This window comes from Apteryx mantelli, chromosome 16, assembly GCF_036417845.1.
Source record: "Apteryx mantelli isolate bAptMan1 chromosome 16, bAptMan1.hap1, whole genome shotgun sequence".
Lineage (NCBI taxonomy): Eukaryota > Metazoa > Chordata > Aves > Apterygiformes > Apterygidae > Apteryx > Apteryx mantelli.
In genome coordinates, this window is record NC_089993.1 from 20,656,991 (window position 1) to 20,774,738 (window position 117,748).

At 57.3% G+C, this 117,748-nt stretch overlaps 8 protein-coding genes and 1 non-coding gene across 20 annotated transcripts; 3 read left to right on the forward strand and 6 right to left on the reverse strand.

The window, feature by feature from the left end:
* Positions 1-404: 404 nt before the first annotated feature.
* LOC136993521 (small nucleolar RNA SNORD60) lies at positions 405-491 on the reverse strand. Its single transcript, XR_010885871.1, has one exon. It is a non-coding gene; the product is annotated as a small nucleolar RNA SNORD60 (small nucleolar RNA).
* Positions 492-936: 445 nt separating this feature from the next.
* Positions 937-38,734, forward strand: TRAF7 (TNF receptor associated factor 7). 9 transcript variants are annotated; one of them, XM_067306695.1, is made up of 21 exons: positions 937-1,060; positions 16,376-16,494; positions 16,745-16,817; positions 17,923-18,014; positions 22,774-22,890; positions 24,184-24,276; positions 26,050-26,083; positions 27,316-27,499; positions 28,239-28,373; positions 29,313-29,530; positions 30,118-30,191; positions 31,290-31,338; positions 31,861-31,988; positions 33,135-33,217; positions 33,716-33,755; positions 34,181-34,297; positions 35,482-35,604; positions 36,818-36,937; positions 37,159-37,290; positions 37,544-37,663; positions 37,915-38,734. In XM_067306695.1, the coding sequence occupies exons 2-21, from the start codon at positions 16,414-16,416 to the stop codon at positions 37,927-37,929; spliced, it is 2,028 nt and encodes a 675-aa protein (XP_067162796.1). In that variant the 5' UTR covers positions 937-1,060; positions 16,376-16,413; the 3' UTR covers positions 37,930-38,734. The 9 variants fall into 9 exon arrangements, with proteins under 9 accessions (XP_067162796.1, XP_067162800.1, XP_067162802.1 ...); XM_067306699.1 differs by having other exon boundaries at positions 938-1,060; positions 16,745-16,802; XM_067306696.1 differs by lacking the exon at positions 937-1,060 and adding an exon at positions 4,800-4,892.
* A 2,792-nt stretch (positions 38,735-41,526) lies between these two features.
* Positions 41,527-71,526, reverse strand: CASKIN1 (CASK interacting protein 1). The gene is made up of 21 exons (XM_067306077.1): positions 71,433-71,526; positions 56,668-56,719; positions 53,847-53,944; positions 53,583-53,728; positions 53,390-53,485; positions 52,873-53,003; positions 52,673-52,781; positions 52,448-52,556; positions 52,239-52,333; positions 52,041-52,158; positions 50,781-50,996; positions 49,033-49,143; positions 48,832-48,950; positions 47,994-48,081; positions 46,679-46,776; positions 45,986-46,096; positions 45,809-45,910; positions 45,179-45,317; positions 42,888-45,056; positions 42,398-42,791; positions 41,527-41,625 (listed from the first exon to the last, which is right to left on the reverse strand). The coding sequence occupies exons 1-21, from the start codon at positions 71,524-71,526 to the stop codon at positions 41,529-41,531; spliced, it is 4,692 nt and encodes a 1,563-aa protein (XP_067162178.1). The 3' UTR covers positions 41,527-41,528.
* Positions 71,527-74,211: 2,685 nt separating this feature from the next.
* On the reverse strand, positions 74,212-80,716 carry LOC136993488 (hexosaminidase D-like). Its single transcript, XM_067306255.1, has 14 exons — positions 80,610-80,716; positions 78,212-78,308; positions 77,855-78,092; positions 77,653-77,762; positions 77,480-77,567; positions 77,221-77,385; positions 76,881-77,064; positions 76,696-76,767; positions 76,407-76,611; positions 75,784-75,866; positions 75,523-75,601; positions 75,252-75,353; positions 74,623-74,712; positions 74,212-74,534 (listed from the first exon to the last, which is right to left on the reverse strand). Exons 2-14 carry the CDS (start codon positions 78,304-78,306, stop codon positions 74,351-74,353), a joined length of 1,695 nt encoding a protein of 564 aa, XP_067162356.1. The 5' UTR covers positions 78,307-78,308; positions 80,610-80,716; the 3' UTR covers positions 74,212-74,350.
* A 1,767-nt stretch (positions 80,717-82,483) lies between these two features.
* Positions 82,484-88,380, forward strand: MLST8 (MTOR associated protein, LST8 homolog). Its single transcript, XM_067306299.1, has 9 exons — positions 82,484-82,609; positions 83,152-83,284; positions 83,397-83,448; positions 83,538-83,700; positions 83,980-84,055; positions 85,972-86,124; positions 86,344-86,468; positions 86,907-87,070; positions 87,633-88,380. The coding sequence occupies exons 2-9, from the start codon at positions 83,156-83,158 to the stop codon at positions 87,749-87,751; spliced, it is 981 nt and encodes a 326-aa protein (XP_067162400.1). The 5' UTR covers positions 82,484-82,609; positions 83,152-83,155; the 3' UTR covers positions 87,752-88,380.
* BRICD5 (BRICHOS domain containing 5) lies at positions 88,129-90,580 on the reverse strand. Its single transcript, XM_013944742.2, has 4 exons — positions 90,372-90,580; positions 90,102-90,209; positions 89,003-89,156; positions 88,129-88,644 (listed from the first exon to the last, which is right to left on the reverse strand). The coding sequence occupies exons 1-4, from the start codon at positions 90,555-90,557 to the stop codon at positions 88,550-88,552; spliced, it is 543 nt and encodes a 180-aa protein (XP_013800196.2). The 5' UTR covers positions 90,558-90,580; the 3' UTR covers positions 88,129-88,549.
* A 4,095-nt stretch (positions 90,581-94,675) lies between these two features.
* Positions 94,676-97,944, reverse strand: PGP (phosphoglycolate phosphatase). The gene is made up of 2 exons (XM_067306500.1): positions 97,323-97,944; positions 94,676-97,022 (listed from the first exon to the last, which is right to left on the reverse strand). Exons 1-2 carry the CDS (start codon positions 97,942-97,944, stop codon positions 96,697-96,699), a joined length of 948 nt encoding a protein of 315 aa, XP_067162601.1. The 3' UTR covers positions 94,676-96,696.
* Positions 97,945-98,527: 583 nt separating this feature from the next.
* Positions 98,528-108,419, forward strand: E4F1 (E4F transcription factor 1). The gene is made up of 14 exons (XM_067306562.1): positions 98,528-98,684; positions 99,045-99,196; positions 99,336-99,432; positions 99,829-100,034; positions 100,248-100,368; positions 100,653-100,805; positions 101,273-101,439; positions 101,956-102,183; positions 102,511-102,616; positions 103,512-103,729; positions 104,102-104,300; positions 105,572-105,732; positions 106,564-106,626; positions 107,317-108,419. The coding sequence occupies exons 1-14, from the start codon at positions 98,528-98,530 to the stop codon at positions 107,662-107,664; spliced, it is 2,376 nt and encodes a 791-aa protein (XP_067162663.1). The 3' UTR covers positions 107,665-108,419.
* A 115-nt stretch (positions 108,420-108,534) lies between these two features.
* ZDHHC4 (zinc finger DHHC-type palmitoyltransferase 4) lies at positions 108,535-117,443 on the reverse strand. 4 transcript variants are annotated; one of them, XM_067306563.1, is made up of 9 exons: positions 116,692-117,443; positions 114,240-114,313; positions 112,348-112,526; positions 112,092-112,217; positions 111,181-111,425; positions 109,827-110,386; positions 109,497-109,582; positions 109,309-109,365; positions 108,535-108,725 (listed from the first exon to the last, which is right to left on the reverse strand). In XM_067306563.1, exons 1-6 carry the CDS (start codon positions 116,812-116,814, stop codon positions 110,102-110,104), a joined length of 1,032 nt encoding a protein of 343 aa, XP_067162664.1. In that variant the 5' UTR covers positions 116,815-117,443; the 3' UTR covers positions 108,535-108,725; positions 109,309-109,365; positions 109,497-109,582; positions 109,827-110,101. The 4 variants fall into 4 exon arrangements, with proteins under 4 accessions (XP_067162664.1, XP_067162666.1, XP_067162665.1 ...); XM_067306565.1 differs by having other exon boundaries at positions 109,309-109,582; positions 116,692-116,822; positions 117,349-117,442; XM_067306564.1 differs by lacking the exon at positions 109,497-109,582.
* Positions 117,444-117,748: the final 305 nt, after the last annotated feature.

A 117,748-nucleotide genomic window follows, 5' to 3' on the forward strand; every position in this document is an offset into this window, starting at 1 on the left:
GCCACAGCTTCCCGCTTTCATTTGTCCTGAAATCCACTCGGGCTTTCCCTACAGCTGTAACTTCCCTGAAGTAACTTACAGGCGAACAGTCCCCCCGCGTGTGCTTCAGTACCGCTTCCCAGCGTTGTGAGCTCGAGACGGGCCGAAAATACCGCGTTTAACCAGCTCAACTCTATGAACGAGTCGTCGCCGCTGCCCGGGCTCAGGTAGGGCCCGGAGGGGAGCCGGCGCCAGCCCCGGCCGCCCCGCGCTGCGCCGCTCTCCGCTCCCGCCTCGCCGTCCCTCGGGCCGCCCGCGGGCGGCGCCCGCCGGTCCGAGCCGGTTCCCGCCGCGCCCTGAGGAGAGAGAAGGCCGCGCGGTGAGAGCGGGCCGCGCTGCCCGGCCGGCCCCGCCGCGGCTCCCTCGAGCCTCAGCCGCGGAGCGTCAGCAGGGGCCGCGGCCGCCCGCCGCCCTCAGACGAGGTGTCAGAAGGTCAGTGATCATCACCGGCTCGCCCCGGTCCCGCTCCCGCCCCTCGCCCGCACCGCCCGCATCTTTCTCACCTCGCCATTGGAAAGGCCAGCGCGTGCTCTCGCTGGAGCCTTTATAGGCTCCCCCCCGCGTCGCCATTGGGCAGCCTCCCTGCAGGCACAGCCAATCGCGAGCAGTTGGGGTGATCGCCACCCCACCTCTCCCGGCGCTCATTGGTCGCTGCTGCGCCCTCGCTCCAATGGCGCCGCGCGGCGTAGCGTGGCCCGAGGTGGTGCTCTTCCGCCTTCCGATTGGCCCCCTGGAGGAGGAAGAGCGAGGCCAGTAGCAACAGTGGTTGTAGCATAGACTGACCGGAGACGCGCCAACCAGCGCGGGGCGGCGAGGGCTTCTGGGAATTGTAGTCCTAACGTCACCAAGGCTCGTCAGGAGCCGGCGGAAGGCTGGAGGGCAGGACTACAAGTCCCGAGGAGCGCGGGGCGCGGGGCTTCCGGCCCGGGCAGGCAGCTGAGCCCGTAGCGGAGCGGGGAGCAGGCCGGGGCCGCGATGTGCCGGGACCGGGCACCGGCGCTCCGGCCGCCGCCGCTACCAGGTGCGAGCGGGGCCGGGCCGGGCTGGGGGGGGGCCGGGGCCGAGGGGACCCCCGGGGGGCTGAGGGCAGCCGGACCAGGCCGGGGCCGAGGGGAGCTCCCTGAGGGGAGCCGGGCCGGGGGCGCTGGGCCGGGGGCGCTCGGCGGAGGCGGCGGCGGGGCCGGCGGTTGCCCCCGCTCCGGGAGGCGCCGTGGCGGCTCCCCCGGGCTGACCGGAGCCCCGGGGGCAGCGGGGAGCTGCAGCCCGCCTGGCAGCACCGCCGTGCTTTCTTCCTCCCCCTTCCCTGGATTTTCTTTTTGTAACTCGGCGTAGGTGTCTGTGATCTCCCTAACGCTCAGGGGAGCTGGCGCGCTGCGCCGTCAGTCCTGCCCGGCTCTTGCTTCCCTCAGCGAGGCCGCCTTCCCTTCGCTGCGGGCTCTTTGATTCACCTGGTCGCGGGGCACGTTCAGTTTTGTCGCTGTCTGTTCTGCCACTTGTCAGCCATGTGGCACGTGTTGCTCGTGTTTCTGTCTTGATCTCCGAGTAACCTCGCTTCCTCGTGCTTTGGATCCGCAGCTTATGCAATATAGGACATTTGGTGGTCGGTTTCTGTAACTGCCCCATGACGATTACGCATCTCCGCTCAGAGCGGACAGTAAATTCGTGCTATCGTCCTTTCATCTCAAACATCCTCTTTACTTCTGCCTTCTTCTCCTGCCAGCTTGCAGCTACTGTTCCTCTTACAGACTTGCTGTCAAACACTTTTCTCCTATTTGATCCATGGTTTTGACCTAATGATCCTGTTGTGTTGCGTGAAACCCAAAAGCGTGAACCTTCTTTCAGCTCAACTTGCTTTTGAGGTAAGGTGCTATCAAAGACGATGGCTCGGACAGACTGTCTGCTGGGGGTGGATGAGCATGGGAAGAACGCTTGGTACATAAGTCAGCAGAATTTGACATATATGTAGGAAGCAAGGTCCAGGTTATTGTAGCTCTTTATGGGAGGTAACTGTGTTGTGAAGAACTCTGGCATAGCACTGTGTTTTTTCAACTTTGAAAATGTTGCCGAACACTTTGTTTCATCCCAAGTAATTTAATTTGTCTCCTTTGAGTTCTTGTGCAGTTTTAAGGTGATGATATATTCTTTTCACCCTGTCCTAAGTGGTTAGTGTTCCCATTAAATGGCTGTTGTATTTTGGCTTCAAGCATCTGTCTGTCAGTGGAGGCAGTGATTCTTGCTTAGAGCTGTAGTGACCGTTTGGTCTGTTTGTAGAGGAGAGGGCTGTACGAGTGAAGGATGGTTCCAGAATGCCCTTGCTGAGAGAAAACAGCACGGGAAAGTCGGCTATTTCTGTGGCAGTGTCCCTTTACCTGGCTCCCTGGGAGCTGTGTGAAGGGAGGAAGTGGTTCGGGGGTGACGAAGCCCTCTGTGGAGAGGTGTCAGGCCTTTTCCACTTCTCGCCACCTGAGTGTTGGGTTTGCTTAGCCTCCTTCTCACGCTCCTTGCAGTTGAAGCTCTTGGGCAGGGATCTCCTACCATCTGTTTTACAGGCATCCATTTGCCACTGCTAAAATAAATCAGTGTTTTCTGCTATTGCAAGGCAATAACGCTGGAGGCACTACCAGAAATTGGTGCTGCATTGTGTTAAGTCGCGTACAGATGTCTAATAAACAAGAGCCCGAAGAGCTGACAGTCAACACTGGCAAGAGAACAGACAGTGCTGTCCTCGTTGCACACCTGGGGCATGGAGGGTCAGAGAGTTGTGGGGATTTGCTAAGGGTCATGGAGAAAACCATAGGATCAAGGAACTGATCCACAGTCCACCAGGTCCTTCTTCAAATCCTGGGGTGCCCTGCACCCTGGGCGCTGCTGTCTCGAGTAAGGCTGAAAAAGGCCATAGTAAATCCAGCCAGGACGATACAGAAAGCTCCAGCTTTGCTGTTTTGTTCAGTGGTGAGCACTACCTCGTGCAGCAAGAGATCACTTGCAGGTGAAACTGCCCTGCAGAAAGGAATGCTTTACGTGAGGGAGGTTAAATTTTACCAAGCAGCAGTGGGCAACCCAGGTCAAATGGAGTGACCAGAGTATTCGGTCAGGGAATGCAAACAGCTTCACAGATAACACCCAAATATGAATTTTCGTGATGAAGTTAAGTTGACTGAACCCAACAAAAGAACCTCCAACCTTTTGTCTTCGGGCAGTTTGGTTTCCTGACCCATGGGATCACCTGGTGATACCAGCAGCTTTGCCAGCATGAGGGTGGTAGCAAGAAGGTGTGGTGAGAGGGGCTGGGCGCACAACTGCCCTTTTCTGTGGCAGTGCAGCCTTCCATGGTCTCAAGCCACTCATGAAGCCACACAAGTGAGTTTGTGTCACCTGGCTGAAACCCTTCTGCTGTCAACCTTTCCCTTCCTGGGGGTCCCCAAACAACAGCCCAGCTAGGGCTGTAAGCAGGGCCTTGGGCTCAGGGAAGTTGTTGAGTCCAGTGTGACCGTGTTTCTGCCTGCTCCACCCTGTCATCAACTGCAGCAGAAGTGACTGTGCCTTATTTGGGGTTGATCCTGAATATTTTGCAGCTTCAGATGGCTTCAGTTTGCATTCAGTGGTTAGTCACCTCATGGGCTGAACATCTGCCTATTAGAAGGGATCTTGCTAGCCCCCTCTAGCCATGATGATGGTGCTCCTTACTGTGTGATCGTACCTGCCTTTCAGATTGTGTCGGTCAAGAACATCTGAGCCAGGAGAAAGGCACTTGAGAGAAAATCCTGCCTGGCTTTGCTACCTAAATGCTTAGATTGTGTGGACAAGTTCAGTCTTTCAGAACTCTTCCTGTTTTTTGCTGTTCTTCTTCCCTTCCCCGGCTGTTCTCCTTTGCTGTGGGCATGGTCAGGCACACACTGGGCACGTCCCCTTACTCATGGTGTTGGGTCAGGAGGATGTAGCAGCTGCTGGGGCAAGGGAGGAGATGGGCCTGATCCTTGTTCCGACTTTGATCCCAGTGAACACGGGATACGTGCTGCCACTCTTTCAAGTTTAGCAACGCCCCTGGGAGCCCAGGACAGTGGCATCCCAACATCACCATTTACAAACTGCCCGCTCTTTGCCTTTAGCACCGCCTGAGTTCTGAGCTTTGGCCGAGTTATGTCACTGCTTTTAAGAGTGAGGTGTAAAAGATGTGGGAAGCGTACTGGGGGACGGGGCCGTGCAGTGCCCTGTTCCTGGGAAAGCTTCAGCCTTGGGAGCAAGCTGTTCTCCTGTGTGGAGCAGGTGTCCCCGCAGTGGAAGTCCCCCACCTTCGATGCCTGTCCTTCAGGCAAGCCCTGCTCGCTGGCCCGGGAATGCTCTTTCTGTTTGTGGCAGTTCTTAGTTAACTAAATTTCCCTGGATTGTCCCTACAAACAGAGTGAGTTGCTGTTTATTGGGCTGCTGGATATCATGAATAGTTTGGGAACTATCTAAAGAGGGTGAGAAACTCAAACTCCATTTCAAGTGAGTGATGGCCAGTCCTGTCCCTGCATATTTCTGTGGTCAGGGGAATAAATCCATGTGTGCTAAGAGTGTTTTTTTTTAAAAAAACTAGACTAAATCTCTTAGTCTGAGAGTGACCAGGGCAAAGTTGCAAGGCAGCACGGGGATTGGCTGAGCTGTGGGATTTTCCAGCTGAATTTACATATCGCCCACTGCTCCGCATGCCTTTCTGTTTACATCACTTAGGAGCAATACACGCTCATACAAGCACACAGATAGCAGAAGAGACATTTTGACCAAGTAAAAGCCTGCCCAAAGCTTAGGAACTTGGTCATGGTCACGTCTTACGGGGCTTCGCTGCTTCATTCCAGCTTGAACAGCCGATGGTGAGTTTCCTTCAAGGTACAGTGTTTGTCCTGGTAGCAGATGTCAGGAGTGTGTCAGCAGTGTTCCCGTGCCGATCGGTGCTGGGCGGTTGCTGTGTTTTAGGAGTCACTGACAGTAGTGAGGGAGGAATTGTTTTCATGTCTAGATATTGGTAAAGAAGCAGGATGAATCTGAAATCCAGCCCCAGTTTATAGGTGGGTACCTGTTGCCTGCAGCTGGTTGGAACTGCATTACGCTCATATCACGGTCTTTCGCACTGACCTTGGCAAGGGCATGGTAACGCTTGACTGTACAGCAACCCGGAAACGTGGAAACGTCTGTCCCCAGAAACTTCTAAACACAGAAAATGTTTTCTTAGTTTGTTTCTGGTGATGTTAGAAATGCGAAATCCTCCATATCCTTTAAAGGAAGCCAAGTTTGTGAGAAGAGGTAGTATCTTTGCTATCTCTCCCTTACACCCCAAGTCATCGCGGCTACCGTACAGCCGCTATTTGTACACCGGGGAAGTGGTTTAAATGCAGCTTTCCAGGTGGGTTGTTAGGTGGTTGTGGGACATCGTATCATGCCTCTGTCTGAAAGCTGTCAGTAGATTTGCCACGGTGGAAATGTCCACATCCTCCGACTTCTTCAGGAATCCTCCGACTTCTTCAGGAATCAAGGATTCAGTGTGTTTATCAAAGGGCGAGTGTCACTAGTTTGATCATATTCTGCCCAGCCTCTGTGCTACCTGTAAAGTACCACAGTTTCCTCCCTTTCTCCGTGGCTGGTTAACAGTTTCCCTCGCAGTAAATGTAGCTGTCTTACAGTGTGCTTTCATGCTTGTTCGCAGTGGAGAAGTTCCAGGAAACTGTGCAAAAAAGAGCAGATGACTGAAATTTACTGGATTTTTTTCTTTTTTTTTTTTGTGAAGAAGCTGACGCATTTCAGATGGGTCTTTAAAATGGTCTGATTGCAGCCAGAGTGCGAGCAAAATTGTCATGAAGCTGTGGAGGGTGTAGGGAGAGAGCAGGGGAAGGAAATGGTGCTTTATGCATTTTGAATAACGATTATGGGCTCAGATTTCTTATGATTTTAATCCAGAAGAATCCTAGAGTGTGATAGGATGGATAAAGCATCCCAGAGAAATGCAGCCACCCCTAAGACAGAGCAATTTAGCAAGCTCTCAGTGGCAGTGCACCGCAATTGAGGAGGGAAGTAGAGAAGAAACTTTGACCGACTTGAAGCCAGCAGAGTGATCTCAGGAAGGGGGAGTGCAGCAGGTGAGACCGGTCTTCTTCTGCCTTTCCTGGTGGGCTGCAGTGCTGCCAGTGACTGCTAAAAGCTGTGTCCGCAAGCATATTTAGTGGTGTTTAAATTGTTTCACGGGCCGGGTGAAAGACGGCTTTTGAACTTCGGTGAATTAGCAGGGCCTGAGAGGAGGGAGGGCAGCGTCGTTTCTCTGTTTCTCATGGGCGCGTCTCCCTGCCGCAGCCTTGCCGAAGAGCTCTGGCTGCGTTGTGCAGGGTGGAGGTGAGAGGTGAGCAAGAGGCTTCAGGAGCTCTGTTTGTACCGTGATTTTCTATGCGAGTTCTTGCTGACTCTAAACTGATCAGCCAAGACTGAAGCCCTCCGAGCAGAAGGCTTTGCTTTCTCATGCACAGTACTGCCAGGACTGTGGTTTAGATGAATCCCTCCATAATCCAGGCTTTGCTGCTGACCTTGCATGCCGTACAGTCCCCTGCCTGTAATGGTGTTGGGGGGGTATTTTGTGGGGGGTATTTTCCTATTTCCTTCCCTGGGTTGTGACAGTGTCTGCGGAGAGCTCCGAGCCGCAGCAGTGCCATCTGCGAGCTCTGGTGCGCGTTTCTCCCGGGAGCCCTTTGCCATTTCCAGCGGCTTCGCGTTTTTCAAATGAATTGCAAGCCTGGCTGCAGAGTCCCCGCGGCCCAGGGGGCTGCAGGGCAGCCTGCCCCACCCGTGCAGCAGCACGGCCCCGGGGCGGCCGGCACGGCCCCGGCTCTCTGCGGCCCCTTGCTCCCTCGCCGCTGAGCCAGGTGAGGGGGCCGGTTAGCTACCGCTTCTGCTCTGACTTGTGTCGTGACTATTCTTAGCTTTTCAGGCGTGATCTCCTGTATCAGGAGCTGGCTCTGACTTGCACACAGGAGAGGGCCATTACCTCCCATGAGAGACAGCAGCAGGACTGGGGGGTTGTTTTGTTTGGTTTTTGTTTGGTTTTTGTTTGGTTTTTGTTTGTTTTAACAAATCCATAATGCAACAGTCTCAGAATGGGTCTGATCTTTGAATGAGCCTGTGGGAAGGACTGCAAGCAGTGAAATGAATAGTATGCGGCACTGTAATTTTAGGGCTGACTCTTAAAGCACTTCTGAGTAAGGGCTTTGTGTGTAGGAACTCTGAACGCAGCTGTTTCTGACAGTCTGACCGCTCTAGAGGTACCGGCATGGGCACTGAACCAATGCCAGCCAATCTCAGGTTACAGGGGTCAGACACTTCTGAAACGTAGTCTTTGGGGCCTTGTGCGTTTGAAAAATGGTGTGGTAGGTAGATGTTTCCAGGTTTCCTAAAATGGAAGGAAACATCTTTGAGTATGGCTTTTGTATCATGGAAACCACTGACCATTGGCCTCTGTTCTAAATTCTAACTTGGCTTTAGATTTTAGGAAAAATGAGGTGCTTTGTTCCACTAAAACAATCACTTTTGATCCAGTTGCAGGCACATTTGAACGTTATTCCTTCAGGTTTTAACATCAAAGCAACTAGTTTGTCCATCCCAAGGACTCATTACCCTTTAGGAAGAGGAAAGCACTTAATACAAAATGATTTCCCTTTCTAAACTGTGTTTGCACAAAGGAATGACAGTGTTCAAACAGCTGTCTTCCCTCAAGCTGTTGAATGTGCTCTCTCAGCTCTGCAGTCAATTCTAGTGTTGGTAAAAGTGGCAGCAATTAAAAATATCACTTTTATTTTTATTGACGACAGCTCTCTACAATTATGGTCTCACTTTGAGTAGCTCAGAGGAGTTTGTATGACTTTTAAGAGCAGTGTAAAAACTTGTAAAAAATAAAAAGACTGTTTCTGTTCCACAAGCAAAGCCCTGCTCGGTGGAAGTGTCATGCTCTGTTGGTAAGATTGAACTTCTGATCACATTTTATACTCTTCTTGCACTGCCTGCACATGTCAGTTTATGCAACTGGCCTTATATATATATCACTCGAAGAGCGTGAGAAATGCCTTACTGGATCAGACCATTGGTCTGCCTAGCCACTGTTCTGTTTTCAACAGCTGTGAAAGGGGATGTTATTAAGGAAGAGCGTGTGAACCTGAGTGCTTTCTGCAGTCCATTTGCCTCATGTTCCCCCAGCATTCAGAGAAGTTGGATTAGGGATGTTGGAAGGTACATCCCTGATGAATCCTTTTAATATCCATTTGGGGAGCTATTAGCCTAAACCTTTCTGAACCCGTTGTTATTGCTTGTCTCTACAGCCTACTGTGGCAGCAAGTTCCAAAAGTTCACTGTTTGCGGTGTGAAGAAATGCTTTCTATTACTTGTTTCAAATCAGTCCCCTACTGGGCTCACTGAGTGTCCACTAAGCCTACTCTTGTGGGGTTGGGTCAATAACAGTCACACATTTAGTTTATTCACAAGCTTCATGACTCTGTGAATCTTGATCATGTCTCCCTCAGCCAAAATTTCCAAACTGAAGAGTCCCAGCCTTTTTAGTCTCTCTTCATAATGCAGTAGCTACATGAACTTTCTTTAACTACGCTGTGTTCTTCTTGAGATGCGAAGATCAGAACTGCACGCAGTACTCAAGATACAAGTATATCAAAGTTCTATGTGGCTCCCAAATGATACCGTCTCTATTGTTCTCCACACCTTTCTTGATGATGCCTAACGTTTTGTTGGCCTTTTTGGCTGTTGCTGCCCTCTGTACTGATAATTCCGGGTAATTATCAATGGAGACTCTAAGATCTCTTTCCTGCATTGTAACTGCCAGTTCTGCATTGAACACTGTATAGGCCTGCTTTATATTATTTTTCCCTAGATGCATTGCTTTACATTTATCTCCATAAAAGCTCATCTGCAACCTTTTTGTCCAACCTCAACTTTATGAGGTCCTTCTGGAGTTCCTCACTAGCAGCATGGTATTTGACTACCCAAAAGATCTTACTGTCATCCACAACTTATCATTATTCACTCTTTTCCAAAGGTCATAGATGAAGATGTTGAATAAAACTTATTCAGCAGTAGTTCTTGGGGAACCCTTGCAGGGTGCTCCCTATCCTGACAAGTGTCCATTGAGCTTCGCCTGCTGTAGCGCTCTCGCATTCTTCTGGCCCGTGTTTTACGAGTCAGACTTGATGGGCATAGTCATCACCATGTTCTGTAAATCCTGTTGATGAACTTCATCAGTGCTTACGAAATGAGTTTGTTTCTTTCAGAGACACTGACCAAGAAAGCTAGAGTGACTGTCCCATGGTTGCCTCTGTAGAGCTGTGGAGAGTTGGCAGTTGAGCTTATGAATCTTGTCGTGTTTGTACTTTGGTCTGAGATGTTCTCTTGCAGGTTGCTACAGGCCGCTGAGAATCAGTTCCTGGATAGGAAATGTGGGTAACCCACAAATGTGGATTACTGCAGAAGGACAAGGCGGAAAGAGCCTGCCCAAATTTGACCTGGATTTCCTAGCTATGTCTCCTCCCCCAGAAGAGTCCCTGATGTGCGAGAGCTTGCGACATAACCAAGGCAGCAGACGTAGTCCACGATCCCCACACACCCTGCTCTCAGCACCTACTTTTCTTTCCCTTCTGCCCTTGTCCTGCTGAGCTGGGCTGTTGCAGCAGCACAGTACTTTTTCCCTTTTGTAATAGTATTTCCCCAGCGATGTGCCAATACCATGAAGAATGTGTAACCCATCCCATTCTGGTCACGGTGTTGTAAGAGGAACAGAAGCTTGTGTCTTTTACCATAAAATACACAGACTAGGCAATAAGGAAACTCACGTCATCCAAGACTTGTTCCCGGTCAGAGCAGGATGACCCCACGCCTGCCTTCCTCCCAAGGCGAGCTGCAGGCATCGGCTTCCCTCTCTAGCAAACAGTCCTGCTGAGCGCAATTTTGCCAGCCCGGCAGTTTCAGCAGGGGTGCGCAGCCTTAGAGACGACTTCAATGAACTGGGGGAGAAAAAGGAGGAACAAAGCAGACGTAGGACATAGGACGTGTAGCTGACCTTTATGGGCCATTGACTGCGTGAGGCTGAGCCGTTTGCAGGTTTCTTAGCAAACAGACACTGCGGTTTGGGGTATCGCATCTGCCAGGCCCTCCCCTGGGGCACCACGTTTTACCTAAGGGCATTCACACTGTGCCTGTCTTGCCCCCATGAGAATATCCCGAGCACAAAGCCCAGCACTGCCATTGTGTCTGCAATAGTGTGATTCCCACGTTAGGAATTGGCTCCAAAATAAGGACCAGGCAGCATGGATTTTTTTCCCCCCCTCTCTTTTTTTCTGTCAAAAATGCTGAAGTTGCATATGAAAAGGTTAACTCCAGGCAAGGAGTCCGGATCATAGGCTGGGTTCCCAAGCCAGAGTCCAGACATCTGGGTCCATGCAGGTCTCTTCTGTTCAGAGCAGCAGCCTTATGTCGTTGTGCTGCCTGGCCACACAAGTTCTTTCAACAGTTCGCCTCACTACAGCTGTCAGGATGTCTCTTCAGCCTGTTTTGCTATAAACCATAATCTGATCCTGTAGAATCCTGGGCAAGAAGATCAGGAGAATGGTTCCAGCCATGAGGGCTTCTGACCTGCTGCTCTACAGAGCTCACAAAGAAGCTCAGGGAGCATCTATCGATGCTCTGGAGCCCCTTTGTATTGGTCATCTAAGAAGAACTTAGCAACACAAAGGACTGTGATTTCCAGGGAATTTTAGTTTTGCTTCTAGGTCATGGTATGCACACATTTTGTAACAGAAAATTTTTCATCCTTTCACTGCGTTGTAGATCAGCCCTCATCTGCATCTCCTCAGATTGATTCAGCTCAGATCCCGCAGGCTTAACAACCTTGTGTGCGATCAGTGCTGGGATAGGAGTTGCCCAAGGCTGGCACAGTGTGCACAGGAAGGGGCACGGAGTATCCAAGATGGGTGCTCATCCTCCTGGAAAGGTAACACGGGGCAGTGTAGCTGGAAGGGTTCAGTTGCCAAGCCAAAGTTCAGAAATCTGATGGGGATTTTTGCAAGTGTAAGAAGCTGGTATTAATGCCAGGAACACCATCTCTTTTCTGCCTCCTTTTAAATTCTTCGATATCAATTGGAAAAGGCCTTTTTCAATACATCTCGGAAGCGCTTGAGATGCGGAGGGCGTTGTCAGACAGTATTCCAGAGAGGTGTCTGCTCTGTTGAAATGCTTCCTCTATATGGTGGTCACAGAGATTTGGGCTGGAAAGCAGATATTCATGGAGTGGCTGGTGTTCTGCAGGCTGGCTGATATTCCACACAACATTTTTTCCGTCGTTCGCATTCCTCTGCTTACTTTTCAGAGAAGACATGAAGCAGGCTCCCTTCTGCTACTTGCAGGTAGGTTGCTCAGCCAAGCTGCAGAGCTCAGGGCGTGCTTATAAGCAAAGAGTGGAAAATCCCTGTACTCCAGCCCATGCTCCCATCCTTGTTTTGGATTCATCCAAGATGTGTTGAAGTCAGTAGGCGTCTTGCATCCATTGCAGTGAACTGTGAAGCAGGGTGTACGTGCATTTACTAGAGAGGTGCCTGCTTAATGCCTTAACCAGTTCCATGGCCTGCTGCATTACCCTCAGTGAGCTGCACCGCAGTGGAAACCTCTCTTAGCCTGCACAGAAGTTTCAAAGGCAGTTATTTAAAGGGTCATGAAGGTTCATCCTTGGCTGGCAAGCCAAAACTCACTGCTTGCAAAAACTGAAGTGTTTGTATGTCACTGTGCTTTGCAGCTGGAATAGATACAAGGGATCCTACATCTGATGATATTACAAACCTATTCAAACTGTTAGTTGTCCTCATTCTTCTTTTTTCTGTCCCAATGTGCTCCATGGTGAGTGCTTTCCCATTGCTTTTTCAAGTCTCCATATGTTTTGTTTGAAGGGAATAGGCTGAAAACAAGGGGATGAAGCATTTGCCTGAGTCTGAAGATAGCCAACAGTCCTCCATAAGGACAGGCTTCCTCTCTTTCCCTATGGGGATGATTGCTTGCTTTAAAGCTTGTCAGAATATTTGATATATTTGATATGCCAGTTCTCTTAATGCTGTCATGACTGGTCAGGTGGGAGTGTATCCCTCCCCATCTCTTGTGAGTGGTGCTGGATACACTCTGTTTGGATGGAGCCTGCCAAAGTTCTCTGAAGAAGGAATCATGAGTCCGTATCCTTTCTGAAATGCAGAGTCCCTCTACCTCCACTCTAATGTGGGAGGAAGACCATGCTGAATCCCTTCTCCAGAGAAGTAATCTCAACAGCTTCATGCTCACCAGGCCCTGTCCTTCAAATCAAACACCACAGTTCAGTCACTGAATTCTTGTCCTCTGCAAAAGCTGCAGAAATCCCACCAGGAGGAAAATCCATCAAACCAGGTCTCAGCCCACAGGTTTAGTGTTGTCTACCCTGGCCACACTGCTGCTAGCTTAAAGTTGAAATGATAAGAATGGGACAGGGTGACATGCCAGTATCCTGCAGTGCAGGGTGCTCCTGTAAAGTCCTAAAGGCTTTACAGCCTGGAAAAGGCTGGAAAGGGGGCAAATGTATTTGATTCTTTTTGTAGGTTGTTTTTCTAAGGAAATGAATCAGTTTATCAGCTTCCACTAAAGTCTTCTTAGTCTGTTGGCCAGCCTCATGCAGATTTGATGAGGAGGAAGGTCTCCAAGGGATTGTATTGCCAGGAGTTATATCTATCTGCTTTGAGGAAAGATTGGTGAGCTGAGCTGTATCATCAGGCAGCAGGGAACCTAGATAGGAGGGGAACATTAGGGATACATGCAAACATGAGATGATGCAATCGCGAGACACAAAATCCCAGGAAATGTGGCAGCAGAAGTGTCATCACTCATGGACTTACTTGCTTTACATTATTTATTAGCACTGCATCGTCTGGAGGCCCCAGCCAATGTGGAGACCCTTGTGTGCTAGGCGCTGCACAGATACCCAGACAAAGATTCTTTGACCTTCAGAGTTTATAGTGCAGATGGGCTGGGCAGAAGAGGTAAGCCAAAGAGACTGGTGCAGGGAGGAACCATGGCCCAGAGTGCTCCGGTGGCTTGCCCAAGCTCACGAGAGAAGGAGAAGCTGAGTGGGGTTCAAACCCAGATCCTTGAGGTCAAGACCAGTGCATTACCCAAAAGCTTTGTCTCCCCCCTCTTCCCTAGCACTCCTCTTCCCCCTGCCTCCTGCTATCTGCGCTCTGAGGAACCGATAAAAGGAATAAAAGGATCCTGATGGCAAACGGCAAACTTCTTGCATGCTGGAACCCAGCTTTAAACTCGGCAGGTCTCCATAATGCAGCAGCACAACACTGCTTCATTCCCGCTGTTCTTGAGACTCCTCCAGCACTCTGCTCAGCATCTCCTAAGGGATCTGGCATTTGCAAATGGCTAGTGCAGTGCTTTCAGATGCATGGAAACGTTATCCAGAGCTCTCATTCTCTCTCTCTCGTTCTCTCTCTCTGTCTCTCTTTTGGGCGGAAGGTGGGGTGGTTTTTTATTTTATTTTATTTTTTTTAGACTGTAGCCTTTTACAAGAGTTTGGATGTGGGAGCAGTGATTTCCCTGGGCTGGACTGTTGCTGGAAGCTGGCTGCCTGACAGCTGTCTGATGAAGAGCCGCAATGAACAGCGCAAAGTGCTGTGTCAGGCGTGGCTGAGTTGTGTCAGCCGTTAGCAGAGCGTTGGCTGAGGACGTCTTTTGCCTTTGCCCGAGTGTCACATTTGCAATACTTAAAACGTGAATATAGGGAGTGACCGGCCATGTGTGCAGCCACCTTGCGCTGGGCCTCTGCAGAGGAGGCCGATGCACTCTTGGACTGGGATTCACGAAGCCCCGCGTGAGCCCAAGCTTCGCAGCTACGTTGTTCGATCGTGTCTCCCTCGGAGCCTCAGTTTCCCTTTCTGTAAAGTAGGGAAATGGTGATCTCCTTCATGAAGTGCTTGGAGATTCAGGACTCGTCTCCCTCAGATGAGAGCAAGGCAATTGCTAGAAACACCCGAGACAGTTCACCTACCAAAAAGTTTAAAATTTGAGCAGTGCGAAGGCTGTATATGAAAGCCTGGCCGAAGCAGAGTCCTCTCAGCCGGGGGCTGGAACCGGACGCTTTCCGAAAGGGGCCAGGAGCTCTGCATTGGCCAGCTGCAGAATAACTGCGGGGTGTTTCTTCCAAAGCGCCCTTCGTTGGCGGTTGGCTCTTGTCCTGCAATAAAGGATTTTGGTAGTGTTTTAGTAAACCATTTTTGGCCTGTCTCTTCTCACTGCAGATGTCTGTCTGGTCTGTCTGTTTAGCCCTTGGACTCTGCTGCTGGCAGTGAGAGTACCAAGATTTAACTATGCCTTGGACAGAAAGGGATCTTTCAATCAGGATCTTTCCTGAGCAGCTTATTCCTGGAGCGCAGGGTCCCTGTCTCCTTGGGTAGGCTGGACAGGCTGTGAGGGCCAGCGGCGCCTTTCAGCTGCAAGGGTGAAAAGGCAGCTTGGGAGGGCTCTGTCCCCTGCTGAATCCTTGTCTTCTCTGGTGGAAACTTCTGTCGAAGCCAGAAGCGTCTCCTTACAGCGGCAGAGGGGAGGTGCGGTTCCTTCCTATGGGAGCAGCTTTGGTGCCCTGGCTCAGAAGTGGATTCCTTGAGAGCATCCTGTCAGATTTGCCAGGACAACAGCATAAGTTTGTGCCTTCAAACCAGCATTGGGTTTCAGCAGAGGTTAAAGAAAGCAAACTCTGTGTGTTTCTACAGATTATTATTGTGCAATCACTTGACTTGGTAAATTTGGACCTAGTAAAGTAGTGTAAACAACTGAAGAAGAGAAATGGGCCCCCCTGACTTCTGAGGACAGATGGTTTCTCTTTTGGGCTGACAATCCAGAATTTGTGGCTAGTTCTGAACAGGAACTGGGAGTGGGATCCAGAATCACAAATGTATTAATTGAAGTAAGTTTTCTTTCTCGGTTTCCTTGACCTTGTAGCTCAGACCATGCTTGAAAGAACTCTTTTAATGCAAATATAACTAAATCAAATGTGGGATTTCTGCTTTCTCCTGAGATCCATCCCAGGCTTTTGTGTTCAGCTGTACAATCTGGGGCTTTTGAATTAAATAGCAAAATTCCCACTGGCTTCCTCACAAGAACAGGATGAGGCCTGTATTAATCATGCTTTTGATTATAAGGCAGCCTTAAGGTCTGAGGGTGCAGCAAAGTTTAGACTTTGGTTTCCTTGACTAGAAATGCCAGGAAGTGCTGCACAGCCTGCCCCAGGCGACGGCATTCCCGTGGAGGTCTCCTCGGCCGGAGCCCTTTCTCCCACTCCAGCTGACCCCTGGTGTGAGGCTGCTGAGTTTCCAAGGACCCTCTTCTGGAGCTGGGTGGTCCGGGAGGGAGTCGTGACCCCTTGCGCTTCAGCGGAGCCCAGCGGGACGGCTGAATGGGAGGTTTCCATCGTATGCTGGGAAGATGGGCTGAGCTGCAAAGCTGAGAGCAAACAGGCTCCCTGGGCCCTGCGCTCCCGGCCAGCTCAGCTTAAGCTATGCGGTTAATGAGATGAGGGTTTTACTGGTATAGCTTTACATCCAGAGACCTTCTCTGCCCTGTGCGCCATGCAACTCCCTTGGCGCTTTGTAAGAGCAGGATTTTGTCCATGGCCTTGGCCAAAATCCCGTCTGCTATTGTGCAGTCTGCTCCATGCTTGCTGTTGCGGTGTATCTTGGAGGTAGCTGCCTTTCAGGACACAGCTTACTAATCACTATCCTGTGCAAAGTATTTTGGGAAGCAACAGGTAATGCGCTTTCTGAAGCACACTGAAACTGAGGAGGAAAAGAGGACCACGTACAGAGACTGCGTAGGGCTATTCTCTGCTGGGATTGTGTCAGTCACAGTCGGTCCATACTGCCTCTACAGGTCTCATTTTGAAAGGACTGCCATGTATTATGATCAGTGGGATGCTGTCTTTCTTGGTGTAGTCTCCTGAGAAATTTCATTTGCTGTTAAAACAGTCCTATGCTTGTAAAAGCAGCTAGTGATTATGAGTATTCCAGTATCTGGGTGATCAGGCTGTCATTTTAAAAGATACCTGATCTTATTAAAAATGCTGAACACTCATCCCAGAATGATTTGAAGGGACCTGACTCTGACCTTGCCGGTTGCTTCTGAAAATCCAAGCTTGTGTGAGTTTAGGTAAATACTTGAACTTAATGCTATGAGAGAGCATTCTCTGAACCCTTCCTGCACCAGGAAGCTACGTACAATGAACTAACTCTCTCTTTCTGTCTTTCTGCAGAGCAAATTTCCCATGACTAACAAATGCTGGTCTAGATTATGAGCTCAAACAAGAACGCTCGCTACAATCGTTTCTCCAGTGGCACAACAAACATCACTACTTCTGAAAACACTAACGGGGTAAGGCCTGCAACTGTTAGCAGAGGACAGGAGCTAGGACTGCTTCTCATCTTCTCATCCTTTCTTTTGAGAAAATGAAGGTAGCTGTTGACAATTTGGTACTTTCTACCGCCTTAAAAATCACAGTATTCACAGATGAAACTTGGGAATGTATATTATATGAGTATGTTTTTTCACCAATTCAAGAGAGGTAGCAAGTCCAGTTGTGCTGGACTGATACACACTGACCTTCATTCTGTCCATTTTTCAGACAAGAATGGAAACAACTTTTGGGCCGGCCTACTCTGCTGTGACGACCATCACAAAGGGTGAGCGCATTTCAGGTGTGGAGCTTCTCCCCTCTCCCCGGAGAGCTGCGCGTGATTCCTGCCAATTTTGTTTGTTTGCTTCACAGATCATAAAGCTATTGGGAGAATCACTGTATGTTCATTACAGGCAGGTGCTATCTTTAGTATTACACAGCCCGGTGTTATTTAATCATGGCATCTGATCATCAGGCATGATGGAAATGAGTATGCGCAGAAATGTCTTTACAGCGCCGTGGGAAGCCCTTGCTGAAATTAGGATAGTACAGCAGGGTTTGATACACAGCTCAGTCCCAAATGCTATTTCTTCCTGTGACTTCTCACACAAACATTGTCAGGGCTGAAAATTTCCATCTTTGCTTTCTGCCTGAATGTGAGTCACTCTGGACACTTTGGTTAAAACCCCTGTGGCTGTTTTTAGCTCAGACAGGGGGGTTGCAAGCATACCTGCTCTTTTTAAAATCTTGTGCTTTTTTCCTCAAAGCCCAGCAGGCAAGGAATCTGAGCCCTGACATGTGGGATGAATGTAGGAAGAGGTTTGGTTTCATTCTGGAATAAAAATGCTTTTACTTTACTAAAGATAAGAAACTGTAACACTGATTTAGATACGGAAATGAACATCTGCCTGGAGGAAGGGTTTGGATTACATTTGTACAGGACTTGGAACTCTAGATATTTCTGGACTCCTGAGTATTTACATTTAAATTTTATGTAAGTCAGTAATATGATCTTCATATAAATATTTCCAATTTAACTTAGCATGCTTCCCTTGTTATAAAATATCCAGACCTCCATTGATCTAAGGAATTTTTGTAGGTGACGGAGATGTGTGGGAGTATAAGGTTTCCTTCTAATAATTTTTTAAACCTATGGACCTCATGGAATATTGTCTGTGCTCTTTTCTGGGCAAGCAACCTTCAAAGGGTTGCATGCATTTCAGCAAGCTATCATAGATCAGGATAGTTCTGCCTGCACTGATGTGTCCAGGTCAAAAACTGGAGTGGGGGAATCCCTAGTCCTTTCCAAGGAAAACTTAGAGCTACAGAGACCCGTAGCTTGGCAGTGGTACTGAGGAGCCTAAATGCTTTTTTTTTTTTTTTTTTTTTTTTTTTTTGCTTTAAAGCTGACGGGACCAATACTTTTAAACAGCATCGTCGGACCCCATCCTCCTCCAGCACACTCACCTACTCCCCACGAGATGAGGACGATGGCATGGTAGGTGTTGGCAGGAGCTCCCCTCCTGTCCGGCTTAGCTGGTTATCTCTCAAATGAGAGATGTCTGGTGCTCCTCCGGACCTCCCTGCCTCCCTCATCATTCCCGTGCACTGCACTGTATCAGATACAGTGCCAGATGTCTTCACCGGAGGCAGGACCAGCCTCGGCAGTTCCCGCCTGTCTTCGTGCTTGGAGCAGTGGGGGAGCAGAGCGAGCTTCTGACCTGGGCCATTAGGCTGGCACTGCTGGTGCTCATTTTCGGACTGGCTTGAAAATTGTACGTGCTTACAAAGTCCAGGAGCTGCAAATCCCACAGGCCTATTTGTGTGGGTGTTTCTGCCTCCTGTTGTGAGCAGTGTGCCCTGAGTCTCCTCCTGGACTCGGGAGGAAACAGAGTTGTCAGCAATGTCTGAGGCCGTGGCTGAGGCCAGGCAGCCTCGATCGGGGCCTGCTGGACGGCCAGCCCTGCAGCGCGGCCACCCAGCAGCGCAGCTGGCCCCACAGCTATGACCAGAAAATCCCTTCCTCTTCCTGCCTCCAGATGGGGCTTCTGACCACAGGAGCAGGTCTGAAAGCTGCCGAGCAGGACGTCTGGCGCTATAGACTACGCTCAGCCCCTGGGGATTACGTCAGTGGGGTCTTCTCACTCAAACCATTCCCACGTCTTGCAATGCCTTTCCAGAAAAGCACCTTCCCGTTCTATATCAGGCTCCCTCCTTCATTTCGCACACTCGGAGTAACTTCTTTTTTGGAGATTTAGTGATCCAACAGGTCTCAGGGTTGGCTGCTTAAAGAGAAATTAAGATCAACTAAATCAATTAGTTCAGTTAAATCAAGAACAGCAACAGGAAAGCAAACCTCAGTGAACAGACAGCACTGAGGCCTTGATCTTCTAGTGTCCCTAGTACTCCATTCATGTCTCGTAACCACAAGCGCCTGTTTAGATTTAAGCATGTGAGCAGATTCTTCATATTAAACAAATACTTGTAGACTTTGGAGTAGCCAGGCTGCTTATCAGGTTACGAGACGCAGCTTCTGAGCCAGGGGTAAGTGGATCACGGCTGCTGATTAAGTTAGGCACTGGCAGAGACCGGGGTGGCAGTAACAGTATGGAGCTACAACAGTTCTTAAAATAAATTTGATACCAGATTGCAAAGAGGTTTATCGTCAGCATCCTATAAAGTTCCTTCTGTTGCTCAGGGACCTTGCTGTGTTTTGTGTGAGCGTGTGTTTGTTTTTCAAAAAGTCCTTTGAACGTTTGGCCTGTGTCCTTGGCAAATGCAACTTTGCATCGCCTCGCTGACGCCATGCTGCTGGACCACTGTTGCAGCAAGCCCTTGGCAGTAAGCACTGAGCTGGTGGACTGAATGCTGTGTTCACTGTGCCCTTTTCATGAGATGTGCAGTTGTCACCAAACACAGGTGAGGATTTTCCAGGGGCGCAGGGGATGCTAAGGGCGTTACATTTAGCCATGTCTGATAGCGAAGCTCCCTGACTCCTCTGAAAGCCCCAGTGTGGCACAGTGAGGTGTGCAGCCAAGAACAAGAGAGCGCTCTCCTGGGTCTTAGCTCCAGTCTTCTTGGACAGTCTCAGCCTACTTTCCCTAGAGTGCTAAACATCATTAAGCAAAAATAGCAAGAGCAGTAATGACTGGTTCAGGAAGCAGCCTGCGGCATGAGGTACTTAAAAACCAGAAGCGCCACAGCCCGGCGCTGCCTGCCGCTCCAGACAAACTCTCACTAACCTCTTTGTGCAGCTTCCTTTGCTTTGTCAAGAAATAATCTGGGATTTCCCTTCCTGATCGCTAAGTTTTCCTTTCTCCAAGAGCTGCCAAAGGCTTGTCAGCCATCATCACAGAGACAGCTGGAGGCGAGTCAGAGCCCTCCTGTGACTGCCCCCCCTCTTTTTCTTTCTTTTTAAAGCCTCTGTTAATGAAACCAAAAGCAGAGCAGAGTGTTCTGCGTGCAAGGCGGGGATTATTAGAGCGTCTGCTGTCATCTTCCCTGAAAATGGTGCCACGTGTTCCCAGCCACGCTCTGCCTATAGGGAACAGGAGCGAGTACTGTACTCTAGGTCTGGCTCCCCTTTATACAGCGGCTGCTTTTTTAGATGATGTGGTAGAAGGGGGCCAATTCTGAACTCCATCTAAAGACTACAGCTGAATCTGGGGCAAGTGTACACTGGTGGATGAAGAGCTGACTGTGGCTGTCCAGAGTCTCATTTGTTTACAGGCTGCTTCATCAGTGAACCAGAGGCTGGACTGAGTTATCTGCCAGCCACAAGTTATTAATCTTCCATCAGAAGATGTTCTATCACTTGGGCTGTTTGAAGATGAACTTGACATTCAGAGCAGAAATAGCCCTGGCACAGCTGCGGAGCCTTGGGGAGGTGGAACCCTTCTGATAGATCCTCCCACGTCTGACCCCGGCCAGAGCAGTGCCGCTTGTTGGGACCTAGCCCCTGAACTCTGCAGGCCTTGGATCTGCAAAACCTGCGGGACAGCCCTGTGCTCGTGGCTTGGGGTGCACATGGGTCTCCTGTAACCTGGACGTTTGCCCATGGGGTGGGGGTCCTGTGTTCCTGAGCCCTGCTATTCTGCTTGCAATGCAAGTGCGCCCTCCCCTTGTGCCAGCTGCTATACACATCTAACGAGAAATTGTCCTTACCCTGCAAAGCTCATGCTCCAAGTAGGCCAGGCCGGGAATGGGAAGAAAGGCAGTCATTGACCCTGTAGAGCTGAGGACTCTTGAGTCTTAGCCTTGTTTATTTGGTAAAAGCAAAGGCCGCAGATAGGGGCAGTAAACACCAGCACGCACCTCTGCCATTCAGTGTTGTCACTGCGGTCCCAGCGGAGCAGTCTTTCTTCACACGTTGGTTTCTCCAATGCTCAGTTTACACCAGCATTAGCCCAGCCAAGACACTGGGAGCTGAGCCGGCCCCGTAGCAAGGCTGCGTCTTCTGCCCCTGCCTCCTGGAAGTGCTCTTGGGCTCTCGTGCCCCTCCTCGCACGTTGTGATCCACACAGCATGTTGCTGTTGAGAAAACCGCCTCCCTTCAGAGCCTGCCTTTGATGCTGCGGTCTTTGTGTCGCCTCCAGAGCAGAAATTAAGCACAGTCACTCTTGTTATTTTAATAACTTCTGTTGCTAGTGGAGGAAATAATAAAATTAATGGATACACACATAAAGCTGATTTACCTCATTATAACCATTCCTCCTCAAGGTTTACATATTTAGCCAATAAGTGTGCCTTCTTTATGAAAAAGAGTTTTACACTTGGGCTTCTAAGCAGATGCAGCATTTGTAAGCTACTAGGATCCAGTATCATAAAAAATCAGAAAGCAGAGCAGTGTGAAGAACCAGCAGAATCCTAGATTGTTCCTCTTCTGGAGGCCAACAAGAACTGCACTTGGCCTGCAGTATATTCTCTCTCTAGGAAAGACTCTCTGAAGTTCCTCTTACAACTTTTCTTGCTGAATTTCCTATTTGGCTTCTTGTATCCTTTTTGTCTGTCCTTGGGTCTGATGTTACACACTTTCACCCACAGCAAACACCACAAAATGCAGCTTGGGCTGTTCAGATTGAACCTTAGGGAAAAAACTTCTTGCTTGGCAGGTAGTGCAGGACAGGGATGCCAGTGGGGGCTGAATCTCGTCCTTGGAGCTTTTCCAGCTCAGTTAGGCAAAGCCAGGGCTGACCAGATCTAGTGCCAGGGATAGTCCTGCTTCAAGTGGGCAGGCAGGCCAGCGATCTCCAGAGCCCCTTCCAGCTGGCAGTTCTATGACTGCCAAGGGTGCGGGCTACAATCAAGCTAGGTACAGGTGAGATACTTGCAGGTCCAAACAGCCTGGACAGTGATCATCTCTTGATGTTAAACTTATGAAGCTTGTGGCTTCATGCTGCCACTTCTTTGTCAGTCCATTCATTCTGTTCCTTGAAGACTTTTATTCCCGGTTTTGCCAACAGAATCTCTTCCAGGGTAACCCAGCAGTGGTGTGCTACAGGCTCTTGTGTCTGTTCTAGGCCCCCAAATTCAGCCTCCTCTTGGTCTGAAGAGCTTGCTCCATTTTTGCTTTGAAGCTGAGTTGCATCTTTGAGATGTGCCTCTGGTTAATATTCCAGGGGCAACATCCCCTCAAAGCCAATCCCAAGGACTCTGCAACCAGTGTGGTTTTTGTTGATTGGTGCATTCAGTGTCCGCTTGGCTCTCCCCTCCCAAACAGGAAGCGACAAAGCAAGGCTGTTACTGAATTGAATAGAAGGAAGTCTCCACACTTACGCAAAGAAATTTGGCAGAAGTTAGATAGCGAGTGAAACAACAAGTGCTGCTGCAGAGATTATAGAAATTGCAGAACCTGGTAGCTGTCTCTGGGGGAGATTTACAAAGCTTTCTGTGAAGGATTAATTCTTCCAAACCATTGCTTTGCATGTAGGCACAGTAAGTATATGAACAAATGCACCTTTGAGAAGGTTACATGCTTGGCATTTAGATGTCAGCCTCATTTAGTGGGGTATGTTAAACCTGAATGATGCCTCTCCTGTCTCTGTGTGTGGTGCAATTTTCCCAGACTGCTGGGAATGGCACGTAGCGGTGAGGCACACTACTTCTGTGGACCGTTCAATGCAGCTTGGCAGACTGGATGAACAAATGGAGCAGCTGAGTGTCATAGAGGGGGGATTGAATTTGGAGTCTCTGTGCATAGGGTTCTGGAGCAGGGGAATTATTTGCAGTAACAAGAATTGGTTTTTATCTTTTTGAAGCCTCCGATCAGCACCCCACGTCGCTCTGACTCTGCTATCTCCGTCCGTTCATTGCACTCTGAGTCCAACATGTCCTTGCGTTCGACGTTCTCACTTCATGAGGAAGAGGAGGAGCCAGTAGGTATTTGGGATTGTCTCAAGGAGCAGGATTAGGAAGTTCAGTGTCATAAGAGTAAATTAATGGACTGTTGTGAGTATGTAGAGCTATCATGGACAGATTTTGGTGATGTCTGAGCCTGGCTGTCAGGTTTTAGATTTGGTTTTAATGTGTTTTTAATTTTGTTGTCACCACTGACTTCTGCAAGTTACTTTGCTTCCTTTTGTGCCATTTCCCCATGTGTAAAGAAGGGACAGTGGTGAGGCTTTTCTGCTTCTCAGAAAAGCTGTAAGTCTTTGCAAAGTCATGTGTAACCCCCTGGCTCTGTTGCAGAGCAGCTGGGGGTTGCAAAGCTTTAGGCTGCTAATCTAGCCCTAGACAGCAAGAACAACACAATTCTAACAACTTTACACAATTGTAACAACGCAATTGTAAACCCCAGGAGGGTGCAAGGAATTGTCCACATGTGACTCTTTGTAGGGGGAGGACACTTTCAAGCAGAGCTTAGCTTGTGACCCAGTGACTAACCCCAGACTGGACACATAAAAGGTCAGGAGGCATTTTGCCACGGATCTGGGATAAAAGCGCATTTCATGGGTAGGAACTCAGAGCAGCACAGGATGAAAAGGCAGACTGAACTGCAGTGATTGATTTGGAACGCTCCGAAATGCGGAGCCCTGCTCCAGTGGGGAGCTGAGAGCTGGGCTTCTTGGGGAAGTCGTGCTCAGAGCCAGTGTTCCGGCAGTCTTAGTTGGTAAAAAGAACTGCAGATATGGGCCCATTTTGGTAGAAGCAATGTTGTTTCTGCTCCACAAGGGAATGAAAGAGCCCTTCGGGGCGTTTCAAAAGTACAAAAGGGCAAACTGTTTTAAAACTGCTTCTAAACTTCAGGCTTAGTACCCGAGACATTTTCAAGAACACACTGTTCAGTCCAGCTAAGCAAAGCATGCCAGACAGTGCAGCTGCCACAGTTCTGGTGTCTTGAGTCATTCTAGCAAAAAAATTGGTCTGTGCAGTTTGCTGTCAGGGATCCTGATCCTACCAGATGCCAATAGCCCCTGACTTGTGATGAGTTGAGGGTCTCTAGCCATTCCCAAGTTCACTTGTCCCCTGCCTCTTACATACTGGAAATCAGCAGATCCAGACAAAAGTTTATTTGGAGATAATGAAAGTCTTAGTGTGCCCTGTGCCCTTTCACGCTCACCACTCGAGAGCTGTGTTCCCTGTGCAGAGCTGTAGGCTCTTGCATTTGTAGAGGGAGGCCCCGCACTGAATCTTGTGCTGTGTCTGTCCCTTTCTCTCCTCCTCTTCAGGAGCCACTGGTGTTTGCTGAACAACCTTCTGTGAAACTGTGCTGCCAACTGTGCTGCAGTGTGTTTAAGGATCCAGTCATCACAACCTGTGGGGTAAGGAAGTGCTTTTCTAAATCACGAGCTTGGGCTCCACGGGTGACCTATGTGACTTACAGCAAGGGCCCTGACTGTCCCCAGTGACTGTCAGCCTGAGTGAGCAAACATGAGGCTGTGTTTGACCGGGAGATCTGGGCTAGCGTGGCAGGCAGAGATGCTGACAGGGATGTGTTAGGCTTCCCTCAAGGCGGCTCGGAACCGATCTGTAGTGGAATGTGCAGGGCACTCTGCAGTTCGCCAGCAAAGACTGGAGCTTGCTCAAAACTGGGCTGCTTTTCCCAGGAGAGCGCTAATATACTGTCAGCCTCCTTATCCTGGGCTAAATCATTCTCCCTAGTGTTGCTTCAACTAGGTTTGCAACTCTCTGTTCCCTGTCCTGAAGGGCTCTGCAGAATGCTATTACCTCCTGGGAACAGCTGTCGAATTCCAGCCCAGAAACAGCAGCTCTTTGGTTGGGAAGAAAGTGTTTCCTTTAAAACAAGAATGGCTTGAAGCTTAATTTAGTTAATGCTTGGAAAGGGATTTGAGATCCTCTAGTGAAAGGCACAGAGTATTATGAATATTCTTCTATATCCCATTTGATTAGGATTTTAATAGAAACTGTATATTATTCCTGCTTCTGTGCTACATGGGAAGAAAGATGGCTCTGTGATACTGTCTCACTGATGCTTCTAAAGTGCTGCAAATTCCTAGGATGGAGCTGTAGCAACAAATGCAGAAAGCAGGATTGTTTATTGCATTGGGAGTGCTATACCCAAAGGTGTTGGAAGTTGGCGTGGTTCTTCTGCCACCATTTCAGTAACCAGCTCTTCATGGAGAGGCTGAGATTTGCTGTTAATAAGGGAAAAAAAATTCTGCTGCAGGAAACAGACTGGCTTCATTTGCAGCCCTGGCTTGGCAGCTCTGGAGAGAGCACCATGCAGCTGTGCAGGGCAGGAAAAGGCAGCATGAGCAGGGCTGCAGATAACAGCTCTGAAAGAGTGACTTGCAGCCTTTCCAGTGCTGCTGCCAAGCTCTGGCCCCATCCCTGGGGAATACAGCTGAGGAGGCTCCAGGGAATCCACAGGGCAAGTTTGGGACCAGTGAAATGCTGCAGCCTTTGTTGCTTTCTTTATGTTCCTTAGCATGTTAGATTGAAATCGCTACTTTTGCCATACATTTCTGCTGTAAGCATAGAAATAGAGAGAAGTGTTTAAAGTAGCATGATTTACAGTGCATTTAATGGGGATTACAAACCAGCTGTCCCATCCACTCACAGCAGGACATCTTCAGCTAAGTTAGAAGAGCTACACAGCAATATATGTGATGGGCTGACTGGCCAAGGAGAGGGAGAGGCCAGACTGGTACTCTTGCTCTTGAAGGCTTCACAGGGAAATGAGAGGAGTAACAAGTTTCTGCACTAAAGCGGAGACCCCATGCAGACTTCAAGGACAGGAGTATCAGAGTGTGGCAGAACATGTCCATGGCTCTGTTTTGTACCTGATCCTGAACAATGAAGACCGCTCAAAGCTTCAAAGCATGTCCTTAATATTTCTCAAGAACAGGTCCTGGGTGGGACTTTTAGCTGCCTGGGCAATGCTCTCCCCTCTAGGCTGGTTTATGTCCTGTGATGCAGACTCAAGGGCATGCCGAGTTATAAAGCAGGCAGAATAGCTGCTGAGGCCCCTGTGTCACGGGTTTTGGCATCTCCCACCTTGCCCGTGCTTTGCCACAGGGAAGTGTTTGTCTGATATCGTTGGCTGACACTGCTGTTCCTCTTTGTCTCCCCAGCACACATTTTGTAGAAGATGTGCCTTAACATCTGGTGAGTATGGAACTGTTCTTGTGTGATACGCGCCAAAATGCTGTTTTTTTCGTGTTTCTTTGCTTTCTCTTAAAAAGAAACCTGCAGAAAGATGTCTGAAAGCCCTAAACAAGCCGTATGTCTCAGGCTACCGCTGCAGTAATGAGGGCCTGGGGCATGGGTAGGTGAGAAACTCTGAGCTCTAATGGTATGCAAATACAGCTGAATCCAGAATAAAAGCTTTCTGTGGCTGCCTGTCTAGGGAACAGGGGGCCTGTGTTTGGCAGAGACCCATCAAACCCCTCCCCCCCCATGCTGTTGGTGCCAGCCCTCTGGCCACAGACTGAGTCAGTGTGAAGCAGCACGGAGAGCAGCTTTAGCTCACCCAACTCTTCCAGAAACCTCGTGGAGCCCAAGTGTCTGACTGCTGACCTGGCTGCTGGCCTGGCGTAACCAGCTCCTCTTTGGTTTGGACTCTGTGCTATGAAAATACTTTATTTGACACAAGAATCTCAAGCCTGTGCCCCTCTTGGAAAGCCATTGTTGAGCATAAAGCCAAGTAATTCATATTACCAGAGCAGCAAGCCCTGAGGAAGCTCCCTGAGCACTCAGGCAAAACAGCAGCTCTTTCTACCTCAAAATGCTTGTCTTTCACATGTGAGGGGTCCCTCTGCTTTGCATGCTGACTTCTCTGTCACTGTCTTGTGCTGCATCAGTCCCAGCCGAGGGATTTGTAGCAAAAGGCTTTTTAATTGCAATCCTGAGTTGCTCAGTTTTGCTCCTGCCCTCAAAGCTTGTGTCTTTGCTTCTAGCTTCATTGAAGCATCCCTGGCCTGCAGTGCACAGTTGGCAGTGGTGGAGCTGAGCCCAAGGCTTGGATAGGGGAACAGGTTATGGGGCATCAACTGATTTGTGGTCACTGCCTGTGAATACTCTTGCACTTCAGCAAGTACAAGGTAGTCTGAATTAGCGTGGCCCTCTTTCATTGACAATTAGCTTGAATTATCATGGATTAACATAAACTGTAGCTTGTCTACATGCCCCAACATAAACCACAGCTAGTGGCTTGCAGCTCTTGTGTGAATATTCATGCTTTGTCTCATTGTGACCAGTTTGAGAGTTAGCCATCTTAGCCAGAAAAGGCAAAAAAAAAAAAAAAAAATCTCCGCACAGAGACTTTTTAAAAAGCTCCTGCAGTGTCTCAGCCCTTGCTGACTCTCTCTCTCCTTTTCTTTTGCTTCCCCACCTGGCAGAGAAGTGCCCCGTGGACAATGCCAAACTGACCGTAGTGGTTAACAACATTGCGGTGGCTGAGCAGATCGGGGAGCTGTTTATTCACTGCAAATATGGTTGCCGGGCTGCAGCCAGCAGCAAGCCCGCTGCCTTCGAGGTGGACCCCCGTGGATGCCCGTTTACAATTAAACTGAGTGCCAGGAAGTAAGTGGCTTGTTACCAGCAGGCAGCCTCTCCGGGAAAGGGGTTCCACTGCCAGCAATCTGCTCTCATATCTGTGCTGCCTTGTGGCTCCTGGGGACAGTGCAGCTCCCCTGGTTCTGCCAGAAGTGCTCTTCTGGGGCATGCGCAGGTGTGGGAATGAGCAGGGTGACTTGAGGGGACAATTCTTTCCACTATGTCTCAGTCTTAGCATGGGGGCAGGTGTGCTGGTCTCAGGAAAAGGATGCTGTTCTCTGCTCACAGCTTACCTGAGTGTCTCAGCATCAGGACAGGGGATACTCTGTGAAAGAAGCCACCTCACATCTGGGGTGAAACACTGTGGCCTTTGTCAAGGGACCTTGTGATTCTTTCTGTGAGAGAAGAGTTATCCTAGTTATATCCTGGTATGTGGTTTCTGAAATACTCCCTCCCCATCCTAAATGCATTTGCTCTCTTACCTGTTACCCACAGCCGTTGTCTGTTTTTCATAGCTGTCTGGAGGCTCAGCTGATCAGCTGCAGAAGTACTGTAGATGCTCCCTGCATAAATGTGGCCTATTATTACTCTCAACCTTCTGGCCAAATGAGAATTTAAAGCTGTAATTGCAACCTTAGAGCAGAAGGGTTTTGATTGCCTGACAGTCTCACAGGGTTGGTTTGTCCCTCTCCTGATGATCTGTGTCGTTTCCAATAATTTTTGCTTGCTGCTGATTTTCCCTCCTTTTGCTTTTCTCCATGCACAGAGATCATGAAAGCAGCTGTGATTACAGGCCGGTTCGCTGCCCCAATAACCCCAGCTGCCCACCTCTCCTCAAAATGAATCTGGAGGCACATCTCAAGGAGTGTGAACACATAAAATGTCCCCACTCCAAATACGGGTAAGGAGCTGGTGCTTTATAGTGGGAAAGATGCCTTGAGCTCATTTCTGGGCTGCTTTCTGGATACTATGGCTTTGGGATAGCCCCACGGGCTAAGGGCAGCTCTACCCAGTGCTGTGCACTGGCCTGAGACTGAAATCAGGTTTGCAGGGATTACAGAAGCAGCCTCTGAGCCTCTTGTTAAGAGCAGGTAGGTCATGCTGCCCAGCTGTAAAGCCTGCTGGCAACAGAGGAGGTGGGTGAGGTGTCTAGGCAGAAGAACCAGCTGGAGGAGAGTCAGACCAGTGGAAGGATGTGGCAGGAGTCACGCAAGGAAGAGGATGAGTACAAGAGTAATGCAAGCACTGTCTTTGAGCTCAGTCCTTCTTCCAGGACAAGGAAGTGCTGATCAGCCCTAGAGGGCTGATTGTCGCCCAAGCAGAGGTGCAGCCCAGTCTGGGGCTTCTCTGCATGGTGCACAGCTAAGGTGACTTGCAGGAAGACGTGCCTCAGCAGAAGTAGAGCAAGGCGTGCCCTGACAGAATAGCCTTGACTCCTTGCCATGCTGCTGGCCCAAGCCAGCACCTGTGAGGTCAGCTGCAGTTTTTCCGCTGATTTTGATGGCTCTTGGATGGGACTCCCAGTAAGCCCATGGAGTGATGTGATGTTTTGACTCTTGCCCAAGATCTGCTGCTCCTTGCAACTTCCTAGACAGATGGACAGACAGTTCAGTTTTGGGCAAGCACCCCAGCTGGAAGGCAGCTGCTTGGCCTCTGTGTTGCCCCGCAGTTACTTGCACCCAGCAGGGCAGTGAACCACAGTACCGTTGTTCCTCCTAAGAGGAGTGGAACAACTGGGGATCTGCACAGGCATCAGACCTCCCTCTCAGGAGTGAGCTGAGCATGAAGCTCTCCCAGTAAGAGCCCTGCTTCAGCCAGTGTCTGCCTCCCCTCCTTGCAGGTGTACATTCATAGGAAATCAGGACACCTATGAGACCCACTTGGAGACTTGCAAGTTCGAGGGGCTGAAGGAGTTCCTGCAGCAGACAGATGATCGCTTCCATGAGATGCAGGTGGCAATGGCCCAGAAGGACCAGGAAATTGCCTTCCTGCGCTCCATGCTGGGCAAGCTCTCAGAGAAGATCGACCAGCTGGAGAAAAACCTGGAGCTCAAATTTGGTGAGTCTGCCCCGGACGAGCCCTGTGATCAGAGCTGTAGGGACAGGGCAGCTCTTCATTAGGATAGTGCCTTTCAGGATTCATTCCATGTTTAAAACTGGTGCTGAGCAGATTTCAGGAGGTTCAGATATTCCTTGGGGAGGAATAAGCAGGGGTCCCATGGACTTGTCTGCTGCCTAGACATCATTGGACCTCATCCCTCAGTATATGACAAGTCCTAGAAATGTCAGCAGGTAGCTACTACCCTTCTCCTGTGGCTTTTTCCTGTGAAGTTCGTGTGCACAGACCCCCATAAAAATGAGTGAGTGAGAACAGCTAGCAGTGCAGACGTGTTGGAGCTAGCATGTTTTCTGGACACCTGTGCCATGCCCAGCCCCCACTTGCCTCTAAAATATGCTGGGTCTTCAGCATCCAAGTACAATTTGCTTTCAAGTAGCAAGCACCTTCCCGCTTTTACCTGCCAATAACACCATTGGGTTCTGCTCCCTCCGTGTTCAGAGGTTGGGTGTCAGCAGGTGTCCTCTGCCTGTTTCCCTGGGCTCCCTGACTGACTCTGCAGTGAATACGGGCCTGTCCATCTCTCATAGATGTGCTAGATGAGAACCAGAGCAAGCTGAGTGAGGACCTGATGGAGTTCCGCAGGGACGCCTCCATGCTGAATGTGAGTCCTGGGCCAGCTGGGAAGGGAGATGGGCCCCTGCGTTGAGCGGGGATTGCGCACAGAGTTAGCTGCTGGCTGTGCTGCTGGCCAGGTTTCTCCTCTGGCAGGGGGGAGTCTTTGGGGTTCCCCTCCTTGCTGGCTCTGTTCATCGTAGTATTGGTTTGTTCTTAGTGCAGCTGGGGTCTATGTGAAGGTTTTCTCTAGGCTGAGTTAGTGGAGCTCCATAAGGCAGCTCAGCAAGCATGTTCTGGGCACTGCATCTGGGTAGGTGTCTTAACTGGTTCAGCTGCCTTTCCTCAGCCTGTTGCTGCTCTTGGGAGCAGCAGAACCAGAACAAAGAACCTCTGTGGTAAAGAGAGAGCCCTCTGCTCCAAAACTTGGGCATTCCTGTACCCTTCATATTAGCCCTGGACACCATGTCCTTCTCTCTGCATGTGGAGAAAGCAGGAAGATTAACTAACAAGCTGGGAGTGAGAGATGTCTCCTAATTTTGGACATTATTCTAGCACTGATGTTGGATAGATGTTCCCCTCGAGTTCAGGTGGACTGCATCCCACTAGATGTACTGATGAGAAGGAGCTAGCCCTGGCTTACCTAGGCACACTAATGAAAAGGGTCACTATGGACACAGAAGGGACTGGGCCCTGGAGGGGACTATGAAAAGACCTTCCAGTTTTTCTCCAGAAAGGTGGACTTCAAGAGCCCAAATCAGCAAGCACCCCCAAAACTGATTTGATTATTTTTAGCGGTCCTTTGAATGGCAGAGCAAGGACAATATTTTCTGAAAGGTTTTTCTGTGCCTGCCTAAATACTGAAGGGATTAGTCAGGGTATGAGATGCTGTCAGAACCCCATGCTCTCTGGAGGGAGAAGACAGTGGGATATACACACGCAGTCCTACGGCAGGAGGCCCCTCTGTCCTGGTACCTCCTATCAGAGAATAAGTTGGCTGCTAAGGGAGGGCTTTCACAGGGAATTGAGACCTGTCCAGAGGCAAGAGGGTTTTCAGCAGTGGAGGGGGACAGTGTTAAAATCATGCCCAGGAGGGCAAGCTAATCTCGATGGCTCTGCAGCTCATGCAGCTTGTTCTGTCTTCCAGGATGAACTTTCCCACATAAATGCTCGACTTAACATGGGCATCCTAGGATGTGAGTATGCACACGGTTTTCTTTTGCTTGGACTTGTTTTGGGGTGATGTCCTGGTGAGCCCTTTTAGGCTCGGTTATGGATGGGCAAAGTGCCAGTTGTCTCTGGGTGCGTCAGTGACTTGTTTATAGGATCACCACTGCTGCAGGGAGAAAATACTGGTGGGAGACATTTGGCCAGAAACGGTGGCTGAAGGGGAACTCACAGCGCTGCAGGGTTATCAGCTGCTGGGAGGAGATGTCAAGGGAAGTGGTGGGTTCTGCATCTCTGGCCTCCCTAGGTCCAGCCTCGGAGGTGCATTAGGGAGACTAGTCCTGGGACTCAAAGCAGTGGTAACTGGGTGAGCTATGAGGGTGGGACATGTGGCCAGACTGGAAGGGTCTCACGGTTCCTCCTGGCCTAAAACAATAAGAAGTGCGAGGTGGCCCTGCCAGGACAGTGCTGGGAGATCTCTCCTCTCAGAACTCACAATGTCATGGCTCAGCACCATTCTCCCACTCTTACCTGCCCTCTCATTTCCTTAGCCTACGACCCTCAGCAGATCTTCAAATGCAAGGGGACCTTTGTGGGGCACCAGGGCCCTGTGTGGTGTTTGTGCGTTTACTCCATAGGAGACTTGCTCTTCAGTGGCTCTTCAGACAAAACCATTAAGGTAAGAGCTTTGCCTCTTCCGTGTGTCTTTTGCGTTTGTAAAAGTGCTCCAGGTGGGACAGAAGCTGCATTCCAGTTTCAGGGGGTTTCATTTCCCAAAGTTTCTCCTGTAATTTTAAATGAGTTTTTGTGATTATAGTTGGGCAAAAAAGTATTTTTCAGTTTCTCTGTGAGGAAATATTATGTGATAATGATATCAAGAGACAAACAGTGGCTTTTGTGAAGCCCTGATTAGAATCTCATTCCTGCTGCTTTGTTTGTGCTTTGCTTGGTGTCTAAGGCATCCCAGCCTATTTCAGTTTCTGATTTTTTTTTTTTTATTTTCCCTTGTTTTAAAAAATCTTCTTAGAAAAAATATTTTTTCCTGATAATTTTTTTTCCATTTTATGGCATGTTTGTTTTTCTTTGTCCTGTTTTCAGTAACTCAAACTGATAGTGCTGCTTCAGTGCAACCAAAATAATAGTTCCCAATGTCATTGTGTTGGCTGCTGGTCACAGTGGTGGCTGCTGGCTGAGCTGGGGAGCCGTGCAGCCCCCAGCTGTGCTGGGACTGCTGTGACTAGCCCTGCCAGAGGTAGAGCTTTGGTTTAATTTTTTTGAGAAAGAACCAGGAGACAAATGGAAGAAGATGGACATTGTATATTTTATTGAAAGAAAACAGCTTCCTCCACTGTCCTGGCTGCTCTGGACACCCTACACCCAGCCAAGCAAGCCACATTCTCACGTTCTCTCTCTTGAGAGAGCTGTAAATGCTCCATGGGGATACACTTTGCAGTAGCAGAGGGGACTGTGGCTGAGCCATTTGAGCCCCAGGGGCAGGGTGTGAATTACTAAAGCAGGAGCCCGGGAGCTGCTTCGTTGGTTCAGCCGTGTTCTGTTTCGGCCTGGGGCTATGGAAGGCAATGTTGGAGAGGGCTGCTGTGTGCTGCTCTTTAGTGTCACTTGTTAACTTCAACCTGACCCTCTGCAGTAAATTTCCTTTCCTAGACATGCTTATCTCTGCCTGGGAGACAGGAAAACAGGTGCCCAGATGACAGTCTGTTTCCTCATTTCTGTGCTTTTGTGGCTTTGCTGGCTTCCTGCTCAGGTCCCCAGCTGCTCTCCTGTGCAGGCATGTGATCCACTGCTGACTTGTGTTTCCTGTTAGGTGTGGGATACCTGTACCACATACAAGTGCCAAAAGACCTTGGAGGGTCACGATGGAATTGTACTGGCTCTCTGCATCCAAGGGTGAGTGGAGCCGGACACCTGCCCCTGCCCGAGAGAGGGGGCCACAAGAAGAGCCCTGGAGTCCCCTAAGCATGCCCTTAAAATTCCCCTCCGTAGTGCTGCATGTACCAGGATTGTACATATGTTTTGGGATGTGGGTGGAGGGGATAGGAGGCCTAGCTGCTCACAAAATCCCCGACCTCATGAACCTCTTCATGAAACTCCCATCCTGCCTTTTTGCTCTTCAAAAATTTACAAAGTGCAGCTCTCTTTGGCTTCCTGTTCTGGTTTTCCTCCCTGCTCACCTGGGGGTGCTGGGCCTGCTGCTCGAAGGGCCAGTCGGGCCTGGCCTCCCCACGAGCCCCCAGCTCCACTCCTGGGGTTGGCGTGTTCAGCCTTGGCCCAGGGAGACCGTGGGACTGCAGCTCCTCGCCCAGCATGGAGCTTGGGAACAAGCTGAAACCCTGCGCTCCTTGCTCTCCCTCACTGACCTCCTTTTGTTTTGTGGTGACATTACAGGAACAAGCTGTACAGTGGCTCTGCTGACTGCACCATTATTGTGAGTACCCTGCGCCCCTGCTCTGCCTAGGAGTTGAGATGTGAGATTTACAGGCCAGCCCTGGCTGCTGTAGAGCAGGGACCTGCAACCTTTTTCTGTAAGGCTCTGCAGCTACTGGTGGAATAAGAATGATGTCCTGTGTGCGCCTTGTCCATTGCCTCCAGCCAAGTTACCCGTGGGCTGGATTTGGGAGTTTCCTACAGGCTAGATTTCCTACAGGCTCCTGTATGGGAGTGGGTGCTCTGAGGTGGGTGGGCTGGGGAAGGGTAGCCAGTCCTAATCAGGCCAGGCCAGCGGCTCCCTACATGTGCCCTGTCCTGTTCTGTGTTTCGCTTGTGTTCCCTGCCTTCAGAAGCAAGCAGGGAGGGATCCATCACAAGGGGCCTGCTCCTGCCCCTCATGGGCTCTGTTCTCCTCCTTTGCAGGTCTGGGATATTCAAAACCTGCAGAAAGTGAACACGATCCGAGCACATGACAATCCTGTTTGCACTTTGGTCTCCTCGCACAACATGCTGTTCAGCGGCTCTCTCAAAGCCATCAAGGTAGAGCTCTGAGATGGCTCCTGCTGATCTGGTTGTTGACTGATGGTACAAGCTTTCAGGAAGCAGTTCCCAGACAGGAAGAAAATGGCATTTTGGTCTGTAGGTGACCTTGTTATTACACTGTCCTGAGCTACACAGAGAAGCCAGCACTGCAGAAATTCAGCCAGTGCTCAGTGCTGAAGGCAGAGATGTTCTGAGATCTGGGTGAAAAAACTTGCTTCTTCTAAGTCTGTAAACCTGAGAAAGCAAATGGAGTATGTTGGCAATTCCTGGGTTTGTGTTTCCTTGGGCTCCCGACAGACTTGCTCAGGCCATTGGGAATTGTTCCTGGGGTCCAGAATTGGCTGCAGCTTTAGACTGCCTGTTTTGAAAGCCCCTCCAAGGGATCTTGGATCTGCATTCTTTTCCTAAAGCATGTGGAAATCAGGGAGCAGCTTTGCAAGTTGCCCTTTAAAGTCTTGGCCAGATTCCCTTGGTTCTGCTTCCAGCTTCTGGTGAGACAGCTTATGGGACTGTCCTTTTGTAAAAGGGTGCATGCTCTTTTCTTTATCTGGAGCCTGGAGTAGTTCAGCTATCTAGAGAGTGTTTGGGGACTGGAGGAGCAATGAGACAGAACTGTATAGGAAAAGGTGGGACCTTTCTTTTTTGTCATTCCCAGCCCCTTTTTGCCTGCTGAGCAGCGCAGGTCAGTAGCTCTGTTTGGAATGGGGGTATCAGACCCTTCAGGCTTTCCCCTGCGTGCTGGGGGGCTTGGCTGGGCTTTCCAGGAGCCGTGGGAATGGAGCCCTGCTCTACGCTGGAAGTGGGAGCGTCAGAGCAGTTCTTTGCTGTGCAGATTTGGTTTAGGTTTTCAAGCCCGTGGCTCTGCTAAGGAAGGGTCTCTGCAGGTGGCGATGCAGGCTCCAAGCTAGCTCTCCCAGGCGCTCTGGGAACATGCTTAGTCAGCACAGTTATTGTGTGTTTTATCTGCAAGCCAGTGGGTTCAGCTGATTCCCATGGGGCAGGAGAGTCAGCGCAAGGTTCCACTTAGTGAGCTTTTGTGCTAGCTCTGTGCAGAGGTGGGCAGCGGCCTGGCCCCACGGAGCTGGCCTGTTCTCTGGCCTGTTCTGCACCATCACTGCCCAGTCCCACTGAGACTCTCCTCTGTGTGCGCACACACATGTGTCTGCTTGTGCTTTCCACAGGTCTGGGATATCGTGGGTACTGAGCTCAAGCTGAAAAAGGAACTGACAGGTCTCAATCACTGGGTGCGAGCGCTGGTGGCTTCTCAAAACTATCTCTACAGCGGATCTTACCAAACAATCAAGGTGGGACCCTCAGACTGGTGGCAATTGTAAGCCATCGGCTCTCCCTGTGCCTGTAAAGGTCTCTATCCTGCAGCATGGTTTGGTTGTGCAGGACAAAAGGCAGCTGCTAGGATTTGAGAGCACTGCTGTAGTGTTGCTGACACACTAGATTTTACTGAGGCGACTGCATCTTTGCAGGCTCGAAGGCTGGGCTTTGGCTGGTCCTTGTGAGTGCGGCTGCTGGGGGATGCTAGCTAAGATAAACATGGCCTCACAGCCATGGCGCCTCTCGCGCTGCCTCTGCAGCTGCCGCAGCATTATCTGCACTGACAGTCCTGCTGATAAGAGGAGAAGGTCACTGTCTGGCTGCAGCGTTACCATAAATCTGTGTGTGGTTTCCGAAATGCTCTCATCTGTGCTGGCTCAGGCTTTGATGAATAGTTCACCTCTCAGCATCTGGGTGACACTGGAGAATCTGAAGCTTCCCTTCTCAGTGTTAACAAATCCCTATTAATTTGTCTGCATCCGTTTCCAGTGCTATCAAGGCCTGGTTTGTGTGTGCACATGTGTGTATAGTCACACAAGGCATGCAATCTCCACAACTTTTTCAGCCTGGATGTTTAAAGTTGGGCAGCTAAATAAGACAGCAGGACTTTGCTAGTCAGTCCTGAACATTCCCAGCTAGACAGATTTGTCCTTAAAGATGTCAGCTGGGCACACATGGAGCCAAACTAACTCCCTACATGACTGGAGAATAGCTTCTTAGCTCTGAAATTATATCTCCAAGGCTTCTGGAGGGAAGCCTTCTACACCTTCAGTTTCTCCTGCCTGAAAGAACCTGTGCTCCTTCTTACAATTCCTTTCCCTTCACTCTGCAGCTCTCCCAAGAAAGAGATTATTGTATTTGATCCAGCTTTTGGCACCAACACATGCTGATGTGCCAGAGAGCAGTCTGCAGCCATTACTTACCCAGGCTGCCCCCTCACTGATAGGGTCTGGCACCAGCTTCATAGACTTGTCACTTTTGCAGATCTTGGTTGAAAGATTGGTTTGTTGGTAGCAGAAGTTACTGATTCCCTACCCACAGGCAGAAAAAGGTTTCACTGCTCAATGAGGACAACCCAGGAGGCTCTGCTCTCTTTTAGTCTCAGCGTTAACGTAACAAGGGAGCTCCCTCCTGGAGAGGGGTCCCTGCATGGGTCTCATCCTGCCTTTGCTCTGGTGGCTCTTTCAGATCTGGGACATCCGGAACTTGGAGTGTGTCCACGTGCTGCAGACATCAGGAGGCAGTGTGTACTCCATCGCTGTGACAAACCACCACATTGTGTGTGGCACCTATGAGAACCTCATCCATGTAAGGGCTGTGGGGTCTGATGCACTTGTTGGCCTGGGGCTGGGGGAGAGGGTCGAGGAGGTGGGGAGGCTTGGCCCTGCCAGTCCTCTTTGTGGTACACCCAGAGCATGGGTGTGCAGCACACGTCCCGGAGATGTGGGTCAAGGTGGACACACCTCTCAGAGGAGAAGTTGGTGGCCTGCAGCTCAGTGCAATCTCTGAGCCTTGCTGTCCACCCTCAGGTCTGGGATATAGAGACAAAGGAACAAGTCCGCACGCTGACTGGTCATGTGGGTACGGTCTATGCCCTCGCTGTCATTTCCACGCCGGATCAAACCAAAGTCTTCAGTGCATCGTATGACCGGTCTCTCAGGGTACGTGTCCGGGGACGCACCCAGCCAGGTCTGTGCCCTTGGCATTGTTAGGAGAACGTGTGGCCCAGAGGGAGCGGGATGATGGGGAATCCTTATCCGTGCATGCCACGTGGCCTTGCATACAATTAGTGTCACCTGGATTGAACCCGGTGGCACTCAGCATCCTCCTGCTCGCCTGGTGCTCAGGTTTGTGCCAGAGCCCTGTGCCTCTCACTTAGCGTGGTGCTTGCTCACGCCTCCTCTGTGCCCGTAGGTGTGGAGCATGGACAACATGATCTGTACTCAGACTCTGCTGCGACACCAGGGTAGTGTCACTGCCCTCGCAGTCTCCAGGGGCCGCCTCTTCTCTGGCGCCGTGGACAGCACTGTAAAGGTTGGTTTTCCCAGGCTTCTCCTTGATGGTTCGGTCTCTTCCAATCCTGGAACTAGGGTGTTAAATGAGTTAGGAGCTGGGTTTGAGCAAACATCATGGGCATGGTTCTCAATGGGCGGAAGGTTTAACTCCTAACAGAAGGTGTTGTGGATGCTGAAAGCCCACAGGGAATCTGCACAGCTGATGAAGAGAAGCCCACAGGGCTGCTCAGTACGTCTCTGCCATGGGTTCCTGTTGTCTCTCCTCCACAGGTCTGGACGTGCTAGTGAGAGCGCCACGCTAGTCCTGCACACTGAAAGACCAAAAACTCCTCCCCTCCGTTGGCCTGCTGGGTGACTAACACCACTATGAAATAACTGCTGCAGCTCCTGCCCGCACGACCACTGCCTGCTGCCTCCCGTTGGCCAGTCTCCCCACCCGCAGGGACCCCGGCTGGCAGCTCCCAGGACAGCTTTGGCCTGCGGATCCCAAGATGTCCCTCAGATCTGCCATATTTAATTGAAACTGTAGAGGAAGCTGGTCTGATGCTGGGCCTTCCTCTCCACCGTGTCCCTTCCTCTCTACAAGTGGGGAGCATCCTCTGGAGCGAGGGGCTGGCTGCGAAGCCGGGTCTCCAGTCCACGTGCAGCCCCGTGCAGTGCTGGTGCGAAAGCAGCGCGGTCCTCGGCCAGCGGCGGGACTGAATGGTTCAGCTTGCCGCAGGCAGGAGCCGGCCTGTCGAGGGGGACGAGCGCTGGGATGCTGGTCCCTTTGTAAATGGTAGAACTGTTAGGCCTTGCCCTGGGTTGGGTCCCCAACCCCTTTCTGTCTCTAGTATTTAATTTTACTGCCAAGATGTCAGGCTGATCCATCTGGGAAGAGGTGTTTTCTTGAGTAGCCAGGTACGATTTTTACGCCACAGCTAGTTCTCAAATCGAGTAACACAAGTCCATTGTTCACCACCCTGTAATAATGGTCTCCACATTAAAGAGAAAAAGCCTCCGTTGCATTTTTACTCACATTTTCTACTGTTTTTAAGATTGTAATATAGATTTGATTATTTCTTCATTGACAATAAAAGTGGAAAGAGTTGTTCCCGGCCAGCGTGAGTTATTGCGGGCCCTGTGGCAGGCCCTCGGTGGGAGCTGGCTGCCAGCACCCGTCCTGCCGCAGTCACCTGCTCTCCAGCCCCGGGCCCTTCCACCCCGGAGCTGCTGCCAAGAGCAGCGCTTAGCTCCTCCTTGCCAGGCCCTGGAGGGATGGCAGTGGCAGCGGCTGTGAAAAATGAGGCTGGTGGTTGCCTGCATGCTTTTTAATTTCAGTGATTTACCTCCTCCTGTAATAAGACAGCAGGGTAGCATTGATGTCTTTCTCATCGATACACTATGAAACAACTGCCGCAGTGACCTGACGTGTCCCCGGGCGCGCAGCTGGGCAAGCTGGCCCCCGAGAGGCAACGCTCATCTCTGCTCCTGCCGCCGAGAGACCGAGCCAGCCGGGAGAGGGCCGGAGCACCGCGTCCCCCGGGCCCCGACCACAGCCGAACCGCGCGGCGTGGCGAGAGGCGAAGCGGACCCGGCACCGAGGTGGGCTCCAGTGGGCACAGCAGCTTCCCCGCAGCCCGAGCCGGTGGGGCCGGGCAGCGGCACCCCAGGGCAGTGATGCTCCGCATCCCGGCACGGCCCGGTCCCACGCCGCCCGCCAGCCCCTGGCATGTGGAGGGGGCCGGTGTGCACGACGGCCGGCACTTCTGAGGTTTTGGTCACAAACAGCGGTGGCAGCCCGGCGGGGTTTTATTTTTTTTTTTATTTTTCTTTAAATATTTGTTGCCAGACTTCGTATAGGAGCAAACTTCTTCACAGCACCACGAGCCATCTACTATTCAGAATAGGAAGAATAAGACAAGTAGAGGTGAAATCTAAGCACAGAAGAGCAGGGAAAAGCACCAAGATGCATAGCTTGACAGATGGGATACAATACAGAGTCCATAACTTAATCATAAAAAATATATATGTATATATCCATCATGTAGAACTTTATGGATTTTTTTTTTTTTAAAGATACATATTTTTTTTCTTTTGAACAGATATTTTCAGGCGGGTGATTTTTTTTTGTTATTTTTAAAGTCTTTTTTGTTTTTTTTTTTTAAAGAAATTTCAAAGTTGTGCCAAACACATCTGGATCAGCGAACACAACGGAAGAGAGAGAGAGAGAGAGAGAGAGAGAGAGAGAGAGAGAGAGAGAGAGAGAGAGAGAGACCAGTCTGTACATCTCGAGAAAAGAAAAGTACACCAACACTGTGTCTTGAAACCACAAGCAAGAAGATGCATTCATCAGAACTCAAGCGACTGAACCAGACTCCAACTCCTGTTTATACATGACTATACAGCCGTGCGGCCCCGAGACCACCCCGGCGCACAGGCGCACACGCACGCGGGCGCACACACACGGACACGCGCACACACGCACACACACACACACACACACGCACAAAACAAATGCCAGGAAAAAAGAAATCAAAACCTGAAGACACTCCAAAATAAATGAAACACCTTCAGTATAAGAGTTAACAAAAACCTCCATAAAACAAGGCACATCCTTTGTGTTCTTAACTGTGTAAAAATAAAGAAGTTACACTGAATTCGAACAGAAAAATCCAAACAGAACTGTTTGCACGTACCTTCCAACAAGATAAAAGGTATATATTTGTGCTACTCTTAGAATGAGTTTGCCACAAGACACACAGCTTAGTATAATCTAATAGTTTTTCTCAAGCTAAAATCCAGTTTCTCTTGATTTTTTTTTAAACTGCTTTATATATAATTGCTAATATTTTTAAATCTTTTAAATATATATTTGTTAAAGTTTATTCTTTTTATTATTTTGGGAGTGGGGGAAATCTGTTTTATATCTTTTTTTTTCTTTTTTTTTTTCCTTCCCCTCCAATAAATTAATACTTCTGTATAGCTTATTACTGTCCTCTCCCCGCCAGGGCGGGGGCAGCGAGCGGCCGCGGGCAGCGGTGGGCGCTGGGCCGCAGCCGCTGCCCTTGCCTGCCCCGTGCCCCAGAAACAGGACTTTCGCTGCCGATTTGCAACCAAAACAACCAAAAAACACCCGCCCTGTCCCCAGAGCGGAGACGCTAAGCGAGCCAGTGCTGATGCCGGGACAGGGCCGGGCGCGCCACAGCGGGTGCCGTGCTGCCGAGCGGCCTCGCACCCACCACGCTGGCGCCAGCAACAGCAAACGAGAGAAAAATAATAATTAAAAAAAAAAAAAAAAAAAAAAAAAAGGAAAAGGAAAAGAGATAAAGAAACCAAAGTCCATTTGCGCAGCCGGCCTCGCCACCAGCCCAGTTCCGCACGGCCGGCAGCCCGCGGCCGGGAGGGAGCAGGGCCGAGTTGTGCTACATCGGGGCCACCCGGCCGCCCCGGCCCCAGCGCTGTGCCGGGACGGGACAGGACGGCAACGCCGGGACAGGACGGCAACGCCGGGACAGCTCGGCCCGCGGTCTGCGTGGCAGGTAGGTAGAGATGAAAAGAAAACCCAGACACCCCCCCCAACCCCAAAACCCGGCGAGGGAGGGAGGCGTTTCGGTCTGGATCGTGTTGCTTTGTTTCTTCTGCTGCTTTTTTGTTTGTTTTTTTTGCTTCTGCAAAGTGGAGTCCTGCCGGAGGCTTGGCGCGGCGGCGGCGGCGGCGGCGCGCGGGCGCCGAGCCCGTGAGCACAATCCTGAGGTATCTTCTTCTTTGTGCAAACCCCGAGGGATGGGAGGTGCGGAGGGGACGGACGGGCTGTACAGCGGGGACGGCCGGGGGGGGGGGGGGGGCGTCGCTGTGCCCTTGTGCCCACGTGAGCCCTGAGGTTGGCCGGGGCCGCCTGCCCCTCACTCCAGCATGGCATCCAGCTGGTCCGCCAGGTCGTCGAACATGCTGCCGATGTCGTCCAGGATGCTCACGGTGCTCTTCGACTCCACGGCGGAGCTGGGGCGAGCCACGGAGCCGGCTCAGCGCCGCGCACGGGGGCCCGTGGCCCCCATCACCCCCTCTCCATGCCACAGTACCCTGCCCCGGGGTCCCCCGCTTGCTCCAGCCCCATGGCGCTCCGGCACAGTGTCCCCCGGTCCCACGGCGCTCCAACATGGTGCCATCCAATGTTCCCCCCCCCCCCCCCCCAGCCCCATGGTGCTCTGGCACAGTGTCACCCATCGTCCCCCAGCCCTGTGGCACTCCAGCAGGGTCCCAATGAGGGTCCCCAACCCCATAGTCCTCTGGTGCTGTGTCCCAACCAGGTCCCTCATCCCTGGGGTGCTCCAGCACCATGTCCCAACCAAGTCCCCCATCCCTGGGGTGCTCCAGCGCAGTGTCCCAACCAGGTCCCCCATCCCCGGGGTGCCCCGGTGCCATGTCCCAACCATGTCCCCCATCCCCGGGGTGCTCCAGCACCATGTCCCAACCAAGCCCCCATCCCTGGGGTGCTCCAGCACTGTGTCCCAACGAGGTCCCCCATCCCCGGGGTGCTCCGGTGCCATGTCCCAACCAGGTCCCCCATTCCTGGGGTGCTCCAGCACCGTGCCCCAACCAGGTCCCCCATCCCTCGCAGCCTCACGAGCCCCATCGCCCCCACCGTTCCCCTGCAGCTCGGCAGAGCAATGCCAGCCCCGAGCCCTTCCCCGGGGTCCAGTGGCGTCCCCAGCTCCCCCCGCGCCCCAGCCGACCGACCACCCGGCCCTGCGCCCGCCGCCGCCGCCCTTACTCTGCCGCCTGGCTGTCCTCCTGCTTGATCTTCTCCTCCACGGCCTGCAGCGCGGCGGCCAAGGAGGCGCTGGTCTCCTCCAGCTTCTGGTGTGCCATCTCGGAGCTGGCGGCGTCGACGGAGGGGCCGGCGATGGCGGAGCGCGGCGGCTTCACCGGCACCTGCTGGGGCGGCCCGCCGGGCGAGAGGGGCTTGGCGGGGCTGGAGCAGAGCGAGGGCGGCGTGCTCGAAGGCTTGATGGCGGCGCCCAGCTGCTTGGCGGGCGACGGGGACGGCGTGGAGCCGGCGCTCACCGACTGGATGGCGGCGTGGGGCTTGGGGGGCTTGGGCGCCGTGGGGGGCGGCGTCGGCTTGGGGGACACGGGGGGCGGCGTGCCGTGGACCCGCTTCACCTCTGCGGAGAGAAGGGGGCGGGCGTGGGGCGAGGCAGCGGTGCCGGGCGCGGACCCTGGGCAGCCGGCTCCTGCCGCCGCCGCCGCCGGGCACCTACCTGGGCTGCCGGGGCCGGGGATGGGCGCCTTCTTGGGGGCCGGCGGCCCGGGGGCTTTCGGCACCGGCTGCGTCAGCACGGGCTTGGGCGACACCGGCGGCTTGAAGGGCCTCTTGGGCTCGGCGGCAGGCGGCGGGGCGAGCTCGGGGCCGTCGGCGGGCGGCGGGGTCGGCGGCGGCTCGGCCCCGCCGGGCTCAGCCCCCGGCCGCCGCTTGATGGTGCCGGTGCCGTTCTGGTAGACGGCGAGCGGCGAAGGCTCCAGCGCCGCCTCCTTGTCCTTGGCCTTGGGCCGGCGCTTGACGGTGTCCGACTCGGTGAGGATGAAGCGGACGCTGTCCTGCTGGCTCTGCTTGGCCCGGATGCGCCGCTTGAGCGTGGCGCTGGCCTCCACCTTGGCCAGGTCGCCGTGGCGGTGGGCGGGCGGCAGCCCCTCGCCCGCCTCGGGCCGGGCCGGCCCCAGGGGCCGCGGCCGCGGCTTGATGGTGAGGGTGCCCTCCTCGGCGAAGGGGAGGCTCTCCGAGGAGCCGTTGCGCGGCGAGCCCCCGCGCTCGGCCCGCGGCCGCTCCGCGGGGCCGTCCGCACCCGTGTCCGACTTGACGCTGTCGGAGCGCTCCCGGCGGGCGGCCGCGATGAGCCCGGTGACGGGGCCGCTGATGGTCCGGCGCCGGTTGACCACCTCCCCGTCCAGCCCGATGGCCTCCTTGTGCTTCACCGTGGCCAGGACGGTGGCCACGCGGGCCCGCTCGGGGCTGCCCGGCGGCGGCCCCGGCTGCAGGTAGTAGCCATCGGGCCCCTTGGCCGGCCCCGGCCCGCCGGCCCCGTGCGGCTTCTGCAAGGCCAGCGCCCGGGCCCCGCCGCCGATGGAGGACATCTCCAGCATGGCGGCGATGCTCTTCACGCTGCCCGCGCTGCCCGTGTCCACGCTGCCCCCGAAGTCGCTGGCCCGCCGCTGCTCCCGGTAGCCCTGCCGGGCCTCGTCGTCCTCGCCGGCGGGGCCGGCCGCCGCCTCGCCCTCGCCCTCCTTGGGGAAGTCCTCGGCCATGCTGGCGCTGGACATGGCGGAGCTGGAGCGCTTGGGCGGCGGCGGCGGCGGCCCCTTCTTCTTGGGGCGCACGGCGAAGGACTGGCTGCGGTTGACGTTCTTGTCGGCGCCCGAGGGGGCCCGCACCGAGTGGCTGCGGCCCACGCGGCGCTGCACCGTGGCGTAGGGCCCCGCGTCCGGCACCAGCAGCTCGTCCCGCTCCTGCTCGCTGTCGGAGACGGCGTAGCGGTTGAGGCTGTGCGCCCGCTTCTTGGGCCGCCCCGGCTCCTCCTCGCCCTCGCCCTCGCCCGGCGGCGGCAGGCAGAGCACGGGCACCGACACGGGCAGCACCGGCACCCCCGGCGGCGGCCCCTCGCCTTCCGCCGGCTGCGGCAGCACGTAGGCGAAGCCGCGGTGGGTGGGCGACTGGGGCAGCGAGCGGGGCGACATGGGGCGCTCGGCCTGCGGCAGCAGCTGCGGCGTGGGCTTCACCTTGGCCGTGGCGTGGGGCACCAGCAGGCTCTGGGGGGAGGCGGGCCGCGGCTTGGTGGGGGTCTGCGGCGGCGTGAAGTGCCCGGCGGCCGAGGGCGGGAAGGACTGCCGGGGCTTGCCGGGCACCGGCGGCACGCTGGCGCGCTTGACGGGGTGGCCGTGCCGCAGGGGCCGGACCTCCTTGGGCGGCGCCGGCGGGCCCTCCTTGGCCTCCTCCGCCAGGTACTCCTGGCTCTTGGAGATGGCGGCGCTGGGCGCCTTGGGGCCGTCGCCCAGCAGCTCCTGCGAGCTGCTCATGTGCTTGGCCCGGCTGCCCAGGCCGCTGTCCGGCGCGTGCCGGCCCGAGGGCGAGCGGTAGCCGGAGGCCTCCCGCACGTGGCCCACGTGGTTGGCCTGCTTCTCGGGCGGCTCCTCGGGGCCCTCGCCCGAGCCCGTCATGGCCACCTGCAGCTCGTTGCTGAGCTCGCTGTCCTGGAAGGTGGTCATCTTGGGCGACTGGCACTCGGGCGGCTCCGGGGGCGGCGACTCGATGGCCAGCACCTCCGGCGACGGCGGCGGCGCCTTCTTCTTCAGCGTCCCCGACTCGTACTTGCCGAACTCGGCCCGCTGCAGCTCCGCCAGCTTCTTCACTGCCAGCATCAGCTTCTTCTGGTGGCCTGGGGATGGCACGCGGCGTCAGGGGGACCACGGCGAGGGTTGGCCCCGGATGCCAAGCCCCGGCCACGGCCAAGGAACGGGGAGAAGCTGGGGCGCACGGTGACGAGGGGCTGGGCCTTACCCAGCTTGGTGATGCCGATCTCCTGCAGGTCCTCCCACGTGATGTCCGTGATGAAGTCGATGTTCTCATAGCCGTTCTCCACCAGCACCTTGTAGTACTGGGAGAGGCCGATCATGGAAAGCCACAGGGCCAGGTTGGCCTGTGCGGGAGGACAGGTTATAACCCGCCAACGGCTCCCGGCTGCCCCTTTGCATGGCTTGGGCTGAGCACCAACCCCGTGGTGCACCCTGTCCCGGGCAGGTGCCTCCTCCAGCCGGGATGGCCCCCAGGGAGTTCCTCCATCCCCAGGTCATCCCTTTGCTCCCAGGACCCCCTGGACTGTTTCCAGTCCCCTCCCCGGGGCAGGTCCCCCCCCCCACCCCCCCGGCCGCGCTGGTGCAGGGTGAGATGTCGGGGAGGAACATGCAGTGTCACATCCAAGTGGTGACGGCTGGCGCCAGCCCGCCAGCCCCCGAGCTGTCAGCAGCAGACATGCGCGCGCAGCGCTGGGAGCCGTGGGATGCGGGCACCATCTGGGAGCGTGAGCCAGCGCCTGGCGTCGCCTCCCCCTGCGCAGCCCCTCGCCGGGGCCGCGGGGCTGGGGGGGACAGCGGGGACCCGGGCAGGTCCAGGGACCGGCACAGCCCTTACCGGCTTGTACTCCGGGAGCCACTCGGGGATGTTGAGGTTGTTGATCTCGGAGGCGATCTTCTTCCGGTGCCCTGGCTTGGTCACGCCGATGGCCGTGAGGTCCTAGGGCGGAAAGGTGGGTCACCGCCACCGGCCCGGCCCCCCTCCCCGCGCCCGGCCCTGGCTCCGCGGCCTCACCTCTGGCGTCATGCGGCTAATGGTGGTGATGTCGTAGCCGGCGTTGATGAAGTTGGGCGCGTAGAGCTGCAGCTGGAACTTGCACAGCCACTGGTACACGGCTTCCGAGCTCTAGCGAGGGGCACGGCTCAGGGCTGCCCGCGCCCGGCCCTGCCGTGTTCCCGGGACGCGCCGCGCGCCCCAACGCCCGCCGGCAGCCCCCGGGCCGCAGCGGCTGGGACACAGCTCATGGCCTGGTTGCGTTTGCAGATGTTCCGCGGAGGCAGCGCGGTGGGGGAGCCCGGGGCTCCCGGCTGCTCCGGGGTGCACACCAGACGGGGACCCCTGGCACGATGGGCTGCCCCTGGACCAGCGCATGAGCTGGCGGCAGGCTCCTGGCTTGGAGCCGGCACCGAGCGGCTTGGGCCGCCCTGCACGGCACATCCCAGGGGACAGGCGCGTCCCCAGGGCTGGGGCGGCGGGAGGCTGGTGCAGCTGGCAGCGGCCCCGGAAGCCGCAGGGATGATTCACGCCGGTGACTCACAGCTCCCGCACGGATGCAGGGTGCACGACGAGGCCGGTGCACAACGAGGGCCGGTGCACAACGAGGGCCGGTGCACGACGAGGGCTGCCCCGTGGCACCGCGCTCCCCCCGCCAGCTCCCTGCCGGACCCCCCGGCTCCCCTCCCGCGCTCTGCCGAGCCCTGCGCTCACCTTCCCCTCCGACACCGGCTCCATCTTCTTCAGCTGCTGCTCAGCTGGGGGCTGCGGGGCGTACGGGGAGCTGGCCACGCTCTGCGTCCGCGACGAACCTGGGGCGGAGAGGGACCCGTCAGCGCGGGGCCGGGGGCCCCGCGGAGCCAGCGCGGGCACGGCAGTGCCGTGCCAGCTCCCGGCTGGGCCCTGTGCTCGGCGGGGTGAGGGCCGCTGGGCCCCGCTGCATCCCGCGAAGGCGTCTTGGCCCCGGTGCGCACGAGCCGAATCCCCGTGCTGCAGCCCCCGGCGGCTGCTGGGCTCCCCCGAGCTCCGGCCTCTCCGTGCCGGGGGCAAAGCTCCTGTGCGGGAGCGATATCGCAGCCGCCCGCCTGCCCGCCGCCGGGCTCACCCGGGGCATCGCAGCGAGGCAGCAGCTTGCACCGGGCCCCGGGCCCGTCCGGCCCCAGCGCTTCGTGTCCCCCAAGGCCGCGGCCTGAGCGGATCCCGCTGCCCAGACCCGCCGGTCTCCGCTCCTCTGGCTGTGCCGCAAAGCCAGGCATCGCCCCACTGCTGTCCCCTCCGGCAAGGACCCCAGCCGGGGACGGCGGGCTCTGCACGACTGCCCCGTCCTCGTCACCCCGCTGGAGGGGCCCTGGTAGCCCCACAGCTCCCAGCCCGAGGCCGAGGCCGGCCGCCACCGGCAGCCTTCCCAAGGGGTCACGCGGGCTGTCTGGGAACCTCTGCCTGGAGCTTTCCACCGGCCGACAGGAGCAACCCTCTCCCCTCGCTGCAGTGTGCGACCCCTTCATGTGTGCATCCCCCCGGTGCGTGCATCCCTCCGGTGCGTGCATCCCTCCGGTGCGTGCATCCCCCCCAGCATGTGCATCCCCCCGGCGTGTGCATCCCCGCACCCCCGGCACCCCCCAGTGCGTGCATCCCCCGGTGTGTGCATCCCCCACGCGAGCATCGCCCACGTGTGCACCCCCCCGTGCGGGCAGCCCAGCCGGGCACCGCCGGCACGCGGGCAGCGGTGGAGCCCACGGCCCCGGCTGGCGAGGTGCCGGGAAGGGAAGGGAAGGGAAGGGGCCAGGCCGGAGCGCTCCCGGCCCGCTGCCCACCCGCCTCCCACCCCGCCGGTGCCCCCACTAACCGAGGCAGGAGAAGGCCTGGCAGCAGCCGAAAGGCGAGAGAGTCATTTTTTACCCACACGTTTTCTTCTTGCGACCGGTGCCGTGGCAATAATAACAAAAAAAACAAAAGGCAAATCCCCGGCTCCCCGGCAGGGCCGGGGCTAGCGCTGCCGCGAGCAGCGGGGCCGCCGGGCGCCACGCACCTGCGGGGATGTCCTGCGCCTTGGCCGGCCCATCGCCCACGGCAGTCTCTTGCGCAGAAGCCTTCTGGGAAAGGACCGTTGCCAGCAGCTGAAAAAACACACCGAGAGGAGAGGAGAGGGGGAGCAGAGCCGCGAGTGAGGCGGGGGGCGGGCGGGGGGCCGCGGGGGGCCGGGGGGCCGCGCTGCCGCCGCCGCTGCTGCTGCCGCCGCCGCCGCCGCGCTGCAGCCCGGAGGCGCGGGCGGGCAGGGAGGGGCGCAGCGGCTTGCGGCGGCGGGGAGAGCGGCACCGCTCGCAGCACATATGGTGCCTCGCGGGCGGCGGGAGCCTGCGGCTCCGCGACACTCGGATGCAGCCTGGCGCAGGCCCGGCAGCGCCTGCCAGGCGAGCGCTGGCAGCGGGTGACGCGCCGGGTGCAGAGGGCATCGCCGCGGGTTGCGCGCAGCGGGCAGATGGCAGCGTGTGGCGCGCGCGCCTGCACCGGGCGCTGGGCAAGGCGCAGGGGGCAGCGCGCAGCGTGCACGGGGCAGCGCGCCGAGGGCAGCGTGCAGTGCAGAGAGGCACCCTCCGAGAGGCAGCAGAGCTACACGACTGCGCCGCGGCCGGATGCTGCGCTGCCAAGGGGCCTGCAGCCTGGGCGGGATGCGCAGGGACACGCAGGGAAGTGCAGGGACGCAGGGCTCAGGCCCCACCGGGTGACGGGGGCTGGCTGGTGACGGCCACGGTGGGACCCATCGCAGCGGCTGCCAGGACAGCAAACTCCCGCCGCGCAGCCGGTGCCGAGGGCGGGAGCCGTGCGCAGCTGTGCCCCGAGCGTGCCTGCCCCGGGAGCAGCCTTACCTTGACGCCCTCGGAGCCGGCGTGCAGGGCGTGCGCCCCGCTGCCGGCGCTCTGCCCGCTGCCTGAGCTGCGGGCGCTGGCCACGCTGCCCGTGCTGCCCAGGCTGCTGCGGTCGCCACCTGCGCGCGGGAGGGGAGACGGCGTCAGGCTCGCGCGGCAGCAGCACCGGGCCACCTCTGTCCCCCGGCACGGTCGCCGTACCTGCAAAGGGTTTCCGCAGCACCCAGATCTCCTCGGCGGGAGCCGGCGCGGCGGCCGATCCGCCCTGCGAGGGCGAGAGGTGGGACGGGCTCACGTCGGCCCCGCGGGAACCTTGGTGGCAGAGCAGAGAGAGCGGCCGTGAGCCGCCTGGCCGGGCCAGCCCCGGCGCGCCGGGCACGGGGCAGCAGCGGCGGCACGCGCGGGCTGGCATCAGTGCGGCACGGCGAGCGGCGACCCGCAGCCCCGGGGCACCCACAGGACGGGGATGAAACCCCGGCGCGGCGCTGCACAGGGACACCGGCACCATCCCCAGGAGCCCCGTCCCCGTGGCGCACCGGTGCTGGGCGAGAGGGACCCGGCTCGAGTTGCACCCCGACAGCACCCTCCACCAGCACGCTGCTCCAGCACGGCGCCTGCGGGCAGCAGCACGGCTCTCCTGCGAGGCGCCCAAGCCCCCCGTGGCGGCGGGGGCCGCGGGGCCGGCCTGCAGCCCCCGCGCATCCCTGCGGCAGGCCCGTGCTGTGCGTTCCCGCCCAGCCGCTGCAGCTGCTGTTTTTATTCATTAAGGCGCTTTCGCAGCGAGCGGCCGGGCTGCAGCGCAGGGCAGATGGTGCAAGGTGATAAATTCACCGGTGGCGCGCGAGCTGGAAGCCAATGACCGCGTCTCCGGCAGGCTGGGAGGCGCCGGCTCCGCGCGAGCCGCGGCCGGCCGGAGCAGCCCGCTGCGCCCCACGTGGCCCAACGCACCGGGAAATCCTCGGGGGAAGTTTTGCTTTCCGGTCCCTGTCGCTGAAGGAGCAGCTCAGGGTGAGCGGCGCCAGCCTGGCACCCTCCGAATGCAACCGGGGCGCCCTGCCCTGCCGCTGCACCGGAGGCAGCAGCCGCCTGGCCCTGCGCTGTGCATGGGGTGCTTAGGGCACGCGCTGCCGCGCACCCCGTGGCGCAGCAGACGAGCGCCCTGCACCGAACACCCCGACTGCAGCAACACTCCTGCTGCCAAAGCTGCTTCCCGCTACGAGCGCCGCAGCTCCCGCGTCGCCCGGGCAGGGGCCAGTGTGATGCACCCCGGCCGCGGTGATTAGAGACGCTCACTGGGCACTGAATGCCGCTTTCCATCCCAGAGGTTGTGGCTGCATGGGACCGGGCGCCCCCGGCACCCCGGGGCTGCCGTACCCTCGGCGCTTTTCCACGTCCTGACCTGCCCTCACGCCTGGGCCCTCCTGGGAGCGGGGCCGGGGCAGAGCGCGCGCAGCCGGCCGGGAGCACGGCGCTGCCCTGGCGCTGCCTGGCAGCAGGGCTGCCTGCACCGGGCCGGGGGGCCAGGACGTGCCCCAGCCGAGCCGCACGCCATGCTATCGCCGCAGCAGCTCTGGTGAGGGAAGTGCAAGGGAGGGGGCTGTTGGCATGCACACGCACCCACACGCGTGCATACGCCTGCACGCACAGGTCTGCATGCACACGCACACGTGCACGCACCTGCACACACATCCGCATGCACACACACACCTGCATGCACACGCCTGCATGCACGCACACACACATGTGCGCACACGTGCACACACACTCCTGCACGCACACGCACACTCCTGCACGCACACTCACGCACCTGTGTGCAAACACACGGCAGGCACCAAGGCAAAGGGGAGAGAAGCCAAACAGAAAGAAAAGAATAAATATACACATTAAAAAAAACAAACAAAAAAGAAAGAAAGAAATCCATCGAGAGTATGAAGCGAGCGGTGAACTACCTTGTCCGTAACGCGGCTCGTCGGCACTGCTAGGGGAGAGCCTGTGATAGCCAAAGGAACTGAAAAGAGTCTGATGGGAATGTGGTGGTGGAGGTGGAGGTGGAGGCAGGGAATGGAACGGATGGGACGAGGCGTCACCGTTTAGCACAGCAGCCCCGAAAGCCGGGAGCGGGATCTTTTGGTACTGTTGGGGGATTGTTACAGTCTCCCATGAACCTGATAATAAAACATAACAAGAGACAAAATGAAAAGAATCAAAATAATAGAGACAAGTCCAGCGCCACCAAAAAAAAAGCAAAAAAAAAAGAAAGAAGAAAGAAAAAAAAAGCAGCAAACGAAAGGAGAGGGTGAGGAAACGTGGAGAAGCCGGAACCGAGACCCAACCGATGCCAAAGGAGGAGCCGGAGCAGGGAGCAGCAGCGGGGGCCTGGCGCGGCCGGGCAGGGCACCGGGGCAGCCCTGCGCTCCATGCGGCCCTTTGCCGGGCAGCAGCACCGGGGGACAGCCGGAGCCGGAGCTGGGCAGTCGCAGGGTCTACAAACGCGGCGCCGCCGTGCCCAGCCGGCAAAGCCTCCGGGCAGCCTCCGTGCTGCCTCCCCGCTGCCCGCGGCCCCATCGCGCGAGGCTTTCGGAGCGGCACCTGATTGCACCACCTCTGTGCGAGACGAAGCTGAACGCCCCTGCAGCCGCCGTGCGGAGCCGGCCCCGCGGGCGAGCTCGGCACCGGGGACGTCCCTGCGGCGGGGGCACAGCCCGTGTCCCCGCAGCCGAGGGCCGGCGGCCAGCGCCCAAGCCCCTCGCACACGCCGTGGCTGCCGGCACCGCTGGCTCCCTCCGCGCCTGACGTGAGCGCTGCCGTTCCCTGCCCGCGCCGCGGAAATGCCGCCAGAGCCCTGTGCACTGGGATCACGTGGGCCCCGGAGCGCCGCGTGCCGGAGCGCGCCGATCCGTGCGGTGCCTTCGACCGCTGCCTGCAAAGGTGCCGTGCGGGCGCCGTGCGCCCCCTCGGAGCCTGCCGGGACCGGATGGACCGGAGCTGGTCCCCAGCACCGCGCGAGGCTGCAGGGACCGTCCCTGCCCCGAGCCCCGGCGCAGGGTCCGGCGCCCTCCGCGAGCCGCCGCGCCGCCCCCATGCACAGAGCGCCCCGGCCCCCGCGCTTCCAGCCGGCCGGAGCGGAGCAGACCGGAGCTCCCGGGGCTGGAGCAGCCCCACACCGGGGTCCTTGGGGTGGGGGTGGGGGGGTGCGCGGGGGTATTTGCCTGTTCGCTTGCTTATGGCTTCGACGAGGCTGGAGGGGAAGTAGCCCACGCGGTCGTTGCCGGTCCGGTTGTCGTGGATGCAGCCTTTCCACCGCCCGTCCGCGTGCTGCTCCAGGACCTGCGCGGGAGCCGGGGTGAGCGCAGGGCCGCGGCCGCCTGCGCGGGGCGCGGAGCCCCCCCCACCCCCCCGGGACTCACGGTGATGACGTCGCCGGCTTTCACGTTGAGGCTGGTCAGGTCGTAGTTGTTGCAATAGTCCTTAACGGCCCTGACCTGCAGCGCGGCCGAGGCGTCTGCGGGGACAGAGCGGGCGGCGTGGCGGCGGCGGCCCCCCCCCGCCGGGACGCCCCGGCTTTCCCCCCCCCCCCCCCCCCCGCGAGGCTGCCAGCCGCCGGCGCGGCGCTCACCCCGCAGCATCTGCTTGATCTCCTTGCTGGCCTGGCTGGTGGTGAACTGGTTGACGATGTCCAGGGCCGTCTGGTTGTAGGTGTTCCTGACGTGGGCGTTGATCCCGCTCTGCAACGGCGGAGAGGGCGCTCGGGAGAGGGCGGCCGCGGCCGGCGGCGCTTGCCCGGCCCCGGGGCGCCACGGTCCCGGCCGTGCAGCGAGGGGGGACGGGGGGGGGCCCTTACGTCCAGCAGGAGCCGCACCACGTCCGTCTTGCCGCAGAGGGCGGCTTCGTGCAGCGCCGTGCCCGCCTTGGTCTGCCGGTTGATGTCGATGCCGGCTTGCAGCAGCAGCCTGGGGGGGGGAACGCGGGGAGGGTCAGCGCGGCGCCCGGCACCGCGAGCGCCCCCGCATTCCCCGAGCCCTCCGCGGGGCCGGCGCTCACCGGATGATGTCGATGTGGCCGTTCTTGGCCGCCAGGTGCAGGGGGCTGGTGCCGTTGGGGTCGGTGGCGTCCCCGGGCTTGGGCTCCAGCAGCGCCGCGCACATGTTGCTGTTCAGGAGCAGTTGGACCACCTGGATCAGCAAACACAGACGGAGCAGGGCTGCAAAGACAGCTCAGCTGCCTGCCGCGGCTCCGGGGCCCGGCGGCGCTGCTGCGGGGCGGCTCGCGGCCCCACGGCCCCGCATCCCCCCCCTCCCAGCCCCGCATCCCTGCAGCCCCGGCGCTGCATCCCTGCAGCTGCTCCGGGCAGGGCAGCTCTCCCAGCCCCGGGATGCGGGTGCACCATGGGCAAAAGCAGCGACTGGCTGCTGGCATCCGGGGCAGCAGGGCTGGGGAGCTGCCCCGCAGCTGGAGCACCGCATCCCCCCCCCTTGGGGCCACCCCGCCGGCCGCTCCGGCACCTCCCCTCCCGCTGCCCAACTTGCCTTGCGGAGGGCCCGGCGTTGCAAGCACTTACCCCGACCCGGCCAAACTCGCACGCCAAGTCCAGCGGCGTCTTCCCCGAGTTGTCCATGATGCAGGGGTTGGACTGGTGCTGCAGCAGCATCTCGGACTGGGGGTGAGAGGGAGGGCTGAGCGCGCCGCGGGCGCAGCGGGGAGCACGGCCGCGCCGTGGCCCCGCCGGCAGCCCCGGTGCCCCGCCGCCGTACCACGTCGTAGTGCCCGTGCTGCGCCGCCAGGTGCAGGGGGATCTGCCCTTCGTCCGAGGGGATGTTCACCGAGGAGCCCGCTTTCAGCACCATCTTCATGGGCTCCTTCTTGCCCTGCCAGGCGGCGTAGTGCAAGGGCCGCATCCCTGCGGGCAGGCGGGACGAGCACGGCAGTGAGCGCGGGGCGCCGGCATGGAGCGGCCACCCTGCCGTGCCGTGCCGTGCCGGCGCCGGCCACTCTCCCCGGCAGCCGCGGGCACTCGCCTTTATTGTCCTTGATGTCCACAGCAGCCTGCGCCTCCAGCAGCAGCGCGATGAGCTCCGTGTTCCCGTTGAGCGCCGCATGGTGCAGAGCGGAGAACCTGGGGGCGAGGGCTGCGTGAGCGGGCTCCCGCGGGGCCGCCGAGCCTCGCGCAGCCCCCGGAGCCGCCTGGGCGATGCTCCCCCGGCTGAGCATCCCGCGGGCAGGTGTCAGAGGAAGCGCTGCCGTCCGCAGCGGCGGCCGGCCGAGCCACATGCTGGGAGAGAGGCGACGCTCGCTCTCATGCCATCACTGCATTCAGCTTCTCCCGGGGTGTTGCATCCACAGGAGGGGCTTCCCCTGCCCGGCGCGGTGCAACCCAGCGCCGGCATCCGGAGGAGACCCTGGGAAGCCGCTGGCAGGACGCTGGGGACCGGGCTGCGGGGAAGTCCAAAGCTTTGCCCTTGGAAAGGGGAGCGGAGCAGCTGGCTGCCTTGCTTTGGGGAAGTGGGTGAGAGGCCGGTGCCAGCAAAACATCCCCCTGCAGCCGCTGTGGCCCCAAGGCACCGGAGTCCGAGGGCAGGGGGCGAATTCGGGTGTGGGGCGGGAGGCCTGAGTGCACAGGGGGAGGCAGCCGCCGGCGCACTGCCCTCCCTGCCTGACCCACTTCTACCCAGCGGCACGGTCGGTGCCAGATGGCTGCATTGCACCGCAGCCGGCTAAACCAGGAGCCTGGGCATCCCTCGCAGGGGAGCCCAGAGCACAGGAGCTGCCATGCTGGCCTGGGAAGCGGAGCCAGGGCCGGGCCCTGCATGCAACCAGGCAGCTCGCTCTGGAGGCTGATCCCAAACGTCTGCCTGGGAAACGTCAGCGTTTTCCGCTCCAGCGCCCTGTGCAGAAGGGCTCAAGACGGTGCAACACGCGGCCCTGCCCCGGGCTGCCTCGGGGGCTCCCGCGGTGCACGGCGGAGCCGCCTGCGAAGGCCGCGTGAGGCAGCGGCCCCAGTGCAAACGGGAGCGGGACCAGCGCGCCGCTTGCCCGCAGCACCCGCCGGCCGGGGGGGCAGCAAGCACAGCAGAGAGACAGGGAAACCGAGGCACGGCCCCGGGGGCAGCTGAGCAAGCCGGTCCCTCGCTGGGAGCGAGCACCCATCGCCTGCAGCCGTGGCGCAAGGGGGTTCGTGGGGCAACGTGACCCCTCACGCTGCTCGCGTCGCCCCGGTGTGAGCGCCCTGCAGCCTGCCCGCCCCCGGCACAGCCGGCCCGCGCCGCGCGGCAGCCCCAGCTCCCCGACCGGCCCACGCACTCGCACTCCCGCATGCTCGCGCGCCTGCACGCTTGCATGCACGTGCACGCTCAGCTGCACAGGCACACGCCTGCATGCACCCGCGCATGCACACATGCATGCACACATCCACGCTGGCGGAGCTGGATGTGCCAGTGGGTGCCGAGCGGGCGCCTGCTCCCACTGCCCCGCTGCGGCTTCCCAGCCCCCGGCAGGGCCTGGCTCCCCTCCGGGCTCTGCTGGCTGCAGGAGGCTGCTGTGTGCTGGCGCTCGGCCACTGAGGATGAGGAGGGACCGCAGGCCTGGCTGTGTGTCCCTGGCATGTGCAGCCCCTTTCCTAACCCCCTCCAGCCTCTCCGCCCACGTGCCCTTCCCACGGCTGCGTTCCCACCCCGCCGCCGCTGCAGCCCCTCCGCAGCCCCGGCCCCCCTGGAGCTCCCACGGCCGCGGGGCCGGGCACGGGCAGCGCTGCCTCCCCCCGGCGCGGGGCTCCGCTCTCCTCTCCCCTCCTCTCCGCCTGGCTGGTGTCGGCTCCGTCCGTTCCTGCCCCGCGGGAGCCGGCATGGGGCCGTTGCCTACAAAGCACCGGCAGAACCCGGAGCCTGCAGCCAGAGAGGGGAAGAGGCCGGCAGGTAACGAACCTGCTTTTCACAGCTATTAATTTTCCTTTCAGCTCTGGCTTGCTGCCCTCTCCGACGTCCCTGCCTGCTCCCTGCAGACCCCTCCGGGCGCGTTTCAAAGCGGACGGACGGAGGCAGGCAGAGCCCGGCTAAGAGGCAGCGGAGGGAGCCCCGCTTCCCTGCTCCGATCCCAGCGCGGCTGACGGCAGCAAAGCCTGGAGCAGGGAAGGGCCCTGGCTGCCGGGCGCCTACGGGAGCACCCGGGGTGCCGGGAGCACCCAGCCCCGCACGCAGCCGGCAGGGCAGGCAGGCGTCCCGGCCGAGGCAAATCCCGCTGCTGCCTGCGGCAGGGGATGCCTCTGCCCTGCAGGGGCAGCTCTGCGGCAAGAGGCCCTCCGAGCCGGAGGGGAAGCAGCCTGCCAGGAAGCAATAATGAGCAATTCATTCCCGGGAGCTGGATTTCATCTCGCCAGAGAGCTCGGCGCACCCTCACGAACGCATGCGGCTCTGCTGCTCGCTGCGCCGGCTCGCTGCACGCCCCATGCTGTGCACTGCCCCGTGGTGCACGCCTGCTCGCTCGCTGCACGCCTGCTCGCCGCATGCCTCGGCACACGCAACCGATGGCACGCACGTCCCTGCTCGCTGCACGCCTTGGCACACGCAACCGATGGCACGCACGTCCCTGCTCGCTGCACGCCTCGGCACACGCACATCCCTGCTCGCTGCACGCCTCGGCACACGCAACCGATGGCACACATGTCCCTGCTCGCTGCACGCCTTGGCACACGCAACCGATGGCACGCATGTCCCTGCTCGCTGCACGCCACTACAGAAGCACCAGCGGCACACGCTCCACCAGGGCACGCGCACCACTGCTCACTGCGCCCCACGGCAAACGTGCCCCATGGCACAGGCACTCGGGAGCAGGGCTCCTACTCACCCGTCAGTGTCTTGGAAGTTGACGTTGACTTTCTTTGCTGATCCGAGGAGCTCTGGGAGAGAAGGAAAGGGGAAAGTGCGTTAAGGAGGAGACAGACGTGGGACAGAGGGGCAGCGCCAGGATCTGCTGCCTCGTGCTCGGACGCAGCCTGTGGGGCTGCTGCGGGACTTTCCCACGGGCACCAGCACAGCTCCCACCACCCCACCTGGCGGGATGGAGGCAGCAGGGCTCGTCCTCTCCGACCACACGGGCTAACGTCCTGGTCTGCCAGCAAAAAGCCCACCCCAAGCAATGGCAGGGGCCAGACTCTGGGAGCGAGAGCGCGGCAGAGCGGCCGGGCCGGAGCAGGGCTGCAGGCGGCAGCGCCGTGAGCAGAGCGCTCCGCTGGGCTGCTCCGTCCCGCAAGCCCTGGGCACGGCTGCGCAGCAGCGGCTCCAGCGGCCGCAGGCACCAATGACCTCCGGGGAAAAGGGGAGCAGGGGAGAAGGGGAAAAGGGGGGGGAAAGGGGAAGGAAAGCCCTCCTGCAACACGCCCCGAGGTAGTGCCGGGGCAGCGGCAGGGGCCAGGCACTGAGATGCTCAAAGCTCCCAGCTCTGTTCGGGACCAGCGCCCTGCTCACCCTGCCCGAGAGCCGGCCCCGAATAACGCCCCAAATAACGCCCTGCTCAGCCCCGGACGTGGCGTGGGGTTTCCCCGACTCGGGCGGCCCATCAGCAACGGCGCTGGTGCCCACATGCAGCCTGGGCTTGCTGAGCTCAGCGACGAGGAACCCAAAGGGAAACGGGCTGGAAAAGGGAGAAGCAGCATCGCTGCTGCTGCTGCTGCTGCCCGGGACAGTGGCTCAGCCGTGCTGCCACGTGCCTCAGCCGGGCTCGAGGCTGGAGCCGAGCCGGGGCGAATCCAGGCCCCAGGGTGAATCCGGGCCCCGGGGCAGGCGGCAGCACTAACGGGAGCGCGAGGGCGCGCAGCAAGCGAGGGGCCCGGCACGGCACGCGCACCCGGCCGCGTCCTCCCATGCGCAGCCCGGCTCCCGCAGCGGTGCATCCCGCCCGGCTCCCGCCACGCGGGGAAGCCAAACGCCTCGGCGCGATCCAGTTAGCACCGGGAGGAAGGACGGAGCCAGATCTCCATGCCGTTTGCCCACAAGCGCCGCTCGGGCTTTTCAGATAAAGTGCTCGTCCTCGCACGCCGGAGCAAGGAGGAGGGGAGCGGCGGCAGCACGGGGTGGCCCCACGGCGAGCCCCGTGCACCCCGCGGCTTGCCCGGATCCGGCCCTGCATCCTTGCACGCATCCGGCAATTGCCATGGCAACCCCACAGCCCGCATCCCTGGAGGAGGAGGAGGAGGAGGAAGGAGGCCGAAGGGCTGGCAGAGGCACAACGACGACCCCCGGAGCCGGGTGGCCGGGGTGGGGGAGCACGGCGCCGTGCCCTGCGGCCGTGAGCCCCCGGGTGCCAGCGAGGGGCCCTGCGGCACGCCAAAACCGGCAGCGAGGCCGGGCGAGGAAGCCAGTGGCTAGTGCCGCAGCACCGCTCGGGGTCGGGCTTGCAAGCGGGCCGGCGGGGGGTCTGCACCCCCCGGGTCCTGCAGAGCCCCCCGGTCCCACGCAGCCCCCCCGGGTCCCGTGCAGCCCCTGGCACACGGGCCCGGGCAGTTGCATCGCTGCAGCGCCGCGGAGGCCTGGCCGCAGCAGCAGAGACCAGCGAGCAAACGAAGCCGGGCCTGCGCTGTGGCAAGCGAGCCTGCGCTTAATTAGAGCTCCTCGGAGCACGTTAAGCCCTGATTGAATTTTAAATTCCCGGCCCGGAGGAGCAGAGCCGCTGGCGGAGGAGAGGGGCCATCTGCATGCAGATGAGGCAGCCCTGCGCCCGCAGCCGAGGGGCCGGGAAGCGCAGGCAGAGCCGGGACCGACCCTGCTCCCGACCCCGGGGCGCTGCGGCACAGGGGCCGGCGGCTGCAGCCAGCCCCGAGCGCTGGCCCGTGCCAGGGCTGGCAGGAGGCACCGGGGCGCGGGGCATCCCGGATCCGGACAACCCCAAGGGCACCAGGGCACTGGGCATCCCTGAGGGCACCCAGGATCTGGATGCTCCAGAGGGCACCTGGGCGCTGGGCACCCTGGAGGGCACCTGGGATCCAGAAACTCCGGAGGGCACCCAGGATCCGGACACCCCTAAGGGCACCGGGGTGCTGGGCATCCCAGAGGGCACCCGGGATCTGGACACCCCTAAGGGCACCAGGGCGCTGGGCATCCTGGAGGGCACCTGGGATCTGGGTACTCCAGAGGGCACCTGGGTGCTGGGCACCCTGGAGGGCACCTGGGATCCAGAAACTCCGGAGGGCACCCAGGATCCGGACACCCCCAAGGGCACCGGGCCGCTGGGCATCCCAGAGGGCACCCGGGATCTGGACATCCCGGAGAGCACTGGGGCACTGGGCACCCTGGAGGTCACCTGGGATCCAGACACTCCGGAGGGCACCGGGGCGCTGGGCACCCCGGAGGGCACCTGGGATCCAGACATCCCGGAGAGCACCCGGGCGCTGGGCACCCCAGAGGGCACCCGGGATCCGGACACCCCCGAGGGCAGAGGGCGCCCCGGCTGGGCACGGGCTCCCTCCTCCGCTCCATTACCGGAGCGGACAGCCCGACGAGCAGGACATTGCTAACGGCGGCGCGGACAGACGGTCGTGGGACGGATGGCTGCGGAGCAGCAACACGGCGCAGCGCCGGGCAGCGAGCAGCGCCGGGAGCCCCGCGGGGTCTCCGCGGCCCCCAGCCCCGCCGGGGAGACGCGGGTGCTGCCGGGAGCCGAGCGCGGCCGCCCCCCCCGCGGGGCCGAGGCGGCTGCCAGCACCCCACAAAGGGGCCTTTGAGAGCCGCTTCCGCTCCGCCGCCCCGCTCCAGCTCGCAGCTCCCACGAGAGCGGCAGCGCCGCCTCCGAGCTGCAAAGCGCCCGGACAAAAGGCCCCGGGCGGCGCCGGCGGCCCCGGGCGGGCACCCAACGCGCCTCCGGCCTCGCGCCCCCCGGAGCCGGGCCGCGCTCCAGCTCCCGGCCCCCGGGGACGCCCCTGCGCCCTCCCGCGCCCGGAGCGCCGGCACGTCGCTCCGTCCCCTGCTCCCGGGCGGCTCCGGGCGCCGGGCTCAGCCGTGGGCCGGGCGCCCGCGCCGGGGAGGCTTCGCGCCGCGGGTTAGGTCAGAGCGAGAGAGCGATAGATTATTAAACGCTCATTTCCCAACGAGCAGCTACTAATTATCAACCGTCTCAAACCCAAAGCGGCTTCTTTGCAACCAAATCGGGGACACCAGCTCCCCGGGGACGCAGCGGCTCACCGCCCGGGCTGGAGGGGGTTTGCATGGAGACGCTTCCCGGGAAAAGCCCCGTCCCCGTGCCCAGCTGGCCTGTCTCCTGCTTTCACGGTGCCCGCCAGCCTCTCGGCTCCGGCCAAAATAGCGCCGGGCCAGTTGACGGAAACGCGGCTCGCTGCACCTGCGGAAGAGGTGGCCTTTGCCGCCAGGCTGTGCTGAGCGCTCCAGCAAGCGCCCGTGCCAACTGCAACAACACGTCCCTCGAGGCTGCTTCAGGAGCTGGCGTTGATTCTGAAACCTACTGATGGCAGTTAGGGACAGGGACACCCAGTGCCGGGGCTTGCCGTTCTCCTCCAAGCACTCGAGGAATGGAGCCATCGTGAGCAGCTCCCCTGGCCGCTCGGGAGCCGCTGGCTCCCCCTTGCCTTGGTCCGCTGCCTGCCACACAGATTCCCGCAGCCCCCACCGAGCCAGTTTGGCATCTCCAAGGCTGCACGGAAAGGCGGCCGTGCTCCTGGCCAGCGCGGCCGCCCCGCTCGGCGCCTCACATCGGACGGGAGCAGGGCCAGGCGCCGGTGCCTGGCAGCAGTGCGGCCGCCGAGCACCGCAGCCCAGGGGCACCCCCAGCACGGCGCTGCCCCGCGCTCGCTCGCTCCTTTGCTCCGGCGCAGGCAGACGGTGCCAAGGCGGGATCGGCACAGCCCTCGCCATGGCCTGGCCAGGGCGCAGAGGGGGATGCGTGTGTCCAGCACCGCCAGAGCTGCAGCCCTCCAGGACCCCCTGTGCCCCGGGCGCACGGGAGCCGTGCCGGTGTCCCCCCGCGCATCCCGAGTGGGTCCCGAGCAGGGAAGCGCAGGACCGACGCGGGGCAGGAGGCAGCGCCGGGACCGGCTGCGTGCGTGCAGAGATGCAGACGTCTCCTATAGACACAGCTATAAACAGCGTCTGCCGCGCGCAAACGCCGCCCCGGGGAGCGAATCCCAGCTCCTCCTCGCGTAAATGCCTTTGCTTAGGCGAAGGCCTGGCGCTAGCCGAACGCACGCGTGCATCCAGCACAGCGCCCGAAGCTCAGCCCGCGGCACGCGGCACGCTCCAGCCTGGCCCACGGCTCCCTTCCCGGCAGCCGGGCCGCGAAGCGCCCGTTAGCGCCGGCGCGTGCCGTTCGCGCCGCGTTTGCACGGCGCGCACAGCCAGCGCTACGGATCCCCGGCACCGGGGCCCCGCCAAGCCCCTGCTGACGGAGCAGGTCCCGGCCGCGGGAACGCCTGGAAAACCGCGGCGGCGACGCGCCGGCTCGCGGGGAGCGGGCGTCTGCTCCGAGCAGATGGCTCCAACCTCCGCTAAATCAACATCCCCTTAATGAGGGGAAAGCCGTCGCGGCCCCCACAGCAGCCTCCGCCGCCGCCTCCCCGGCACGGCCGCCACTGCCGCCGGGCCCGCGGGAAGCCCCTGACGGAGCGACCCGCAGGCCGAGCCCGGCGGCTTTGCCGACCCTCGCGTCCTGCCGGAGCCGAGGCCGCCACGTCGGAGGGGTTTCTCCCCCCCCCCCCGGCCTGGTTTGGGCTCGTTTTCTCGCTGTGCTGCACCCCGGGGAAGGGGCTAGTGGGGAGCAGGCAGCCCCGGAGCCCACGCGGAGCCATGCTGAATCCCAAAGCCTCCTGCTGACCCTTTTCTTTGCCCCCCCCGTAGCGGTCTTGCTCCCCTGCTATCCCCACCATCCCTGCAAATCTTCCCTGTTCAGAGCCTGGGGGCAGCAGGACGCCTGGGTCCCTCCCCGGCTGCATCGGCCCTGGGACGCAGAGGTGACCGGGACGGGACACGCGGGACCCCACGAGCCTGGAGACGCCGGGTGCCGTGGCTCGGGGCGGCCCCGCGGGGCCAGTCCCGGCTCCAGGCACCGCGTTCCCGCGCCCTGCGAGCGCCGCATTCCCGCGCCTCGCAGGTGCCGCGTTCCCGCGCCCACGCAGGGAAGACGGCCCCGGAGGAGCCGAGCACCTCTCCCAGTGGGTGAGGGGGGATCCTGCAATGGCATCGCTGCGCGCTGCCAGATAAAGGAAGCATCAAAAATAGCTGCTCTTAATTATATCCTTGCAGACGAGTTTGCCACGCAAACAACGGGTGTTGAAAGCTCGTTGCACTAGGAGCCCTGGCAAGAGCGGCGATATTTTCCTGTCCGCGCTTCCCGAGCCATCGCGGCAGGGAAGGGAGAGCCCGGGCGGTCGCTGCGGGGCCGCGCTGCCCACCCAGCCCCGGGGTCCCTGGGGACCTCACGGGGTCCCTGGGGCCGCAACTGGGCAGGGGTCACGTCCGGCACAGCCTTCCCGCACCGCGGCAGGACGCCCACGACCCCTCCTGACGCAGCTCACCGGGCGCTGCCGAGGGCCGGGAGTGATGCTGCACAGGATCCGAGGCATTCCCGGCCCCGACCGGCCTTTTCCCGCGTGGCGAGCGGGCGGCACAACCATCCCGCCGATGGCTGCGGCCACCCTCACGTTCAGGGCGGCTTTAATTAACCCGGCGACGCTACGCAGCGGCTCGGCTCGGTGCCCCCAGCCCGCCATAAATCCCCCGCTCGCTCGGCCGTGGAGGTGCCTGGCGCCAGCGAGGCTTCCCGGCCAGCAGGGCCCCGGAGGCGCCGGAGCCGGGGCACCCAGCAGGTCCACGGAGGCAGAGGCCGTGCCAAGGCGGGCAGCCCTTCCCAGCCGCTGTCCAGCAGGGAAACATTTCTATTCCTGCCGCCAAGGTCACGCCAAGTAACGAGCCCGCGCTGCGTTCGGATGCTAATAAAGCCATTAGCATCCTATGATCAATTTTGACCGTATAAATAATGCAGGGGAAGCTCGCGGGACGCTGCCGCGGCACGCTCGCAGCAGGGCTCCGGCGGCTGCGGGAGCACCGGGAGCCTGGGCTGGCACGGGCAGGAGCCGCACCACGAGCTCTCACCTGCCCGCAGCGGCGGCGGCCCGGGATGCCCGGCGTGCTGTGCCGGCACCGCGCTTGCTTCGCGCTGCCAGACCTCGAGCCCTTTCCCCGGCAGAGACCCGCTGCCCGGCCGGGGCCCGCAGCCTCCCCCGGGGAGCTCTCGGGAGGGCGCTTAACGCAAAGGGAACCGAACGAAACGCGCCTCCGGCAGCGCCACGCACGGCCCTGCTGTTAATCCCTGCTGTTAATCCCGGCCCTGTGCACTGCGCCCTGCTGCCTGCCACAGCTGCATACACCACTGCCCGCCACAGCTGGATACCCCCATCCATCACAGCTGGATACACCACAGCTGAGCACAGCCCTGACCATCACAGCTGGAAACACCACTGTCCACCACAGCCGGACACCCCCATCCATCACAGCTGGGCACAGCCCTGGCCATCACAGCTGGATACACCACTGCCATTCACAGCTGGATACAGCCCTACCCATCGCAGCTGGACACACTGCTGCCCATCACAGACGGAAACCATGCTGGTCACCACAACAGGGCCTCCTGCTATTCATCCTGGCTGGATGCACCACTGCCACCACAGCTGGGCACCTGCAGCCCATCCAAGCCGGGGGTCCCTCTGTCCCGCTGCCCATCACGGCTGCTCTCCGGACCCCGGGTCCCGAGGGGTGCTGGCCCTGCGCTCCGCGGCTCTGAGCGACTCCCAGTCCCCACGGGAACGTCGCCCTCCTCTCTGCCACGGCCACGCGGGGGCCACGCTCACCCCACCGTGACAGCACGGCAGGGACAAGGTGCAGGGATGCCGGGAGGGTGCAGGAATGCCTGCAAAATGCAGCCGGCTGCAGCCTGCACGGGAGCAGCCGCGGGAGCAGCAACCGCCTGTGCCAGTGGCAGGGCCCTTGCCGGCCCCGCAGCTCCCGGAGCAGCGCCCGGGGAAGGAGACGCTCCCCAGCTCGGCCACCCTGCTCCCGCGGCCTCAGGGCCGCTCTCGTCCCCAACACGCATCGATCCGGATGCCCGGCCTCCGCACCGGAGCCTTCCCAGGAGAGCGGCGAACGCCGCACTCCCCCATCAATCAGCCGTAGCAGCCTGAGTCACTGCGGCGCTGCAGCAGCCGCGCCGGCCCCGCGGAGCGGCGCAAGGCAGCTCCCGAGGGGCAGCGGGGGCTAAGGTGGGTTCCCCTTTTTTTTTTTTTCTTTTTAAAGGAGACTTTCAGAACCAAAGGGAAGGGAAGGTGCACGGCACCGTGCCGCCAGCACCGCCCCGGCCCCGACGGGCCGTGCACAGCACTGTGCCACCAGCACCGTCCTGGCCTCGACGGGCCGCGCACGGCACCGTGCCGCCGGTGTCACCCTGGCCCCAGCGGGCTGCGCACAGCACTGCGCTGCCGGCATTGCCCCAGCAGGCCATGCACAGCACTGCGCCGCTGGCATCGCATGGCATCGCACGGCACCGCTCCGCCAGCGCTGCCCCGCCGCCAGACCCGTGCCAGCCGCACGCCCACCCTCATCTCCGCGGAAACTCGTGCTGGTGCCGTTTTCACGGAGCCTTAATTGAACGTCTGCTTGCGCAGCTCTGGGGCGACGTTAAACAGGTAATTTTCGGTAATCGCGCTGGCTGGAAGGGAGCCGCACCACCAACACGGCGCGGCGGGAGATGCCGGGCCCGGGAGCCCTTCCACCTTTCCATGACTCCAGCCGGGGCCCGGGTGTCACTTGGAGCAGCCGGGCGCTCCCGGGCGTACCTGAAGCACGTGCATACACGCGTGCACCCCTTCGCACATGCACTCGTGCACCCCTGCGCACACGCACTTGCAGGGCCGTGCAGGGAGCCCAAGGAAATCACGGGGGAGCGAGCGCTGCCCTGGCGCCCGGGTCCGAGCTCGCGGACCGGAGCTCGCTATTGCGGGCTCAGCAGGTCTCCAGGGGGGCCCCTGCTCGTCCCCAGTGTCCCCAGCACAGCGGTCACGGGGAGGCCGGCGAGGGGCTGCGCGGGGCTGCCAGCCCCCTTCCCTGCCGGGGAGCCGGGCCGCGAGGGCTTAGTCAGAGACAATCCCAGGATTTGTGGAGGCTGGACCGGAGGCAGCCGGAAGAATAGCTGCTGATGAGCAGCACGGAGCCGCCGAGGAGCGCGCTGTAAACAGGCCAGCTGCAATGCAGGAGCAGGGCCGGCTGCTGCTTTGTGCGCTCGGGCGGCTCCGGCATTAACGCGCCGAAAACCTGCGGGGGCCTCGGCGAGGAGGCGGCACGGCGCCAAGCTCCCACCGGCCTCCTCCGGAAGGGATCAGCTGGCTGCTGCTGCAGCCGAGAGCGGTCCCCAGCGCCGAGCCCTGCTCCCGGCCCGGGAAGCAGGCACTGCTGGAGGCAGCCAGCGGAGCCGGCCACCGGCACACAGATGCACACGGGCACAGGGACGTGCACAGACACAGGGATGCACACGGGCACAGGGATGCACAGGGATGTGCACGGGCACAGGGATGCACACAAATGCACAGGGATGCACACGGGCACAAGGATGTGCACAGGCACACGAATGCACAGGGATGTGCACAGGCACAGGGATGCACACAAATGCACAGGGATGCACACGGGCACAGGGATGCACACGGGCACAGGGATGCACACGGGCACAGGGATGCATAGGGGCTCATGGGTGCACATTGATGCACATGGGCACCCAAGTGCACACAGGCACAGGGATGTGCACAGGCACACGGATGCACACGGATGCACAGGGGCCGCTGGCAGAGCTGAGCCGCATGGTGCTCGGGGAGGCAGCGCCCGCGGCGGCTGTGCCGCCTGCAATCTCAACCTGCCCGCGGCGCCCCAGGGCCCGGCAGCCACGAGGCCGCCTCAATCCCTGCTCTAATCGCTTGGCTCCGCACCAGGCTGGCGGCAGCGACCTTGCTGGCGAGGCCCAAGGAGACTCGGGGCAGAGCAGGCGCTCCCCACGCCGCTGCTCTCTGCCCAGCTGTTGGGCACCGCCGGGCACCGCGCTTCCCGCCGGCGGCGGCACGGCCATCGCTCCGGAGCCGCTCCAGCCTGCTCCCACTGGCCCCTGCAGCCCCGCTGCCGCTGCGGTTTGCGAGCTGACCCACCGCAGCCCTCGCCCGGGTGGCACCGTCCATCAGCAGCGCGGGGCAGGCGGCACGTGCCGGCGGGACGCTCCGCGGCCGGCGCGCTGCAGCCCCGCTTCCCATTTTTCAGGCTGATTGCTCCTGTCATTGCGGAGCCGGCATTAAACACCTCATTTTCTACTCCCGTACCGAGTTGGAAAATACTATTAACATTTCATTATGGCTTAAAGATCCCTTCTGGCCTGACACGAACAGCCGATTTGCCGGGGAAATCGCTCCGTGCCCTGGGCAGGGACGCGCCAGGCGGCCAGCGTCCCCCGGGGCCGCGCGGGGATGGGGAAGGCGAGTCCGAAGCGGAGCTGCAGGATGGCACAGGGCCGGGGGCAGCGGCGGGTCCTGGGTCTGTGCTCGGCCCTGCAGTGCGCTCGGCCGCCGCAGCCTTTGCCCGGCGCGGGTGCAACGAGCCGCCGCGCTCCCCAGCAGAGGCGCGGGGCACGTTTTGGTTTGCGACCCCTCTTCCCCGCACGCAGAGCCCGGCCTGGCAGCGGTGCCGAGCAGCCAAACATCCACCAGCGGGATCTTTAACGCCCTCCCGGCGGCTTCCTGGGCGCTCGGGAAAGGCACCTTCAGCTCCCGGCAGGGTGAGCCGGCCGCGGAGCACGCTCAGCGAAGGGCAAATCCATCTCGGCAATCGGGGCAGCGCCGGCCGTGTCGCGGCAGCCCTGGGGCTGGCCTGCCGTGCGTGCACCAGCCCGGCCCCGGCGCACCGGCAGCGCCAGGAGGAGGAGGAGGAGGAAGAAGAGGAGCTTCACATGCAACACACAGAGGTGCAGCCGCTCGGCCGCAGCTCTGCTGCCGGGGCCACGTGCCGCGGCATAGCCGGCACCCATGGCACGGCACCGAGCGACGGCAAGAGCCCCCCGCCAGCCCTCGCTGCGCACGGCCGGCTGGGAGCATCCCGGGCCCGTCGGGGTCCCGTCCCCCCGAGCGGCACTCTCAGGGCACCCACGTCCCGCACGCCGGGAGCCGCGTGGCGCGGGTGCTGCACGGTGCACGGCAGGGCATTGCATGGCACGGCGAGCGCAGCAGGGACGACAGCGGCGCATGGCCCGGCCAGGGCTCCATCCCATGGAAATGCTCCGGCGGCTTTCGGAGCTGCTGCCAGCCCTGGGGATGCGCCTGGCTCATCGGGACATGAGCAATACAGGGCAGGGGCAGCCCGTCCCCTGCGGCATGGGGCTCCCAGCCGCCGGCCCCGCTCCGGGGTGCCGGCGGAGGGGTCGGCTGCGGCTGTTCCCCACGGCAGGGCAGGGAAGGGTTAACGGAGCGCAGGCAGAGCGGGGAGAGGAGCCAGACGCCAGCCCGGCTACGAGGAAACCGCGCTGGCGAGGGGAACCGGGGCTGCGCGGGCGCTCCGCCGGGAACGCCGCAGCGCCTGGCCCCGGCAACGCCTGCCCCGCATCCCGCATTCCCGTCGGTGCCCCGAAGCCGCCGGCGCGGGAGCATCCCGCGCCTCTGGGAACCCCCCGGCAAGGGGGCCGGACTGCGGGAGACAAAGGGCTGATTGGGGCCGGGCCAGGTGGATCCAGCGGGAAGCCAGGCCAGGCAGGGAGCCTCCGGCCGGGAGCGGAGCCGCTGGCCCACATTCCCTGGCTCCTCGGCAGCATCGGCTGGGCAGGAGCGATGCCCCCGCCGGGAAGCGGCCCCGGGGAGGGGCGACGAGGGGCTGCTGGAGGCGGGGAAGGGCCACCCGGCCTCTCGCCGGGAGCAGCCGCCGGGCCCGGAGCAGAGCGGAGGCTTTTCAGCTGCGACCCCTCGCCAGCCGCACGGAGATGCGAGAAAACGTAAAATAAATACTTGTCACCCCAGGCTGAGCAATAATCCCCCTCTGGAAGGAAACTTGGCACACGGCAGCGCGCCGCCGGCTGCCAAGTCCTTGCTTGGAGCGAGGCTTCGCAGGCAGGTTATAAACCCCGAGAAGAAGTTTATACGGGAACCGCTGACACATCATTAAGCGCAGCAGCAGCGGGAGCGCGGCCCCGCGCCCGGACCACCCCCCGCGCCCGGGCCGTGCCGGCCTTTCCCCAGCCCGGCCCCTCGGTGCCGCGGGCGTCGGGAGGCACACGGCGCTGCCCATCCCGGCCGGAGGCGCTTTGCAACGCGGCTCCCGCAGCATCCGGGCCGGCCGCCCGCTCCCGGCTCCCTGCCCAGCGGCAGCAGCCCTGGGACAGGGCCACGTGGCCGGGGCTTCGGAGACATGTTCCCATGCACGGGACGGCCCCGTTTAGCAGCGCTCGGCCTCATCCTGCGCAGGCGTTTCCAGCCGGAGCTGCAGCTCTCCCGCGGCCGAGGCCTCCCCAGCGCCCGCGGGCTCCGAGCGGCGTTAGGGAGCCGGCAGGAGGGACGGCTCCCGCCCCGGGAAGGCAGCGGGCCGGTAGGGCTGGGGCGGGTTTGCCGCGGCCCTGCCTTCGCCTGCGTGGAAATTGAATTGTAAAATGTCAAAGACATTTCCTAACCGCGCCATGTTAGCCTGGTTTTATTAAGTACTGTTATCAGAGGAGATTATTAAGGCAATCAAACGCGGGCAAAAAAAAAGCCCCAGAATTAACTGGCAGCCGCGAAGGAGGCCGTGTCGGAGGGGCCTCCAAAGTGCCAGGGATACGCGGCGCCGGGTGACCCGCACGGGTCGCGAGTGGGGCACGGCACTCTGCCCGCCAGGATGGGGACGGGGATGCTGCCGCCCGCGGGAACGCTTTGCAAAGCCCCGTTGCCCAGCGGCGGGTGCAGAGCCCCGGGGCGCGCGCGGTGCCCGGCACATCCCGTGCTGCACGCGAGCCCGGCACCGACACGACACGCTCCCGCCGGAAAACGCCAAGTCACTACAATTCTTCGAGGGAGCATCCTTGGAGGAGGGGAGCGGGCAGAGAACAGTTTGCTGCCAAAATCCTGCATCTGATTTGCGTAACTTTCAGACAACCTCATCAATTATGGATGGCCGGGGCGCGAGCGCGGGGCGCGAGCGCGGGGCAGCCGCGGCCCGGCCCCAGCCCGCGGGAACTCCCGCTCCGCGCCGCGCGGCCCCACGTCGCCGTAGCAACCCACGTTAATTCACGCAGGGATTTTTAAAAATCTCATTTTTCAACCCCACATGAATAGGATATTATCCAGACAACGGAGCTAAGTTACAAATCCTCCTCGTGCCGAAGGAAGCAGGGGGAGCACCGGAGGCATGCGGGGGAATGGTGCGGGGCGCTGGCAGGGCGCGACGCGGACGGGCCGGGGATGCACGGAGGCTCCCGGTGTGGGAGCAGCCCCCGCACGGGGCGCTTGCACCCTGGCCATGCACGCAGCTCTGCTGGGAGCGCTGCCTTGGCCAGCAGCTCACGCGCCCCAGGCTGCAGCACGGTACCTGCTGCCACGCACATGCCCACTCCCAGGGCAGGAAGGATCCGGTTCGGAGGGGCCGCAGGAGCGGTGGGCGCCAAGGGTTGCGCACGGGCAGCATCCCCCCATCGGCAGGCGAACCGCGGCACGGGAAAGGCGGGAGACGCAGCGAGGCTCGGAGAGGAGACGGATGGGGAGGAGGTGCTGGGAGTCCCCGGCACAGCTGGGGGTTGCCATGGCAACGCCAGCTGTGTGGCCGCGGTCAGCAGGGAATCACCGGCGCTGTGGGGGGATACGGACCGGGCCTGGGGTGCAGCTGCCCCACGCGGTACCCGGCACGGCACGAGGGGCCGCGGGAGCTGGCGGTGGCCGGGGCCAGCTGGGGTGCACCGGGCTGCACCAGCCGGACCTACGGTGGCCACGCTGGTCGTGGCGGCAAGAGCAGCTGCACCATTGGGGACGTGGGGGGCCCCACGCCAGCCACGCACAGCCCCAGGGACATGGGGGGCCCCACGCCAGCCCTGCATGGCCCCGGGGGTGCAGGGGACCCTGCACAGCACCAGGGACGCAGGGGACCCCATGCCAGCCCTGCATGGCACCATGGACATGGGGGACCTTGCACAGCCCCAGGGATGTGGGGCACCCCACGCCGGCCCTGCATGGCACCAGGGACATGGGGGACCCCATGCTGGCCCCAGGGATGTGGGGGACCCCATGCCGGCCCTGCATGGCACCAGGGACACGGGGGACCCCATGCTGGCCCCACACAGTGCCAGGTCGCAGGGGATCCCACGTTGGCCCTGCACGGCCCCAGGGATGTGGGGGACCCTGCACAGCCCCAGGGATGCAGGGGACCCCACGCCGGCCCTACCCCGCCAGGGACACCCCTGTACAGCCAGGGACAAGCAGTGCCACGCCAGCCTGTCGTGGCCGGGGACACGGGGGATGCCCACATCCGGGGAGCGTCATTCCCTGGGAGGAAGGGAGGGAACGGGGGCAGGAGGGGGTGCGGCACACAGGGCCATGTCCAGCTGCCCAGCGAGCCAACGCTGCGCGAGCCCTCGCCACCAGCGCTGCCCCAGCCCAGGGCCCGGCTGGCGCCACCCGGCTCAGCACCCCCGCGCCAGGCCGGGAACCTGCAGCTGCAGCAGCACCACGAATAACTCGGTACCCCCAACCACCTTAACAGAGCGGTTAAAACACTCAGCGAGCGGCTAGACACACACATGGAGACGCACACGCATGCACACAGGGACACGCATGCAGATACTCAGGGATACACCCCCCGCGCGCACACTCAGCTACAACACGGAGATGCACATGGAGAAACATCCAAACACCCCCACACGGAGATACACAAACACAGACCCATCCAAACACACACATGCCAGGATACACACAGACACACAAATATAGCTGCCTACCCAAACACGGACACGCGTGCACGTCCACACACACGCACGCACACACGTCCGCACACGGAGACACACGCAGATGCACGCAGACATGGGCATCTTGAGCGCACACACGCACACTGCCCGTGCACGCACACACACGCACACTCGCACACATCCGCAGATGCCCCCCAGGCCGCAGCCCCCTGCCCTCCTCCGTGCCCGGGGCTCGGCGACACGGGCTGGCGCCGGGCAAGGACGGCGAGGCCGGGGCCGGCGCCCCTTGGCCCCCCGCTGCCGGGGCCGGTTTGCGGGGTGCCGGGAGCGGCGGGTGCAGCGCCGAGCACCGCGCAGCCCGGGCCGCTCCGCCGCTCGCCCGCTCCCCCAAACGGGCCGCGGCCCCGGAGACCCCCCGTGCCGGCGCCGCGGCCCGGCCCGGCCCGGCCCCGCCGCACCGGGAGGCGCCAGGGATGCGCCGGGCACCGGGGCGCCGCTGCGGGGCGGGGTGGTGGTGGTGGTGGTGGGGGGGGGGGACCCGGCCGAGCCCCGCCAGCACCGGGCGGCGGGTGCCCCGCTCCGCTCCGCTTCGCTCCCCCCGGTGCCGCCGCCGCCCCCCGGCCCCGGCCCCGCCGCGGCGCACCGGGCCCCGCCGCCGCCGCCGCCGCACTCACTGGCTTTGCCGGGCTTGGGCCTCTGCAGCAGCTTCTGCACGGCGCCGACGTCCTCCGCCTTCACCGCCTGCACCAGCTCCTGGTCCTTGCCCATGGCTCCGCGGCGCCGGCGCTCCGCGGCTGCCGGGGCTCACGGCCCGAGCATCCTCCGCGGCGCCGGCAGGGACGGGCGGGCGGGCAGCGGCTCCGCTCCGCTCGGCTCCGCGCGGCTCCGCTCCGGCCCCCCCCGCCCAGCCCGCTCCGGAGGCGGCGGCGGCGGGCGCCCGGGGCGGGGCGGGGCGCGGCGGGGCGGGGGGCGCCACCGGCAGCGCGGCCGGGGGGGGGGGGGGGGGCGGGGACTGCGCGCCGGGAGCCCCTGGGGGCGGCGGGGCATCCCGCATCCAGCCCGCCGCTGGGGTGCAGCGAGTTGGCAGGTCTCGGTGCCCCCGGCCTCGGGCAGCGGCATCGACAGCCCGGGGGTGTCGCCCGCCCCCCCCGGAGGGGAGAGCAGCCGCGGCTGGGGGGCAAAGCCCGGGCTGCCCCCCCAGCCCCAAGCACAGCTCCTCCAGGCCCTGCCGCCGGTCCCGGGCCGGGCGCTGTCCCCGTGGCAGAGCACAGCCACTGCCCTTGGTGCAGACCCCCAGGGCGAGGGGAGCAAGGGGGCTGCAGGGCTGGGGGGGCCCCGGCACTGCAGAGCCCCGAGGGGGTGAGTGGAGCCAGCAGGAAAGCGCAGCTTGGCTCGCTGTGCCTGGGGCCGGGCTCGCAGTGCCCTTCGCAGGCCCCAATCACCCCCCATCAGCCTTTGGTGGCTATTAATGGGAACCAGGCTGGAGCTGTTTTTCAGTTTCTTTAAATGAAGCCCTTATTACTGTCTCATTTTTCACTTTTGTAGACACAATGGCCACTGATATTCGTCCTCTTGCATTTTTTTATGGTTTAAATGACTGAGACATTAAAAGAGTGGAGTATGCCTGGCCGTGCTGAGGATGAGCAAGGTGCTGAAGAACCAGTTGGGAAATGGGGCCAGCAGCACACAAGGTGTTAATGTGCTTATGATGCCCAGTAAATGCAGAGTAAATCCATCACCTGCACAAAATTGCTCCCAAACTCCTGCTCTCCCAGATAAGCTGCTGTCTAAGAGCCTTGCTGAGGACCCCATTCTGCAAATTAACCTCAGAGCCTGCTACTCCGAAGGTCTCATACCCCAGCCAGCCCTTAAAAGGGATGAAGAGCACTGCTTCTTGCAAGGCACTGGGGCAGCCCAGCTGCAGCACGTTGGTGGTCACACTGCACTGGGGCAGCCCAGCTGCGATGCATCAGGGTCGTGGTGCCCTGGGGCAGCCCAGCTGCGATGCATCAGGGTTGTGGTGCCCTGGGGCAGCCCAGCTGCAATGCATCGGGGTCGCGGCGCCCTGGGGCAGCCCAGCTGTGATGCATCGGAGTTGCGGTGCCCTGGGGCAGCCCAGCTGTAATGCATCAGGGTCACAGTGCCCTGGGGCAGCCCAGCTGCGATGCATCGGGGTCGCAGCGCCCTGGGGCAGCCCAGCTGCGATGCATCGCGGTTGCGGTGCACTGGGGCAGCCCAGCTGTGATGCATCGGGGTCGCAGTGCACTGGGGCAGCCCAGCTGCAATGCATCGGGGTCACAGTGCCCTGGGGCAGCCCAGCTGCAATGCATCAGAGTTGCGGCGCCCTGGGGCAGCCCAGCTGCAGACCCTGGTTAGTGAGTGGGGCAGGGGAAAAGATGGGGGGGACAAAGCCCCCTCCAGACAAACATGAACTTGATTCCCCCCCCAGATGCCTCCTGCCCAGGCCTCTGCTCATCCCCTGGGCTGCAACTCAAGGCCTCCCTGCACTGCCCCAGCCCCCTCCTGGCTCAGGGCTGACCCCCCCTCGGGCACAGCGGGGTCCTTCTCCTCTCCCCCACCCCCACTTTCCAATCCAGGATATTTGGGTTGCTGGTGCGAAACGCCATCTAATCTGCCCTCTAATCCTGCAGCCTGGCGGTGCACGGCTGCACAGGGGACTGCATTCGCCACAGGTCTCAGCCGGGGCTGCAGCATGGGGGCTGGGGCTCGGGGCTGCAGCTCCGCATGCATCCTGGGCCCCCGGGGCTTTCCTTGCATCCGCCACCACCCAATAACACACATGAAGCACCCAACCAAAGGTCCTCCGTGCCCTGCAGCTCCTCCTGCTGCTCCTGACCCTCCTCCCCAGCCGAGCTGGGCGCTTGCGGCCACAAGCTCCAACCCTGCCGGCGCTGCTGCGGCTCCCTCCGGGGCCCTCGCCAGTTCCAGGCGGTCTTCAACGAGCAGAAAAATGTGCAGCGAGAAGCACATCGGCCCCGCCAAGCGCCACAGGCCAGCTGGGAACGAACCGCAGCGCAGGGGACGGGACGGAAGCAGCACATCTGAAAAGCCCTCGTTTGCAGCAAGAGGGCTCAGCCCAGCGCGGGGGGCTCCCAGCAGCACCCACAAACGCATGGTATTGCCCTCAAAATATTTGCAACAGCCCCCTCTCCGGGGGAGGGGGCCAGTGCTCGCCGCTCGCCGCTCCATCACCCAGCCACGTCTAAGAAAATACTTTATTGTGGAAGTGGGTAGCGCAGGAGCTCTCTGCACGGTACAAAACCAGCCATGGCCGGGCACCGAGCAGAACAGCTTTGCAGACCAACCACCACCACCCGGACACGGGACACCTGGTCCGGCCTGCGCCCGCTGGCCCCGTGTGCTGCGTTTGCTACCCAGAGCCCAGCCAGCTCGGGGACGTCGTGCCCTCCCACCCGTAACGCTCGCGGGGGACCGTGCCGTAATGGCCGGGGGACAGCGGCGGGGTCCAGCGGGTCCTGCCGTGCTCAGCGCGACGCAGGACCCTCGCGGGACCCCCGGCAGCGGCGGGCGCGGGCCCCACCAGCGAGCACCCCGGCGCCCGCCGCGGCCCCTACGGCGCCTTGGGGCGGGCGTTCAGGCGGATGACGGCCCGGTAGTCCCTGACCAGGTCCCGCAGCGGGTCCAGGTAGGGGTTGACGTTCTCCTCCAGCCACTCCTCCACCGTGTCGGGGAAGTAGACGCTCTCCAGCTGGGCGCGCAGGTTGTGGACGAAGCTCTCCCAGTCCTCGTGGACCCTGGCAGGGAGCAGGGGGTGAGCGCTGGGCCCCGGTGCCCGAGTCTAGCCCCGCGAGCCCCCCAGCCCCGCACAGGCCCCCCGCGTACTTGAGCAGCCTGCTGCCGAAGCTCTCCATGTTGCGCGGGTTGCCGAAGCGGTGCTTCCGGTGGTAGGGGCTGAACCAGCCCTTGACGGCGCTGGGAGAGGCGCCGCGGGGGTCAGCGCCCCAGTGGAGCCGCGGGCGCCGCGCTCGGGGCACGTCCCCTCCCATGCAAACACTCGTAAAGGGGTTGAGCAGAAAGGTCCCCCCCCCTTTTCCCAACGCGGCCCAAGGCGTTCCTCCACGGGGGACGCGACCTCGCTGCGTTTTCCTGGAGCAACGTGGTGGGGAGCAGGGAGTGGGACTTGCGCCAGAAACCCAGCATGGTGCCGGCGTGCTGCACCCCCAGGTCCCCTCGGAGCCAAGCGCTCGCGGCTCCTCCGTGCTCCTGGAGCACATGCATGGCGCGCGGGGCTGGGACGGGCGTTGTGCACCCGATGGGATGCACCCGCTTGCAGCCATGCGCGGGAAGGTGCCAATAGGGTCAGGGAGCCTTGGGGACAGCGATGTGGGACTGGAAGGGGACAGCCCGCGCTGCCTGGCCGTCGGGGATGGCTGACGTCCCCGCGTGCCCCATCCCACGGCTGGACCCTGCCGCCGCTGCCGGCTCCCGGAGCTGCCCGGCCGCGCCGTTACCTCTCCTCCTCCAGGACTTTAACCACGCTCTCCTTCAAGTGGCTGTTAACTTGCTCGACCATGCGATAGATCTCGGCACCGGGGAAAGCTCCGTTTCCCTCGCTAGGGGAAAAGCGAGGACAAGACGTGGGAGCCCGGCGGGCTTTTTCCCCTCCCGTGGGGGCAGCGCGGCTCCCCCGGCGCGGGGGCGAATCCAAGCACCCGGCATCCCGCTGCAGGGCGGCCCTGGCACAGGGCTTCACCCGCCGCGGCGCAGGCGCTGGGCACGCACCAGGTGCTCTGCTCCAGCTGGATGCTGCGGAAGCCCAGCACGTCCAGGACCTTCCTCTTCGTCGCTTCGGTGAACCCCCCTGGGGAGGGCGAGGAGCCAGGGGGAACGCCGGGTGAGCCGGGGGGAGGAGGGCCGGGACCCGCGGGGATGGAGCTGGCACTGCAGTGCAGCAGGCGCCTCCGGCAGGGCTGGGCAGCAAACCCCGCTCCCGCGGGATGCCCGCTGCACCCGGCAGCGCCGGGGCCCGGCGGCGGCACTCACCGTTCACCAGGGTCTGCAGGCACACGGCCAGTGACGGGATGCCGACGGGCAGCAGCTCGCAGAGCACCGAGTAGTGATCGTACCTGCAGCGGGGACACGGCCGTGCGGTCGCCTCCGAGCCGCTGTCCTGCCCCAGCACGGACCGCGCTGCAGCGCCGTGCTCCCCGGCTGGACCCCCGCGTGCCAAGGGCTTCCCGGGAACCCCGCGTGCCGAGGGTGGCAGGGACGCTGTGCCACCCCCCAGCTCTCCAGGAGCCCCATGCACCGAGGGTGGCAGGGATGCTGTGCTGGTGGCTCTCCGGGAATGCTGTGCACCGAGGGGGCAGCGGGAATACTGTGCCAGCCCCAGCTCTCCGGGAATGCCGTGCACCGAGGGTGGCAGAGATGCTGTGCTGGCCCCCAGCTCTCTGCAAGCCCCATGCACTGAAGGTGGCAGGGACATCAGGCTGGCTGCAGGCTCTCCGTGAACCCCATGCACCGAGGGCAGTGGGGACGCCGTGCTGGTGGCTCTCCAAAAACCCCATGCACCGAGGGCGGCGGGGACGCCGTGCCAGCCCCCGGCTCTCCGGGAACCCCGTGCACCGAGGGCGGCGGGGACGCCGTGCCGGCCGCGGGCCCCTCACCTCTGCCAGCCGGTGAGGACGATGCCCTGGAGGCGCAGGGAGGGGAAGCGCGGCATGGCCTCCACGACCTTCAGCCAGCTCAGGTGGTTCTTCAGGTGGTAGCTCAGGGGGGTCCAGGCCTGGGCCGGGCCCGTGGTGCCCTTGAAGGCGCTGGCGAACCACACGGTCTCGAAGCCGCTCTCCGCGTATTTTGCGATGAACTGCCCTGGGGGGGGGGGGTGTTGAGCGGGGGCCAGGCTCCCGGCGCGGCAGACCCCGGCGCGGGGCGACCCCGCGCGCGACCCCTTACCGATCTGCTCGGCGTCGAAGTCCGGGGCGTAGAACCACACCACGGGCGAGACGTGCTCGGCTATGCCCGACTCTGCGGGGCGGGAGCCGGGGCCGGGCCTGAGCACCCCGGGGGGGGGGCTGCGCGATGGGCCGGGGGGGGGGGGAAGGAGGCCGCCCGGCGCCCCCCCGACCCCCCCCCCCCACCTCGGAGGGCTCCGGCGCCGATCTTCCTCAGCATGTCGTCCCACATGAGCGCCCGCCGCCGCCGGGGCCGCGCGCCCAGGAAGCTCGCCACCTCCTTGACGTGGTTCAGGTACATGGTCCCCAGGTCACCCTCGTTGCGGCTCATCCAGTTCTTGGAGTCCATCCCTTCCCCGAGGTGGAACACCTGGATTTGGGGCAGACGGGGGGGACGCCTCGAAGCGCGCCCGCAGCCTCCCGGCGGGTCCGCAGCACCGTCCTCCCGCTGCGGCTCCCGGGGCCGGCGCATCTGGGTTTCGGCACCTCGGCGCCATCGCGCAGGTCCGCGCGGCCCGCCGCGCACCTCGTCGGCGCCGATGTGGATCCAGGCGGAGCGCCGGTGCTTCTCCATCACCTGCGCCAGGACGCTCTTGAGCAGCGGCAGGGTGCCGGGCGCGTGCGGGTTGAAGCTGTTGGGGAAGCGCTCCACCTCCCGCAGGTGCTGGTACTTCTCGTGCTTGAGGATGAACTGCGCCGGGACGGGGACCCGCTGAAGGGACCGTCCCCGGCCGTGGGGGGGTCTGGCGGCGTGTCCCCCCCCCGCGCGACCGCAGCTCGCCTACCTCCGCGTGCCCGAAGGTCTGCACCAGGGGAACCACCTCCAGCCGGTTGAGCTCCGCCAGCTGCTGGATCCGCTCCACGTCCTCCTCGCTGCGGAGGGAGGAGGAGGCGGCGGCGGCCTCAGCGGCGGCTCCGCTCTCGGCGGCGCCTCCCGGGGCCGCGCCGCCCCGCTCACCTGTAGGCGTAGGGGGACTTGAGGGTCTCCAGCTCCCCCTCGAAGGGGAACATGTCCTCGTACTCCACCAGGATGCCGTTGGCGCCCAGCTGGGACAGGAGCGGGAAGAGCTGCGGGCCGGCGGCGCCCGGCTCAGGCTGCGGCACGGGGAGCTGCCCCGCGCCGGGAGCCCCGGTCCCGCCGCCGCCGCCGCCGTCCTCACCTGCTCCAGGTAGGAGACGCGGGGCGCAGCGCCCTTGAGGTCCAGGTGCACGAGCCGCATCTGGGAGCCGCCGAAGTCCTCGGGGAGCGGCCGCCCGGGCTCGTGCCTCGGGCCCGTCGCCTTCGCCGCGGGCGGCTGCAGCGCCCGGCTCCGGGGCTCGGCATCCCCGGCGCCGTCCCCCGCCTGCCCCCAGAAGCCGTCGTCCCGGCCGGCCGCCTTGGGCGGCTCCAGGGGGAAACTGCGCAGAGTGGAGCGGGAGGCGTCTCCGGCGCCCCGCGGGCACCAAGCCGAGCCGGAGCCCGGCTCCCCGCGGAAACCCCTCCAGGCTCCCTCCCACGGGCTCCCGGCTCCGCTCACCTGTCCCGGAGGAGGAACTTGATGCCAGCCAAGGCGACGATGAGGAGCACGGCGAGGCGCAGGAGGTTCAGCTTGTGGTTCCGCTGGAAGGCCATTCCTGCGGGGCACACGGAGGGGTCCGGCATGCGGGAACCCCCCCCCCCACCCCGGCTCTGCCCCCCGGAGCGGGCAAACGGCCCCCGGGCCGAGCACGGAGGGAGCCCGGGGCAGGGGCGACCCCAGGCTGCCACGGGGCTGAGCTCGTCCCCTCCGTGTCCCTCCGACCTCGCCACGGGCACCGCTGGGAGAAGCTGGGGGCTGCCGGCACGGAGCTTTTTTTTTTCCCCCCTAAATCGATTTCAAGAACTTGTGAGATCTACCAATTTCTGTGAAAACGAGCCCAAATCAAACACGATGTCTGCAGGGCGGGAGACCCTTCACCTGCCCGCTCCAAGGCCGCAGCTCCAGGGATGCCGCAGGGATTCACACCCGACGGCTCCGCTCCTGCCTCCACATCTGCCCCCCTCTGGCCTTGGGGATGCATCCATGGAAAAGATCCAGGGCAAGCAGAGCCGGCGCTGCTCAAGCACGCTGCCCTTCCCGCAGCAGCCCCGTGTTGCTTATAAGAAGTGCTATAGTTTATATATATATATATGTATATATGTGTATATATATATATATATATATATGTATAATTTGTACTTTGGGGGGATTTTGCATGCTCTGGAGCGCGTGGCGAGGCAGAGCCGGGCATCTGGCACCTCCAGGATGCCCGTGCCCAGCACGTCAGGAGCCGGATGCCAGCATTCCCGGCCACGTGCGCGGCGAGTCCTGAGGGAGCAGCGAGGAGAGCACCAGGGCTGCAAACACGGCGCCCGCGGCCAAAGCGCAGCGGACGTTGAGCCCAAAGCAACGCGTCCGGGGCCAGGAAGGAGGCGCGGGAGCTGCCCGCACGGCTGCCGTGCACGGGAAGGGACGGCCGAGCCCCCTGCCCCGGGGTGGACGGGGACGTGCAGGGGCACCAGCCCAGCTCCCAGCTCCCAGCCTGCCGCCGGCAGCTGCAAACCGCCCTTCCTGCTGGGTCCTGACCCGAATGTGCCGAAGCTCAGGGTTAAACTCCGGCCTGCCGGATTTGGGAGCTGAAAAGCAGATTTTGGTCCCTGCCGGCGCACAAGCCTCTTAGCCGCTCGCCCGGGTTTTGCTGTTACTGCGCCAGGGGAGAAGGGCCCCGGGCGCCTCCGGCCCCGCATTAGCGCTTGCTCTCGATGCAGCGCTAATCCCGCTCGGCACGCTCCCGCGGGGCCTGGGGGCACGGTGGCAACAGCCGGAGCTCGGGTGACGCTGCGCTCATGCAAGTTTAAAGGCAGCCTGAGCGGCGGGGCAGGGGGATGCTGCCAGAGGGGATAGCCTGGCTCCACCGGCCGCCTTGCTATTCGGAAGCGATTTCCCGGGGGGAGCGCCCGGAGGGGCTGGAGCTGGAGCTCGCGGTGCCGTGGCTTGGCTGCCCGGGAGGCTCGTGGGCCGGACCCCGGCGGGAGCCCGGTTTGGGGCATCGCGCCCCTTTCCGAGGCACAGTGCTGTCCACCGGCACGCTGTTCCGTGCAGACAAGCCCGGCACCGGCTGGGCACCCACAGTTATCCTGCACATCCCTCGGCAATCCCAGGCCCTGGAGTGGGGACTCATCCTTCCCACTGCGGCGGGATCCACTGACCGCGACGGTGCCACCCCGGCTCCTCGGGAGCTGCATCTGGAGACGATGTGGGAGCAGCACGGGCACTTTCCCACGGTGTGCGCAGCACCTGCTCCCTCCCAGCACCGTCCCCACAGAGCTGTTTCCATCTTGCCCCAGTCCCGGATGCCCCCGGGAGCATCCTCCCGGCACGTCGCCTAGCAGCGGCGCTCTGGGCTGGAAACGCCGCCGGCCCAGGCATGCGGCATGCAGCCGCCGGGCGCCCCGCGCCGGGAAGCCCGCAAACACGCGCCGCGCTCGTCACGCTGCCATGGGAACCCGGTGCCTGAGCGGGGCAGGTATCAACATTTAGACGGATGCTGTCAGCTCGCCGGGACCTGGCGTTTTTCATACACGTTGCCTTATTTAACTAGGAAAACGGTTTGCCGGGATTTGAGCCTCCCCCTCCGCAGCCCCCTGCCAGGGCAAGGCAGGGCCGCGCGCGCATCCCTGCGGCCTCAGGCCCCAGCGCTAAGAGAGCGCGAGAAGCCGGAATTCGTAGTTTAACCAGCAACGGAGCGACCCCCCTCTCCGGCGCCCACCCCTCGCCGCTTCCCGGGCTTTGGCGTGGCACCAAGGCCGGTGCCCGGGAGGCAGCGAAAAGCCCCGCCGGCGGGTCCGGAGAACAGCCCTGGCGCCGCTGCTCCCGGCGCGGGGCTGTGCGGAAAAGTGCCTTGTCCCTCGCTTACCTGCCCCAGCGCAGCGCGGAGCGGCCCCCGGGCAAGAGCAGGAGCAGAGCTGAGCCCGCAGGGAGGACGGGCACGGGGAGCAGGAGCAGGAGCCTCCCCGCGGCACCGGCACCCTCCCGGCCCGCAGCAGCGGTCCCTCGCTCCGCAGCACGGTTCCGAGGCGTCTGTGCAAGCGCTGCCTTCCGCAGCGCCGGAGAGCGGCTGCCCACGGCTTCGTTTTAAGTCATCCCTCAGCCGTTGCCATGCAAAACCCTCGTTCCCGCACCCTTTCCGCACGGAGGATGGCAAGGCGGTGGGAAAAGCAACGCCTGCACCGTGCACACACACACGCAAACATATATACATGATTTCCAGAGTCTTCCATGGCTCGGCTCGGCGCAGCCGGGCGCGGAGCCCCCCGAGGCCCCGTGCCCATGCAGCGGGGACGCGGTGCACGCCGACTGCCCCTGGGGTGCCCCGCGCACCCGGGGACCCCCGGCATCCCCCAGCACCGCAGGGCATCGCGGGTACCCCCAGGCTCCCTGCGCACCCCTGCACACCTAGAGCATCCCTGCGCCCTGCAGCAGCCCCTGGCCCCCTGCTCATCCCGGTCTCCCCTACACGTGTGGGCACCCCCCAGCACCCCCCAGGCACCCCATTGCAGCCCCGCACCCCCCCGGGGCATCCCCACACCTGCTGGTACCCCAGGCTCCCCTGCGCACCCCTGCACCCCCGGGGTTCCCCCCTGCACCCGGGGCATCCCTGCACCCTGCAGCAGCCCCCGGCCCCCCTGCACCTGCGGGATCCCCCGGATCCCCCTGCACCCCACTGCAGCCCCTGCGCATGCGGGCATCCCTGCATCCCTGAGCATCCCTGCACCCCGCAGCAGCCCCCGGCCACCCTGCACCTGCGGGATCCCCCGCACCCCACTGCAGCCCCTGCGCATCCCCTGCGCATCCCTGCACCTCGCGGCAGTCCCGGCCCCCCCCGTGCACCCCCGGGCTCCCTGCACCCCCCGGGCACCCTGCTCCCTGCAGCAGCAGCGCCCGGGCTCCCCCTGCGCCCGGCCCGGCCCGGCCTTACCGGCAGGTGCGGGGCGGCCGCGGGCAGGGGCGGCATCGCCGGGAGCGGGCGCGGGCGCAGACACGGGCGGCCGCCGCCGCCGCCGCCGCCGCCGCTCTTAAAGGGCCCGGGCGCCGGCGGCGGTGGCGGTGGCGGCGGCACCGCGGGCACCGGCCCCCGCAGCGCCGGGACGGGGCGGCGGGACCCCGCGGCACTGCGGGGTGACACCGGCCGCGCTGCCCCGGGCGGCGGCGCCCCCGGTGCGGCTGCGGTGCCCCCGTCCCCCCCTGCACCCCCGGCCCTGCGCGTGTCCCCGTCTGCGCCCCCACGCGCGCCCCCCCTCTCCTCGCCTTGGGCCCCGCGTCCCCACGCGTGTCCCCATCTCCGGGCCTGTGCCCCCGTGTGCCTGTCTGCGCCGCGTCCCCGTGTGAGCCCCCTGCACCACGAGTGCCCCTCGCCCTGTCCCGTGCCCCCGTGTCCCGGGTGCCCTCCCCCTCCCCACCGTGTCCCGCGCGGCCCCCGCGTGCCCGTGCTCGGCGCTGCACAGCCGCGCTGCCCGCAGCGCCCCCTGGCGCCGCCGCTGGGAGCGGGCTCGGCGCCCCCCCCCCCCACGTGCCCCATGGTCCCGGCCCGCTCCCCCCCTCCGCCCTGCGCATAGTATCGCCCGCCACCGGCCGGAGCCTCTGCGCATGCGCCCTCCTCAGGACGACGCCCCAGGCGCCGGGTAGCGGGCGCCTGCGCGCTTTGCATCGGGCGCCTCGCGCATGCGCGGAGCGGCGGGCGTCGAGCCGCCCGCGCTGCGCGGCGCATGCGCAGAGCGAGCCGCCCCCCCCCCCCCAGCCTGCGCCGTGCGCGGCCCCGGGCGGCCGCCGCTGCGGGTACCGGGGCGCCGGGGAGGGACCGCACCGCTCTGCGCGCAGCCCACGCGCGACCCGCTCCACGAGCGGGCCCTAGCGCAGGTCTGCACGGGTGCGGCGCGGTGGGCGCGGCTCCGCGCGTGGCGGTGCACGGGCGGGGCGCTAGCGGGCAGCCCACGGGGGGGGGGGGGCTCCGGGCCGCGAGTGGGCACCGGTGCACGGGGTGCCGGCGCGTGGCTGCACGCACGGGGGGTACGGGGGGGGGGCTGTGGGCGCGTGCAGCTCTGCGCGCACGTGTGCACGCGTGGGGCGTGTTTTTGCGCAGCTCCCTGCGCGCGCGCACGGGTGGGACGTGGGGTGCGCAGCGCCGTGCACGCGTGGGGCGTGAGCTTGTGCCGCTCCCCGTGCGCGTGCACGGGTGGGACGTGGGGCGTGCAGCGCCGTGCACGCTTGGGGCGTGTTTTTGCACAGCTCCCCGTGTGCGTGCACGGGTGGGACGTGGGGTGCGCAGCGCCGTGCACGCGTGGGGTGTGAGTTTGTGCCGCTCCCCGCACGCGTGCACGGGTGGGACGTGGGGCGCGCAGCGCCGTGCACGGCGCGGGGAGGGGGCGAGCGCGGCCGGCGCTGACCCCGCGCCCCGGCAGGACCATGAACGCCGCGCAGGGCACGGTGGGCAGCGACCCCGTGATCCTCGCCACCGCCGGCTACGACCACACCGTGCGCTTCTGGCAGGCGCACAGCGGCATCTGCACCCGCACCGTGCAGCACCAGGACTCCGTATCCTTTGCGCCCGCTGTCGCTTCCCCTCTTGCGGGGCACCACAGCCGATTAGACCGCCCGGTTTCCCCGGAAAAACCGGCTGCTTACGTACCTTAACGGGCCCCCGCAGCAGGTGAACGCGCTGGAGATCACGCCGGACCGCAGCATGATCGCCGCCGCCGGTGAGCCCGGGCGGGGAAGGGGCTCCGGCGGGATTTTCCCCTGCCCTGCCGGGTCCCACTTACCTCCCGCTCCCTGCTGGTCGCTGCAGGCTACCAGCACATTCGGATGTACGACCTCAACTCCAATAACCCCAACCCGGTGATCAACTACGACGGCGTGAGCAAGAACATCACCTCGGTGGGCTTCCATGAGGACGGCCGCTGGATGTACACCGGCGGTGAGGACTGCATGGCGAGGATCTGGGACCTCAGGTACCGCCGCCCCCCGCCTCCCAGCTCCTGCGAGATTTCCATAAGTTACCGTGCCCGCGGTGCTCCCCCTTAGCCTCGGGGCTGCTGGGAGGCGCGTTATCGGTACGAGATGCAAAGCCAGGCCCTGTCCCTCCTGGGAACCTCCTCCTCAGCGGCACCTCGCGGCGGTGCCGTGCCGGTCCGGCAGCCGCGCTGGGCGCTCGCGCTGTCCCCCGAGGCGGGACGTCTAATCGCACGCTCCGACTCGCTTGCTCTGTGTTTGTTTGTTTTTTGCTGCAGGTCTCGTAACCTCCAGTGCCAGCGCATTTTCCAAGTGAACGCTCCCATTAATTGCGTCTGCTTGCACCCCAACCAGGTAAACGGCGTCTCGTGCAATTGCCAGGCTCCTTTGGTGGGGTGGGTTTTGCCAGATCTGCTCCTCCTTCAGCAAATCTGAGGTGCTGCGAAGCTCCATACTGGCAGCTGCTGCAGAAAACTTCTCTCTGTACGAAAGTGGTTTGCACGAGGGCACCGGAGGTGCCGTAACACCCAGCAGCCGGGCGCGTTGCTCCGCTCCACGCAGCGGCGACGTTCTCGCTGGTCGGGGAAGGTCGGGATCCTGGTGGCGCGGCCCCAGGTGATGCTGCTGAATGAGCACCAGGCTGCTTCGCCTGCCCGGGGCGCGCGCCCGCCTGCTCCGGCGCCGAGCTGCTGCTGCCCGCTACCCGCTCGGTTCAGCATAGGAACATCATCAGCGGGACTCGGGAGCCCGACGGACGGATGGACAGACAGATGTTCCCTGCATCTGCACCAGCAAGAGCCAAAGCTCCTTCATGCTGCAGAGCAAACCTGCACCTGCGTTACAGGCTTGCACCCTGTTTCTTCTGCGCCCGCTTCCCACTGCGGAGACCCGTGCTCTGCCCCGCGGCCAGCATCAGCCCGGGGACCGCGCCTGCGGGGCTCGTTTCCAGCCAGCGTCCTCGTGCTAATTACCTCTAGCTGTTGCTTAAATTAATGGCCGAGTTTGGCCTCTGATCCCGTGGAAAGGGGCACTCGTTCGGGCCTGTCTCAGTGCCCTGAATATAACGAAGGGGATATTATTGGAGTGGAACCAGTGGCCCAAGGTGGGCCGGGAAGCTTTGAAGCTAGCACCGTTGCCCAGAAAAAGTGAACCGTGGCCTGATGACCTCCGAGACGTCTGTCAGATGGCTCCTCCTGTAGCGCCACTGCTGTGGGACTGGGTTAGATGAAAACAAAATACTGCTGTTGTACGTGGATGTAGCACGCGAAATCCTCGCTAACTAACGTGTTGCTGAGTTGCAAGAGAAATGTCAGTTTGGGAGCAGAGCAGCGCTGATTAGTCCGAAGGTGGCAGGATACATTCACACGGCTTCATCGGTCTTTGCACTGCTCTGCTGCAGAGTGACACTGATTCACTTAGGCTGGAGAGAGACTTATCTAGGCCTAGGTGATGCTATGACAGTTTTAGCAATTGTACTTAAACGTGCTAGGAGGGGGCTAGTGAGTGAGGCATGCAGAAGACATTTCTGCGCTGTATAGCCAGCTAAATGCATCAAATGATGGTTGTCGCCCTCAGAAACAAGCTGTCGCTCCCAGCTACAGAATTAGTTGTGCCCAGCGGCCTGATCTGCTCTACAATGGACAGTGCAAGTCTGTCAGTAAAAGCGCTGGTTTTAGTGGAGAGCCAGCACTGTCTCCTGGTGCGAGATGGGCCTGGAGCCAGAATTCCTCCCCTCCAGCTGGCTCCTGTCCTCACCCTCTGTGAGGGTACAGAGAGAGGGTACACGTTTAGGGTTGTCCTTTTCAGCTATCTGTACGCTCTGAGTGCTTCAGTTGTTCACGGGCCAACTCGCATCTTAATGCCGCTTCTCAGAAGCGTTGAAAATCATTTGGCTTCCGTGAATGATGTTTGGAGTCGTAGCTGTAGCACAGTCCTGGAGATCAGGCACGAGCTGTCCGTGCCGTGGTTCATAAAACTAGCAAACGCTTCGGAGAAGGTAAACAGCCTTTCTGCAAGGCGTGAGGTTGCTGCCCCTCTTGCTCTCGGGGGAGTCAGCAGGATGGTGTCTGCCTGGAGAGCTGCCACTCTGCGATACCCCTGGGCTGGGCAATAGTTGGGCAAGACCCCAACGCTTGAAACCAGAGCAAGGCTCCCTCCGGTGCCTTTGTCTCCTGTGTAAGTTGTAGGGGTGTTTCGCGTGCCTCAGCTCTACGGCACGTGCTTGCGGTGGGGGCTGTTCCTCGGGAGACGAGGTTGTCCGTTTCTTGCAGGCGGAGCTGATCGTGGGGGATCAGAGCGGTGCTATTCACATCTGGGACCTGAAAACAGACCACAACGAGCAGCTGATTCCAGAGCCGGAAGTTTCCGTGAATTCGGTTCACATTGACCCTGATGCCAGTTACATGGCGGCCGTCAACAGCTCGGTAAGTTCAGGTGGCCTCAAGCGTGGGCTGGGATTTACCGGTGCTTCAGCAGCTGCTGGCGGTTGCCTGACGCGGGCAGAGGCAGCAGTTCCCACGTACCAGCTTTCCGTGCGGTTTGCACTGCGTTGTGGTTGTGCGGGTGGTTATCGGCCGGACGGGGAAGCCCCTTGCGGGCGGGCGCGTCCCAATCTGACGACGGCTCCTCCTCTCTCCTTGCAGGGAAACTGTTACGTCTGGAATCTGACAGGCGGCATCGGAGAGGAGGTGACCCAGCTGATCCCCAAGACCAAGATCCCAGCGCACAACCGCTATGCCCTGCAGTGCAAGTTCAGCCCCGACTCCACGTGAGTGACTGCCAGCCCGCTCGCTTGCCTGTGCCCCCAGCAGCAGGTCCTTTCGGGGCGGGTAGCAGAGACCCGCCGTGCCCCAGCTGCTGGCAGCTCCCCCGGAGCGGTCGTGCTGCCATGGGGGCACTGCCAGTGGCGCCCCAGCTCTGGGCTCTCAGAAGTGCTCTGTGAATCCTCAGCAGGTTTTGCAGCCGTGAGTTGCGTTCACAGCTGGGATCGATGTGATCTCTGAGAGCAAGGTGATGAACCTGGTGTACTCTTTCATCAAATCTGTTTAACGTGAATGTCATAAGGCAGATGACACAGGGGTAAGGAAATCTGATTATGAAGAACGCAGGTCTCCAGTTCATTACCGTTCCAGGCCCGCATTAACGAGAGGCTTTTAGGCATACAGAACGAATAATAAGGTTACTCATGTGCATCTCTCCCTTGCAGGCTCTTGGCTACATGTTCTGCAGATCAGACATGCAAGATATGGAGGACTTCAAACTTCTCTCTGATGACAGAACTGAGCATTAAAAGCAATAACCCCGGGGAAACCTCTCGGGGCTGGATGTGGGACTGTGCCTTCTCTGGGGACTCCCAGTACATTGTCACAGGTAAGGCACTGGCTGTACATCCGCCGCTGTCCGGCGATTCGATTTGGACTGCTCCAGGGCCCCTCGCAGGAGGGCTGTGCACTAACACGGGGTTTATGAGCTTGCCTGGCTGGGGACACTGCCAGTGCCTGGTGCTTCCTCACCAACCCCTGGCGCCCCTGCGTGCATGGGGAGAGAAACCCCCACACCCCCAACACGTTGCACTAACTCCCTTAAATATTTTGCTTGTGCTGCAATGGGACATCTGTTGCCTCCTATTTAAATTGGAGAGATGATCCTCACGTGTGCTGTTTATTTTACCGGGTAGCAATGCTGCTTGCAGTGTTTGCAGCATGATAGTGCTACCACCACAGTAAGTTTTCTCCAGAATACTTAAAACCCCGTGTAATACTGAAATGCCCTGAGGTCCTTGCTGTGTGTGGCTCCCTGTCTGTCATCAACAGCTCTAATAACAGTGTTGAATGAAGCAAGAGAACAATCTTTCTTGCAATTAAAAAAAAAAAAGTCTGAAAGATAATGTCGTAATATATCCCACTGCTCCTCTTTTCACTTTGTGTTCCAGCTTCCTCGGATAACTTGGCCAGACTTTGGTGCGTGGAGACAGGAGAGATCAAGAGGGAATACAGTGGCCACCAGAAAGCGGTCGTCTGCCTCGCTTTCAATGACAGTGTGTTGGGTTAATGCCCGTGTGCGGGAAAGAAGGGACCCGTGCTTGTTTTCCCTTGTCTCATGGTGACAAGCACCCTCTGGAGCCTGAGAGACCAACACCTGCAGCCATCCCCTCCTCTGATGGAGATGGCTCAGTCTCTGGCAGAAGCGGCTGCATCTGCCTGGAACGAGAGCAGGCTTCAGCTCTGAGCAGATCATAACCGAAACGTGTTTGACCTCCAAGGACACCGCCTGGGCAATGGGCCTGGGAGGCGCAACCCCGTAGAGGGTGGCGGGGTGCAGCTCAGCTGGAGGCGCCCCTGCGGCCTCCGCTGCGCACGGCTTTGCCACGGTCTTGTACCCCACGGTGCAAAGCATCGGCCTCTCTCAGCGATGGAACAGGCTGAACAGAGAGAGGAAGGGCGGCTGTCTTCTTGTTTTGCAATTCCTTTATTCAAAGCGTATTTCACAGACTTGCTTCGAGAACGGCACTCTGATAAAATCAACAGCCCTGGCCAGCAGATAACCTTGTGCTGAGCAGGGCATGTGGCCATGAAACACTAGCTACTCCGCGTGATCCGTCTGTGTCTAGATCTACTGCTACCTACGTACAAGATGCAGCCCTGCAGCACAGCTGCAAATAAAGTGTCTGTACCGACAAAGCTGAGCAGAGTTCTGTTATTTTCCTAAATTCTCTTGAACTGCCACACGAAATCGGGGAAGCGTTCAGGGGGTGTCGTAGGTGTTACCTTCCTTGCTGAAATCAGGCTTTTCAGGAGCCCAGTTCGAGTACGCAGAGCGACGAGGGGGCATCCGTGGCTGCAGGACGACTTACTCGGGGAGGTAATAGAAGCAGATAGAGACGCAAATGTTGCTCGGGAAGCATATGTCAATGCAAAGGTAGATCAGTCGCTGCCTTCCCAGACCTGCCGAACGAGCGAGGACAGAAACGTGGTGAGGGGAAGCCTTGAGCAGCCCTGCAGGTCGGTCCCTAGAGAGCCAAACCAGTGGAAAGCCTTGGGGAACGGCTTTTCTCATCGTTAGAGCTGGCGTGAAATAGAAAACGAGGCTGCTCTGCAGGCTGCTCTCGGTGGGAATGGGGGGTGACCAACCGAGCAACGGGCTGGTTTTGGAATAGAGGTCAGCCCGTCCCTGGCCTGGCACGCTAGCGCCCGCGGTGACTTGAAGGGGCTTTTGCGCGGCAGAGCCTGCTCCTCTAAGATGGACCGGAGATGCCCAAGCTCCCCTGTCCCGCGGGGGGGGGGTAAGACGCGTACGACTCACCCTCCCCTCGCCTGACCCAGAAGATGGATGTCTGTTCACACAGGTTCTGGACAGCCTCCCCCAAGCTGCTGGGGTCCGCCTGCTTCCCTGCCAAAACGCCCAGGAACTCCCTGTAGTACTTGGTTTGGTTGTTCTGAAGCAGCGGCTGATCGACCTGGAAAGAAACGGCCCCGTTCGTTAGTTCCTCCGAGACGCCTCGCTCCTCCCCACGGCGCTGCTCTCGCTTTCGCAGAACGGCTGAGGTTGGGAAGGCACCTCCGGAGATCATCATCTAGTCCAACCACCCTGCTCAAGCAGGGTCACCAAGGGCACCTCGCACGGGATGGCATCCAGGCGGGTTTTTGACTATCTATCTCCAGGGAAGGAGACTCCAAGGGAGTCATCAAGGAGACTTTAAAGGTGTCCAAAGAGCAGCCTGCTCCTGGTGGCCTTCCCTTCCCACCGGGGAGGCTGGAGGAGCCTCCCGGGAGAAGAGGTTTGCCTGCATTTTGCTAAAACGGTCTCGTGGCTCTCGTGTTCCTGCTCTCCCCTGGGCTATAAACGCTGCTCGTTGCTTCTTGGCCGGGCAGGGAGCAGCGGGCGAAGGATGAGGGAGGCCCGAGGAGCTCCCAAGGAAACTGAGAGCAGCTGGCAGGGCTGCCAAAAACGGGGTCCCTCTGTCTTCTTGGAACAGAACCTGTCCCACGAATCTACCGGCATTTTGTTCAGAGGGTCTGTACGCGTGGTTTACGCCAGCTTACGGCCCCGTGAACTGCCGACAAAACCCCCTTTGTTTTGGTTCCCCAGAATTTCGCGAGCAGGTAACAGAACACGGCTCCGGCAAAGCCCTGCTATTCGCAGCGCGCGGGACACGGCTGCCTCCCCCAGCCAGCGCTTCTGCCGCTTCCCCCGGGAAATACGGTATCGGTAAAACGGGGAATCACCCCCACCCTCCGGCCCGGAGCAGCCGTGGCTGCGACGCCGGCGTGCGAGAATCTCCCCCTGCAAAAACAAACCCACCCAGAAAAGGGCTTTCGGACAGCCAGGGGCTCGGCACAGGACCCGACCCGTCCTCCCCTTCCATGCAGCCACCCCAGGGACCGTCCCAGCAGGTGCTCACTGCTTGCTCGGAGGCGTTGAGCGACGTCTGTACGTCCTGGAGGTCCCGGGAGTCCATCCTCCTCAGGTAGCACGCGCGCTGCTCCGCGGGCTTGTAGCACACGTAGCCCTGCGGGACGGATGGCTCGCCGTTAGAAGGGGCGACGGCCCGCGCCCGGCTAGCTCAGATACGGACGTTCCTCCTTTTGCGCCCAGCTCGGAGCCCAGCACCTCCCGATGGGGCAGGGGCTGCTAGCGCTAGCGAGACGGGTCGCTAGCCCGAGGCACTCACGTTCTTGCCGTCGTACAGCACGACGGCGGTGCGGTTGCTCTGCGAGGTGACGTAGTAAGTCACGGTGCTCCGGGACTTGTCCACGAAGGCCGACTGGTTCCTCGGGGGGTCTTGCCGACCCTGCAACGTCAGCCGGACGACCTGCGAGACGGGCTGAGCGCAGACGGCGAGGGCAGCACCAGCCATCGGCTGTGCAGGCTGCCTGCGCGTCCCCGCTTCCACGTCCCCGGACACTTCGCTGGCCCGTGCTGCTTGCCTGAAGTATCCAGCGACAGGCAGAGCAAGCTCCGGCCGAAGGAGGACGAGTTTGGGGCAGCCCTGGCTACCCGGCCGCGAGCTGCGGCTGGGGAAGAGAAAGGACCGACGTGCCCGGAATAGAAGCGCTAAGACGCTGCACCAGCATTTCGGCGTCTAGCGTGGGGTTCCCACGCCGCAGGCGTTCGCCCCGGCTCATCCGCAGCGGGGTGCCGGCTAGCCAGGGGGGCTGGTGGAGCTCCCGGGCTCTGCCGCGGCGGTGCACCGAAAGGAGCTGGAATTAGCCGTCCCAAGAGCCGCAGCTTGCTGCTCCTTGCCCCCCCCCTTGCTCCGGAGGCCACAGTGACGCAGGGGAACTTGCCTGCTTAGCAAAACAGCAGCTCCCGTCTGCATTTACTAACGGCGCGCTGGAGCTGCTCTAACTGAAGCTAGGGTTTCTGGCAGGCGCGGTGCAGGGGTGAGGCGGCGGCTGCTCAGCCGCTGCCCCGAGCGCGCAGCGCCTCCGGGGAACTTCTGCAAATCTGCTCTGCAGACTGCCTGCGCATTGGAGAGAGGGGGAGAACGGGCCAAATCCGGCCCCGATCTCAGCCCCTTCATCCCTCCAGGCAAGGGCTTCTGCCACACGAGGGCTGCGTGTGGGAGGAGATGTCCCTGCCTGGATCTGGATCTGGATCCTTACCTGGGCAGAGCTCTGGGAGAAGCTGAGAATCCCCGCAACGCTGATGCCAACAACTGCAAAAAACAAGGCAATGGACAAGATGATCCAGAATGTCCTGGACAGATTTTTGAATTGTGCTGGGAATCTCCTGTCCTGGGAGCCAAGGCAGAATAAGGAAAGAACAGGAGTTAAAATTGACACTTTTGCGGTTTATCCTTCCGTGCTATAAAACACACTCCTCATTCACAAAGGAAACCATTCGGGCATTCTCAGGACTATACGCAAACTGTTGGCGATGTCTGAATATAGAAATGGACCCACAGAACTGCCACAACACAGTAACAATCCTGGAATAACATCACTTTTATCCCACAGTGATTGGGATTTTAGTTCTGCCATCCCAGTGACAAGCACTCCTCCAGCCAAGGAAACATGCAGACTTCGCAAAACCTTTGAGGAAAGGCCGGAATCGGAAGCTTTTCATAAATGGGGGCTGCACTTTTGTCATCAAATGAAATTATTTTGTTTTATAGCAGAAATTCCCCACATAATCATCAGCATTTGGAGCAGTCCTGTGTGGGGCAATCCTACCTACTTCCTTGTCCTTCCATATATTTGCTTATATTTTATTTTCTGGATAAAATTGTTGCTTGATGCAAAAACAAGCTGTTATTTGGAGTTAAAAAAAAAGCTTGGCATCGTGTTGATGCTTCTAGTGGCTTGATATAAAAATCACTTTAATTCATATAGTGAAACAATTGAATGCAACTTATTGGCACATAAAGGCATTTTTACAAAGCAGAAAGGCGGCACTTTCCATAATCGTAACAGTACAGCCCACACTTAAAAAGTCTGTTTCTCAATCCTCTAAAGCATATAGAGGAATCTAATAATTTCAGGTGGTTTGATTTGCTACAGGCAAACAGTAAACAGGCTCTGCAAACCTACTGGTCAGTTACTGGTCTTTTTTTTAGGTAATGTGCAACTTCTAAATATATTCCACCAAAAAAGCAGCGAGTATTAGAAAAGTTAGAACTGTACAGCTGAAATCTTATCAGTTCAAATGCAATCGAGCCAAAACGTTACAATAGTTGGTAGATTTTCAGTAGTGAAATTCCCTGAGGTGGGAGACAGGACATACAAACAGGAAACATAAATAAACCAAGAAATCCAGCAAGTCCCGTCTCCTGGCGGGTTCCTGGGGGCCTGTGGAGCCGTCGTGCGCGCACATCGCTGGCGGCACTGCAGCACGTACGCTGCGATTCCTCGGCAAGTCTAATTCGGCTGCTCTGCCCTGGCAACCTGCTTTATCCTACAGTCATTTCATGCCATGCGAGCACGGACACTTGCATGAAGATCCAGCTGAGAGACTCAGCTGCCTTAGAGGGAGCTGAGTTGCGGATTGCTGAAGCTGGTGATGGGCCCTGGAGAGGTGATGAACAAAACCTTACCGGGATCCATGGGAAATGCAGGAGCTCAGCCCTTAAAAAGAGGAATAGTCATCAAGCAAGCGCGGAACGAGGACTCTGTGATCGCTGGGGGCCCGGGGATACTCACGGAAGAGGCAATGCTGCCGGCGCTGCGGCTACCCTCCATCCTCCGCTTCAGACGAGGGCCCTGCTCCTGCCGCTCTGCCTCCTGACAATACACGGACTGTGCATGATCCTCAGCTCCAGACGTGCTCGGGAAGCCTAAGCACGCATCCGAGAAACCTAAATACGTGTCCCCTGGTCACAGAAACCTCCCGGTCAGGTGCTCCTCGACTCAGACCTGCATGGAAGGTGAAACCTGAGTGTGGCGACCTGGGAGAGGGGAAAGAAAGGGAGGGCTAAAACCCGACATTGTAGAGAGATGCTGTCATTGGTATAAAAACTCTTCCTGCCTACCTCCCGGGCCAGCTGGAGGTATTGAGGTAGAACACAATTGAAGTCTTTGTGTACGCCTTCCCTGCTGGCACATGCTTGTAGCGGGACTGGACAAGTCTCATTAAGAGATAAAATGAAGAGGGAAGAAGTGGCAGCCTGCCCTCGTCATCGGTTGTTTCTACATTTCAACATGAACTTTGGGCTGTCAGAGCTCCGTGGGCCAAAGCCAACTGTTTATCCTGCAGACTAGCGCACTGCAGGTCTTGGCTGCACAGACGTGCTCACGTTCCACCTGCAGATCTCACTTCGCTCCGATCCCAGGAGAGAGGGTCTGTGATCCAACGTCATCGCCACAACGCCAGTCACGCTCAAACCAGCACGCGCTTCCAGTGACAAGCGTTACCGCACAGGGAACCCATCTCCCAGGTAGTCGGACCTTAAAATTATCCTGCTTAGTCTGGAAGCCCCTGTGAGAGCTTTGTGTTATTGAGACCTGCCAGCCAGACGTATAGCCCAACAGAGGCGAGCCAAAGTTCAGCAGAATTCCTTCGTACACTATCTATCCGGGAAAGATTTAGCATTTGGATGTTTTCCAAGCAAGCACGGCCCAGGACTGATCAAACTCAACCAAGGCGGCAGCTCAGCCTGGAGCTTCACGTCACCGAAGCACTAACACTCCCTTCTCTTCCCACTTGGCCTCTTGCGCGTTTCCGTCTGTAAGTCAGACAACCTACTGAACTGGAAAATCACAACCTTGTTCCAGTACGTTGCTTCTGTAGGACACGAATTTAGACCGTGTAGTAAGCTGTGATTTCAATAGATTAGGACTACATGGATTCTACTGACAAATCCATAATTGAATGCTATGGCCAAAGAGAGTCAACCACCATTCTTTTTTAAAGTAGTAAAAAAGGAGAACATGAGACTGCAGCATGCCACGCTGCTGCTGCTGCTCTGAAGAAACGGAAGTGTTGAAAGAGCCCAACCACCAGATCTACTTCTGCAAAGCCGGAGACACCGCGGAGGAGCACGAAGCAGCCCCCTCCGCTGCAGTCTACCAGCCGATTTCTGCTGCAGGGAGGCTTAGCACAAGAAACTTGGAAAACCAGCTGTAACATACAAACGGAACATTCTCCCCCTAGAGATTTCTAAATGGACAAACAGCAGGCACTCTCTTGCTCTATGAAGTTCGCACCATGCTTATTCTAAGGCACAAAAATTAAGTAAAACCATCTATAAAATGTTGTTTGTAAAAGCATTTGTAAGAAGGGGAAAGCACTCTGCTCTGTAAGAAGTAGGAACATGACCCAGAGATACCAGCTCCGTGCTAAGAGCCCAGCACAGTTCTAGGCACCTAAAATGAAAAAATATACTCCAGCTTTTTTTTTTTTTTTGGTAAAATTGCATGTCAGGAGTAAAGATGGTAAAGACTGAAGCTGTATCCTTAACTCCTACAATTTCAACAAAGTAGTTACATCCAAACACACGCAGAAGAGACTACAAAACAAGAAAAATGCAAGGAGAAAGCAGGTTTGTAAGTTTAATGTGAATTCAAGTAGAGGGTCGAGAACCATCGGGAAGTTAATACAGAGATTCTGAAGCATGATTGACACCTTCACCAATACATTTCAGTATACGTGGGGAACAGTGAATCGAGGTAACGGTTCCCTTGTACAGTGAACAGTTCTCAGCAGGGATAGTGTGCCGCTTCAGCAAGGCTGACCACCTCACCTGGCATTTACTACTTTACTTGACATGTTTTGAAGTTATAAGCACCAAAAGTAGGAAGTGAGTCAGAGAATGCATTGCTAAATTAGCCCTAACCGCGGTAAATCCACTATGTCTATTTCTATGTTACTTAGGTAAAGTAAAAGTTCTGCCTGATAAGCGTTTCTCTGTGACTTTTGTAAGCCTTCTAGGTAGAGACACAAACAGGAAAGATATTATTCATGCTTCCGAGTTACAAATGAACAGTCTTTTACAAGATCCAGATAGTATTCCGGTAACACTGAAAGACATTATGGACTGCTCAGTTATTGCTGTACAAACAAGGTGGCAAGTTTACTTTTTTCTAGTGTTTCAGTGGAAGGAAATGGCATCGAATACACTCCTAGAGCTGTTCAACTAAATAATGGGAGATGAAGGAAGTTCAGCGTTTAAATTTAAACTGCCAGTAGTGGAATCTATGGAGTAACAATACAGTATTTGCATATTTAATTTTTCACTTATTTTTGTAATACAAAAGCTTCAAACTGTGGCCTTCAATTCAGCCAGCATAAAAGTCTATCCCATGGCCTGAGCCGTGCATCACTCAAAACCTATCTAAAGATGAAAATAAAATAATCACCTGAGCAGGCACTCTTTTTCAGACAAGCAACTGTTGCCAGGCCCCAACATCGGATGCACAAGGAAGATGTTACAAGCAGGTATTTAAAGGAAGCACTGTGCTGTTATCACACTTAACCAGTACAGATTTACCTTGGTGGGAAGTAGCACTGTGTACTATAGTCATCTGTTGTAGACTGAGCCCTAATTCATATTCTACAAATAAAGCCAAGGCAAGCAATTATTTTGATGCTGAGGCAGCAGGGAAGCATAAGAAAATTTAGTTCTAACTTCATGTCTAATCAATCCAGTTATTTCTGGGAAGCAGTATTAGTGCAGGATCGTCCTATGTGATTACATACTTTCTGCATTACCAAATGCAAAAGCTTACAAGAATCAAACCTATAGTGACCAGTGAAGTACATTCCTCTTATCCTCCCTTTTGGGAAGCAAGATATATTATCATATATTATACTTAAGTTTATATTTTAAATATATTCTGATATATATTTAGAATCAGGATAGTTCTTGTATGTACGTATACTTTACATATACATCCAATACTTGGACAAATACAGTATACAGAAGATACCATTTGCATTTTGCATGTGGAATCATTCTAATCTGCATCACAAGTGCAATTTTTATGGTCAAATGAAGGAGACAGATTTCAGTTTCTTTGACCTGAAGTCACACTTGCAATGGTCTGCACTGCTAGAATGGGACCCAGTCTGAAAAACCAATCTAAGGCCAAATTCTAGTTACATCAGCCACTGCAAGCATTTCCAAACACAGCCACTGAGTAACTACACACTCAAAGAGTTATTTCCCTGAATAAACAAGACTGAGTTACCACCTGTCCATGAGAGGACATGCTGCAAGGTGTTGGGTTCCTTTCCTCAGATCACTCTGCTCTACTTTCCTCAACTCAGTCTAGAAGACAATAACATCTAGTATCACACATATTTAGATATATGTATTACTTATAATAGAAAAGCCCCAAACCCACAAGACTTGAGTGACACCATAATGCCCTCTTCATTTCAAAGTGCATTTTAGAAGACCAAGATGTAAACAAAAATCCTATAGAAAGAGGACAGAAAGGTTAGAAAGCTTAGGGTTGCCAATTTCTGGTGGTATATTGAGTACATTACTGTCACAAGGTGATTAGTTAGGGCCCTCCTCAGGGTACCGCTTCAAAGGCTGTAAAGGTTTTGCTATTTTAATCCCCCAGTGCTGGAAGAAGGTCAGCTATACTATCAACATAGTAATCGGGAACCAGGCTTTGCCTGGCAGGACAGTCACTCTCCTGGTGACCTTGCACTTCTTCCAGCGTAGTGACTCCAGTGAGAGTCAGCAGCGTTGTGAGGCCGCAGTTGTTGCCCATGAGGATATCGGTGTCCAGTCGATCTCCCACCATGATGGTACGAGCAGGATCGATGTTGAACTCACTGACCACGCAATCGAACATGTACCGGTTGGGCTTGCCTACAATAAACGCCTCGCGCTCTGCCGCCGTCTCCACTGCTTTTACCAGACAGCCAGTCCCTAGAGACAGGATAGAAAACTATTGATTAGAGACCGCAGAAGGCTCTCAGTGCCCAGACGAGGCAGAGCAGAATCACATGGTGTTTCGGGAACACGCAGACAGAGGAACGACTTGAGCAGTAATACACGAGGCAGCGCGTAAAGCCTGATCCGCGCGTGTGAGAGCGCGTGGCCGCCTGGCCGAAAGGAACCGCCCGAGCACAGGCGAGGCTGAACACAGCTCCTGGGGCAGGAGGGTGCAGCGGGCTCCAGGCTTTGGGGACACCCCGGCGGCCCCCCCCCCTCCGCCGCCCCACGCACCGGGGATGGCGGCGCCGCCCTCGAGCGGCAGGCGGTGGTCGCGGTTGGTGCCCACGAGCAGGCAGCCGGCGCCGCCGCCGCGCTGCAGGTAGCGCAGGGCCTGGCACAGCTTGGCGTAGCTGAAGTGCTCGTCGAAGCCGACGAGGACGGCGCGCACGGCGGGGTCGAGCGGCGCCCGGGCCCAGTCGGCGGGCGCGGGGCCCGGCAGCGCGGCGGGCCCGGGGCCCAGGTGCGGCACGCCGGCCGCCTCCAGCTCGGCGCCGAGCGCGGCGCTGCCCAGCACGTAGGCGGCGGCGCCGGGCGGCAGGGCCTGGCGCAGGTAGCGGGCGGCGCAGTAGGCCGAGCCGAAGACGTGGCGCGGCTCGGCGGGCGGGAAGCCGAGGCGCCGCAGCTTCTCCGTGTAGGCGCCGCGCGTGCGGCTGCTGTTGTTGGTCACGTAGCAGAGCCGCTTGCCCGCCGCCGCCAGCCGGCCCAGCGCCTCCGCCGCGCCCGCCACCGCCGCCTCGCCGCGCCACAGCACGCCGTCGCAGTCGAAGAGCAGCGCCTCGGCGGCGCCCAGCACGGCCCGCGCCGCCTCGCCCTCCAGCCGCCGGCACCGCCGCCCGCCGCCCGCCGCCGCCATGGCCGCCCGCGCGCCGCGCGCCCGCCCCGCGCCCGCCCCCATTGGCCGCCCGCCGCGCGCCGCCCGCGCCCCCATTGGCCGGCGCCGAGCCCCGCCCCGCCCCGCGGCCGCGGCGCCGGCCGGCCGGCCGGCGGCTCGCGCCGCTCCCCCGGCCGCGGGCGGGGAGGCCGGGAGGGGGAGGGGGGGGGGTCGCCCTCCTCAGCCCCGCTCTAATTGGGCAGCCCGTCTCACAGGCCCGCCCGCCGCGCGCTGCCATTGGGCAGCGGCCTCGCCCGCCCCAGGCGCTGCGCAGCCCATTGGGCCATCGAGCCGACAGCCCCGCCCGCTCCCGGCCTCATGAGGGAGCCCCTCACGCTCGCGGAGGGGTCAAAGGTCACTACAAGCCGGGTGGTGTTGGGGGGGGGGGGCGCGCACCAGCGCCGTCGAGCGGCGCTGGGGACCGCCGCGCGCGGCCGGAACCCCCGCGCTGGGGCGCCGTTTCCCGCCGAGCCCCTGAGGCGGCCGGTCCCGCGGCACACGCGGGCCCGTTGTTATGACGACACGGCCGTAAAGCCGCCATCTTGGCGGTGCGGCTCGTTGCGACATGGAGGCCGCGATGGCAACGAGCGCGGGGCCGGCGGGGCTTACGGCAGCCGCGGCCGAGGCGCGGGAGGGGGCGGCGGCCACGGGCTCCGGCCCCGCCGCGGCCCCCGCCGGCCCCGCCGCTTTCCTCAGCCTCCCGGCGCCCTTCGGCGAGGAAGGTACTGGCGGGACGGGGCGGCGCGTCCGGGGAAGCCGAGGCGGCGGCCGGGGTCCCGGAGCCCCCCCGGGCTCGGCGGGTTTTAGGGCTCCTGGCGGGGCCTCCTCCCCGCCGCCCCCTTCTCCAGGCCGCACAGGCAGCAGCCCGCGGCCCGGCCGGCGGTAGCCACCCGCGTCCCTCTCCAGAAACGCGTCCTGCCGTCGGGGCCCGGACCGCTGCAGCCCCCGCGCCCCGGCCCTTCTCTTCCTCGCCTGCAGGCTTACCGCCGCGAGCAGGAAAAATAAAAAGTTTCGGCGTAAACTCTTGTACTTGATACGCGCCGTGTTTTTTCCAGCGCTAATGGCTCCGTTTCAAATTGCAGACGAAGATGATGTCCATAAGTGCGGTCGCTGCCAGTCGGAGTTCACCTCCTTGGAGGAATTTGTTCAGCACAAATTGCAAAAGATCTGCCAGCGCGCTCCAGAAGCTCTTACTGCTGCCTCGGCAGGTCTTCTCAACCAAGAAGTGCAAAAGGTGACAGCAAGCTTCTCCCCAAGCTGTGGTTCAAAATAATTAGGACGCAATGGTCTGTTGGGTTAGAGGGGAGAGAAAATAACACGATAGTTTTAAAAGAAATAAGACTCATCTACTAAAACTTTATCTGTTACAACAGGTTGTTCCTTCTGTCGAGGAGTCTATAACTGTTGCTCATATAGTTGTTGAAGCATCTTCAATAGCAGAGGAAATCAGCAATGCATCAGCTATAGTAGGTAAGCTTCGAGGTACTTGCTTCTGTATCCCAGCTATGTTAGCAGTGTGTCCTCTTGTGTTTGATTTGCATTGTAATTGGGTAGATGAAATGTTATATGGTTGGGACTTGGGACTTGGACGTTATCTTAAAGAGGTAACAGAAAGGCTTCCCTCGGCCGCCTCTGCAATTCTCACCTAGCTGAGATTTAACACAACTTAGATTTAAATCTCTATTCCAGAAATGTCAGTTTTAATACTTTTATTATAATACTGAGAACTTTATAAAGAACTGTGTTCCAGTTTTGAAGTACCTGTTTCTCCTTCCTAGTGTGTGAAATCCTGAAACAATAAGTTGATCCAGGCATGCAAAGCTGTCTTCTGTAAAGAACGTAACTGTCTTCATATACTTTCCCTAGGTAGTGGGCACATAAAAGAAGTCATTGTTGCAGGAGACCATGTTTTTGAAAACCCAAATGGTAGTGTTGATGGGGAAGTCACTGAAGATCAAGGCAATCCTGATGATCAGGAGCAGGATATTTCCACAGAACTGATAAAGGTTAAGCTTCTGGTTAATAAAGAAGGACGATACGTATGTGAATTGTGCCAGAAGACATTTAAAACAGTAAGTGTAACTCTTACTGTGTTCCGGTTAGCAGGTTGTTTAGGTTGGCTGTACATTGAGGTATCTCAGGACTTGATAAAAAGTGTGTTTTTTACTGCATGCTGTGCTTTCAAAAGTAAAGTTCTGATTTCAAAAGGGGTATTTATGTTTTACAGTTGAAATGTTAACTCCTTAACTATTTGGAACATCTTTTAAAATAAATTCTTACCCTAGGCCAGCATCCTCAAAGCTCACATGATCACTCACAGCAGCAGAAAGGACTATGAATGTAAACTCTGTGGAACTTCCTTTAGGACAAAAGGGTCTCTGATTCGACACCATCGGCGTCACACTGGTAAGACAGTACTCCGAAATAAGAGCTCCTTATTGCTGGAATGCACAGTGTGTGGTTCTTCAGCTTGCTGCAGAGTGGAATATGCTGCTGCTTTCCCTCTTGCTGAGCTGAGAACATCAGACTCCCTGATGTGCGGGGTGCTGGGAGGTAATGCAAGGCTGTGCGCTAAGCATGGTCGACTTGCTGCAAAAAGCTGGACAGTGTTCTTCTGGAAGTCCACGATACAAAACTAATACCAGTTACAGTTAATTTGATACTATTGTTTTGATTCTTGCTGCTTCCAGATGAACGACCTTACAAATGCAAGAAATGTGGGAAAAGCTTCAGGGAATCGGGAGCTTTGACTCGGCATCTGAAATCTCTGACACCTTGCACTGAAAAAATTCGCTTCAACATGAACAAAGAAATAGTAGTCAATAAAGATGATTTGCCAGCAGGTCAGTGATGCTGTAAATACGTGCCTTGTGTCTGAGAAAACCGAGTGTGTTGCTGGTGCTAAAGCTATAAATTCTTTTTTGTTTAAGGAAAAAATATTGTTATGGTATTGAGTTTATATCTTTCATACAGAAAAAGTCATTTTTGTATGCAGACCTTATCTATTAACTTGAAGTGCATGTACCCAGGCATAGACTTTGAAGGATGTTTGAGAATCTGGTACAAAGATGGTTTTAACAGGCAACTGTTCTTTTGTTTTTTGCTTTTTCTTTTTGGATCATATGAAACTTATTTAGAAAATGAAACGTGTCATTGTGTAGAACAATGCATGAGAAAAGGTATGCTCTGTAGAAGCAGAGAGCAATCGTTCTGCCGTATTCATATTCCAAGACACGTTTTTGTAGGGCACAGCAAATTGATGAGGGGTTGGAAGTAAGCCAAATGATTCATTCTGCTGCTTTTCTTGAAGGATCCTGTAGTTCAAACACAGACACAGTTTCATCGATTGCGAGTGAATCGATCGAGACCTCACCTGTGATTCATCTAGTGACAGATGCAAAAGGCAATGTTCTTCATGAAGTTCATGTCCAAATGCAGGAACTTCCTGTTGTTGATGCAAAATCTCTGGACCAAGATGTGAGTGTCATTTCTCTTGAATACCCTTCATGCGTTTTATGCAAAGACATATTTTGAAATATTTCACCTCATAAACAACACTTTCTTAGATGCTTAGAATAAATGTGTGCTGGAAATAAATGGTTAAATAGCTTCCTTTTTCATCAGAAAACCAAGGCAGCAAACTGCTGGCTCATTTCTGGCAATCTGCTGATAATGAGACTTAGCAGTACGTGTATAGCATGCAGGGGGGTGCACAGGGTTTTCCACCACATACTGGATGACGTATAAGTTGAAAGGGTGTTTTTGTTGACCATGCCCTTATACAAGACTCTGTGGTAGGAACAAAGGCTTATCCCTCGAGCTGTATGTTTTCAGACTATGGATTCGCTTTGGCTTCCTCTCCAGTCCAAGCTTATTCCCTTGTTGCTCTTATCCTATGTCACAGCATTGGTCATCTTAGTAATAATTACTGTCATAACAGAAAGGCTAACTTTGAATTTGCTGTACTTACCATTGGACTGTTTATCCCTTTAGCCATCACATCCTGAGGAGCAGCCGTGTGAGGGGGAAGGGAACAGTGAGAACCTGCTGAGGCAGGCCATGAGGAATTCCGGAATTGTGATAGAGAGAGTCGCTATGGAAGAAATGCAAAAGCCAGATGAACCTGCTGTAGCTGCTACAGAAGAACTAGAAAATGAAGTGATGGAAGCAGAAGAGGAGCCATGTGGGGAACAGTGTGTTGAAATAGAACAACCAGAGTCTGTATGTTTGTACTTCGCTATGTAAATAGGTTAACTTTTTTTTATCTTCTGTGCCTGCACTTGGTTGTGAAGAGTAGCATTAGCCTGATCACCCTGCACGTTATCCTCAGTGCATCTCTCCCTGGGCCTGTGCCTTTATGTCAAGGATAAGGGGGGTTTTAGAGTTAACGTTTTTCAAATATGCTGCAAGTGTGGTGTTAGTGCTCTCTCTCCTATTTGATAACATAGATTGCTTTCTTGTCTAAACTGGTGTATTTAATGGGAATTTGGTTAGCAACACACCAGTACAAAAAACACTTAGGCTGTACTTTTTTTTTTTTCCCAATAGACAGATACAGAAAGAACAAATGGATGCAAAAGTTACGTTTGCCCTCACTGTAATGAAGCCTTCAGTGAAGCTACATCCCTTGAAACACACATCAAAGGACACTTAGGTAAGGTTCTACTGCATATGCTGTTGTCTAAAATGCATCTTACTATGGTCTGAAATGTAGTACAGCTTGCTTTGTTTCAAATTCTTTGTCTTCACAAGGAATACTTCAGCCATGCAAATTCATTTGATGCCTAACACGCAAATGTTGAAAAGGTTAGAGCAGTTGACTTCTGTTAAGCTAGAGGGAAATATAAAGGAAGGAAAATATAAAGAAGGCTCCATGTTTCAGGGCCTGCCGTGGAGTGAACACTGCATTCCTGGAAGCAGAATTTTGTGGAGGGGCCCATAAAAAGGGTAGTGAGAGAGAACAGGTTGTTAGGCTGGAACAGCTCTTTGAAAGGCGCTAAAGGCCACAAGAGCAATGTTTGAGGTGAATTCATTTTGGAATGGGACGAAGGCCATACGCTCAACTGAAAACATCACTTCCCTCCTTCTCCAGGTTAGAATCCTGCAAGAATTTTTTCTCCTGGCATGCACTGGATATTCATCTGGAAAGGGCTTAACTGCATAAGAGGGCAATGCAGTCGGCAAAGGGACAAGCTTTTTCCCTGCCTTCTGCTTGTGTTGAGAGAAGGGCCTCTGTGACCTCTTCATCCATCAGTTAGCTGTGATCTTTACAGACAGCAACACCAGGAACGGGCTTAAGACAAGCTTTGCTTCCTGTAAGACCTGAAGTGAATAACAGCACCATTTTTATTAGCCTGATAATTTTGACCTGAGCTGCTGCTGCTGGTGGGTAAAATCACTTTGATTTCTTACTGTGTAGTGACAGGGTATTTCACTTCCTCTGACATTGAGTGGTGCCATTTGGGTGCAGCAACGACTGCAGAATTTTCTTGCTTCGATACTACTGTCTGTCCTGCATCAACCATGTGCTGCATTTTCTCTCTCTCCAGATTACAAGCCTTTTAAGTGTGAGGAGTGTGGCAAAGAGTTCACGAAAGGCTATCTGTTAAAAAAGCATCAAGAAGTGCACGTGAATGAACGCCGTTTCCGCTGTGGAGAGTGTGGCAAGCTCTACAAGACCATTGCACACGTCAAGGGGCACCGCAGGGTGCATTCTGATGAACGGCCATATTCCTGTCCAAAGTGCGGCAAGCGTTACAAGACAAAGGTGTGCCCCTTTCAAAACAAGCTTCCCTTTAGACTTTTCCTTTCCAGAGCCGTGTTTGGGCGAAGTTAGCAGGCTTTGCTGTTGAAAAAATAAATGCCCCAGTTCACTTGCCTTTGATAAGGGCAGAAGCTCCAGAAGGTGTTTTTGTTTTAGTGAGGAAAAGAGGAAGAGTCTTAATAAATCTTTACATTTGGGAAGAAACTGTTCCTCCATGTATGAAAAATTTACATAAAAATAATGCAAACACATCTTTGTCATGTTGTAGATGAGAAGAAGTCCTCAAAGATGCTGACTGTTACAATGGAAGCTAAAATACTCCTTGCCTGAGTTTCATTCCCTTTAGCTGCTCTTCTGTTGCATCTCTTTGTACAGAATGCCCAGCAAGTTCACTTCCGTACGCATTTGGAAGATAAACCTTACGTATGTCAGTACTGCGGCCGGGGCTTTCGGGAAAAGGGCTCACTGGTCCGTCACATCCGCCATCACACGGGTGAGAAGCCTTTTAAGTGTTACAAGTGTGGACGAGGGTTTGCAGAACATGGCACTCTCAACAGGCACTTAAAGACCAAAGGTGAGAGATGGCAGTGTGTGTGTGTTCTTTTATGATTTGGTTTGCACAAGCTGCTTTTTGTCTGAATGGTAATGATTTTTTAGCGTGGTGTTAAATGTTTAGAAAAGGTCTAATGATTTTCATCCATGGCCTTTTGTTTACCTGCATCTCAGCTGCGTCAGAAGAGGAGATGCATTTTTTTTTTGTTGTTAATCTACATTAATGAGTATTTCTGCTGTGACACTTCTGACCAAAAACCATGCTGAACAAGTAACTGCAGAGCAGTTCTAATATAAAAGCTGGATAATCTAAATAAAGGGGAAGATAACCAAAACAGAATTTCTATTAAGAATTTAACCACAGGAGCACTGTGGACTCTCTGCTCCAAACTCTGCTTTAAGTGGTCTCTGAAGTGTAGCTGCTGCCCTAAATGGGGGAGAGAGACCCTATATTGTACCAGAGTCTCTGCCCTGCATCTTGAAATGGTTCTGTTTCAAGGCTATAAACAAAAAGGGAGAAAATAAGCATTTTTAGAAAGTAATGTCAGAAGGAGCTTGATTTCTGTGTTGCAGAAGAGTTGAGAAGACTCAGCAAAACTTAGGATTTAGCATATACTGCTATGGTTAAACTTGCCCACTGGTTTCTTGACATTAAATTAATACTAATTTTTTTTATATGAAATCCTGTAAAAACATGAAATAATGTTTTGCTAGGAAGATGTCTTAAGTACACTAAGTACTTACAGATAATCCCATCTAATCAGATTAGTGGTGCTGGAGTTGCTTCTCTTGTTTAGCTTGTAAGCATGGATTTTCAAACTTCTTTAGGTAGTGATGATGATGCACACAGATTGTAAAGGACCATACATGCTTACTGGGGGGGAAAAAGAATTTCCTGAGTACCTATTGAAATTATATGCATCATCAGTAATTAAGTATACTTCTTAAAACCTACCAAAACTCTTAAATCTATTGTATGTTTTTTACATATGACTTTTGAAGTCCTATATGACTTCACACATCTGTGTTTAGTTGCATATTTCTTGAAACTGGACTGTACAGTCGCTCTACTTGAGGCTCAGTTCTTTGTCCGGTGTAGCATGGGCCTCACCTAGGCCATTATTTGGCCTGGCTTTGTAGTGTTAGAGACTGTTGTCTAACTGCTGGTCATTTGACAGGGACATTCTGTTAAAGGGATCTCATTAGTGCTGCACAGTATTTGACAGGTACTCCTGATATCTGATTTGGTTACAAAAGATCTAGTTTTTCTGGCATTTTTGGAATACCATTCAGGTGGCTGCCTGCTTGCTTTGAAGGAGGTCGAAGAAGTGATGGTGTCTGAGGAGAGTCAGTCAGCTGACAACTTAGCTGCAACAGTCATTTCTGAAGATCCTCATACTGTTTTGGTAGAATTTTCTTCAGTGGTGGCAGACACTCAGGAATACATCATTGAGGTAAGAAGTAGGGCAGAGAGTTGTGTTGTTCTGAACTTAGCACAGTGTTTTGTCAATTAAAAGCTGCATAGGTGTGCATATTCCTTGTCTGGACTTCTGGGAAAAGGTAAAACAGAATCTAACCAGTGCTATCCCTGCCTGTGTGATCCTAGAAAAAAGTAGGAGTGATTTTGCTCAGAAAGAGACCGCCTGGAGCATATTCCCTCTCCCTCCTGAAGTCCTGCATGTGACTGAGGCAGGAAAATGAGTGTAGGGAAGATTGACAGCAGTTAATCAGAAGGTTCAGACACTGAAAACTTCAGACTATTCTGGATTTCCTGCCCTCAGACATTTGCTTCAACTTTCCCTCAACTTTCACCTACCCTTTTCTCCCGTCTCCATTTAGCTTATTTTGTCCAAAATAAACTCAGTTGTTTTTAACTGGCTGTGGCTGCCAGAAGCAACTGAATGATGCATTTCTCTTTTTCCCTCTCTGACAAAGAGCCAGCTCCTATCTGTGCAGGATATAACACAGTCCATTTGTTGAGTCCCTTTAGTACTGCCATAGTAAACATTGTGGCTGCTACCAATGGGAGAAGAATCTGCCAGTTGGCAGGGTCCTGCTGAGAGAGGATGTTCTTTCAGCTATTTGTGAGCACTCTGCATTACTTTTAAGTAGATCTTGATAATGGGGTTTGGAGGGAACTTCAGGGAGTTGTTGTCTTTAGAGAAGTTACTGCATCATGGAGGGGGAAAACAGGAAGATTTTTGTAGAAGATCTTACTGTCTTACATCTTGGAAGTAAAAGATTTTTTTATAATCTAAAAAAGGAATCATATTTTGTATTTCAAGACTGCTACTGAAGACATGGAGACCAGTGAAGCTGCTGAAATAATAGAGGGAACAAGACATGAGGTAAAGCAGACACATAAACTACTCTTTTTGGGACCTCGCTGTAGATGAAATTATTTCCTTTTAGTGTCTGAAAGTCATGCTAAATAAACCCAGCCTCAAGTAATTCATTTACCTGCAACTGCAATTTTGCAGACCTGTCTGTGTGAAAACATAATACTGGCCATATTGGATTTTACCAAAGGTCTGACCCCGTTTCCTCTCAGCAATGGTGGCTAGTAACTTGCATAGCTTTAATGCACAAGAGCCTACCTGCTAGGTAAATAGAGTTGTACATTAACACTTCAGCCTTTGGGAAATGATTCTCTTAAGGAACTCCTGAATGCTAGAAATAGTCATGGTTGTTGCAAAATCAGAGGCTGGCTAGTCTCCCGAATTGTAGTTCATCAAGTTTGAATGTCTGGGTGTGCACTGTCAAGATTTTCCTATAAACCGAAGTTTGACTTACTGGAGGAAACACCCTCCTGGCAAAGCACCTTACGTGACGTGAGGTGCGACGTGTTCTGGGAGAGTCCTGTTCTCGGGGTGATAATGAGAACTTCAGTGAATGGCCGGACTAAGCTGGAATTAAATGCTGCTTTTTTTACTGCACTGTTTGTCACCAGACACTGTTTATACCTATGATAATTTTCTCTACTTTTAATACATTACAACAAATCATGAAATAACCTGGCCTCTTTTCTCTGAATGTAGGTTGACAGCCACATTATGAAGGTTGTGCAACAAATAGTAAATCAAGCAAACTCTGGTCACCAGATCATTGTACAGAATGTTACAGTGGCAGAAAACTCTGAAGTAAGCACAGATGCTGCAGACACAATCACCATAGCGACCCCCGAAAGCCTCACGGAGCAGGTCGCTATGACGCTGGCTTCGGCCATCGGAGAAGGAGCGGTGCTGACCACAGAGGGTAGCATTGAGACGGAAGAAGCGACGGTGACAATGGTTGCGTCCGAGGACATTGAAATAATGGAACATGCAGGAGAGTTTGTGATCGCCTCCCAGGAGGGGGAGGTGGAAGTCCAGACTGTGATTGTATAATGAACAGCATGCAGTGGATGACAGACCTTAATATAAAAATTACTATTTTTCTCCAATTTGGGAAATTTGATCGGTCCTAAGTTTGCCGTTACAGTTGTTCACAGAGCAAGGGAGTGAATGCTTCTATAGGTAAGTGGCTTAACAGGATGGTTCAGCCCTGAAATGTTTTCTGTTTAAAATGGAAATAACAGTAGTTAAAAGCCTCTGCATGGTTATACTGTGGAAATGACTGATATGTCGTATTTGACAGTCTAACTCAGTATTTTGTACAGTTGCCTCAAATAAAGGACTATCCTTTGCAAAGCATTTACCTCTGACCACAGGACAATAGTGTTCTGGTGTTTGAAAGAATTCAGAAAGTGAAGCAAGTATGTTGTGTCTCATAAGAGACTACATAATTTAATCGTATGCATTAAAACAAGTCAAGAAAACCAAACCTAAGGACTTCTGGTGTGAATTCACCACCACTTGAAGACTTTCATGCCTTTAACCTCACTACTTTAGTCCTCCAAAGGCATGGTACTGCAGGTTTTTTTTGTTTTCCTGGATAACTAGTCTTATGTACTGGTCGATGAAAGAATGCATCATTGTACCCTTGCAATGCCAAACAGGCTACTCTGAGAGCTAGCCTGTTGGTGTGTAAAGCCATACTGTACATGAATTTTTTTTTAATCATATACAGATTTTTAATTGCCTATTGTACAGCTTTGGCATGTAAATAAATACATTTATAAAAATAAAGTTATTTAAAGCTTTTCTTATATTTTTCCTGTTTCTGCTGTATTGAGTTTATGACCCAGAGAAGAATTTCTGGAAGGAGAAGATAATGGGGCCACTTAACAATGTGTTTAATCATTGGGTGAGTCAAACACATTCAATTTTTCACAGAACAACCACAAACTTCTATACTCCAGAGAACTTTAACCACAGATTGCTGTAAAGTCTGAGGTGGAGGGGTTTCAGAAAGTCACCTGCATAGACATCACTTACTTCTGTCTTCCATCCTCGAGGCCGATGATTGTTTTCTTGAGGGACACTGGTAAGTGTCTTTCGGAGTTCACCTAGACAATGCCAGTACAGGACCAGAAGCCTGTGTTACCACTATGCTTTTAAAGTGGCCTGTCTAGCGATTGCAAGCAGGCAGCCCAGGAAAAAGTCTCAAAAACTGTAATTTCTCCTGCTGCAAAATGGCCAAAATACAAAGAGATACCTGAGACATGGTTGAAAACAGATGCTAAACAATGGACTGAAGATGAGGAATGCCAGAGGGATTAAGTTTGTAATCGGCCAGAATTATGTATCTCCACAGTTCAGCAGCAAATTTCTAATACCCTTCTCAGGATGCTGAAATTGTCTAAAAGTCTACCATTTTAGTGGCTCTGCAGCTGCAATGGAATCTCATTTTGAAAGAGCTGGAGATGGGTGTTAAAAAGAGATTTAGCAGATAAGAAGTAGTAGTACTTCTACTATTTTCCTTTCTGAAATCAAGGTGTTCTATACTAGTTTGAATTTGTAGTCAAACAACACTGATTCCACAGGTTAAGATTCTGCCAGTAATCATGCCTCTTCAGTTAAATACTTATAACTTATTCCATGTTACTAACAGTAATGGGTTATTCATTTGTCAAATGTAACAGTACTTACAAAAAGATGAAACGTTTCTTCAAAGATCACGATGTTTCTTTGTTAGCTCTTCCCTTGCTAGTGTAGACACAGAAAAAGATTCATTTCAGTAAGCTGGACCAAACCTCTTTCTCCATGCCAGCAAATTCACTATTAGTCCCTCCTCTAACAAGGAAACAGAGGATTGATCTTAACCTCAGAGATCTCACCAAAAAAATGGAATAAAGTATCTTAAATAGCTGCTCTTCTGAGGCATTGTTAATCAGAATATTGCAGTCAGCTGTGAGCTATTTTCCTGCAGGGGAAACAAAATGTGAATAATTGACAAATCAGTGCATTCAGGCATTTACCACTTCCTCATGTGTGACACAACTATATCCCTGGAAGGTCTACTGCAGGAATTGCCCATTTATGATAAGCCAATATAACTTAGGAGCTCATTTTGCCTATTATACAGTGGTATGTATTATGCAGTTTACAAACAGTAACCATAAAAATAAAAAGAGTTCCTCATGTATATGTTCATTAGCTGAACCTACCTCCAGTACAGCTTGCTTCTGTACGGCAATCGCGTCTGAAGAGACTAACAGGTCATTGTCACAACCGGTCTGGGTAGTGTTACAGACAAACTTGCAAGCATTCTAGTTTTATGAAGACTAGTCAGCTTTATGAAAATGTATTTTCCAATTATTTTTAATACTTAATGGAAATACAATAATCTTTTTACAAAAATCCTTTGGGACCACAAAGCTTGCTGCTGAAACAGTCTTTTAGACAAAGTAAAAAAAAAATGCATATTTAAAGAGTAATATCTTCATGTTTTCTTCTTTCTTTCCAATACTGTAGGAGGCTGAAAGATTTCCTTTAAATTCATCCAGACTCCGTTAGAATAAATATTTCTGTAGATAACTTGTCTGTCCTGAGGCTGCAATGCTAGATGGTGAGAACATCCATATCTTCTCGATTTATACCATTCATTGGATGTTTGGTTGGTTAAGGCCAAGTATACATTGAAACAGCAGTACGCTCCCAGTACAAGAGTGAGAAGAATAACAAAACCAAGCATGAAGACAATCCTAGGAAAAGTCAAGAAAAGGTGCTGCAAAGAAAGAAAATAATAACTTAGTTAAAAAGTTGGAGCGCTAAATCAGATGGGGACATAAGAGCTGCTGCGACAGGTCATCTGAAATGAGAGTACATACACACTCGTCGCTGTGCAGCCCCAGAAAAAAGGTCATAGCCCCATCCTCCATCCAGGGCAGTGATGGTACATTCCTAATTGGATCACTTCCTTGCATAACCCTGCATAATAGCAAGTTTTTTTTTAATGTCCATACATCTCTGAATGTGTACGTTTAATACTGGAGATTTTGCTGCTTATCACCTCACTGCCATATTACAGAAAGAGTGAGGGGATCAAAATACAAGTGACTCAAATGCTACAGTGACTCAAAGCCACCATTTGTTTGTAAGTGAGAGAAAATACTCAAATATCTCAAGTCCACGGCAGTAGGGTCCTGCTTTACTATCTCCAGTAGGCTATCTATCTCAAGGATTGTAAACAGTTTCACAAATGTTACTGCAGTAGATGGTCACTGGAATGTAAAGTCATTCTTTATGGATCAGATGGGTTGAGTGAAAGCAATCTGGAGACAAAAATCCAGAGAACAGGAGAGCTGAAGGCAGTGCTTGTAGAAAAATGCCATATCTTTAAAGTATTCTGCAATCTCAGCTTTCTAAACTTAATTAACTATATAAGCTGGTTACCAACCACAGTCTGCCCACGTTCTGTCTCTGAAAACACCTGGATTTAAAAGATTCCTGAAAGAAAATGCTGAGATAAGCCTTTTTTTTTTTTTTTTTTGGCTAAGAACCCAGATAGCATATACTTACCTGAATGAGAAAGAGAATCTCAATAGCATGCTCTTGTCCTTGGTCATCAATGTAACTTCCATGCATCATATTTGACAGCAGCACCACTTGGATGAGAAATGCTGCTGTGATGATTGCAATGTTTGCAGCCATAGCAGTCAGTGTAAACAGGTAAAGGAAGAAATACTTTGTATTGAAGGCACCTATGCAGTTGTTGACCCACACACAGTGGTGATCAAAACGATGTACACAGATATTACATAAACCTGATCGAAAGTGAGTGACAAGACAGTTCAGTTATTTGGCTTTTAAGTAATCAATACCATTTTTACACAGTATAGTTTAGTTTTTCATCCAAGAAAGAGAGAAATATGGTCATGTTTCACTATCTTTCTTTATAATGGTAGCTTTTTAAGCAAATAATTTAATTTCAATCACATATCACCAAAAAAACCCCAAACCACTAACTGATCTGAAGTTCATTTCCTCTCCTACTCACCAACCAAGACTGCAGCTCAAGCATTTGGGTTTCTCTGACAGCACTGCCTAACAAAGCACACGAAAGGTAGAGACAGTACCTCCCTGTTTTAAGTGATGAAGATAACAGCAAATTTTGCAAGATAAACACAAAATCTGAACTCTTGGGAGGTGACAACTTTTCATTTAGCCTTTAGATGCTTAAAATTTGCCTATCCCTGACCCCAAATGACACCCTCAGAACTAGTAATCTCTGTGACAGTAATTAGAAGAACAAGCCCCATGGATGGGCAAAGGGCAGCAGTGATCTGGGACCCTCCTGAAAATGAACAAAACACTGTGGGCAGTCAGCTGCATAACAGGACAGATGTTGTGCGAACTGCAGTTATGGATGGAGAGTTAATTTGCAAAAGTATTATTACTATTATGCTTGTTCATGAAATTAAGATTCTTACTGCAATGTTTTGATCTGGCTGGTTTCTCCATGTTGCATGTAGGGCACACGATACCTTTCTGAAATAATACAGCATCATATGCATAAATCTTAATTAATGGTGCATGATTTGATTTTGTTATTATACCTGTGAAAGAAACAAAACTGTAATAGTAGTTTCCTCCAAAAAAAAAAAAATCAAGCAAGTACTTGGTATTCGTAACATTTTTTAAATTCCATTTTCAAACAGCTACAACTCACAATCGGCGTGAGCTTACCAGGATTGGCCCGAGAGCAGAGAATGAAGAACGCCGTATTCATGGCCAGCAGCAGGTAGGGTAGCAGCAGGAGGTGGATGAGGAACTCCAGCTCCCAGCAGTACCCAAACACTTCCCATGTGTATTCACCATAAACTGCCGCTTGCAAGGCTATATGCAGGACAACAAACAAACAGTTCCTGTAACGGGAAGGCGACAGTGTATTTAATACTCATCATCCAGATTAACAGATCAAGTACATTTTGTGGTGGTCAGCAAAGACTTTCCAAATGCAAGGGAACACCTCTTTTAGTTTTCAGGCCAGCATGGATTGCCTGTTAATAGTGATCTCTCCGGCCAACTGCTTCTCCTTCCCTTTTTCCCACATATACTCCTTTAAATCTCCCAGCTAAATTCACTTTCGTTATTGGTTTGTTCTTTGGATTTTTTTCTATCAGGTAATGAGTCAAGTGCAAAGTCTCATAATCCCTTTGTGCTGCCAAAACATGCCACAGCAACAGGCCATGCAATATTCTGCCAGAAGACATTGCTTTGTGCTGCTCTGAAAGCAAAGAAAATCCCAGTAAAAGGTAATCTTAAAAAACAGTAATAATAATCATTTCAGCAGCCACTACAAAAGGAAGTGTGGTGGGAGGTCAGCAATGGTGAACACTAATTCCAATCTGTAAACAGACTACAGCTTCTACTAGAAAAGCTGCATAAACGTTTGGCATGCAGGTTTGTTCGGGAAACATCACACTGAACAACAGCTTTCAGCAGCCCTGAGAAGAGGTGCTCAGAAAAGCCACGCATTAGGAGAGCAATGTTCATTTACCACAGTTCTTTGCATTATACATCAGTTTGATAGGCACCAATATTACCAGTTTTAAAGAACTAGCAATGTGTATTTTAGTACAGCCTGAACTCTGTTACAGAAAAGCTCTCCTCTGCTGCTCTCTCACTGCTCTCCTGTACACCATTTCTATGTGCAATCCAGCAAGACCCTGAGGATCCTCCTCTCCGCTGCAGGGTTACACCAAGATACGCTCCAGGTGCTGCGCCTCACTGCACTCCTGCATGAACTGAAAAACCTCTTCCTTAATAACATGGCGCAGTTGAAGGGCGTGCATGGAGGATTGAAGTGCTTCCAGCACACAGCCTAATCTAGCAATGACAACAACATTAGGCTCATCAGATAATCGCTCTGCTGCTGACAGCACGTTTGACAGTGTAACCACTCTCTCGGGCTGTGCTAACTTAACACAAGAGAATCTGAACAGCAGGCAACAAAACAACAGCAGCGTACGTTCACCAGCCATAAAGATTATGCTCCTGAACTGCCTCCATATTAGAGTCGGTGCGCCCCCAAAGGAAGGGTACTGAAATAGCTCCTGGAGCAGATCCTAAGCACCAAAGTTTACAGGATACTACAAAATTGGCGTCACCTTCATACGCCCGGCTGTACAGTGGCCACTGAGCAGCCTCCCTTCGTGCCACCTGGACATCCTAGCTGCCAGACTGTGCGCTCCGAGGGCGAGGGAGAACAGGTATCACTAGTCCTGTCTAAACTTGTTCTGCGGCTGCCGGGGAGTTTGTTTTAAATCTTCCATGATCGCAGTCTCCAGTCAGTGTGACCAACATCTGTTACACTGGAAGCTACGGAGCCACATCATGTTTATTTTTCAAATCTATCCAAACGTTTCAGGGCACCATCTTCTCAACCATAAGCAAGGAACAGAAAGAGAACAGCACAGCAAACCTTAAAGGGAATCTGTAATCCCTGACAAGTACTCCCAACAAAGAATATCTGAAGATGACGCGAAAGCTTTGACAGTAGAAGTGGGAGGAAGCCACCAATAATAGTCAGAAACAGTAGCAAAAAATAATGTCAAAAGGTTAAAAAAGTGAAATACCGTGTGTGGAAGAGCCTGTGAAGCACCTTCTGTGTCATTCTTTGAAGCCGTGTGGGGATTACAAATGACAATACCTGAAGCAAACAGAAACACTGTGTTATCTGAATTGCACATCACTTCTTCCTTGTGAAAAATTCAAAGAAAAATACAAGTCACCTAATCCCTCATATCACCATTCCATATCACTGGGAAGAAGCTCATCTTCAGGGGCATATGAGCTCCTAAAAATACAGGCAAGAACCTTGCTGGGGTTTTCAAAATGGGAGTGAGGTGCTAATGTATTCTTGTCAGACCAATAGGCACAAACAAATTGATCTGGGTTAATGCGTGAAAGTTGTAAGGAGCTTATATCAGGTTACAGACTGGGTAAGTGGTTAAGCAGGGGATAGAACCGAGCGATTTCTAAACTGCAATGACCTTCATCAGGACATCTGACAGATGTAAACGGAGATAAGAAAAGGGAGAAAGCCTGCTATCCTCCAGGAAAAAAATAGCACTTTCTTCTAGTTTGAATACTATGCAGTCTGATAGCTCCCTGTCTGTCTAACTGCCACTTCAAAAACAGCTAGGCACAATGAAGAAGAAAACCGCCTGTCTTCTTTCAGTGAAATTCTTGGCAAAAGTCTGCGACCGTGGAATTGTTTAACTCTGCTGTTCAGAAGATGACATATCTCTATAGCAACACTCTGCTCTATCAGTGGTGGAAGAATTAGAGCAGCTGACCCTATTTCTAGCAGACATGGAAAGAAAATATGCAGTCAGAGCTTTTCATCTTAGATGTGAAAGACCACAAGGCAAAAAGCATATGGAGGTTCGGGAAGATGTTAAATATTTTTCTTTCAAGTGGTATGCCTTATACCAGCAGTTTAAGTCACAGATCTTTATAAAAAGAGCTTGTATACTGCAGTAGGAGGCACATGAGACACGACTAGACAGAAAAGCAGCACATTATGGAACTGGTGAATTCAAATTTAAATTAACTCTATGTGTGTTAATTACAGGGTAGCACTATGTTCAAAACCCGAAACACCCAGTATTCCCCTACATACAGTAATCCCTTGTATTTCAGAGATCCCTTACACCAAAGCAAAAGGCTCTTACATATGATTTGTGCTTGCAATGACTATGGAACTAAGAAAGTATGAATATGAAAAGACCTATATAATGAATATAACCATCTTGCTCTAGTGAATCACTGGCAGCATAGAAAACAGATCAGTGGGATGGAAGGTGACTTGTCAGAGAGATAGAAACAGCTGCGGTGTGTGTAAGTTTATTTTGTATTGCTCACAATAAACACTTTAAAGGACCTTAAAATAATGCAATCAAACAACTTCAACAAACTTTCAGGCTTATCCACTTCATTATTTACAGTCAGAAATGAATTTAAAATACAGCATATAGAGAAACTATTTAGGACTGCCTTTAATTATTTCATGCATACAAGTATCAATTATATTTCTCCAGACAGTGACTTTTACACCATAGTAGAATTTTAATAGCTAATTGTTACACATTTCGTACAAGTACCTATTAAGTAATGTGAGACAATAACAAATTTCTCTGCACAGTGATCTAAGTGCCTATAATAAAAAATGAAAAGAAAATATAATACTAATAACAAAAATCAAAGTCTGTTTAGACTCATATAACTAAATATTACTAAAAACATTATCACAACTTAAATAATTCCCTTATCCTTTCCCTGCCTAGAATGCTACACTTCTTTTTTCCCCCCATTCAGACACAGTCCAAAAGACAGAAATATAAGCTGGTGCCTTTTCAATTCATTCTCTCTGTTTTTACAGCAAAAAGCCAATTCTTAATGTTCTTTTAAAGCTCTTCATCCCCTCTCTTTCTTAGGAAACAACAGCATGCAGCATTATTATAGACTCACATTAAAGAGTTTTTCCTAAAATACTTGCCATCAGTTATAACTCTCTCTCCACTTTTATTCTCATAACATCCCCCACCACTTTCCTCTTAATTAGAGCAGCAAATAGTACCAAATTGCAAATACTTGGGGCCTTATTATTATTATCTAATTTCTTAAAGCTCATGTGTTATGGTGCCACTGAACAACATAATTTTAGTATCGTGAGAAGTTCTGTCCTTACTACTATTTTGTGGTTACTGTAGGCAGCCAGACTGGTGAATCTATAAACAGGATATCCTTTAGCCATTAGACGTCAATGCTTTTTTACTACCTGCTTGGATGAGATTTCAACAGGTGAAAGGAAGCACTTTCCTATTTCTGATCCCAATTAGCATTTCCCTAAAAGTCGTGGTCAAAATGGGGTGGAATACGAAATACAGCATCTCACCATTCCAAACACGTATGCTAGCATTTTTTATGTAGGAGAAATGTCAGTTGCACTGATTTTAGCACGATGAACCGGGAGACGCCACCAGAACAGGAAACGATCATCCTTCCCAAAGCTCAGCTCCTTACCTGGGCTGCACCATTGACACTTCGTGCAAGGAAACTCTGTTTCCTTCTGGAGTAGATGCAGACTAGAATAATAGTAGTGAGAACAAAACACAAATACATCAAGAATAGAGTCAGAAAGTCCATCCTGAGTCCTGCAATGCAACAGCAGGAGCTTATTAGTGCCTCGCTCAGTGCCGTCTTTACCTAGTCTTCCTACATCAGTGCCTGGGCCTAGAAATGCTTTATACGGTTTACCAAATCACCAAAACAGAGGAACGAAGCATTTCGAAGTCCAGGCAATCTGCACAAATCCCCTCCCTGAGGCCAAAGCATTTATTTCAAGATGTTATTTATATATTTCTGTGCAGCCCCCGACCAGGCACAGAGAGTGTTTTAGAAAGCATACGCCAACAGAAATCTCAGAGGGCCACGCGGCATCCTATTAAAACGGACCTGTTGGGGGGGGACAGGGACACAAAATCCGGGGGTACCCGGGGCAGAAGACACCTCCAGGGGACACCCGGGGACACTGGGGGCCAGGGGACACCCCCAGGGGACACGCGGGGGGCAGGGGACACCCCTAGGGGACCCATTACAGAGGACATGGGGGGGCACCGGGACAGGGGACACCCCCAGGGGACACCCCCGGGGGGCAGGGAACAACCCCAGGGGACCCACCGCAGGCAGCACCCGGGGGCACCGCCCCCCCCGTCGAGGCCCGCGGCCCTGTGAGGGGACCAGGCCCGGGGGGCACCAGGCAGGAGGGCGGCTCGCCCCGGGGGGGGGGGGGAACCCGCCAGCACCCCCCGGCTTGACCCAGGAACCCTGGCCCGCCCCGGGGGGCTGCCCCTGCCCCTGCCCCCGACCCCATCCCTGTCCCCGTCCCTGTCCCCCCCCCCCCCCGCAGCGCCGCAGGGAGACGCTCACCGCCGCCCCCTCCTCCCGAGGCCGGCTAATCGAGCGCCGACCGCCCTCCCGCTCGGGGATCGCCTAGCAAGGCGTTGCCTAGGAACCGGGAGCCACCCGGAAGTGGCGGCGGCCCTGTCAGCGCCGCGGGCCTCGCCCCGCCGCCGCCGCG

Bases quoted from the DNA above. Each gene is read 5' to 3' on its own strand.
- E4F1 (XM_067306562.1), top strand. From the start codon at position 98,528: ATGGAGGCCGCGATGGCAACGAGCGCGGGGCCGGCGGGGCTTACGGCA. The intron at 99,197-99,335 runs GTGACAGCAAGC...CTGTTACAACAG, and splicing joins TCAACCAAGAAGTGCAAAAG to GTTGTTCCTTCTGTCGAGGA. The intron at 102,617-103,511 runs GTAAGGTTCTAC...CTCTCTCTCCAG, and splicing joins ACACATCAAAGGACACTTAG to ATTACAAGCCTTTTAAGTGT.
- ZDHHC4 (XM_067306564.1), bottom strand. From the start codon at position 116,814: ATGGACTTTCTGACTCTATTCTTGATGTATTTGTGTTTTGTTCTCACT. The intron at 114,314-116,691 runs GTAAGGAGCTGA...TGTTTGCTTCAG, and splicing joins GTGTCAATGGTGCAGCCCAG to GTATTGTCATTTGTAATCCC. The intron at 110,387-111,180 runs GTAAGTATATGC...CTTTCTTTGCAG, and splicing joins AGATTCTCTTTCTCATTCAG to CACCTTTTCTTGACTTTTCC.
- MLST8 (XM_067306299.1), top strand. From the start codon at position 83,156: ATGAACGCCGCGCAGGGCACGGTGGGCAGCGACCCCGTGATCCTCGCC. The intron at 84,056-85,971 runs GTAAACGGCGTC...CGTTTCTTGCAG, and splicing joins TCTGCTTGCACCCCAACCAG to GCGGAGCTGATCGTGGGGGA. The intron at 86,469-86,906 runs GTGAGTGACTGC...TCTCCCTTGCAG, and splicing joins AAGTTCAGCCCCGACTCCAC to GCTCTTGGCTACATGTTCTG.
- CASKIN1 (XM_067306077.1), bottom strand. From the start codon at position 71,526: ATGGGCAAGGACCAGGAGCTGGTGCAGGCGGTGAAGGCGGAGGACGTC. The intron at 53,945-56,667 runs GTGAGTAGGAGC...CCTCGCCCCCAG, and splicing joins AACTTCCAAGACACTGACGG to GTTCTCCGCTCTGCACCATG. The intron at 41,626-42,397 runs GTAAGGGCGGCG...GGCTCGCCCCAG, and splicing joins GAGGACAGCCAGGCGGCAGA to CTCCGCCGTGGAGTCGAAGA.
- TRAF7 (XM_067306695.1), top strand. From the start codon at position 16,414: ATGAGCTCAAACAAGAACGCTCGCTACAATCGTTTCTCCAGTGGCACA. The intron at 30,192-31,289 runs GTGAGTCCTGGG...TCTGTCTTCCAG, and splicing joins GGGACGCCTCCATGCTGAAT to GATGAACTTTCCCACATAAA. The intron at 37,291-37,543 runs GTACGTGTCCGG...CTGTGCCCGTAG, and splicing joins CGTATGACCGGTCTCTCAGG to GTGTGGAGCATGGACAACAT.
- LOC136993488 (XM_067306255.1), bottom strand. From the start codon at position 78,306: ATGGCCTTCCAGCGGAACCACAAGCTGAACCTCCTGCGCCTCGCCGTG. The intron at 77,763-77,854 runs GTGAGGACGGCG...GCCGGCCCGCAG, and splicing joins GCGTCTCCTACCTGGAGCAG to CTCTTCCCGCTCCTGTCCCA. The intron at 75,602-75,783 runs GTGAGTGCCGCC...CGCCCTCCCCAG, and splicing joins CCTGCAGACCCTGGTGAACG to GGGGGTTCACCGAAGCGACG.
- BRICD5 (XM_013944742.2), bottom strand. From the start codon at position 90,557: ATGGCTGGTGCTGCCCTCGCCGTCTGCGCTCAGCCCGTCTCGCAGGTC. The intron at 89,157-90,101 runs GTGAGCACCTGC...GTTTCTTTCCAG, and splicing joins TCAACGCCTCCGAGCAAGCA to GTCGATCAGCCGCTGCTTCA. The intron at 88,645-89,002 runs GTGAGTCGTACG...CTCGTTCGGCAG, and splicing joins CTGGGTCAGGCGAGGGGAGG to GTCTGGGAAGGCAGCGACTG.
- PGP (XM_067306500.1), bottom strand. From the start codon at position 97,944: ATGGCGGCGGCGGGCGGCGGGCGGCGGTGCCGGCGGCTGGAGGGCGAG. The intron at 97,023-97,322 runs GTGCGTGGGGCG...TCCTGTCTCTAG, and splicing joins GGGCGGCGCCGCCATCCCCG to GGACTGGCTGTCTGGTAAAA.